The sequence below is a fragment of the Anoplopoma fimbria genome, chromosome 5 (assembly GCF_027596085.1).
Source record: "Anoplopoma fimbria isolate UVic2021 breed Golden Eagle Sablefish chromosome 5, Afim_UVic_2022, whole genome shotgun sequence".
In the NCBI taxonomy this organism is placed as follows: domain Eukaryota; kingdom Metazoa; phylum Chordata; class Actinopteri; order Perciformes; family Anoplopomatidae; genus Anoplopoma; species Anoplopoma fimbria.
Genome location: NC_072453.1, coordinates 2,629,788 through 2,747,180, shown reverse-complemented (window position 1 = coordinate 2,747,180; position 117,393 = coordinate 2,629,788). Strand labels below are relative to the sequence as shown.

Sequence of the window (117,393 nt, the reverse complement as noted above, 5' to 3'; positions counted from 1 at the left end):
TCCGTAAGTCTACAATTTTATAGCAGTGCCAGGAGGAATACTTTTTGATGGATCTGCACTCAGTCTTTTCTGCCTTTTCCAGTCACCTGCACACCTGCTCCTCCTCTTCACATCAAGCCTCACCTGTCCCTCGTCAACCACAGTGTGTTTATATGCTGGTCTCGCTTTCTTTCTCTTTCTTTTTTTGTGTCACTGTAGCTGTAGCATCCTGCCTCTATTCTTAATAGTTTTCATGATTCCTTCATTTGCTCCAATTTTTTGATTTGTTTGCCCTTGCTGACTGTTTGCATCTGAGTTTACGCCACAGCACATTTGAGGCTGTGGTAATGCAGTGTGTTCATGCTCATCAGAGTTATGATCTATCTGAGTTTCGGACTGGCCAACTTCCAACTTGAGATCATTGGAAATTAAGAAATGAAAATAAAATAAATAGAAAATGTTTAAAAGGTTGCACGGTGGTGTAGTGGTTAGCACTGTCGCCTCACAGCAACATCGGGTTGAGGCTGACAACCTTCTGTGTGGAGTTTGCATGTCAGCGTGGGTTCATGCTTCCTCACACAGTCCAAAGACATGCAGCTTAGGTTCATTGAAGACTCTAAATCGTAGGTGTGAATGTGAGCGTTGGTTGTCTGTCTCTATATGTCTGCCCTCCAACTGGAGATCCAGGGTGGAAACCCTGCCTTCGCCCGATGACAGCTGGGATCGGCTCCAGCAATAAACCCTTAAATACGGAAATGGATGTTTAAAAGGTTTGTTGCTGAGCAGATAAAAATACCCACATTGTCCTCATTAGCATGGAGTTATAGTGACAGTAAGAGGCCACTGGATGGTGCTGTTCTCCATCACTCCCGTTTTAATTACTTTTCCTCAAAGTTAACCATCCTGCACAGAGTTGTGTGTCGTGTACTTTTCTGTATGATTTTTGGGTGGAGGACCTACCCTCTGTCTGTTAAGCCAATAACATCATTTTACCCACCAAAACCATATACCTTAGTCACTGACAACAAAAACGCTAAATATCGTGTCTGCAAATTAATTAGAACCTATTTTGATTATTTGACTTCTTAATTTATCAAACCCTTCTCTGACTCTTGTTTGCCTTTGATTTATTGAGCCTGTTTTATGCTTTAGATTCTACCCACCTGATGAAGATATTTTCCAAAGAGTTGCCTGAAACATGTTACTTTTATTTAAAACGTGCAGTGCATCTTAAATATGGTTACATCTACTCGTTGCCCACTTCCTGTCACATGTCTTGTGCCACAGCAGCCTCACAGTTGATTCAGAGTTACTTTGATATTGTTGCTCTACCTGACAGAAGCTAACTGGCTAGCAATTGTCTCACTTCCTGCCAGAAAGGAACAGCGTGTAGCATTTAGGAATTGCTCTATTGGCAGAAATGGAATAAAATATTAATACATAATGTTTTCTTTAGTGTATTATATCCTTGTGTTTCCGTTACCTTAAAATGAGCCGAATATATCTACCTGTGGAGTGGGTCATCTTCACGGAATCTGCCCTGTTGTGTCACCATGTTTCTACGGTAGCCCAGAATGGACTACTTTTAGTTATCCTACAATCTTGGCAGACGAGAGAAGTTTCAGTTAGTTCCAAAGTGCAACCTCACCATGAGATGTCGCCAAATCCTACAAACGGATGATTATTTCGTAGTGTGTTGTTTAATTATTCAATATTGACCTCTAGGGCTCCGTTTATGTGCTTCCAGTGATATGAATAGAAAAATGACTGAAAGAGTAAATAAACCCAGCGAGGTATGATCTCTATTATTATCCTCAGTGGTGGATGGGTGTGCGTGGTCCTCAGTGTTGTTAGCAGCTTGTTGGTTCTGACGATGCGCCGCTCGCACAGCATGGCCGTTTTTAATAGCCTTCTCATCAAACGTCTCCGCATCCCGTTTGTTGTGCTCCGCGCCTTCACACTGCAAATACATTTCCCCCTGCAGAAACGCTTTCGCAGCTATTCTTGCAGTTTCGTGTGACTTTGATGGTTGACTTACAGATCGCACGCCGGATCACGTGGCCGTCCATTCGTCGTGTTACGATTGTGCAACAGACAGCAGGGACATGTGTCCGTCTCATCTCTACAGCTCCAGTTTGGCTCTCGCTATTTTCCCAGTTGTCCTCTGATATAATATTTAAAGTGGGGGCGGCAGCAGCGCTCAAAGACTGGTTATGACCAAAAAGGGTTGTGGGTTGTCGGTTTGATTCCCTGCTGGGATAGTCTGGACAGTAGAAGTGAGTGAGTGAATCACATCGCAGCCATCAAGACAAAGCCAATAGTCAGTCAGATTCCCACTGGCTACTGGTTGTACTGGGCAGCTCTCAGGTGTGGAGGTGTATGGTTGCAGAAGAAGACGCTTCCCATGAGTCACCAGTGCAGTGGACGGACCACCCTCTGTTCATGGTTACATAAAATGCTATATAGAGTATGTATCGTCACAGTGGACGCAGGACAATGACCGTTTGGAAGCTGGAAGATTAAGAGCTCTGTTAAACATAAGGAGTGACTCATGGTTTGCTTTCACACAATCTGGTACCTGCAGAGAGCAGGCTTTCTCTTATACACACATTTTTGCTCTTAATTCATGACCAAGACATTATTTATTCTGCTGGTACGTCAACTCAAAACGGCTAGTTTGAACGTGCACGTAATCACACGGCCTAAATGATTCATTTACACCCAGCTCTCTCTCTCTGTTACTGTGCAAACAAGCTGCAACCTCCTCAAGTCGTTGCAGAGTGGCCATATGCAGATCCTCTAATGGCCACTAGATGTTGGCTCCCTTAGATTGAATTGACATTAATGGGAAGAATTACAGGTTTTCTATTAAAATTTAAAGTTAGTGCCTTCCATGACAAACTCTAAATTAAAGGATGTTTTTTCTTTAAACCTGGAGAAACATTTTCAACTTTTAAATTGATACAGCAAACTTCTTGGTGAACTGTTTTTTCTTTCCAGATAATTATACAGTAGCAAACAATATGTGCTAATTGTGTTGTAATCTAAGCTTCTCTGTGTTCCGTTTACATAGCCAGGCATGCTGAGAAAGCCTTTTTAGTGCGTGTGAACCTGCCCCACCGGCTAGGTCATGGCCAACATGCTGCCATGCTCTCACATGGCCTTTACATCTGATAGCGTCCAGTCAGGATCCCCCTTTAGGTAAACACTGTTGCCGTTGTTTGCACCGTTAGCGGCTTGCTGCTCAGCCTTCGCCATGCTTGGTACTAGCTATGTTCTAATTTTGGTATTGAGAACTAAGCATGTTTCTGCCCTTCTGTTGAATTTAAGTCTAATATTTACTTCTCTTTTAGTATATTTGGCTCTCTGCTAAATATTACTCAGCTATTTCCGCTGAAAGATGCTGATGAGAACTGTCAGTTGATAATTCTTGGTTCATCACTATGCAAGACTCCTTTCCTATACAACAAGAGTTAAACAGAAATAACTGATGTGGACACCTACTCACTTGAAGACTGAAATTTGCCATATGTATATATGCTTATATTTTAATGCCACCCAGCTTCTGTCCCAGTTTTCTGTGTTTTCCTACAGTCCTGTGTATTGTGATTGTCGCCAGGCCTAAGTCCACAATACATTTCACACCTTACACTGATAAAAGCTGACTTTTTCCCTGGGCTTCATTCCTATTAACTGTAGCCACTGTGATTCAACCAATGAGATATTTATTAATGCTTTAGAGAGCAACTCTTAATCCCAAATGCTTTATGTAAAACATGCACCTGCCGACCACACTGGGAAAACACACTCCATTCAGCCACAAAGTCCCTCATTTTACAGCACGCCTGCCTGCTGAACGCCTGCTGAACGCCTGCTGCACCTGTGCACCATTACCCAGAAAGCAGAGGGAGCGGTCTGGATATTGGGACTACAGTGATTTAGCCTTAAATCATAACATGTCTGTGGAGAAAGTGGAAAGCTTCCAATTACAAGCTGTCACACAGATCTGCGCCTTTAAAAGAAAAATACACCCTAAAACTAGAATTCACATTGCATTTCCATTACACTGTATAACTCAGTTCTATCATTACATTACATTACAGTCATTTAGCAGACGCTTTTATCCAAAGCGACTTACAATCAGTAGTATATTACATATCATTCACCCATTCACACACTGATGACAGGCTACCATGCAAGGTGCCACCATCAGACTCTAACTAACATTCATTCACTTCCAGTCCACACCGATGGCAAGCCTTCAGGAGCAACTTGGGGTTAAGTGTCTTGCCCAAGGACACATCGACTGCCGAAGCCGGGTATCGAACCACCGACCCTCTGATTGGGAAAACTACCTTGCTCTCCACTACGCCACAGCCTCATTACAGATTGGGCAGTTGTGTTATTTACATACCAGATGCCAGGCAGTTCATTATGAAACATTATGGAGATTGTCAACTGACAATTATTTGGATTGAGATTAATCAGAAAAAATATTTAGTGTGATTAACATAAAAAAAAAAAAAAACTGTGGCATCAGAAATGTCACATCTTAAATTGAGGGGTGTTCTTAGTCCAATTTTAGAGAGATCTTTATTTTTTTTTGGTATTTACATAGATTGAGATTAATCAGAAAAAATATTTAGTGTGATTAACATTAAAAAAAAAAAAACTGTGGCATCAGAAATGTCACATCTTAAATTGAGGGGTGTTCTTAGTCCAATTTTAGAGAGATCTTTATTTTTTTTGGTATTGACATAGATTGAGATTAATCAGAAAAAATATTTAGTGTGATTAACATTAAAAAAAAAAAAAACTGTGGCATCAGAAATGTCACATCTTAAATTGAGGGGTGTTCTTAGTCCAATTTTAGAGAGATCTTTATTTTTTTTGGTATTGACAGATTGAGATTACAGGTAAAGTATATTCTTTTGGTTTTAGGTTGGATTTTCTCCACAGACGCACTGAGACAACCATGCCTTCATGCGCTCACAACATCACAATACTTGGGAGGGAGGAGTGAAGCTGTTTACATCGTGGACCAGACTCTCACACTGAGAACCATCCAGCTGCTCCACCGGGACACCAGCTGTTTCCCTTTACAACACAGTATCTGTCCGTCATGATTTTGACGCACAGGTGAACTTATTTCGCCTCGACCACAACTCCGAAAGGTGAAAAAGGTATTTCAAAAACTCTCCTCATCTGAACCGCTCGGAGAACGAACAGGTTTGTTTGGAGCCATGTCCAGGAAGAAGGCAGTGAAGGGCAAAGGGAGCTCCAAGAGCCCCAAAGCGTCACCGGGCAGCGGGAGGACGGGCAGAGGTCTGGCCGCCGCCGCAGCTCCGTCCTCCGGACTGGTTTATCCCAGCAGACCGTCCATCAGCAACAGCGGGGAGTTTTATGACATCGCCTTCAAGGTGAGCGGACAAATCAAGTTAATCAATTGGTAAATGATCACAGGTGCGAGGTTGCAAGCGGCCAATCAAACAACCGATGAGTTGGTCTGTCTTTTCAAGTTGAAATTCTCCTTATTTGGCATTGTCGTTTCCATGATTTAAAATATGTGTGTGTGGCTGAATTCAAGTAAACTTTTAGATTAGATTAAAGCAAGGTGTGTTCATGTTTAGTTGTCCTCTTTTGTAAACACTTTGTGAACGTTTTCAGGGACAAGTGAGACAGGTGCTTATGGAAACTTATGTCCAGAAGGAAAAGAAAAGAAAGAGCCCAGCTACCTGAAAAGTTTGATAGGATAAGAACAAAAAATTTGTATTAAGTGTCAAATGATTTTTGACTGAGAAAGTTTTGACTTAAAGTATCTTATCTTAGTTTTGGGCACTGAATTACAATTGTGGCTCAGTATTTAACATATTATACTCGCCAAGTGTAGGTTCAAACTGGACTCATTATTTCATATTTTGCATATATTGTGACTTTGATTTGTTTGTAATGTGATTTAACATGCATATTTTGTATTCTTTAATATGCATAGCCTTTCATGTCTGATGTTCTTGGCGGAAATGGGCTTCCATAAATGTGCCTGTGCAGTACTATGTGTATAATTACAACATTATTTCCCACTGGCACGGCCCCAAATTAATTTTGAAGTAGATTTGTGTTCGCCCATGTTCAATCTCAAAACTGTGAAGCACAATAAGGTATATCCACTGTGTCTCTACTCTGGTCCCTGCAAATACAAAAGTTTAGGAAGGACAGCTACATTGTCCAACAGGAACATTAAGTCCACCACAACTATAATCCAGTGTAATAATGTAATGCGATGGTGGAGAGTGCTTTCTGTTATGTATGAGATCAATTACTAGCAGCACAGGAGGTGGGCTTTTTGTTTAGTAGCAGTGGACATAATGACAAAACATCTCGCTGCTTCTCCACACTCCCAAAATGCACCAGCTGATTTCATTTTTTATTTTTTTTTACCATAGCAATACATTTTCAGGGCTTAACATGTACATATAAATGAAAAACATCATTGAAAAAAATAATCCTTTACACACTTTATGTCTCTGCAGGGATTTTATTACATCATAGTGTTGCTACCGGCTAAACAGGTCTTTTTATCATCCAAAGCTGCCAAATACTTGCTTGCATTTTCCCTTTTTCTTGAGACAATAAGATTGAAATTGAAACATATAATCGACAAATTAACTGATAATGAAAACAATAATAATTTGAAGCCCTATTGACTGTATAGCAGCGACACAAAGAATATAATCAAAAAACAAGGTGTCAGATGGACATGATGAAGACTAATGCTAATTAGCATTGAGCATATGCAAATCTAAATTTCCATCATGTGGGTGGCAGCTGTTATTAATTCTGCACCCCGATTAACAATTGTTCCTGTATGACAGGCCTGCCAAGATCACTGCTCCATGCTGAACCTTGACTTTATATAATGCACACGACAGCTCGGTGTCACAGATATCAACTCCGCTCATAGTCAAACACATTAAACCTCCATATCAGAGTGTAATACTGCTGATGCAATAGATGGATACTCCGACATATCAAATGGCACAAAAGAGAACAGAGTTTTGTGTTGTCTCATGGGAGAAAAAAGGGAAACAAACAAACTCTGGCTCCCACCTCTCCCCCTCTCTGTCCCATTGGTCTGTACAATCTGCTCTCTCCCTCTGGACTGAGTGAGACGCTCTGTTTCCTCTGTAGATGGGAGTTTGGGGAGTGTGTATATATGTGTGTGTATGTTGTGTTGTCTTACCTTAACACTCCTGTGTATTTGTAGATAAGTTCACACCTGAGCTGTGTCCTTCCCCTACCTCAAACGACTTCACAAACACACTCACACACACACAGGACTTTGACTTGTATCATCCAAGCCCATTCACCTCCTTTCTGTCTGTCTGTCTGTCTGTCTGTCGGTCGGTGTCTCAGGTGATGTTGGTGGGGGATTCAGGTGTCGGGAAGACCTGTCTGCTGGTTCGCTTCAAAGATGGAGCCTTTCTAGCCGGGAGCTTCATCTCCACTGTGGGCATCGACTTCAGGGTAAGCAAACACACACACACGGTCGGAGGAAAAGTGTATAAAGTACAATTTAAGGTGTAGGAATGTTTTCATCATCGCTGCTCCAGCCAACTTTAAGTTTTTTCGGCCCCCAAGTTGCAGCTCAAGATAACTGAGGTATTGAAACACCCAGTGCTTGATCAGTCTCTGATCAAACTAACTTTTCTTTAACTTAGTGGTTTGTCTACACTGTGATTGGGCTGAAAATGATTTCTGTTTCTTTACGTTGTTGTTTGCTAATATCACACTACTTCATAGTGGACATGTGGATCTATGTGTGTGATTCTTTTATATTTGTGGGGTGTCCCAATCAGTGCCAGTATAAAAGAGTCACACACACGATGTGTCAGAGTGTCATCCGAGTACGCTCACTTGCATGCAAACCCAGAGCAGCATCATTTTAGACGTCGGGCCCTCATGCCAGCCTCATTGAGTCCGTTTCTGACAGTTTGGTCAGAAACATGAACATGAGTAGCCCTCTGGAGGTCATTTTGTTGGGCTGTGGCAGTGTATTTCCTGTTCCTCCTTGCACAAAGGAGCAGATACAGGTCCGGCTGCTGGGTTGTTATCCTTCTACGGCCCTGTCCAGCTCCCTCGTATAATGGACCGTCTCCTGGCATCTCCCCAAACTTAAAGTGGCCCTATTGTGCTTTTCCACTTTTTCCCTCTCCTTTAGTGTGTTTTATATATTTTGTACATGTAAAAGGTCCGTAGAGTGTAAAACCTGAAGTCCACGCCTAAAAGGAGTTACCCTCCCCCTCAGAATCAATGCTCCTGAGCTGCCTGAAACGGCTCGTTTGAATTCTCTCCTTCACTTGTAGTGACGTAAAACTCGGAGCCGACTAGCTGACCAATCAGAGCAGACTTTGCTTTCTGGAGGGAGGAGCAAGCGCTACAACGGAGCATTTCAGAGAGAGATTGAGAAGAGGTGCTGCAGGACAGCCAGGATGAGAATAACAAGGCGGGTTATGAGCATTAACGCATGTAAACATGTTGTTACTGTAACTTGAGATAAAAATATGCACCCGAAAAATAGCATTATAGTGTTTAAGACTGTGCTGTGCAACCTGAATGGACTGCAGGTTCCATGTCATGCTACCAGTAGTGACAACGGCACTAGCAAAATGCAAAACTAGAGAAAACAATTCTTCCAGGAATGATGAGGAGAGAGAAATAGTCTGTGGCAACCACCTGCAAAGCCATTCCTTTTTTGGGAACGTCTTGCTGTTGCCTCACCTGTCCACCTGTTGTCACTTTCATTTGCACCAGAGGACGTGAAATTGTTTCACATCTGCTTCACTTCCTAACTGGACAGATCGATATTCCAGAGGTTTAATTGACTTGTTCCCTTAATTTATTTGAGCAGCGTAAAGCATATTTCGAGATAAACCCTGAAAATATGAAAACATTATTCATAAGCCATATCGCCCAGTGCTAACTGTTGGTAGTTAAGCTAATTAGCCAGACATTCAAACATTTGCAGCTTGTATTACAGTGGATACACTTTTTACACTGTTGTTTTGGAGATAATAAATTAAGAGAATTGACATGCCACATCATTTTGATGGCGAATATCACTCTTACTGAAGCTCCATATACTATAAAGCCTGACAGGCCTGCTGTGCCTGCTAGGCTATGATTGGACAAAAAAATGATATATCTTTTTAGGCATTTATGCAGAACAATCATGTTTCCCAACGTGGTCGTGACAGTCTGACAATTCCCATCAAAGGAAGTTAAAGAAAGCTGGGAGGAAAACTGCAAACTGGGGAGTCTAGATTTGTCTGAGTAGTGTTATAACACTGCTGTATCAGAAACAGTTTGAGATCAAACACTTCCTTTTTTTGCACTATTCTGGGTTTAAAGATTAAGTGAGGCCAACAAGGCAAATTGACAAGATGGGTGCTTCTATACTCTAATAAGACATGCCATGCAGCTGTAACAATAGAGCTTTATAAGTCTCTATGCTGGTTCTCTTCCTTTGTCTCTGCGAGGGACCCCAGATCTCCCCAATGGGAGATTATACATTTGAACTGAATTATGCTAAATTAAAAAGCTAATTTAAAGTGAGGTTATTTATTGACGCTCTAATCCTTCGTTTACTGCCAATGGCTAACCCACTACCTGCCCATTGTGCCCTGGGGGAAATCTAAACAACGGTTACAGTGGCAGTTAAAAAAACAGCTTTACTTAAGGAGTCACAGCAGTGGAACAGAAGCAGTGACCCTGTTCAGTCTTTTACTTTGGGGTTGCTTAAAGCAAGTTCACTATAACTGCAGAATCTGACAAAGCTGTTTTGAAAAACCTTTCCCGTAGGAGGTATTCTCAGGCCAGTTTCACAGACGCTTTCATCCCCAGCGACTTACAGTAGAACAAGTGAAAAAGTAAAAAGAGGTTAAACTCCAGGGTAATAACTCTGAAAACATACTTTTACCCAGGGTGTGTGTTAATAAGTAGGGAACTCCGCGGCATGGTACGTTAACAGGAGAACACTACGTGTAAAGCATGCTACATAATTTGGTATATTTTCCCAGTCATTTGGTTGTTACTTAATCTGAATTCTCACCTGGGAAACCAGTTCCACAGGCGACACCTCAGCAGAAGGTCGAGGTTAAAGTACAAAGCAAGGATGTCCAAAGCAAGGGAGCCACTTTCCTGCAGCAATAACATTATACAGCCACAACTGTGCTTTAGGCTAAAGATAACAGAACAACCTTTCCATACGCAATCAACATAAAAATAGGAAAAAAGATCCTCAATCTGCGTTCATGGAAGAACGATTTTGCAAACTTTGCAGGGAGAACTGGTCGTTATCACTTCCATAAACAAACAGCATCGGGATCAAAATACTTTATTGTTTGCCTGACAAAGCCTAGTGAAAGTCTCTGTGAATTGCTACTTCATTAAATGTGTTGGAAGCTATCGGTATAATGTGGGGCTGCTTTGTCTTGTTTGTGCTCTCGTTATCACTCCTACAGTACACCATGGGACCGTCCTCCCCGGTACAGTACTGAGAGGTGACAGTGTGAGCAGATTACTGTGATGAATAATTGATTTGGTCATTTTGCAGCCACACCATACATAACTGGAATCACACAATTTTCTTTGTCGTTTTCTCTATTTTACAGTGTACACTAACATCAGCACTCACATTCACACATTCGTACTTCCATGCTTGTAAGGACTCTTTTAGTTAGTTTGACATTTTGCGCAATGCACTTTGGGATATTTCACTTTCTTGTTGAGATTTATATGAGACGATTCCTGCCACTTTCATGTCTGTATGATAAACATGAAACTAGAGCCATTAGAGTGTAAATTTAGCTTAGCATAAAAAACAACTAGACTCGGTCTGACCCAAATAGGCAACAAAGAGAACATAATCTGCCTACCAGTACTTCTAAAAGTCTCTGACAGATATGTTGTTTGTTTAATCCGTACAAAAACTGAAGTGTAAAAATGAGATCTCTGATTGTTAACTGTCGAGAAAGTCATAATAATGGTATTAATCTAAAAATGAGTTGAGTTAATACAATGATATATATAGCAACCTTTCTTACAGCGCAACTGTCATTGCTAGTTTCAGATGGACGCAGTTGTCGTTTTCACGCCCAGCGCCCACATTGTGTAAGCAGCAAATGTACTTGCACCCATCTGTGTGCCCATGGGTGTGTTGGGGTGCTTTTTGTTTTGCTCTTGTCATATTTTACTCTCTGTGGCCTTGATTTTACTGCAATATAAAAGTCCTGCACCTCTATGGAAACAGCACAATCATGGATAGAGCTCAAAATGTCTTGTGCAGTGAAACACATTTACCATGCCATAATTCAAGAAAAAAAAAGTTGAAGTTGAAATTCTTTTATAATTTATTTTACAAAAATTGGAAAACAATGGAATCTATACATCAAACATATATTCAAGCTATATTCAATGCCCCCCCCCCCCCCCCCCGACCCCCCTCTCATTTTTATTATAAAACAACATTTGAATGCTGATCAGCTTCTTTTTTTTTTTTTTTTTTACCCAAAACTTTCAATAACTTACTAATGTTGTGAAGTCCAAAAGTCATGTTGTATTGAAAAAAAGATAGATGTAAGAATTTACAAAATTCACAACATGTTTTTATCTAACAAAGTATTCTGCTTCATACCATAAATGTTGGCGTTAACCTTTCAAAAACTACTATTTTTGCCCAACGATTTGGCGGTGCTTGCAGATGCACCTAACTTTTTAAAGGTAATGGAAGATAAAACTGTGATTGGTTTAATTCACGTCAGTGAACTTTAGAGGTTTTTCTGTTCCCAGTCTAAATACTGAGCTAAGCTAACCATCTCCTGGTTTTAGCTTCATATTTAGCCTGCAGATCTAAAAGGTTTAAAATTTAAGAAGGTTTTAAAAAAGACACAGTCACACTGTGCTTCCTCTATCTGGCTTCTCTTTTATATCCCGCTTTGTATATATCTCTTTAATGTCTAGAGTACTTTGTAACAGATCTGTTGGTTGAAAGAGTTTTATTTTTAGAAACTCTTGGTCTATTGAGACTGCATAACACTCTTGCACTCTTTTGAAATCGGCCTGCTTACTTAACATATGATAAGGACATAATGTACGTAGACATGAAAATGATCTGTATGGTTCTGCTTGGTTTCGTAAATGTTATTTAGCAGAATGGTATCAATCCAAAAAATGAGTGGAGCTAGTACTGCACTGCTAAAGGCTTCTGTAGTGGATGTTACATGACGGGATGCTATTTTTAAACAGCAGAAGCCACTTCTCTGTCTCTGTAGAGAGAAAAGTCAGTGGACGGGATCAACATGTTCGGTTAAATCACTTGCTGTCAAGAGTGTCCCATGTAGAACACAAGGTGCACACACACACACACACACACACACACACACACACACACACACACACACACACACACACACACACACACACACACACACACACACACACACTTTTGAATGACTTTTCTGAACAAACATGTTTTGTTTTTTTCTCTTTTGTTAAATACCTTAAGAGAGACGACGTGTGATGGAATTGTTGACGAGCTGCAACAAACTTCTTGGGTACTTGACCAGAGTGCAAATAACCCAAAAATTAATTTCTGTTATTCACTCCTTTCTGTGATATTTGAGGAGATGTAATACATTTGTGGTTGTGCATTGGTAGCTTGGGGCTCACACAGTGCAGCAGAGGACATCTTTGTGCTTAATTGAAATGGAGGGAAAAATATATTTTTATCTGAAGTGCAATGTTCTTAAAGATAATATGTCACAAAGTCAACATCAAGAAAAGGCTAATTTGTCGCTTAAAGCTGTTTGGCAGAGTTGTAGAGAACAGTACTTGCATACGTATAACTTTTGCATAACTTATAACTTCACAGTTAAGTATGGACAGTCCAGCTTGCTCTTGTCTGTGTTGTTAAATTACTTTGTCAGTAGTTTTTCTGTACATTTGTCTGACTGTTTGTGGGCAGTGTGAGAAGCTAAAGCTACAAAGTTCTGACTAAAAGTTCCGACAGTAGTGGAACCAAACGAGCTTGTTATCCGTTCACACGTCTACCAAATTAACCAGCTTTTCAGCTTTGCTGGAATTAAACTCCCCTCCAACCTGAATTCTCACAGCGAGCATATGGTGTCAAACTAAATTGCTGGATGTTTTGTGTCCGTAAGGCGCCGTTGTTAAAACATTTTATAGCAGCAGATAAACTTGGACAGAAACACAGAAAACTATCTGCAGTTTATTGTAGCTGCAAGAACAGCGGCATTAAAAACCTGGCTCTTTTGCAACATTCGGAATGGGCAGCGGTGTGACCTTTTTATACTGGAAAACAAGGAAAGCGAGTCACCGACATGTAGAAAAAATAGTTTTTGGGGAAAGAGTGCAACTTAACTTCAGCCTGCTTTTGTTCATCTATTTATATTTCTGCTGAACGAACGAAATGAGTCAGAAATCAAACTTCTAACTCTCAGACTCTCCTTTTTTCTGTCCATCCCTTGGATAATGATTGTTAGAATTGCTGCTGAGGTTTCTCTGTTTCCCCGTCATTAGAATAGCAGGGTGTATTTCTGCTTCTCGTCCCCACTGTCCATGATGCGTGTGCGTGTGTGTGCGTGTGCGTGTGTGTGTGTGCGTGTGTGTGCGTGTGCGTGTGTGTGTGTGCATTTAATGATGTGTGCTACCCCTCATTTCCATAGTATGGCTTTCCTCCCTTTCATCACCTGTTCACTCTGGCTGAAATGATGCAGCACAGCACCGGGCCACCTGATCATTAAGCAAACAGCTCACACTGACGCAGATGGTTTCTTTTGGTGTGGCCTTTCAGAGCATGACGGGAGGATCACACTGACCACCCTCACCGCCTTTTAAAGCTAATTGCCATGTAGCTCGGTTTGCACGCTATCTTTTCATGTGCGCGTCTGTGCGACAACTTGCGACCTACTCTGTCAGGAGTGACAGCTTTGGGTAAAGAGAATACATCTTCAATCAGAATACTTAAATTCTAAAATGTAACTAGCCAGATCATGAATCTAGATTGTGAAGTTTATCGTTTATTTGACATTTTTTGTTTGTTTGTTTTAAATTCCTGCAACAACATAGCCCATTAGCATTAGCGACAGGAGTTAAAGGTTTAGCTTGTAAATTTGCACGCGCTTCATAATAACCATGACTTGAGATTTGAACTGATTACTTTTTTATATGTTACTGTAACACACTGGGTTGGATATGTGGGGGCAATTGCTGTATTGCTTTACTGCACAAAACAGGAAAAAGTTGCTGTTCTTCCAGAGCAAATGGAGCTCAGGTTTTTTAAATTTAATGTTTGTGGCAGATGTTGGAAGAGAAATAACTTCCAACATACAGTTTGTCCTGTGTCCTCTACACCTACGACTTACATAAAAAAGAACTAACTTTGCAGCAAGAGCATTATGTTCCAGAGTTTGCAAACCTTTCACCTAAACTTCACACCAAAATAGAGCAAGGCAGAGAGCCTCTTACGTCCATTTTATATTTGGAGAAGAAATATGCTGAATTGCTTTATGGCACGAAACAAATTATTTACCCAGAGGAAATGGAGCTAAAGCTTTCAGAGTTTGTGGTGATGCCAGATGGCGGAAGGAGTGAGCAGATAATAAAGAAATCACTCTCAACATGTTTATCCTCTTCGGTAAAGGAAAAGAGGTAAAACTCGCAGTGACTGCTCTGAGAATGATCCGAAAACGTCACATTTCTCTTTCAGACTGTTTCCGAGACAATGTTGAGGCGTGTTAAAAAGGCAGCGATTAAATTTAGGTCTACAAGTTTAGTGTAGTAGTTTATAATGAGATTCATGACATTTTGAAAGGTAGTGAACTTAGTTGCCCGTTGTCATTCAAACTGTTCCCGTAGCTCCTTGAGTAGTCTGGCTGCTGGTCCCAGTGCATTCTTAGTGGGGAAATGTTGCAACAGTGTGTTTATTATATATGTGTTGATTTTAGAGCTGGCAATCCTACTGATGCAAGCCATGGTCTCAGTACCATGCCCCCCCCACACACACACACACATCAACAGTAATCATTGTACAAGCCTGTACCTGCATGCATGTTAATCTGTATTTCTACACATCTTGAATGCAAGTGTATGAAGTGTACTAGAACACAGTAGTATGATCGACAGAGCCTACTCAGTCAGCAGAGGACTGATGATGATGATTGCAGTCCCTCAGTGGCCCTTCAGGCCCCCAAACATCATCCATAGATCCTGGAGCGCCTTTTTTTTGTGGCTGTTCATCTCAATTCTCCCGGTAATGACTGTAGCTTTGCTCAGACTGCTGGCAAATCAGCTGATTTCTTTCAAATCATCTTTATGCTCGATTGCCCGCTCTGTAATCTACCGCTGACCACACTGGACAACATTGGTTGTCATGGTTACGACGTCATCCATCGATCCTGGAACGCCTTTTGTTTGTGGCTGTTCATCTCAATTCTCCCGGTAATGACTGTAGCTATGCTCAGACTGCTGGCAAATCAGCTGATTTCTTTCAAAACATCTTTATGCTCGACTGCCCGCTTGGTAATCTACCGCTGACTACACTGGACAACATTGGTTGTCATGGTTACGATGCACAGGTGCTCCCCAAAGGCAATTTTCTGTCCACAATATGAAAGTAGGTCTACATCATGCATGCGCATGTACAAACATTCACACTCAAACAGACACAGATCAATCTCTTATCCACACAATCACACACAGTTGGTTTATTTGTTAGTGTTGGATGAATCATTGACCTCTTCCTGCTTTACCAGGATCTACTCACACAGCAACAATTTCCATACGTAACGTTGTCAATTGTCCTGAGATTTATCGCTGCTAACGTTCCTTAACTGCAGACGGATACATTAAGTTCACCTTTCACTAATACCTTGAGCACATTCCGTTTACATTCTTACTTAATACTATTAAAAAAATATAATCATGACATTCAAAAGTGGCCTTGGCAGTTGGAGAACTGTTCAGTGTTGAAGCTGTTAAAGTTGTCATCCATCATTCTTTTCCTTCCATTGAACTTGAAGTTAAAATGCTCTAAATTGAAAACCAGTTTGAATGACAATCAAACTTCACTTAAAAACCACCAAACTAAGAATAAAACAAAATAAAAGTACAGAATGGATCGTCAGCATCATCGCTGTCAAAACGCCTCCCGCCGGTCTGCACCACATTGCCCGCTCTACTCTTGCGGTGTCGGCTGAAAATAAGCCGTATGCAGATGTTCTCCAGTATTCATGAATAAGCAAAATGATGAAACACACTGATGCTAATAAGCCGCCACGGGACCAAACAACACTAGGAACAGTTCAAAGTCAAAGCCACATTTTCTCTACTCTTACATAACCGATCACTCGTTCCCTTCAGTCCTAATCCTCTTTGCTGTGGGGTTTCATTTACATTTAGATTCTTGTTATGTAATATGATGGAGGTTTTGTTAGTTGTAAAGTGGCACAGTAGACCTGATGACCTGGTGACAGATAAACATTTGACAAAAGCACACACACAGGCGTGTTGATCTGCTTGGTTTTTACCTATTTTCCTTTTTCGTCACACGACTCCTCAAGTGCTTGTTCGGCTCCCAGGAGACGGTTGTTATGGAGCAGTAACCATGACGACGTTGTAAATCAATGAATGCGCTGCAACGGCCTCTACCAGATTCTGCTCGTTGGGCTGGCAGATGGCTTTCAGGCTTTTTGGAGCTTCAGGGCTGGACTGAGGGAAGGTTGGGTAGTCGTCCAGGGCAGGTTTGGTCTCGGCATCGCTTTGCTTCACACTCTCACAGTTCAGTGCGCCCAGAATTGGGGGCATTCCAGTTCAATCACAGTCCTCCGCTGAAGTCCAAAGAACAGCTCCACTGGAGCAAGTCAGGGTTAACGTGTTGATCTGTGCACCACAAAAAGGTTCACATGGAGAGCAGATTTCTTTCTCATGACACAAAATGCTGGGATATAATAAAGGTGTTTCAGTATTTCTTCACCAGAATTATATGGCATTATTAAAATGGCTTTGAAGCCATTATGGAATTTACATCAAACCTATTTTAACATTTATAAACATAGAAAATGTGTAAAAGAAAGATGCAAAGACTTTTAACAGTGCATAGTCAAAGCTTTACATTTTTGGGGAGGGTGTGGGAATTTGTATTCGCCATTGGCACAGCTATTAACACATCCAACAAACAGAAAGCAACTTAAGCTTTCATTTGGAGTTGTGTTTGCGTCCACCTGAAGGAAATATCTGTTTCTTTATCTGCTAAATGTTCTCCAGCTAGTTGCTCATTTTATCTGTCTGCTGTTTGGTGCTGAGCAGTTAGCACACAGTGATGTTCCAGGATAGGTCGAGCAAAAGGGGGATTTTATGGCCGATATAACAACGATACTTTGGAACACCTGTAGCTGATTAATTGGCCAATACTTACCAAAAGTCAGTCAGTTGGCACATGGGCCACGCCTCCGTAACATTTTGAGTAACCATAGTTACTGTTTAGTCTTTCACGCTAGCAGAGACAGGAAATACTCTATGCAGCCTTAAACTAGTCTGGTGAAGTATGGTGAACATGAAGCATTTGAAACAACTTGATTGAGGTTAGAGAAAGATCATGTTAATGGCTGAATTTTAAAAGCCCAACTCTATCTGATAAAATAAGATAATCCTTTTATTAGTCCCACAGCAGGGAAATTTGCAGGATTACAGCAATGGGGTAGATATTGAAAATGAACAAACAAGATACATAAGTAGAAAAATAAGATCGAAACAAGAATAATAAAAAAGTATGAAACAAGATATGATTGTATGCCGGCCAAACCTTCATACTTTTTCCCCTCCTCCTCTATTCAAACATCAGTTTATTGCATTAGCACTGAAGTTGGCACTTAGATGACTAAACATATGTGTCTTTATGAGAATCATCCTGCTTCCTCCTCAGAGTTAGAAAAAAAAAATGCACATCCGGTAGCTTCCCAATTCAATTACACACATTCATGCTTTTGTTAAAGCGCACCACAACTGTTGAGTTGTTGAAGCAGAGGGCCACACTGCTCATTCACTTTCCCCATACCCCTTTGTCTCTGCAAGTGCATGAATCCAAACTGGCAACCGGCAGTCTCTCATGCGCCTGTGAGTTTATATTTGTTCTGGGTTCGTACGGTCTTTGATCAAGTCGTTCTAATGTGTTTTTATAAATAAATCTGAATTTGACTTTGAGGAGTCGACTGCTGCCCCTCAGGTTACTGTCGTCACTGGTGAAGATGACATTTATAATTAGAAATTTGAAAGTAAGGAGGCGGTGATGGGAAATAAATCAAAAGAATTGCTTTCCAATTTAACAACAACAGCGTGTCGTGTGGGACTTGCTCTACTCAAAGATGACAGATGATGTTTCTGTTTTTTGAGCTTGTGTTTCCTTGTGTGTGTGAGTGAATTAATGGATGGACAGGAAAAAGGATTGTTAACAAACTCCTTTTTTCAGAAAACTGTGAGGAAAGAATTTGTCTCAGTCTGTAATTTGTCACAGTAATGAGTAATCACAACACAGCTGTATTCACTCCTGTTCTCTCCATCTGGGTTGATCTCGTCTGGATTTGCCTTTTCGGCTCACCGCTGCACAGCTTCACACTACAATACTTTTCAATTGGTTCCTACAAATTATTTACACAGACGTAACACTTACAGCTGTCACAGAATATTTGGGACGGCGGTTACCGAGGCTTCCAGGGGCATTAAGGAAGGCAAATTGTATCATATCCCAATTAAAACAACAACAACAAAAAAAGGAATCCCTAATCTGGTCACATTAGATGTGCAAACTTCAGGCTAACATAAGGACATAAAGAAGACAGAGTCACGTTCACAATCAAGTGTAGAAAAAGAAGCTAAATCAGCCCTTGCAAAATAAAGCTCCCGTAACGAATAGAGGAAAAGTTAAACATTTTGGACTGAAATTTGTGTTTTCATTTAATGAGGTTCCACCGCATTAAAAAAATGAGCGCTATTAACATTAACTGTGTTTTATGCTATGTTCTCAAACAAGTCAAAACAGGAGAAAATAATCACAGCTTTGTATATCCAAAACACTGTAATAAGGAGGGTTTAATCACAATAGCATGTTTTCTGGTAATTAAATACATAAATAATCTATGTGAAATAAATACATGGTAAAGCCCATTTTTGTATTCCACTGTCTGAATTTAATACTTAACAAATGAGAAATGAGTATTAAGAACTTATCAACAAAGTGGTTTTAAGTGAAAGTAGATAGATATAGATACAATTGTAATATTTCCAGCTATACACTGACTATGTTTACATGCATGCAGACAAAAAAACAGCGTAATCAGATCAAGTTTGATTTAACTACACAATGGTTTTCTCACACACAAGAGTTGAGTTACAAAGCTGCAAGACTCGCAATTCATTTAAACCAACATTTGGGTTCTAAGTTGACGTTTACATATTATGTTTTACCATTATTATGAACCCTGTCCTGAGCTGTAAGCACTATGTATTCTGGGTAAAAGCTGGTGACTGGAAGGTTGCCAGTTGGAGTCCAGGTTGTTATTCACATTGAACTGACAACTTAAAGGGTGAAACCTTCAAATGATATTGCCTCAAATGATATCACATCAGGATTTCAGAGTATTTTAAAGGGATAGTATTAGCCTGTTATTATCAATTTAGATTACGTAATAGTACATCATGATATCTCAATCAATGATTTCATCATTATACGATTCTATTAAAAGAAGAAGAAATATCATATTGAATTATGTCCCAGCCCTATTTAGTATGGTTACATACTATTCACTGTCAGGTTTAGTTTGAGGACAGTAGCCAAAATGTAAGATATTATTATATCTCTTCAGGGAACATTTAAGGGAAGATTAATGCAGGCAACATCAGTCCTGCACTCATTCCTCCTACGACAGGTAAAGCAGTCAAGTGAAGGTAACTAGTGTTTCTCTCGACATCGATTAACAGGCTACGTTAATATTAGCTATAAATGTTAGCATGTTGGCCTGAGTGTTTTTGTGTTTTGTGCAGTTAAATTTTGGTTAAAACAGATATAACAATTCCTTTTTGGGGAATATCCAGGGGAAGATTAACAGTTTACATAAATTCTGAATTAGGAGGAACCAGCCGACAATTTTACCTTTCTTGAGGCCACGAAAGTATGATTTTTAAGATTACCTTGACTAACCCCAAAAATAAAAGTACACATACCACACTAGCAGACCCAAAAAGCTAGAATCAGCACATAACAATCATGCATATGCGTAGACTTGCCAAAACAGATGTTTTAGTCATTACATTTAAGAAAATCAGGTATGCAGTTTCATCAATCAGCAAACTCCTGCTTAGAAAGCTTTATTGTGTCGCACTCAGAGTACCCGCTGATTAATTAGACACAAAATATGATGTACTTGGATTGAAAGTTACCACCATTGAGTGCTTGTACTGAGAAAGGGAGGAGGCAGTAGACAAATATAACAAATATGTATTATTTATATCTTGTACTTATTTAAATAAAGAGCGAGAGGAAGCAGTTATGTGTGTTGTCTTTCTCCCTACCGCCCTTTTCATGTCATAGATCAAACTCCTTCATATTTAATCCTATCATTAATGTGGTGGTAGGGTGAGGGGGTACCGAGGTGATCAATTATTGCTCCTGCGAGGCGTCTCTTGTGGGAATAATGTATTCAACACTCAGCCAACCCTAATTAATCATCCCTTATCTCTCTACAATGATATTCACAAATCTCGGCTGAAGACGGCAGCCGAGTTGTATTTCTTTTTTTATTTAACTCTCCCACAATGAAAGAGCACAATTGTGTAACTTCTCACACAGACACACAAACATGCAAAGTTCATTTGGGAAAAAAAAACATATATTGATGATTAGTTCACAGTGGGATGTGGGTTATATTTATTTATGTACATTTATGCAATTTCACTTTTTTATGTCATTTGTAGGAAATTAATTTCACATTTTAGTCATGCATGCAAAATACTAATATGAAATCAGCTAACAAACTGAATTATTATTTAGTAGTGTGTAGTTATTATTAAGTATATAACTTTAAAATAAGCTCCATCTTTATTATCTGCAACAATATAGCAACGGACACATAAATGTGAGTTTTACTTATAAAAAAAGTATTTGTACCCCGTGGTTTTGCTTTTACTTAAGTAACATTTTCCATGCAGGACTTTGAATTGTAAGAGAGTAATTGTACACCGTGGTATTACTTTTACTTTAATAAAATATCTAAATACTTCTTCCACTTCTAAAAGAGGTCAACTTAAAGTAACAATAAAGTATTACCTCCACGTCCACAGCTATGTTAATCTTAGCTTGTGTTTCTTTTATAAAAGTCTGTGTGCTGGCCTGCAAGTTGTTGGGTTCTTCCCAGTTGTTTTGTCGCAGTTTTACGTTTTATGTTCAGTGGTGCTGTATATGAATGTGGTGCATAAACTTGTTACTATTTACTTACAAGAACTAGTAACTGGTAAACTGAGATTACTGGCAGAGACTAAAGTTAACTGAAATGCGAGATGATGCTTCTTTTTGTCTCAGACCTTTTTTTTTGTATTGAACTACAAAAAGTACTTCATGTGGGTTCTAACTGCATTTGCTAGGTTATTATGGATGTGTAGGCTACCTTTCCTTTTTGTTAAAGTTATTATTAATATTCATGTCAAGAAAGATCTAACACACACAATGTGTTTGCTACAGCGTATGTCTCAGTTTTCATGAGCTGAGTAAACAGCATGTTTAACCAATGTTGTTATAGCATTCTGTGAATGTATAGCTTTATTACAATATACTTTTTAATTGAATTTTAAGCTGATGCTCACCAAGCTAATTTATTTCTTATTACCAGGAGCTCCATGTCAGGATATGACGCTCTTAAGGGTTATGATCCTAAAATAAAGCATCAGGTAGCAGGAAATAGCCTCTTACAGAATCTTTGAAGAGAAGTTGACATTGACTAAAAGGATGGGGACAGCATGTTGGAAGGATGACAAGACATTATTGCTTCTTACTCTATCACATTATAAGACCTTTTATAGTCTATGTAATGCTTGGGTGGGTTTTATCAAGGAGAAAAGAGGCAGTGTGACCTTAGATTTTAACATTGTAGCGTAGTCTAAAGAAAATACTACAGACCTCATATGGCAACAAAAGCAAGTCCTTTTTCCCAGATGTGGATGAGTAGAACTAAAGGGCTCAGGAGAAAGAGGAAAAGGTATTTGATCTGAACAATGAGGACTGGAGCTCAAAGCCCTGACAAACCCATCAACATGCAGCCGAAAATAGTTTTCTCTGTGTTGTAGCTATTTCAGGGCTAATCCAACACAGAACTCAAGTCAGCGCTCTGCAAATCACTGTTTCTGTTTTTTTTAGAAAGAGATAGCATCTTGCTTGCATTGTTGAAAATTTGAACTGTACCTCAGTGAGGATAAGTTGAGTACTGTCCAAATATACACAGCTGAACCACGACCAGCAGCATTTCTTGTCAACTTGTCACCACTGTGTTTTTTTTTTTTGGGGGGGGGGGGGGGTTATTAACAAGAGGAAGAGCTCACCTTGAATTTCATTTTGTTTCCTTCTGAGCACCAACTGCAGTATTATTTCAGTCGAAATATACTTAAAAGTCTGGGCCATATTTAGATATTTTCATAGGTGGAGAAACAAATACTTTATTATTTGGTTTGTCTGAATGTTCATCCCCACCTATTTTGATAATCACTTGGCATCTTGCTTGCATTGTTGAAAATTTGTATCATTCAAAATGTATTGCACTGGTATTTGAGTTTTGGAATATGAATGAGACAAAGCAAGCTATTTGACGACATTACCTCTTTTCATTACCTTTAAACAATTATCCAACTTACAAAATTAAATTATGATAAAGACAATTAATAATTGTAAATTGTAGTGCTAATTATGATTTCTTGACTTTTAGTAGAATATTTTTGTGTATACTACTGTACAAGTTGTGTAAACTACAGGAGTATATTTATTGAAATGTTGAGCCTGTCTGACTTGTCTGGCACTGCAACAAAGTTCATCAATTTGAATATCAATTGGAGTATTAAATAATGTAGGTTATTTTTTCTTTTTATAAGCTTACTGAACATACTGTGAAAACATCTGTGGTTAACTGTAGAATGTGCTGGACAATGGTCAGCTCCAGTAACTCCCTGGACTTTTGGCTAGTTGCCAGGCAACAAAACCTGACCAAGAAATTGTCTGGCACAGAACCTTCCATTGAAAAGCGATTTGCCTTCTTTCACATAAAAATTTCCGAACATTTCCTTGAATTATCCGTCCATCTATAATAACACAAATTGAATGGCCTCACATTCAATTCAACACTAATCCACATCCTGGATTAGTGATCAAGGACCAAACAGACAGTTTGAAAAAAACAAAACTCAAAGGGGCTTGTTTGAACTATTGTAAGAGGACCTCAGTAGGTTCCTTGGTGAACTCCTTTATAAAGACTTCAGAAACCCCTGTGGCTTTTCAAAGAACATTGAAGTGCTATTTAAAAAAAAACACATTTCAAGCTCAACTCAGTGTGCATGTGTGTGTTCACTGTGTAACGCTATTCTGGCAACTCCTTTATCACAGTGCAACACTGCCTATCACTGACCCTGGAGAGTGAGGGATGAACTGCAGAGCCGTTGGGTGGGGGGCAGCGGCACACACACATAGTCTACCCAAGAAAGCAATGAACTGCATGACTGCACATACATAATACAGACCCCGTTTCCATCCTCTGTCCTTTCATATCTTCACTTCCTTCAACCCATTTTTTCTCTGTATACACACCTGCAGTCTTTTAAGCTGTATCTCTCTTTCCCTCCCTCACCTGTTCTATCCTTTGCTTGTGCTATCTTCCCAAACTGCGATGACAAATGTCAGCACTGCTCTGTAATCACAATAGTCAAACTCAAGTCTCCAGGAAAATAAAGGCGATGAAGAGAGAAAGAAGTAAGGCAACAACTGCCAAGATGTACTACTTGGTAAAACTAATTTATTCTCCAGCTTTTGATTATCTGCCGCCAATACTTTCCCTCCTACACATACAAGCAAGCAGGACTGCAGCTAGACAACAGCAGCCTTTAGAAAGTCAAAAAGCAGAGATACACAGTGACTATTCATCAAGCTGTCAGCCCCTACCTACTTTACTTTGCAATATCAAAGCCTCAACAAATTGCTGTAATATCACACAGTGCTCCTAGAATACTAAAAGAGCTTGCACACTGTGTAAAATACAGAAAGAAAACACTTGGGCTTAAGAAGAAGTTTTAAAACCCAGTAAGACTTACTGGCAGAGAGGGACATGCCCTAATAGGATTCCCAGCCTATTGTTTGGATTATACTATCATGTCTAGGCAAGGATTGAATGGTTTTGAAGGACACTACATGCTGTACACTAAAATAGGGGTTCTTTTGAGTCTATTCTAATGCCCAGATTGAGAGCCAAGCATTTTAGGGTACCTTGAAGAAAAAAAAAATCCCAGATATTTTCTTTGGGGATGAGTTTAGCTCACTACGGTTCTAGTATACATTGTAACTTTAAAGATGCACAAATGTTCATCTTAACAGTAGGGACAAAAATAAAAATAAATTTCATTCACCCCCACATTGGACTCATTTGGACTCCCAAAGTAAATGCTAGTTTTACTCTGTGCAATTATCATTTTTCAGTGAAGAACAAAAACATAAAGAGGAAAGATTGCCTTTGAAATGACTTTGCGATTACCATAATTATTTTAATGGAGGTCCATAAATTACAACCGTGCTTGCTAATGAAATTAGCATGGATGGAATATCATGATATATGTCCCCCTTCAGATTTTTCCCTGCAGCAGGGAGTGATTTCCACTGGGAACCTGTGTTAAAGAAGAGGTTAGGGCAATGTTAACGCTCTCTCCAGAGATGGAAAGAGAAGAAAAGCGAGATGGACCAAGCTTTTAAGTGGACAAGTCAAGCTCACCTTGGTTGGCTGCCCCCGATTTTTAAATCTTTGCTGAGAGTTTTGACAATGAGACAAAGGAGAGAGGAGAAGGGAGCCCTCATGGGTCTGCAGCTGTCCAAACCTTAAACCAGACTTCTCAAAGACAGCAAGAGAGACATATCACATATTAGGAAGAGCTATGCTAGTCCACAGAGGGAATAGTCAGTTTAAGGAGGGGAATGACATGGATTGGAAGTGAAGGATGAAGAAAATGGTTAGGGAAGGTCTTGTTTCAGGAGTTCGATGTGTGAACAGGAACACAAGGCTAAAGATTTCACAGAAGTATCACAGAGGTCAGGCCGGAGCACAGCATGAGGGAACAAGAATCTAGGGAGGGCGGGAGAGGGAGGAAGAAAAGGGGCTGAGCAGTGGAGATGGAGTTTTGAAAAGGGGAGCTGGGGGTTATGAAAAGGCAGAAAGGCACAAACAGGAAAGAAATAGACGGAGAAAGAGAACAAGTGGAAAAGAGAAAGAGCCATAGAGGGTGACAAATCCAGGATTAGCTGGTCTTATTGCCAGATGCAGGATGTGAGCCATTCTCTGCCAAACCACTGTAACATGAGTGGAGAGGAGGAGGAGGGGTGGAGGAGACTAGGGCTTGGTCTGGGAAGGCTCAATGTGTATACACCTTGGTTAGGTCTGTTGCTGTAAATGGCAGTTGATTTGGAGCCAATTGGACGAGCCTTTTTGGCTGCCAATTTGGACAACAGACAGTTGATAAAAGCTCTGTTTAATCTACAGTAATTATACAAATGTACCACTCACTTGGCTGCCATAGCTTTCATTTCAAGTTATCCTTGGAGTTTAAAACCTTCACGTTTTTTTCTAAACACTATTCAGTGTGTTCAGGAAAGTCAGCCTTGGGACAAGTATAAGAGTCTGCAGTCACGTTAGCCACTTTAGTAAAGATATACTTACATTATATCCATTCAGTACCGTATTTTCCGCACTATAGGGCGCACCGGATTATAAGGCACACTGTCAATGAATGGTCTATTTTCGATCTTTTTTCATATATAAGGCGCACCGGACTATAAGGCGCATTAAGCGAAACAAAACAGTCAGTCAGTCAAACTTCCTCCACTTCCGTACCATTGATTCATTAATGTTGACTTCTCTCGCAGCTGCTCTATTCCCATGTTCTACTGTGTGAAGTCCGCGTCGTAAGCGTGTCTCTTGACAGGAGCCATGTTGGGTCCTTATACACACACACTGTAATATTATGGTGAAGCACAGTATGTATTACTCCGCGACGCTCCTGACTACGGTAGCCGTAATGCTGCTGCGGTGCGGCTTTGTAGTTTACTAAGTCTACTAAAACATGTTGACAGAGCGCCGTGTACCACACACAACCGCTTCGAGGTCAGTAAGCACAACCAGAATTAATCCATATATAAAGCGCTCCGGATTATAAGGCGCACTGTCGTTTTTTGAGAAAATTAAAGGCTTTTAAGTGCGCCTTATAGTGCGGAAAATACGGTACTCTTTTGTCGACTTTTGTCTTGCCTTAAACTCCATAAGAGCTAGATGGCATCACAAAGTGGAAGTGAACAGTGCTAGTTTTGAGCTAAATGCTAAAATCCATCCGGAGTTATTTCAGTCTGGACAGAAGTTGATGATTAGCATGAGCAGCAGTAAACAGGAATCTGAAAAACAAAGTGTGCCACCTATAGAACCACAACTAAATCAACTGGCAGCCCAAGAAAAAAACCCATAAAAATGCCATACAGTTATATTTGCCAGAAGATGATCTCTGAGAGTGCCCTTAAAAGACGTCTCAACAAAATAGCATTTTAGCTGTATACAGATATAAGTTGACCCTTGTCAGTTGTTGAACTGCTATACACAATCTTCCAGTTAATGATAAACCAGAAAACAAATATATATACATATGTGTCTCTCATGTGATACCGTTCCTTTGAAAGTGCTATCTTATTGAAGGCAGTATTGGCTTTCCATCAAGATTATGGAATTTGGAAGAATGTAATCAAAGATGTATTAGAGGTTAACGTTATTCTATGGGTTAGAAATGGTACATAGAAGGTATAGCTGAAATATGCAATCAATTGTTATTCCTTTCCAGTGTGGACATGTCGGCGTCATTAGTTATCTTTCTTGCACTAACCAGTTATCTTCCGTCTAACTGTTTACTAAAATATACTAAATTATATCAATTAGCCTATTTTGTGTTTTACTTTTGTCTATTGTATTGTTTAAATCATTCTATATTAATCAGTGCACTCTTAATGTTTTACCATTAGTGTTTGAATCGACAAAGAACTGGTTGCACATGAAGCTAAGGTAATATTATAATTGTATGAGCTTTGTTGGGATAATTAAGCAGTTAAGAGAACAAAGATCCAAATCAAAGTCAGCAGGGCATATTATGCTTATTACAGTGTGTTAGAAACCAGAGATTCATTGATTTCATTTTCTTCTTGAAATATGTCCTTCATTAGCAATATTTCGGTGCAGAACCAGTTTCTATGACAGAGAGGAAAAGTGGGTGGTCATGCTTCAGTGCTTTATTTGAACCCAAGGCCAGCGAGAGGAAATTACTTTCTTTTATTTCCTTTTATTTCTGAAGTACTTTTGATTTCAGTAACCGCTATAGAGCACATCCGTCATTGTCACATGAGTTCCTTCAGTAGTTTCTGTATTCATCTCTCGTTGAACCACTCAAGGTTTTCTCTTAATTTGATTTTACCTGTGCCCTCGTTTCCTTCCCCAAAACTGAAATAATGAACTCTCATTAAGGCAGCACTAATTAGACAGTGTACTGTTGAGACATGCTTGGGTGCTGTGTAGGTGTTTGTGTTTCGTAAATGCTTTTTGATAGAGTTTGCTGGCAGTTTCACTGTTTAGCTCCTGATAGTAAAGTAGAAGCCAGGGAGAAAATTAACAGCAACTGGAAGCCAGATGCTGACAGTTTTTGTTTGTGTCTGTAAAGTTTGTCAGATCTGCTGCTGCTGTTTTTACTACGCTAAATATTTATTTAACAGCTTAATATTAAAGTTCTAACCCCTGGCTTGGCTCTCTGGCCCAGTACTAATCATATTGTGAGTTAATACAGAGAACTTGCAACTAAGCAACATCGCTAAAAAGTTATTAGCGAGGGCAGGAAACATGAAAAGGCAGATAGCTTGTCAGGTTTAAACTTAAGAAAAGTTAGTTGAAAAGTAAACCATTCTTTTTTTCTTTGACAACAAAATGACAACATTATTTGGTTATTATTTTTTCATTTATTTTGATATTTATGACTGCATCAACTTCAAATTGTGACAAACTACTGTAATGTTGACCAATTAATTGATGAAAGGAGAAAATATTCAGCAGATTAATTGTTAATGACAATAATTGTTAGTTACAGTTTTCATTGGGTGCATGGTACTACTGTGGATGAACGCATCCAAATTGGATGCTGATAGAGGACTCGAAAGTATAGTTCAACATTTTGGGAATAACTCCTGTTCACTTAATTGCCGAGAGTTAAATGAGCTGGAGCCAGCAGCTGGTTAGCTTAGCTTAGCATGCAGCGTGGAAACAGCTAGCCTCCTGTACCCTTGTACAAAGGTTATACAGTTTACATACTAGCACCTCTGAAGTTCATTGATTGACATGTTATATCTAACTTTATTCAATCTGTACAAAAAACTTTGTGTAAAAAATGTTACACTGTAGTTTAACAGCGGATTGTGTGCAAGACTATTTCTTGTCATGGCACAGCCACTTTCTGGAGTCTCCTCTAGTTGCCTGGCAACGTCACTGTGACGGCAAGACTGCAGGTGCTGATGAGCTGCTATCCCTGTGAAGCCAGTGTGGACAAGGTGTCGCATAAATCTGCCACACTGCTCCTGACCTCAAGGTGTTTATCCGTTGTCGCTCCTCGTTTTTTTTTTCCGGGTTTTGTTGTTGTAACACTTTAGTGCTCTTGGTTGTAGCACATTGGATGTGTCAGAAAGATGGAAATACACAAAGCCACAGCATTAGTGCAGCATTTGTAATGGATGGATCAATACCAGCGAGTCAACTGTTATTACTCTGTGGGTTGTTGGTATTTTTGGTACACACCTCACAGAGAGTTATCAAAATGAATAAATGAAACTTCACAGCAGTTCTTTTTACTATCAGGACAAACAAATGAACTCAGTTGAGTTGGAAAGCCATGCTACAGTGACAGTAGTTTTCGCTGGTGTCATTGTTTTGATATGGTTTTACTAGACTTCCAATAGAGCATGTCAAAGGTTGAATACATGTTACACTGTAGCAGCAACTGTTACAATTTTTTGATAATAACATCTTAAGGTAAAACATGTATATGAATGACATCATCAGCAGAGTTTCAGGTAATTTTTTCCTTTTTTCTGTTTAATTTGGAGGACTTCTTATGGGTCCTGATTTCCCATATGTATTCAAAGTAAGTGCTGGTCAGGCTGGCAGCCTGATTGACAGATAGCTTAGAGCTGTCTGATGCTTAAGGGCTGCTGATGAATATTAATGGTCATTTGTCAATAGCTCGGCATTGTGTGTAGGCATTTGCGATTATTCCTTCTTTTTTTTTAAGATACTTTTTTTTAATTGCATGTTCACCTTTATTTGACAGAGGACAGTGTGGAAATATCGGCTCGTTGGTCTAGGGGTATGATTCTCGCTTAGGGTGCGAGAGGTCCCGGGTTCAAATCCCGGACGAGCCCTCTGTTTTGCAAATTTCCCCACTGCGGGACTGATAAAGGATTATCTTATCTTATCTCTTAAATGGGACATTGCTGTAATGTGGAAAACACTTTAACTGCTCATCTACCAAGGCACTCCTGTTTGTTTATTCAAGTGCTTTTTTCTTCTTTGTGTTTTAAAAATTGTTCAGTATGTGTGGCTGTCGTCTGATATGTGTGCATTGGTCTTCCTTACTGTTGTTTGCGTGTACATTTGTGTGCGTGGCAGTGTGTAGGTGTGGACTCTGCATAGCACACCAAAAAATTGTCAGTCTGTCAAAGCCCATTCCACAATCTTCCACTTAACTGCCTCCATGCTTATCAGCCAACACACACACCTAATATGAAATATGACATAAGACCTTTTTGTGTCAATATCCAGCATTGATTTCCTTAGCTCCTGATTGAAGCTTGTTAGTTTATTTTTAGGACGAAGTGCCAAAGGGAAATGGATGCACCTTTCATAAGACATTTAAACCAACGCTGCAAGATAGAGTGTCTGCATGGTTGCCTTAGGTGCTACAAGTTATCACAATTATTGTTGTGCTTCTCCAACTTAATTCTAACTCTCACTTGCAGAGCACTACTCGGTCAGACTCCTGCATATGTGGCTGAACTACTTCACCCCTATGTACCAGCCTGCACTCTCAGGTCAAACTCTGCTTTTGAGGCATCAGCACCAAAGCTATGGAATGTTCTGCCTGTACACCTACGGTTTGCTGATTCTGTGAATTCGTTTAAAAATCAGCTTAAGACATACCTGTTTCAAACAGGCGTTTGGGTAAAATTCATGCTCCAGGTCTGATTTTAATCAGCTTTTAATCAATGTTTTTATTTTGTATTTTACTGTCTATCGTGCCTTTCTTCATTCGATTCATGTTCTAAAAACTGACTTTGTAAATCGATGGCCCTTATGGTCACCTTGTGTTAATTATGTTTTTTCTTCTTGTCTGAAATTCTGCTCCCGTTAAGCACTTTGTGACTTATGTCTGTGAAAAGCGCTATATAAATAAATTTGATTGGATTTGATTTGAGGATAATTTATTGTCACTATGCAACACAGGTTTGCTGCTTACACTGTTTAGTGTATCCTACTACTTGGCAGTTTAATCTGTAACATCCATCCCTTATCTTGTATGTACTGTAAAATGAGTTAGTTACTAGCTTTCAAATGAGTGCAATGGAGTAAAATAGGGATAACAAAGTACAGTACAGTACAAGTACCTCAAAACTTGACTTAAGTACTCAACCTCATTTACTTAGCTACATGCCTCAGAAAGGAATATATTGAAGCGACTACTCAATGAGCTACAATCCTCAATGAATCCTTTTTATTCTAATGAGCTGGCTTGCTTTGACTCACATCAGTGTAATCTAAATTGGATGTGTTTCAAGGTGTGCAGACTGGACCGCAGTCATCCTTGAGCTCACACTTAACTCTCTGCGTTTTTGATAGCTTGTTATCATCTGAGTTATGTGGATGCTCTTCCAAAAATGACCCTGGGAGGCTGTAGTTTTCTGTTGTAACAGATGGCTGTTGATATTGTAGATGGGGAGTAAAAGAAAGACAAGCTCTCATAATCGCACACAGTAAGCTCTTTATTTTGAACCACTTTAATGTGTTTGAACTTTCTCGGACTTCCTTCTCTCCGCTGGTCTCCACTTTTATTACTTTGGTTATTGAGCAGCTCTGGCAGACCTCATCTTTAATATAAGAGGATATAACCAAGAGAGGGAGAGTAAAAACAAACAGAGTAAGTGAAGAGGTCGAATGTCCGATGAGAAAAAGATTGGGGATAGGAGAGAAAATGAGATGGAATAGGAGCCTCGGGTTGAAAAAAATCAAGTAATGCAGATTGCTGCTTATGAGTGGGAAAAGTAAGAGGGCGGGAATGTCTGCATGTAAATCCAGATTGAGTCTTCACAATGATTTTTCAACAAAAAAGTTTTAATTTTAACTTTGGTTTACGTTGAATGAATCTTCATTAAGGAATACAATCATTGTTTGGGTTATGCCTTTTAGGAAATGATTATACTTTTGTACCTGTGTGTTAGCTGTGTGTGCATGCAAAGATGGAATTCCAGTATTTCAGAAGACCTGGGTCTGGATATATCAAACAGTTCAGAATCAGTCCCAGTATTTGTGCTAAAAAAAACCCAAATACTATAATAACAAATAATAATACTCGTATTTTGAGTCGGACGTAAGAGTTATTTATGAATCCCCTTACACTTACTTTCATGGCTCAGGACTACTTCTTGGAAAGAGTGTGACATTATTGTTTTGAAACACTCAAAGCCATAAAGCAAAAATGAAGATGACAATTTGTAGTTCTTTCTTTGACAGCTGCGTTTCAATTATTGTAGTTGCAGAAAAAGGTACCACTTTAAATGTGTTTGCTTTATGTACATAGGCAGATAATTTAGGTGACATTGTTTTTAATAAATATCATCATGATATTTAATCGTTGTTTGCTTTCACTAAAACCTGGCAAGCAACTAATCTGGCCTAGAAAGAAAATGAGCTTGACTCAGCTGCATTCCATTATGCCTGTCTAGGTTTATGGATTTTTTTGTCAACACTTTGGGATTAATAACCTGAAGTGTTTATTCATGGACAAACTATAACCTACACTGTTCATTAATTGCCATTAGACAACTTCACAAATTGAGACGTGAGCTGTCCAATCCGTCTCAAAATGCATCTACAGCAGTATAGTTATAAAAAGGGTCAGAGCAGACTTTATCTGCTGAGGAGACTGAGGTCTTTTGGAGTGCAGGGAGCACTCCTGAGGACCTTTTTCGACTCTGTGATGGCATCAGCCATCTTTTATGCAGTGGTCTGCTGGAGCAGCAGCATCTCGACAGCTGACAGGAAGAGACTCAACAAGCTTGTCAGGAAGGCCAGCAGTGTGCTGGGGTGTCCACTGGATACGGTGGAGGTGGTGGGAGACAGGAGGATGATGGCTAAGCTATCATCCCTGATGAACAACACCTCCCACCCCATGCAGGACGCCCTGGCAGCTCTGTGCAGCTCCTTCACCACCGGCTGCTCCACCCCCGGTGTGTGAAGGAGAGGTACCGCAGGTCCTTCCTTCCTGCTGCTGTCAGGCTGCACAACCAACTCTGCTCCCAGCAGACCACATGACACTAAAAACCTGTGCAATATAAATACACTGTGCAATAATAGTTATTCTGTCTGTATATATAATATTTCAGTTATTGTGGATTCTTTACTGTTTTTATTGCTTATTTATAATACTTGTTTTTTGATTTTGTTTTCTTTACTATGTCTCTTGTTTGCACTATACCCTATGCTGCTGTAATCCTGTAAATTTCCCCGCTGCGGGACTAATAAAGGATTATCTTATTTTATCTTATCTTATCTTATAGGTGCGTGAATTAAACAGCGATCTATACAGATCACGTTATACTAAATGCAACACAAACAGACTCCTGTAACTTTCACCAGCAAAAAATAATAATAATCCCCTGGAAATATTACAAGGATCACAGTAATGAGCTGATACCCGCAGTAGGGTCACATGGCCGTGGTATAACTGTGATGCGGTTTTCATCCCATCTCTAGTCAACCCTAGTTGCAAAATAGTGCCGCATCTGTGCATTTTGACCTGATGATGGCACTAAAGGAAAAGTCAGGCAATCGGTCAACTATTTTCACTCTGCCATCAGTACTTGCAGCAATGGATCAATATTTAAACCATGATTTGTCCAAATGCATCTTGATAGATCTCTGCGTTATCTTAGGCGCATTAAAAGTTATGAAAGATAAACTTTTCACTGGCCAAATGATTGGTGATGACACACAATCAACAATACTGCAACGAAACCCCATCTCTTGGTAACTTCTATCAGGTTAGGACTTCTTTGTATAAGAATCATTACCTAGGCTAATAAAGTTAATATATTTTATAATTTAGAGCTATTTAGGAATGGATTCCTTCTCTGAGATACTTGACAAATATACCCACCTCATTTGTTTTGTGTGTATGGGTTTATGTCTACATGAGTACAGGTGTGTTGTTCACATGAGCGTCCTTGTATGTAAAACAAATGCCTGGCCTCTGTTTGTTTTTCCAGGTCAGCTACACAGTAGATGGAGATTGTAGATTCAGTGTAAATGCCACATTAAGCTGGAGATCAATATTATTTTTATGTGAAAGGGTTTATGTTGTTATGAGTCAAATCAAACTTAATTTACTGGTTGCCTTTTAATAATCAGGTTTTAAAAAATATTTAATAAAATATATATACAAAAATCGTATGATGAGGCTTGATCTCTTAGGTCTCTTATCTCCTCAAGTATGATGACAAAAATTGAACACATGGACAAAACCATTATTTCCTGTAATTCTTTCATTTCTAGATAAAACCCTCTTCTCATATCCACACCGGCTCATCACAGAGAGCTGACAGATTTCACATGAAACATTCTGCCGGATGGTGTTGTAGACTCACAGTTATATAAACACCCAGCCTACACACAGTGCTGCTAACATCTTTACTCCGGTGTAAAGTACAACACTAGTAACACTTTTGTGTCCCTGAAACACTCCATCATCGACCCCTGTTAGTCCCGCTTCCATCAGACATTAACACAGACATCTCAGTTGTGACTCTTACATAAAAAGAACCGAATAAACTGCATATTGCAACAAACCTCTAGTGCTTGTAATAGCCCTGAAATACAGTGGGTACGGAAAGTATTCAGACCCCTTTAAATTTTTCACTCTTTGTTTCATTGCAGCCATTTGCTAAAATCGAAAAAGTTCATTTTTTTTCGCATTAATGTACACTCAGCAACCCATCTTGACAGAAAAAAACAGAAATGTAGAATTTTTTGCAAATTTATTAAAAAAGAAAAACTGAAATATCACATGGTCATAAGTATTCAGACCCTTTGCTGTGACACTCATATTTAACTCACATGCTGTCCATTTCTTCTGATCCTCCTTGAGATGGTTCTACTCCTTCATTGGAGTCCAGCTGTGTTTAATTAAACTGATTGGACTTGATTAGGAAAGGCACACACCTGTCTATATAAGACCTTACAGCTCACAGTGCACAGGGACGTGCACAGGAATTTTGAGGGGCAGTTGCTCTGACCTGAAAAAAGGGCACCCATATGAAGGACTGAGAATAACAGGGTCTTTATTAATATATTAATACAAATAAGTAAAACACTGAAATAACTACTACTAACGACAATGCAGAAAAACATGACTTGAAGAAGAAGAACATAACATGAACACAAACATAATTAAACAACATCCTATCAAGTCACTGATAACTTTCTCCAAATTGACATATTAAAAATGCAAAGCTTCAAAGGAGAAGCCGCCTAGTAGGGGCCATTTCAATAAAAATCTTCAGAACCTCTTCTTTATCGATTGGTATGTCCTTCTCTATGGACAGCAGGAGGAGGTCAGACAGCCGCTCTTGACCACACTGATTTCGGAGCCTTGTTTTTACCAGCTTCAGCTTTGAGAAAGAACGTTCTACCGTTGCAGTGGAGACAGGTAGAGTGGCATATATTTTAATGAGTTTGAACAGTGTGGGGAATATGATGTGAGCATCGTGTTCCTTGAATATTTCAAGCATAGACTTGACTGTCCTCTTGGGACACTTGTACGATGCATGGAAGACTCTCAACTCTGTTTGAAGGTTGGTGTCTTCCCCTGAAGTCCATAAAATTCACATAGTGAATGTGCTGTATCAAAACCTTGGTCGATATCCTTCCACTGCTCTGGGTCAATGAGTCTCTGCAGTGACATCACAATGTCCCGAGTCTTCCCTTCCCCGTAAAATCTTCTCTCAAGTTCCTGTCTCAGTCTGTCCAGAAAGGTATAGTATGTCCTTCCCCTGTAATATTCCTCCAAGGTCTGGACTTCATCATCTTCTCTTGCTGATTGGGAAGTGTATTTCAGCTTTGCAGGGACTTTTCTTCGTCTACCTGGAATCTTTGTCGGAATGTTTATGTCATTTTCCTCTGCAATTGTTGTGGCAGTGTTGTATATTTGTGAGAATTGGCTGTCTCTCCTCAGTTCCACTACTCGCTTCAGGACACCATCTAACACAGAGTAAGCAGCAGCCAAGTCCAGGTCATCCTGCTGGAGTACTTTTGAGGCAACTGATGTCTCCATGAACACTGGCGTTGCTATTTCAAGACAGAGCAAAAATTCAAAATCTATGCTGCTCAACAACATTTTAGCCTCTCCTGCAGCCAGATCGGGGGGTCACACTCTCTCAGATCTCTCAAGTACTGTAGGGCAGCAGGGAGGACCTTCCTAATTGTCTTTAAAGCATCTTCCCTGCAGCTCCACCGGGTGTCTGAAAGCCTCTGTAGTTCAAGGACACGTTGGTCTGGATTCATGGCTTTTTGAGTATCCACAAATGCAGCATGGCGCTTTGTAGAGTTGGCAATGAATGTGTACAGCCTCTCAACGACTGTGAAGAAATCCACAAAGTGCTTGTTGGATTTTGCACTCTCAACTAAAACGAGATTTAAACAATGTGCATGGCAGTGCACATACAATGCTCTCTCATTTTGTTTCTGAATCCGGGACTGTAGCCCATTGTAGCGTCCACTCATATTGGCTGCTCCGTCATATCCCTGTCCACAGACATCTTGAATGTTTAAGTTGTTTTGCTCAAGTAGCTTCATCACTACATTCTCCAGTGCCTCTCCCGTTGTTGATGCCACATCACATAGTTGGACAAAGCGTTCCTTTATAGTCATGTTGTGGACATATCGCACAACAAAGGACACCTGCTCAATATGTGACACATCAGTGGTCTCGTCGAGCAAAATAGAAAATTGTGATGCTTCTGTCACTTCCTTCTGTATGATTCGTTTCACATAAACACTAAGTGCTTTTATGAGGTCATTTTGTGTCCTATTGGACAGGAGAGAGACCTGGCACCTTTGGTTTGATGTTTGTTTTTCCTTGACTACGTCAAGATGAAGCCCGAGTACGCTGTCATATTGGCCGAGCAAATCCACCAGGTTCAGAAAATTTCCTCTGTTTGAACTTGACAAGCCTTCTTCATTACCCCTAAAGGCCAAAGCTTGTTTTGCCAGAAATAATGTGATGTCCATTAAACGGAACATAATCGCTCTGTTTTTCTGCCTCTCTCTTTCTTTGGCTGCTTCCATCTGAGAATCAGCTACTGCAAAAGCCCTCTGCAGTGTATCTTTTTTAAAGGCATTCCACCTAATCATGCTTAGCATATGCAATTCACTGCTGCGGTGCTCCTTGATCTTCACTTTGGCCTGCCTCCACAAGTTTATCCCTACAGACTTCCATCCTGTCCTGCTCTGAAACCTTTCCTCATTCATAAAATTCCTGCAGCTAAAGCAATGCATGGTATCATTCAGTGGAGAATATTCCAGCCAGGGGTCATCATTATACCATTGGGCTTGAAAAGAGCGCCCATCTAAATTTTGAGGGAAATTTACCCTAGGACGGCAAGGTCCGACTGAATTGGAAAATGTGATGAAGGTCTGATCGTATTTTAGATTGCTGCTCTGTACATGAGCTGGATCTGTGGGATTAGCCAACCTCAGCAAAAAATCGAAATCTGTGGATTCTGCCCCACTCTTCATCTCAATATCCTCCCTTGCTGATGTTCTCCTCTCCCTCATCTCATCCTCTTGCTCATCTCTCCTTTCCCAGTCTGTCCTGATCTCATCTGGGATTGGCTCTGGCTCTGGCTCTCTGAACGCAGCTGATGCACTGGGCTCATCATCTGTCCAATGACATATTATTGTTATTACCATTACCATTATTATTGTTATTACCATTATTATTATTATTGTAATGCCCACTAGAAGCAGTGGTATTTATGTTCAGCTCAGGCAAGATCTTTGAAAGGATCTCTAAAATAGCCTGTTTTTTTTTAGATTACAATTATTTAGCATGCAGCTCTTTAACCCTGTACTTTCTAGCATGGTCCTCTCATATATGGTGATCAGCACTTAGGCCTACCTGCCCTATGTGCCTCCTCCTGGTCCACATTTTCCGAGTGTCTGGAGGCTTGTGGCTGCTCCTCATCTTAAATGTAATGTAATTATGAAAAATTGCCATTAGTAGGCTAAAATATGAGTCTGATTAATTTATCAATTAGCCTACACAGTATAATTTATTATCACTATGCAAAGTCTCTGCCCCACCTGCTGTTTGGATTTTTCGTAGCCAACCCTGTAGTGATGTGCTCCTCTTTGCTGCCTCCTTCAGTTGTCTCTCTCTCTCCTGAATCCTCCTCTTTTCACTGGGCATTTCGGCTTCACTTAACAATAACAAACAATACCCAAAATAGTGATAAGATTTAGGCATGAACCATTTTGAATGAAAGAATTCATGTGATGCATTACTTCCATCATTTATTCTTCTTGTTAAAACGAAATGTTAGAAACTAACTATCAGCAGACATGTAGCTTAGTTTGCGATGTGATAACGGGCTGCTTGTCTGCAAGCTAGCTAGCTGTCTGATTATTTAGGCTAAACGTTACGTGGCAAACTGAGCCTGGATTTATGAAGATTGTAATTCATTTCATAAAACGTGATGATGATTGTTTGTTTGTTATACATCTCAAATTCACCTTTTCCGACAACATCAAGGCAGTCGTCTGACTCGTCTCACAGGTGCTGCCGGTGTTCCGGTCGCGTGCAGCGCTGCAGCTACGTAAAGCAGCTTTCACACGCCGCGCGGCAACTCGCCGCCTTCATTCATTTCAATGAGGGAAGGGCGGCAGAGGGGAGGCGGCAAAAGCGGCTGTTGCCGCGCGGCAGAGTTTGCCCTCCCCCTACTGACTTTCACTCTCAGTGCCCGAACGGAATTGAATGAGGCTACGCTTACTTTATGAAATGTTTCGAGTGGCGATTTTTTTTATCTAGGCCTACATGGAATTCTGCATCCATTAAATTATTACATTTTTCCTCGGAAGGGCAACCTGAGTCGAGGAGGGCATATGGGCAGTTGCCCAAGCAACCTGAGCAACCCCCCTGTGCACGTCCCTGGCACTGCTCATCACCTGCCCAATGCAATCCCAACAGTGAAACATGGTGGTGGCAGCATCATGCTATGGGGGTGTTTTTCAGCTGCAGGGACAGGACGACTGGTTGCAATTGAAGGAAAGATGAATGCGGCCAAGTACAGAGATATCCTGGAAGAAAACCTCCTCCAGAGTGCTCAGGACCTCAGACTGGGCCGAAGGTTCACCTTCCAACAAGACAATGACCCGAAGCACACAGCTAAAATAACAAAGGAGTGGCTTCGGAACAAGTCTGTGACCATTCTTGACTGGCCCAGCCAGAGCCCTGACCTAAACCCAATTGAGCATCTCTGGAGAGACCTGAAAATGGCTGTCCACCAACGTTCACCATCCAACCTGACAGAACTGGAGAGGATCTGCAAGGAAGAATGGCAGAGGATCCCCAAATCCAGGTGTGAGAAACTTGTTGCATCATTCCCAAGAAGACTCATGGCTGTACTAGCTCAAAAGGGTGCTTCTACTCAAGTCTGAATACTTTCCGTATCCACTGTATGTGCTCCTAGCAGCTGAATAGCAAATGGATTTGGAATGGCTGCACCTGTAAATCTCATCCAGTGTTGCATTGTTTTTTTCAACTATTATTTCTATTTTTATGAATAAAATGAAAATATTGAGAGAAGATCCCCCATAAGTTTTAAAATAAACAGTTATTTTGCACAATGTGTGTGTGAAGAGAGTGCAAAATTGGCTGCCTGCAGTTTGGTCTGACCCATGGTCATGGCCTTGTAGGTGTTTGGTGGAAGGGAATTCAAGCATCTAAATGTGAGTTCTGCCCAAAACTAGCCCTGTAATAAAAAAAAAAAAGATTTATTAAGTCCAGGCAAGTCATGAGTTTAAAGGTTTATTAAATGCGAAAAACTCTTCATAGCAGTTTACAATCATATAAACTCTGAAAAAAGTTATGTCGACAAGTATTTTTTGTTTCTTTCAACAATATAAATATGCCCTTCACATTACAAAGTGATCAAATTGGAATTGTGCTTGCACGTATTTGGCCAACACAGTGACTCAGTTAGTTTTGGCCAACAAGTTCTCCAAATTAAACGACAAAATGCATTTGTCTATGCCCTCTAGAGCGACACAAAGAGGTGTTTTCTGATCTGTTCTATTGACAGGATGCCAGACTTTGGCAGTACCTTCCAAAATTAATTTAAAAAATAAAATATCTTTTTTTTTGTCCAGTCATGATTCTTACGGCTGTTTGAGGGCTTTGTTACTTCAATGCAAATATCTAATTTTGGGGAACGTGCGGAAACAATTACTACTGTCATTCTCCCTGGGAAGACAGTCTCCTGTTTTAGCAAAAGTCAACTTTTTTGTTGGAGAACCAGGTATGCTGTTGCACTCTGCTGCATCGGCTGAGTGACTGTGGTTTTCAAGCAGGGCTGTTGTCCGTCTGAAAGAAACCTAGACATTGAGTATAGAATATTCATTGTAACTCTTTTTGTTTTGGTGCTGGGTTAGGGTACAAAAGCCATTTCTAGGATGCATTTATGGGGTGAATGTAATACCAAACATTTCAGTGAGCTGCTCAGGAATAAATTAGTGTCTCAGATTCCTACTGTAACTAATGTTATAATCTATAACCCTCTCTCAACAGCCATCATAAAAGACTTCTCCTGAGCTTCTATGGAATTAAACTTTCTGCGCTGCAAAACCTCATTGTTTGTTTCCAGAGGCTGCCCTTGGGCAGTTACTCTTTCCAGGCATATACTGCAGTAAACATGCAGAAAAAGCGGCTAAGAAGATGTTAAGTGTTTCCCATTTGTAAGGTAAACTAACTATAACTCACAATACCCCATGCAATATGGATGAAATGCATTGAGAATGAGGGAAAGTTTGTCATCTGCTATTGGGCCAATTGCTCAAGGCTTGCAAACCAACAAACACAGCCTCTGGATCTACAGCTTAACTGCAAGGCCGAGAACCTGATGTAAACCAAAAGGAAATTTTGGTGCAGGTGATACATCATTAAGCAGAGTGACCAAATAAATTAGGCTTTATTTGCTCTTGTGATTACCTTATTTTCACACGCACACTGTGCTGAGACACTTGCCTGCAGGTTCTCTCCAGCCTGTGATTTGTTACTCAGGTTTAATATATCCACTTCAACCTAGCCGGCATTTATTCAATTCGGTTTGATGAAATGCAATTTAGCGTTTTAAGTGTGGGTATGTTGACATGCTTTTTTATCATCGACTGCCTCCTACTGTACCCTCCTGCTACTTTATTCAGCGCTTTCTTTCAAAAGGTCACTTGCTTTCTTTTATGCTGAGGTGATCTTTTTGTCTGACCTGCTAACTTCCCCGCTGTGGTCAGTTGTGTTTGAGAGGAAATTATGCCTCAATTGGAAAAAAAAAAAAAAAAAAAAATTGTTTTCAACTGCGAGTGAAAAGCAATCATAACTTCATTTTCTCTGTCGTGTGTTGCGGACTCCTTTCCTGTTTCTCTTGGAACCCAAAAGGTTTTCATCCAGGGGTTTTAATGCAGTTATCTGACCAACCTTCACTTTTGGTGAGAGTGAACTATAAACTGCTATTCCTGTCACATTCATCTTTCTTGTTGTAACAGGTTCTTCACTGAGATGAAAAAAGACTTCCATCCATCCATCCATTACCAGTTAAATGTCCCACAGTAATGCATTTTTGGTGAGCTTGTTAACACTCAACTGTAAGAGAAAATGCTAAACCATTTTAACATAGTTCCTGATCACAAGATGTGTATACTGTATCCTCAGTTGGGTGTATTTATAGTTGTACATTTTAAAGCTACCAATAGAGGAAAGTGCTGTGGTGGCGGTTCTTATCATAGATTCATACGTTTCAGCAGACACACACATTGTTTAATCCATTCCTTACACTTGTGCTCTTGTGTTCTTGACTAACTGACAAGAAAAAAAAGCAACCTCCAAACTGTTAGGAGGCGAGTATCACTCTAACTAGAACCTGATTCTGCTTACACAGTAAGAGAGCTCCCCAAGATCTTTATCCTTCGCCCAACACCGAAACCTCTGAGCATGCGACTGAAATACAAATCCCTGGTCTAATCCTCCAAGGAAAACCCAAGTGTATGCCCCTTAAGCATTTGCATGCAGACATTCTGCCATCCTGTTCTGCTTTATCCTAAGAGGCAGATATCAGATGACTGTCAGTATCAAGCAAATGTGTAATGCGTCCAGGGACCATCATCCTCATCAAGGCACAGACGCAGCAATAGCATCCCAGCAAGCAATCGATGGACAGCGATTTGCGTCGGATTTCACAACAGGATAACAAGACACGTTTAAAATGCAGAAACGAACATGATTCGTGCCTGCACCAGTTTAAACCTGTCTCTCTGTGAGACACAGGGCTGTTGATATTCCCACCGGGTCCTGACCAAGGATGTGTGCTCATCAATCTTGTTTGCCAATTGTATCACATCCCATATAATGATAGATGGCAAATTTAGATCTTCTCTCTATATACTAAAATAGATAAAAAATAATGCAGGCTGCTTCAACTGGGGACCGTCAACTTGGTGTCATTTTGAAAAGATCCCATTGACCAATTATTTTCCCCGTGAAAAGATATCACAGAGGTTTTGGAAAGCTATTGTGTGTGTGTGTGTGTGTGTGTGTGTGTGTGTGTGTGTGTGTGTGTGTGTGTGTGTGTGTGTGTGTGTGTGTGTGTGTGTGTGTGTGTGTGTGTGTGTGTGTGTGTGTGTGTAACTGCTTGACAGCTACGGTGTTGGTAAATGATGCAAATCCCTGAAACAAAAGGTCGTCCTCAAAACAAAAGGTGTGGTGTGTGTGTGTGTGTGTGTGTGTGTGTGTGTGTGTGTGTGTGTGTGTGTGTGTGTGTGTGTGTGTGTGTGTGTGTGTGTGTGTGTGTGTGTGTGTTAATTTGCATATAACCCTAGATAGTACAGTTTGCTGACAACATCACGGTGATAAAAAAGTCCAAGCCCTTAAACGGCAACTGTTGTCACATAAAGCAAACAATAATACAGCTATATGCTTTCCAAACTCTATTTCCTTTAGAAAAGAGTCAGCCATTGAAAGCATAATTATTTTATCTGGATTTGATGTCTCTGTAATGTTCTGAATAGCTGTGTCTTTAACACTCTTCTGTTCCCTTGCCTTCTACAGTTTTGTAATTACGTTTTTTTCTTTTGTCTTTCAGAATAAAGTAATGAGCATTGATGCTGTGAAGGTCAAACTGCAGGTAAGAGCAATACATCTCTTTAAATCTCTCTGTCTTTATTTAAATGCTTAAGAACTGACTTTAATCGAGTAAAAGTTATGATATGTTTTTTTTAAATAAATCACCAGCAACTGTTTCCCGTGGCACACATACCTCTCATACATCTTCACTGCCTGCTGTGGGAGGGCAAAGACGCCCAAACGATGACTTAATGAGGCCTGAGTTAATCTCTGTCAGTCAATTAGCTCGCTGCTCTGCCTGACTGAAGACACTGGAGGGAATAATAGACTTTCCATCAGATTATCAGGCCTGGAAATTATCAGCAAGAGACAGAGAGGGAAGCCAGTGAATCCTCGTTGTGCAAAAACAGCATTAGATACTGTCTGATGAGTTTTTCACGTCAATTACACAACACTCACGCTCTCTCTCCCTCCATCTTTCTCATCTTTAACGGATCTGTGTTCATCCATCATATCATATCTGTCAAATGTGATATTTCAGGTGATTTCCCAGGGATGAGTTTAATGAAAGTTGCAGGCATATTCACACTTTTTAACTTCTTAGAACTTGTGAATCAGAAAACAAATTTAAATAGTACTGCAGGTGCCTGCACAGATTTCTTTACACGTGTACCCACAGGTACCTGTTTTTTCTATCTTGTGATATGGTTATCCAATGATCTTGGCCACTCGGGGGCAGCACAAAAAGCTATATATACTGACAAATTGTCACCATTTTATTAACATGATAAAACGCTTCACCTTTACTCATCGGACAATTCCCTTAGCCTTCATTTAAAGACGTGTTTCCCTCAGAAATTCCCTCTCCTTTCAGCTCTGCTTTTGGTCACCACCAACTTATAAGGCATATATTTGTTTCTATAATTGTTAAATGCTCCACTATGTTCACCAGATAATAACTACAAGGGTAGGTACTAATGTTGGATTTATCAGAGCATTCTCAGCTGCTTGCTCCTTCTGGACAAAATGAGGGCATGAAGGAGTCGAAATATTAAAATTAAGGTCTGTGAAACCAAAACAATGAGCTGAAAGATTTAAAAATGTCCATAAAGCAGAGGGGAACTTCAGAGCTGTAAGATGTGATAAATTAATCTGCATCAGCACTGCAGCATCTGCATTTCTTAAACATTTTTTACTTTGTTTTGCATTCTCTGAGGATGATTTAATTACCTGTGAAGTTGTATTAACTGTATTTCTCTATCTTAATTGTTTCTCTGATTAGAACAAATGACCTGAACTTAAATGTAAAACGTGACAAAGAGCCTTAAAGAAAAGGGGAGGAGAAATAATCCATCAGGAAAACAATGACAGAGAGAGTGGACCGAAGCTCCAAAAGCGTGGAGCATAAAGGAATATAATGGGGGGCCAGATAAAAATGTAAATGCCCTTTAAACATCCAGTATTCATTGTCAGTGTGATTCTTTTTGTAATGACTTTTCCTCTGTGACATAATGCAATACAAAGCACAGGTGCTAGTCACAGTATTGTAAGTACGATAAGGAAAAATGTACGGTCAGAGTGTTGTTCTGGGCTAATGTGATTCTGTTTGGCTGCTTACACCCTCCAAGCTAAATGCAGAGTCAATTAAAATCTAGCTCCATACACACCACTTTAGCCAGCCTGTTCTCACTCCAAACGTATCAAATACAGCAGCTTGGTCAGTGGCCTTCCCCATCAAACTATGACGCTCTATGTCGATCTATTTATAGAACGCTGCAGGTTTTAGTCCTAAAACCCGGAAATAAATCAGCATTGTTGCAAATCCGGTTCCCTCATCACAAAGTTGATGGGGTTTTTTTAATGGGTTTTTGGTTAGATGTCTGAATGTTAACAGATTGATGATGAATGATAAAGATGTCTTCTTGTTCTTCTTTTTTAGATTTGGGACACTGCTGGACAGGAGCGTTTCCGGAGTGTCACACATGCTTACTACCGCGATGCTAACGGTAGGATTCCTCCGTGTTGTTACTATGAGCCTGTCTGAGTGTGCCTGTCAACCTCCCCTCCACCTTCTATCTCCTCCTGACACAGCCGAGCTGCTCCGACTTAAGTCTCACATCCCTTGTTTACTTCAAAACGTGTGATCGACAGTCTCCCCGTCTTTCCTGTTGGGAAAGCAAAATAAACACCCAAGTTGCAACTGATTTAATGAAATGGGAATGAACATAAATGGAATTGCATGTGTCAAGTTATGTGTAACTGTGTGTGTGTGTGTGTGTGTGTGTGTGTGTGTGTGTGTGTGTGTGTGTGTGTGTGTGTGTGTGTGTGTGTGTGTGTGTGTGTGTGTGTGTGTGTGTGTGTGTGTGTGTGTGTGTGAACGTGTGTGTGTGCAGGCATTCGCTAGAGGCTCTGTGATGTGCAGGTTCCCTTAAGCGAGAAAGGCTAACCACTGGGTGGGAAAATGAGCCTGCCTCTCAGACAACGGGGCCGGGGGATGGTACAGCTATGCGCTACTCCCTTATGTCCTTCTGAGTGTGTGTGTGTGTGTGTGTGTGTGTGTGTGTGTGGCAGTAATATCACAAAACAACCCCGCTGAGTACAGATAGCTGTGTGCCTCAGGGCCAACCTCAATGAGCAGGTGTTGTGAAACACACAAACACACACACACACTCACTAACACTCTGCTGTACAGGTATTATCATGAAAATCATTCGGCTGCATACAAAATAGCATCAAAATGGGTCTTTGTATCTTTATGTGTGAGTGTGTGTGTCTGTATGTGTGTACAGGTTTGTCTTTAAATGGGAATGAACATAAATGGAATTGCATGTGTTTTCACGTTATCTGTAACTACGTGTGTGTGTGTGTGTGTGTGTGTGTGTGTGTGTGTGTGTGTGTGTGTGTGTGTGTGTGTGTGTGTGTGTGTGTGTGTGTGTGTGTGTGTGTGTGTGTGTGTGTGTGTGTGTGTGTGTGTGTAGCTGGCCAGTTGCCCGGTTATATTCCGTTTTGGTCAGTGCAACAGTTTACCCTGGCTGATCTTTAACAAGGCACCCAGGGAGCCCAGAACCAGCTCCTCCGATTTGTCCGTCTGTTACTGACTTTTAAATAAAGCTCATTCGGTCTGACGGGCAGGACCAGGGGAGAAGAAGCAGCTCGAACGCAGCTGTCACGAAGTAATGGACAGGTTTTGTCCGTGACTACGACTTTGAAATGTATAGATCCGACAGTTAGAGGGCTCTGGTGCGTTTCTTAGCATCGACATGTGGAAGTGAGCGAGTCCGATGTCTGAAAAAAGAATAAACAATTGCTGTGCCCTGACATTAGATCTATAGTCCGAAGCATGATACATCCATTTTGGACACAAACACTGCCAAAAAAATCATAATTTAAATAAAGGAGGATAAAGTCTGTAGGTATTATTAGTAATTCATGAAATAATCCATATGAGATCTGTGTGAGGCATGGTGCAGTTTTTCCCTCACTAATTATCTAGAAAGAAAAATAAATCTTGGTATTTATTATTCTTTTACATCTCCACATGAAACACTATCCGAGCCCGTACGCTCCGTTCTCTCAGTGACAGATATTTCTTGGGAGCCCCTCCCTGTAGCCCACCGAACAGCTCCACCGCCATCTGCTATTAGTTGAGAAAAAGATTTGAGCACATAAGGTGCTAAGCCAAAAAGTGTCCACAAGTCTCAATGACAATGTCATAGTGAGCAGCCTGCCAGCAACAGGAACATTTACAGACTGCCGCTGATGTCACTGCTCAAGCTCAAACAGCATATTCTACAACAAATGAGTCACAACTCATTGTCATTTCTTATGAATACATGTCTGCTTAGTTGGCCGTTTCTCTCTGTTGGAGCGGATGTCTACCCAGCATCCCCCTGTATTTCATAAGTCATACCTGGCATGAACCATCTGATGCAGAGAGCGAGTATGAAAAAACACTGCTGCGCCGAAAGTCTGGCAGCAAAGATAGAGTCAGAATACAATTTTGTGATGGAGGCAGTTTCTTGGCAATTCCAGATTCTTAAAATCTTAATCTTGTCATTCCTATTAGTAATATTGCAATTTAACACAACCTGTTAATTGCTCAGAGGTGGGAATGCACGGACATCTCTTAAACAAAGTCATGAGGGGGCAAGCTGGAGAAGTCAATCATACTGAGTGTAAGATAAAAGTTGAAATCCAAAGCAAATTCCAAACTGCCTATCAAAGCTGTTGGTTATAAATGTTCATCAAAGTTTACAGACCAAGTTTGTGATTCAACTTTGACATAAATTGTGCACACATGTAGTTTAACTGTTCAGTGAGGGATGACCCATGTCATGATGATGCTTTGAGCGTAGTGGATCGGTCAAAATCACAAAGGACTTTTGTCCAGGAGACCGTCTGTGTCATGTTCACAACTAAAAGTAAATGTTGACATTTAAGTTGTTTTAAGTTGATTGTGTCGTTAGTCACCTGACTCACATGAGTTGTAGTCAAGTAGACGTCAAACACGCTCTTTTCCTTTAACCTAACTCAGTGGTTTTGTTGCCTTAACTTAACTTCCTGTGAAGTTTATTTGAAAAAACACTATGCATTTAATGAGGTATTTGATGAGTTGAGAGTGAGAGTGTGATGATTTTGGAGCGTACAAATTTTTCAGTGAATGCGTCCTGGCATGATCTGATGACAAAAGTTGCATTGATAAAGTTTAACCATGACTTGAGTCATTAGAAATCGATAGCTGATATTTCAGTCTCAACTAAAGTAGTGGATGCACACACTGACGGACTGATGGATTGACATCGCCATATCAAGCCACACAGCAAGTTTGGATAAAAACATTGCAGCATTTAACAATATCACGAATTGATACTTTGCCCCAAACCTAAGCTATTGATTATTTTATTCCGCTTTGGCCCCGATCTCTGCTGTCGTTAAACCCTTAATGAGGGAGCAAGAACATCTAGCAGTGAATTCCCCAATGGAGCTGGCAGTTTGCCATTCCAACAGCATGGAGCCAATCCACAGGATGTTGAAGAAGCTGGATAGCAGACTCAGCGGAGGAGACAAGTAACGAAGGGGAACAGCAAAGGAAGGGCCAGAGATGTAAAATAAGAGAGAGGATATTGAGAGATTGAGTGGGAGAAGGCAAAAATATGAAGGAAATATTAGGTAAGATAAATTGAATGTATTAAATCAAGAAAGGGAACAAGGTCAAACATGCAAATAACCTGTTTTTAGCTCTCCAGGCTGGCCGAGGGTGGAAGCCAAAAACAAGAAAAGCAACTGTTCTGAATCCACCAACGTAGAGAAAGAGAGCAAGAGGAATTAAAGGGTGAGAGAAATCATTATAAAACCTTCAATAGAAGCTCGCCCGGTCATGAATTAGCATTCTGCCTCAATAGAAGGCAGCACCCTGTAACAGAGTACTGAGGAATTAAAGAATAATTGAATTCAAGGTTGTCATGAGTGCTCTCAAGTAATTGAAGAGAGTGAGCAGCTTTAATCCAGCCCCTCCATGCACTTATCCTAAATGACAAATGATGTGTTACTTAATGTGTTCCTTAAAGTAGTTTTGGAGACAATTGAAAAGCTTGTCACCACCATTCCATCTATGATATCAGTCACTTTCTGACATAGACATCACATGTTCAAATGATGGACATATCAGCTTGAAGTGAAACTCCAATTTCCTTTTACCATTTCCTTATCTCAGGAAAAAAACAAAAAAACTGATGAATGTTAAGAAATAAATTGACATAGTGAATGGCTGCCTTACACATAAACGCTTCAAATGGTGGTTAATGATTAAAAGGGTTGCCCGTGCTGTGTTGCTCAGAATGAGGAGCTTTGTCTGCTTTTTTCCCTATTAATGGCCTTTATCGAAGTCGACGTCTGACTCCCTCTCCTAGATAGCTTCAGTTCCACCGGTGTCTATAACTCAGTGAATATCCTCACAGAGGGTTTCTTTTATCGTCTTTCTGAAAAAATTGGGACCTATTTCTTCGTTTTTTTGGTTTAAATTCCAAGCCAATTCAGGAGTGCTCATCATTTTAACGAAGTGAAACATCAATTGAAGTGTTTCTTCTCTTGAGAGACAGGTGCAGGGGAAAGTGAAGTCATCCTACTTGATTAACGTCTGCGTCATTAAATTGGTGATAATTCATGTGCTAATATTCTAGACCGAGACAAAACAACAATCAATAATGATTCTACAACTAAAGCTCCCATGTTGTTAGCAAGTGTGCAGTGGCTGAGACTCATGGGTATCGTATAAGGCTGTTACGGTTTGTGGATTCATACTGAACCGTGGTGGTATGGGGGTCACGATCCGTTGCATGCTGAATGGATGGTTTGGAGATTGAAACCATATTAATTAATATAGGTCAAATGTAGCTAACTGATTTCATTTCAATTATACGTCCTTATGACATTCCACAAAGCACTATGGGAACTGTGGTCCCATAAGACACATACTCTATTTCAAAGCAATTACCATGGGCTGGTAAAACTAGGCTGTGGAGCTGACTCCAGGTACTTCACACATAATAAGCAGCGCTCCACAAAATATAGTTATTCAACTCTTGCTTCACCTGTTCTCGATTTCCAAAAAGCCACAAACATGGCTGAAATGAGCCATAACAGAAAAGACGAGAGAACTTAGAAAAGTAGTGACAAACGGTGATTGTGGGACAAACGGCCATTGTGGGACTCAATCGCATATTAAATCAGCGTCATTACCTCATTTTGTCGCCGCTCTGCTCTGCCTCATCCCATACTGCCTGCATCATCTTTTATTCCCTCTATTCCGTCTTCTTGGGTCAGTACTTTCATCACTAATGAGCGACTGGAGGCCTCAATCTGCGGCAGCTTGTCGTGGGCGAAGCCTGCCCCATCTGAGGCAGGAGGATGGACAGCGGGAGAGGAAATTTGAACGGAGAATGTATGAAAGAATGAGGGAAATGATAGAAGAGATGGGGGGGGAGAAGAAAGGGAGATGGATGGAGAAGAGGGATTGGAAACAAAACATTGAGGGTATTGCTCCTCTATAGAGAGAGCCGTGAGCTGTGCGATCCATCATCGAGCTCTCTGTGTGTCTTTTTCATGCGCACCCAGACACATGCACCTTTATAGCTTCCTGCATATTAAAACGGATGTGCAAGGTCAGAGTCACAGACATTTTTGAGGTTTTATTCACTGGCATCTATGTGAAGTGAGTTGAGAGGAAGCTGGAAACAGGGTGTGTGTGCACGCTAATATATCTCCCTGCTTTTACTCTCCATTGAGCTAATTGTCTGTACAGTATAATATCTCTTCAAATATTGATCCAGCCATCATATTCCACAAACTTTACCTTTTCATTTTTCTTTAATGTTTATTCGATAAGACTGGCTTCAAATAATAATGTATTCAGCTGTCACTACACCTCCTGAATTTAGTAATTGCTTGTCCGTAGAATGGTGCTTAGCTAGGAGAAGATGTAGCAATGGCAATTGTACTTGAGCTGTCACAGGAATAATGAAGGTGATGGGAGGAGGGGACGCTGGTAGCAATTCAAATGCTAATTCTCGTTTTGTCATAAAATGACATCAATGCAGGGACAGCAACTTGCCTGAGGGAATAAAGTGAAACTCATCAGTCAGATATCACACACACACATACACAAACACAGGCTTTTCATTAGGAGATGTACTGTGGAGCAATCATAGGTGTGTTTTTAATTTTCAAGGCAGTAATGGAGCAGACGAGGGACTTTTGGTACTTAGCTGCCGTTTTGATGGAAATATTCTGGCAGCAGTTTTAATGTGCATGTGAGTCAATCTGTAAAAGTCACCTCTAAACCCAGACTCTGTTTTTGTCACAATAGGGAAGAAGCACTCATATGCTTTACTCAAAGTTACTGTGACAAACTGTTGTAACTTAAAGTAGAAATACTATAAATTAGACATACAAGTAAAAGTACTGCATTTAATGTCTTACTGAAGTACAAGTACAATCGTATTGTCAGCTAAATGTACTTAAAGGATTAGTTAGCCATAGACATTTTGGCAAATATACTTATTTGCTTTCTTTATGAAAGCTACTACTGCATGCTGAATATGAAGGTAGAGCTAGCAGGTCATGAGCATTGAATAGCACAAATAATGGAAGCGGGGTGAAACAGCTACCCTGGCTCCGTAAAAGTTTTTTTAAAATGCCTTCGTAAAAAAAGCAAGTTAAGTTAATTACTTTGTGAGCTTCAGAGCTGCTGATAGTTGGATTATTTACCGTTAGTCAGAGCCTAGCTATCTCTTTCCCACTGCTTTCAGTCTTTTTGCTAAGCTAAGCTAACCATCACTTGGCTTTAGCTTCATATGTAGTGGACAGACATGAAAGCGCTATCAATCCTCTCATCAAAACATCCATATTTCCCCAAAAATGTAGCTGTTATAATGAGTTTTTTCCCCCTGGAAATGTTGAGAAATACAAGTATGAGGCAAAAAAATTGAAATTACCTCATAACTAGCTACATTTTGTCTCTTGTTTAGCTGTGACATTGTTTTTGCCCCGCAATACTCTTTGTTTTTGAAAGATGCCAGGGCTTTGCTTAAGGATGCATACCATAAAACAGCATGCCATTGCTCCCTCTCTCTGGCTGTTTCTCCATTCTCTCTCTTGTTGTCATCCCATTTTATAAAGGTAGAAACTGCTTGATTCTGAGCTATGGGTTGTAGTTAAGTAGTTATGGACGATATGATTTTAGGGTCACTATTTAGTAAAACCAAAAGTCACCAGTCATAAGAAAACCCACAGCGTGTTTCAGGCCTATGTGTATTTTATATTTGAATGTTTATGCCTGCGTGCCGTGTTATTTATTTGACTCACATACGAGGGAAGCAGAGCAGCTTAGGTTAGCCGGTGATTATTTACACAGATTCTCATCTGATGGATGGCAGTGCTCTTTATGGATCGCTTCACTCCCATCAAACTGCAGCCCTTCCTGCTCTGGGTTTCCTGCAGGTACTTTGATAGTCAAGGGGGTAGTGGCTCACAAAGTCAAATCCTGTAGTCGTTAATGTGTGTAATATTGGTGTGCTGGCTGGTTACATGTTGGTCATGCAAGGGGATGAGAGTTTTATTGTTCCGTTTCCAAGAACATGGAGCAGAAAGCACAAAAATAACATATTCTACTTTTTGTTAATTGCAACAATGTTACTGTCATTTTGATACCATTTGTTGCATCTGATGTAATAATTAATAGAATTGAATAATAATGCAAGTATAAACTTTAAAAGAGCATGACCTTTTAATTTGAATATGAAAAAGAAATTAAAATATTCGAGGTAAACTAAACACGCATTAAACAAAACAACCAATCATTTAATTTGTCCCAAACAAAATTATTGGATGCCTGATTGGGCAACCTACCTACCTGCCTGCCTGCGCCTACTCTACCTGTTTCACTCATGGAAGTTATCCACAAGATGCTGAATTGACAGCTGTGAGTACTAGCAATAGTCATGTTCTGTGTTTTACGTTCACTATGATATGTTAATGATGTAATGATCATTTTGGGGGAATTGCTTTGGAGGGAGGTTGGAAGTGACGGGCTCTCCGTGTTTCCCAATTGGCGTCTTTCTCGCTTGATGTAGTGACTTTTGGAGCTGGTGCTGCTAGCTTCTGTCACTGAAGTCAGAGTTTGCAACACTGGGCTGGGTTTGGGTTTCAGCTTGATAGTTTATTATCATCTTGCATTCTCTCGCTGGTTTCTCCAGTGTTATCAACCCAAGCTTTAATTTTAAGAATAACCTGGCCTGAAGCAGTTAGGTTCCTCTACCTTTGCTTATCAAATAACAGCCATAATTAGCACAATAACCGCAAATAGTTGCTTGTCAGGAAAACACATCTTATTTTAGAGTGCTGCTTTGGTAAGCAGATGATGTCGTTTAACATTTGATTTCATTTTTACTTTATTCAAATTTTGCAAAAACATTTTATCGTCCCATAATTTTCACCCTTCTTCTTTAAATAGCCATTATTCCTAAACTCTAGAGGAATGCACTTCATATTCTCCTTCTGCCTCTTCATTAGCATATTTGTCTTGTCATGATGGTCTCGTCTCTTCGTTTCTCGGTGAGGGTTATAGGTCGATCCATCAATATGTCTATCTCCCTTTGCATGGTTAATGTTACTCACCTTTATGTCTCCGCCTGTCTGCATCCTCTGCTGTCTCTCACAATCACCACCTTCTATATTTTTTTGTCTCCTCCTCTGCCCTTGAGCTTGACTTCTTCCGTCTTTCAAACTACTACTTTCTGTCTGTCCTCTACATACTGTTTCACAACCACAATGCAGTTGCCTATAATGACGAAACTCTCTGCGTCTCTACTGCTGTGAGAAAGCTTTGTGATGTAATTGGATTAGGGGAGGGTGAAAGACAGCAACTCCTTGTGGTTTACTCTGATGTTCTGGTGGCTGATAAACACAAGAGCCACGCGAGAGGAAAGGAACTCATGGGGCAGGTAATCTCTCTCTCTCACACTGACTCTTTTTCTTTACACCTCCCTCTTTTCTCTCCCTACTCAATGTGTTTTCTCAGTTTGAAACAGCCGGGCCACGCTCACGGTGATAACAACTCATTAAACACCCTTCACGGACTTGCCTGGCTGGAATAAACAAACAAATGGAGAGCTTAATCCAAAATAGATTGGCAAAAATGTGGCCATGGTTGAGGGATGAAGGGGACCAAATGGGAAGAGGAGGTATACGTAGGGGTTAGGAAACATAGTTGGAATGAGGATGATGAGTGATGTAAGTAAAGGAGAACATGGTGCTGTGGATGTAATTAGCTTAGGCTAATGATTCACAGTGAAAGTTGATCCAGCTGAGAAAATGAATTAAAATTGCCCTCGTAGGTGTAATGAGTTTTTCTGTCTGACAGAGCTTTATGATGCTCACCCGCCAGCTTGTGCTTAAAAACACCTGAAGTGTTATTATCCTGCATGGCAGCGTGGTGCAGTTGGAGGTAATTAGAATTCCCATGGATGGTTATGTTGTCAGGTGTGATACTAATGCTGTGCTTCAATGGTAGTGCTTTGCACTTTGCTCAGCTAGCAGTAGAAAACATCATCTGAGCTTTTTTGTTTTGTTTTACAAAGGTCAAACAAAAGGCCATGTCGTACTTTTGGTTGATTTAACAAATTTACATAATTTATTGCAAATTCACTAATAAAGAGTTGTTCAGTTCTGAGCAAGAAATGGTTTTGGCGGATAAAATAAGATAATCAGAAGAGGGCATTTGTTTCCCAACGATCCACAAGCTCTAAATCGGCATCAAAATACCCATAGTGATTGACAAAGATAGGATACATGTCACTTACAATGTTAATTAATCTTGGGGCTGCACCAGGATCTGAATCTGCACCAAAACACAAGTCCACATATCTTGATTACAAAACATATTTGTATATTCCTTCCGAAACCTTTATAAATGAGCAATACAGCAAAGATTCATTAACATATTTCTGATCTGCTACCTCAGTTGTTAAGGTTTGTTTTTTGGTTTAAACTACCTCAACTGCAAAAGACTTACCACAAGGTCCATGCTTTAGTTGTCGTGGGATTGTAAAAGCTCTAACTTCCAGTCCTTTGAGCACTTTAAGGACTTCAAGATTGAAAGTTCATATTTGACCTTTGAAACAACAGTTGATAAAACAATCTCACCACCAGACCCATTGGGTATCTTTAGCTACTTCCAGTTAGGGAAAGGTCATGGTAATGGTTCAAAGAAACCAATTCTGACAGTTGTAAGGAGACAGAATGCATTAAGATTCATTACCAGACCTCAGTAGCTCTTCGTCTCTGTTTAAGGCTAGCAGCTTCAGGCTACATTTGCCAGTTTTAACATAGCACAACAGAAACAGAAATATGGCTGAGTTGCATTGTGAGTAATGTAGGCAGCAGAGTTTGACAACTGAGAATAATTCATTGGATAAAAAAGACAATGTCTCATTTACTGCTGATTCAATCGATTTTGATCCATATTTTTTTCAAGAAAAATGTCCATTTTGAGTCTGACTAAGTTTTATGATGCAATCCAAAATATTTCTTTGAACAAATGACCGAAACTGTGGTTTGTCTGTTGAGGACAGTTGCCAATGATCTAGCATTGCATCGCATTCCATCTTCTGTTTTTTTGTTCTTTTTTCGAAGATGTCCTGCTAACACACAAATTTAGATTTCTTAGTTCACAGTATCTTTGCTTTTATTGGGGTACTGACCTTGCTTTCTTGCTTTGTAGAGCATGATCGCATATGGGAATGGGCTTGACATCACAATCCCAACTCTGCAGTATTTACCATGAGTAACTAACATTACTATTTGTAAGCAAAGTCTCATAAAACTGTGTTAAAGAAAACTGGCCTTAAAGACGCTTCTTTCATTTTTGTATTATTGTTTTGTTTTACAGCTGTCTTTACTGTGTAGGCAACATTGATGTTGTAGGCGAGAAATGAAATTAGCCATTGATGCAAATTTTTGTTTATCATTCCTAATAGATAACTCTGTCGCTGAATCAAAAGCTTTTCATGTAACTACAAGGAGAGGAAAGAAATGGCTTCACAGGTTTGCTGCTTGCAACAAACTGGCAGAGATGAAAGACAGAATTACAGATAATTTTATTTCACAAAAGGCTGTTTGGTTGGGATGAAAAACAAATGATGCTGTGAAAGATAATTGGAATAACAATATAAGGAGACTCCTAAGTCTGTAAGTAGTATTCATATTACAACAGCATCATCAGATCAGAAGGTGTTGTATCCACACAGAGTGCGCCATGATTCATCACAACCTTGAGCAATGCTCACTTCATGTTGCACATGTTTTCCATTTTGTTCTTTTGTCCCCATGTTCTTCTCACTCTTTGTCAAGCTTTATCTAATTCAGACAGCAGTGTGGCACTGACACTGGTCATGGTCAGTGTTTACTAAGTAAGTCACTGGCTGCACTTAGCCACTGTACACCACCACATTACTGAACAGTCACTGTGGCTATACGAGAATATATACAGTGTAGATTGATAAATGCTGCCATGTTCCACATGTGCATTCTATCAACGGTTGCTAACGCGGCTGTGGCACATGAGGTAGAGCGCTTGACCTGCAACCACAAGGTCGGTGGTTCGAACCCCTCCACAGGCAACATGCCGAGGTGTCCTTGAGTGAGACACCTAACCCCAAAATTGCTCCCCGGGCGCTTCATTGCAGCCCACTGCTCCTCCGGGATGGGTTAAATGCAGAGAACTGAATTTCCCCATTGTGGGACTAATAAAGGCTTAATTATTATTATTATTATTATTATTGTTTCTTTAGTGATAAAAATTACTCTCACAGTCAGATAACAGATTGTGGTTGGAGCAGTTAACAGTCATGTACAGGAACTTTGCTAATGTTTTAACTTCTGTCTTTCCTCAGCTCTCCTCCTTCTCTATGATGTCACCAACAAAGCATCCTTCGACAACATCCGGGTAAGAAACAACCACATTTGAACTTGTCTGTTCACCACCTATCCCCTCTTTCTTCACTTCTTTTATACAACTGTTATTTTTTGTCAATTCGCCAAAAAGGGGTTCATGAAAAAATGTGCAGTTATTTCATGTTGATTCATCTATACCACACCTCTGGGTCGAGAGTGAGTACCTGCCCCAAGTCAAGGAGTAAAACCATTGATGTCTTTGCCATATGTGAGGGTAAAATGGAGCAGATGGGTTTGTGTGGCATTAGCAGCAATTAACCCATTTGACCAGACCGTTGAGATCAAGACGATCAATCTACTTTCCGACCCTTGTCTATGGTCATGAGCTGGAAGACGTTCCTGGGGAGAGGGACGTCTTGATGGGGGATGCACTGAGCCAGCTCTTTCAGTCCTGATAACTGTTTTGGGTATTCGTTGATACAGAGTACCAGTCCTGTTTAAATTCCTAAGCTGTATGCCTCACTGTGTGGAAGAGACTGAGATCATTCTTTCATGCGTAAGATAGTGTTATCCAATACCAGTTTGGCCCATTGTCACTGGTACACGATTCTGATATTTGAGTCAGACTCACAATGGACAGTCTTTGAAAGAAAGATTGATCAAAATCGATGAAGCAGATTCCATGAATTCTTCTTGGTTGTCAAACTCTGCTGCCCACATTACCCAACGCAACTTAAGAACGTAGGGGCTATTTTGTATATTTACAAGATTCAGGAGTTGCATAACACCCTATTTTCACACTATGTACCAGCAATACATTGTCTGGTTGCCCTACTTGAGAAGTGCAATGATTCATGGTTGCTTGCAGTCACTGGAGGAACAAATTCAATGATACCTGGTGCTACATACTTATTCATTGCCCCTCTAATATGTAGATGATGGTGCAGGTGAATGGGGCTGCCTGTTTGAGAGATGTGTAGAATGGTGCTGTCTGACACAAATTGTGTGTTAGTATAATAATAATAATAATGAAGAACAAGATAATCAATTGAATGCTGTATAATGTTGAATGATTTCCCCATCATATAAACAAAGCAGAAACATAAATTATTTTGCACAAATCAGGAGAGTGCTCACTGAAACTCCTTCTTCGACTGAACGTGCAGTTGAATACAAAAGTTCTCAAAGTGATGTGTAAAGGCCCCTCTGTGCTCATACTCACAGCAGGGATCAGATAATGAACGATGACCACAGTTGCAATAAGTGATTAGATTGGAGCTTACTTTTTTTTCTCTTTGTAGTCACAGCATGCCTCTGCTCCGACTGTGATTTTCTGGCCATCTCCTGCCCCATTTGGTGCCTCTACCATCATCCCTTGTCGGAGCATTACTCTCCTTTGATTAACGCCGAGTGAAGTCTTACTAGACTGTGTGTCTCAGGCATCAAGGAGAGGAATAGCTCTATTTCCGTCTGTCAGGTTCAATGCTTTTACATCTGGAGACTGTGTGTGTGTGTGTGTGTATGTGTGTGTGTGTGTGGCACCTCTCATCTTCATTACACGGAACATTTAAACTGTTTTACCCTCATCAAGTTGGTATCTAGGGTTATTTTTTGGTCATTGGCTTATTAAATTACTTTCAGGATCAAGACAAGGCACAAGACAAAGAGAAATTACAATAAATCCATAACATATACAGTTACCACCAACCTTTTAAAATATTCTCTACCGAGTCCAATCTTGTTTCTTAAACCATCAATGGGTGAAAAAGTTGAATCTTAATTTTTCAGTACATGGCAGCAAAGTCTGTACAAATTTTCCAGAACTCAGGTTTGTCTTAGCAAATCTTTTCAATCTGGTAATATTTATGGGTCAGCCCTAATTTTTAGCCTCCTACCTGAGAAACTAATAGGTGAGTGTTAAAACGCTGCCCTTATTTCCCACGAGTGCATGGTTATGTTCAAAATGGGTGATCAAATTTGGAAAGATTCATAAATCGTTATTTAAGTAGTTTTTTTCCTGCATTTATACACCACCTAAACTCCTGGACTAAGTCAAGAAACAGCCTCCTGCGCTAGTCTAGATAAGTTGGGTCCACCTAAAAGAGCCAACTCTTTGACACAGCACCTTCGCAAACGTCCAATCACTACAGACGAATCTTGTCCGATCAGCTAAGAGTGCAACCGAACAAACTCATAGGGTGGTCCAGAAATGTATGACTTTTTTATTACTTCTTTTTGACAGTTGCTGTAAATTCTAAAATTATCATTGATATAGGCTGCTTAGATGTTATCACCTGATTGCGTATGATGATAAGCTTATTTTCTTAAAAGACAAAAATATAACTCCCCCTAATTGAATAATGGGGATGCATTTCTCCACATGCTCCATTGCTGAGGTGCCTATCTGTATTGCTACTAATGTTAAAATATAAATAGAGTAATAGTCTTATAATAATACAAATGTGTCTAATTGTTTAGGGGAGTCAGTCACTGTTCTAGGTGGAAAACCAAATTTTCCTATAACCTCCTCTTTAAATGTACATCATTTCATAAATGGGTCCTTGTCCTGGATGTAGATACTGTATGGTTTTCCAGTGTTATGAGCTGGCTTCTTATCTTTATGGAATGACTCTAAAAGAGGTCGACATGTTTTGACTCACAGCCACATATGGCACAATCAGGTCATGGGTCTCTCCGTGCAAGTATTCCTGAAAACCACAGGACCATCTCCTATCACACTGCCAGGTATTGTTGGAGCAATCAGAGAATGCAGGAACAGAAGGAGTGTTAAAACTGGAACTGGGTATTGAACCAAATGAGGTGATGTGTAGGTGGAGCATGTACCTGTGGCACGCACACGGTTCGCGTATCGATTTTTTACTTAATTTGAATTTATGAAGCAATAGCACTCTCTGTATTCTCTGTATTGTGTATTACTGTGTGTATTACTTCACGTCTTAAATATCAGAATTTGGGCTCAGATAATAATTATCCCTTTATCCGACATGATTTCTCCCCTCCAATGATTTGTCTTTGTTATATGCAGTATTTATTCTCCCCCCCGCTTCTCTCTCACTGTAGATATTTCTCCATGTGTGAGGATGTTAGCTTATTATTAGTGTTTGTTAAACACATGACAGCATTAGCATAAAACAGTGCTCTAATGCTCCAGAGCAGATGCAAACACGGTGGGAGGCTAGTGGACAATCTGTATATATATATATATATATATATATATATATATATATATATATATATATATACAGTATCAGCTTTAATCCATTCAGAGTGGAGAGAGAGCACACTTGTTCAGCACTGAAAATATGCATATTTCCTTTCTTGTCAAAGGTGCAATTCATCTAACTCTGAACAAGAAAGAAAATAAGAGTTTAATCCAAAATTGCAAGCTTTTCAAACCAAATTTTTCAACATTAACTTTGTTGATAATCTTTGCAATAGTGTGATCTGTGAAAAAAAAATATATATTGCAGTTATGGTCAGGACTTGTGTTGGTAGAAAAAACAAACCCAATGAAAAGTTAAAAATATGAAAATCAAAGCCACTTTTTTAATGGATGCACAAGAGTTAAGTAAAAATCTGAATGCAGTGCCCAGGGATTATTAAATATTGTTTACTCAAGTAAAAGATCAAAATACTTCCTTCCCTGCTGCTTATGTCACATTTATGAATTCGTCCTCTAGCTGTCACATCTAAAAACACAGAAAGCAAACATTAAAGCTACCAAAGTGGTAGAATAAAGCCAAACAAACATTTAATAATGTAAAAAAGGGTTGCACATTACACAGCTTTAACCCAGATGGGTGTAGAGGCAACATGTAGCACACACAGTTCTCGCCATATACATGTGGATTCAAGGCTACTGCAGCACACTATATCTGCACACACTGGCGTTTCCCACAGTGTAAATCCATTAGCAGCAGAGCCTCAGGGGTGAAGGCTGGAGAGCATTTGGATGATAAAGAGATGGAGACACTCTGCCCGATGCTTTCCATCACTCATCCTCTCTTCTTCTGCCTCCCATGTGTTTCTTTTGCTCTTTCACCTCTCTCTTCACTGCCCATACCGTCTGTAACCATGACCACAGCCGCTGTTGCTTTCTATCTGCCCCTTTTCTCTGCCTCCATGTTTCTTCATCAATGGTATCTGCTGCCTTTCTGTCTAACTAGTCCAGTTTTTTTTCTTTCCTTAACATTCTTTTTTTAAGACCGTTACATTCGCACTGATTCTGATAAATGTGGATCGTCATTGTAAAAGTATGGAGGGAACAAAAACTGTATATAATCATATTGCAGTTGGATTTTCAATCCCTGTTCAGGCATGTACCTTCTTACGTAAATGTGCAGCTAATTTAACATGTAGGTCTTATGTATGAATAAGCCCTGAGTCATTTCTACGTGGTCATAATGATCATTTTATTAGGTTGGAACTGAATCCTGTGAGATCAACGCAACGGCTGCTCCGGTACAGACAGAAATTAATAACACTTCTTGTTCTGCCTTTTTAAGAGCACTTCAAAAATAATCTATTCTCAAATTGCTCCAATGCTTCATGAACCATTTGCATCATTGCTAACAGTCAAGAGAATGAATTACGTCTGTTCATTACGATACATAAAGGGCTTAAGGCGATGAGGTCTCCATCTCTGCTTCTTTTCATGTGACTGTTATGTTGTCCTGTCACAACAAATAAACGGAAGGAAATGGTATAGAGCAGCACACTGGAAACATTTCAAGGCTACAAGCACATTCTAGGTGAACGTACAATGCACAAACACACTCCTCATAAGCCTTTATCATTACTGTAGTAAAACATATTACCCTGTATGATTCCTCAATCTGTAACAACTTTCAAGTTCCTCATTGGTCAAGGACATGCTGAAAATAATTTAGTATTTTTCTGGTAGTCATGACAACTGGTTATAATGATTGCAGATGTAATTATTTTTATGTGGTTTTTTTTTTACCACCAGTACAGCAATCACTTCCACCATCAACATTTTTGATTGGACCTTGATTGTCTCCCATTGTGGCACACGTAATGGTCGGATTCAAATTAAAGCTCGGGTAGTTGTTGTTTTTTGGGAAAAGATTTCATAATAAAGCCTCCAGCATATTGTTATTCAAGTGGTACCCTAGCGGAGGCAGTTTTCTTGCAAAGGCAAAAAACACCAGCATTTAAAAGTACATCACCTAGTACATACAGCCCTCATCCTGCAGCTCTACCCTGTCTGTCCTTAGCCGCTCCCACTAGATGAGCATGGGCACATGCATGTACCTAACTCAGTAACCTTAACTAGTACTAGTGTAAGTATTCATTTCAAACATCATCCCGATAGTGTTTGTGATCTCAATGCCTATTATTGTGTCAGTTCTGAGAGTTACTGTCTGGACTGTAAAGCCCTTTGAGATGAGATAATGTCATTCGAGGCTCTAATTAGTTACAAAATTAGCAGAGACGGAGAGAAAACGTTGTGGTAACCGTAGCTGTCATAGCTGTGCCGTAGAGGTGAGCTCACGCATATGGCAAAGAGAGAAAAGGAAGAGAAATAATGTTGCTAACCGTAGCCGTGAGCTAAAAAAAAAGCTCTGCAGATATTGTCAGACTCTCGTTTAGATAAGTCTGTCTTCCTTTTTTAGGTTGCTTTGCAGTGTAGGAATAGCAACATATCTTGCAGGGATATTTCAACTTTGAATCACGCTTTTGCCATCTGAACGGATGTACACGCCTATTTGTAGAGCAACCAATGGGAACACCCTTCGGAAATGACCTGTGATTGGAAAAAGCGTAGATCACGGGCTACATTTTCTAAAGCTTAAAACCAGAGACAAGAGGAGGTGTAGCAGTACAGCTTTCTCTCGGACCATTTGAATTACAATATGCTGAAAGGTTACTATGGAATATTTGCTCTATGACCCCAAAAACTGCCTACCCCAGCTTTAAGTTATAATAAAATAAAGAAAGCACATCATCAGGGGGCAATTCATGTAATTTGACGTGATGATAATCCCAACAACTTCATCCGGATCATTTTTTTCTGGATAATCTTTCCCATGTTGCAATTTTCATTCTGTATGTTTTGTTGCATGCATGTAAATATAGTTGTAATTTATCAGGGGCCTGATGCCTTTAAACCCTTGTATCCATAACAACCTCATATCAGGGCTTTACAGCTGCTACTTTGGCTCCATGTTTGCTAAAGACAACTCACTCACATGCCAAACACACACACGTGAATATATGCTGCGGCGCACACACACAGAGACAGATTTTATTGGTATTGACCAGCACGCTTGGGAGCAGAGGCCACAGAGAAAAATCATTAAATCATTGAATTACTGAGAGTCTCACAGAAGGGACGCTTTGTTGTTCAAAAGACGTCCACAACAAGTAAAGTAAAAATCAATTTGATGTAGGGGTCAGCTGGCACATGGCCAGCTGAATGTTTGGAGGAGGAAAGAAATGGAACAGAATGTAGCCACCGAAATTACAGCGTCCTTGTGCAAATGTGATCAGTGTAGATTTTGTGTAATCTATTGCATTAACCACATGTTCCTGCAATTTAGTTTGTGAAAACATACTGCAAAAACCCCTCTATATGTTTTACATCCAATGTTCTCCGGAAAAATACTTAGATCAATCAAAAATAAGGCAGTAACTATCTGATTTCTCTTTTGTAATGATGCTAATTCAAGGAGGAGAAAGAAGTGTCAACATTTGGAGCCTTGGTTAACTAGAAGTGTCACCTAAAGACGAACAACAAACACAGCTTCATAGCTTGTTTTTCGTTACATGTTAGCTGCAGTCGCCATTTCCGGTCAAATAAACTCACACTGAAAAGAAACCCCAGTGGTAAGATTTGCACAGATAAAGCAAAGTTACTCCTCACCTTCATCCCAATCTCGTGATATCTCGGAAAGCCTTGAGCAAATTTCGTCCAGTTTGACCCAAACGTCCACTTGGCCTCAAAGATGAACTGATTCGAAGCTCACTGTGACCTCTCAAAACACTTTTTTTTGTCCATATCTCAAGAAAGTGACATTTTGGACAGACATGGGTTTAAACTACAAAATGAGTGGTTGGCAGAGGCATGCAACCGTATGGTTGTAATTCTAGTTTGTACAGTAAGCTGTGCTTATCAATCAACAATCAGTATCGACAGCAGTAACAAACACCGTTACTAAAAACACTTCAGACTTGCATATCAACATGTTGGTATTTCCATTAAGATAGACTTTTTCCCTTCAAAGAATGCATGTATTGTTACAAATCAAGACACATTGATCTCCTGAATGTTCCAACACATTCTCACTCCCAACTTTTCAAACAATCATTATCCAGACAGCTTCTCCAGTAACCACATAGACGATGAATCTCAGTGCCAGTTTGCCTAATTGAGCTGCTGGGACACCAAAAAGATTTGGGGTGAACAACCAAAAAACCCTCTGCTGATTGGCAGGAGAGAGTGGTGATGCTTTGCTCATCAAGGTCTTTTCCAAGCAGAAAATAAACAATTTAATGAAACAATCTCCAACTCTCTTTCTGTTTATCTAACTAAATCAATTAATGTTTGTCCTTCCAACTCCCCCCTCTCTCTGCATTTCTGTCTGTCTCTTTTTTCTACTCACACAAACTCATGAGCCATACTTTTTTTCTCTTTTTCCATCTAGCATGTGACATCCCACCAGCCTTCACACTTTCTTCTTCTTCCTTTGTTTATTTGTCATGCTTTCTCCCTTCTGTCAAGGCTTTAAATCCAAGCTATCTGTTCTCTCTCTTCTCCAATCACTGAGTAAGAGCTTTAGCAACAGCATTTCTTTTTCACTTTTAGCCAGTTTACTTGATCGTTTCCACTGTCGCCACCGCTTATCAGACAGGAGTGAGAAAACAGCTTGAAAGGGCCAACGAGTGTCTCATGAATATGTAGAAGACAAGAAGCAGGAGATTTAGATGTGTCCTGTGGTTGTTGGATGCTAATTGTTATTTAGCCTTTCAGGGGATTTGTCAGAAACTTTTAATGGCTCCATCTGTAGTTGAGTTATTGCAGTATGTTAAGGACCTGGAAAGAATCCACACACACTCATGCTCTTGCATGTGATATTGCCCTAAACCAAGGATGTCAAAATCATTAAATTTGGGCCACATACAGCCTAATTTGATCTAAAGTGGGCCGGACCAGTTAAACCATTGCATAATGACCTATAAAAACAAAACCTACACATTTCTCTCCCTTTCTTTTAGTGGAAACAAGTATTCATTCTGAAAATGTTTCCAATTAATCCACAATCCATTATAAAAACAGATGATGAACGGCCTGAGATGTCTCGCCGATCTCTTGGCTACGATTAAAAACAGACTGCTGTTTCCTCAAACCTGCCAACAATTCATTCATCATCTCTGTCCTCAGTTTTCCTTGCAAGTTCTTGCAATTTTTTGGCCATAATGAGTCTGATAATAGCGCCCAATGTTGCTGAACATGCATTTTCATCAGGATGTAATATTACATTCGTAATATAGGTGACAATCCCATTATTTTAGTCCCCTAAAGTATTGTGAAGAAAAATGCTATCTATTTATAAAGAAGCATATTCAGACACCTCTAGGTTGGCAGCCACCACGATACGGATATTTCTGGTTGCTGTTACCAGAGTAAAATCTTGCGGGCTGTTTGCTAACTTTGTACAGTATTGTTTTTGAGGCTCCCACAAACTTGATAACTTCATAGAACAAAAAGATGTACTTGCTTAAGGAAAATGCTAATATTTTAGTTCTCGCCTGAGGGTTTTATACTGAAGATGTTTGAGCTTCTCTGGAGTGTTTAGTTAACCCGAGTCTGGTTTAATTTAATTAAGCTAAATTAAGCTTGCTTTAACTGCAACCCTTAACACACGTGCAAATTCAAAAACAGACAAATTCCACTTGGACACAGGTTCAGGGTTTTATGTATAATCACTTACATTGTTGTAATGTTTAAAGGGAGGCTCCTGGCTCAATACTCCTGATTAACATCAATATTTTCGGGTACATTTCCATCTATCTGATAAAGGTTGTATGAAGTCGGTGTGGGGGTCAAAGGGAGATAAGCGAGTCCCATAAACAGTGCCAAGGTCGTGCCAGGAGGGGTTGGGATGTGAGAGTGACATTTCCTGTCGGGGTGTCATGTCGGTTAGGCTGACATAACCTGACATTGAATGAAGGAAAACAGAACGTGAGTGAAAGGGGCGGCTGTGGCGTAGTGGAGAGGAAGGTAGTTCTCCAATCAGAGGGTCGGTGGTTCGATACCCGGCTTCGGCAGTCGATGTGTCCTTGGGCAAGACACTTAACCCCAAGTTGCTCCTGAAGGCTTGCCATCGGTGTGGACTGGATGTTGCGTGAATGTTAGTTAGAGTCTGATGGTGGCACCTTGCATGGTAGCCTGTCATCAGTGTGTGAATGGGTGAATGATATGTAATATATACTACTGATTGCTAAATGACTGTACTGTAATGTAATGTAATGTAATGAAAGGCCAAATGTGCTTTGTCATGGTCCAATCAACAAGAATTGATTGGCTGAAAGTGAGGGAAGGGGGGCGAGATTAAAGGTATATAAGAGATCATCAGTATCTCAATTTCTGCAATAAAATATCCCTGCTGGTTGCTAAACTCCAAGAACTGCATCTCTTCAATGGTTTTCTGCCACAACATTTGCACACTTTACCCCAAATCAAGCAAACACTACTCCACAGTAGTAACACGTGTTTGTGTGTGTGTCCCAAACACATACACACTACACACACCGAGACTGAGAGTGCAGCAGGCTAATAAGTGTCAGTCGGTTCTGCCTCGCTCTGAAGAAGGGAAAGGTCTGTTCATCTCTGCCTTTTCATCTTCTTCTCCTTGAGAATGTTGCTCCAATTTTACCATACAAGCTTTGAGTTATTAATCACTTGGTTTGACGGAAAGCTTACTGTATATCCAAGGTTTATTCAAACCAAGTGTGTTCGGAGCGTTTGATCCTTCAGCTCTGTGTATTTGGTAGGAAGCCTTAAAAAGATTTTGCTGTGGTTTGTTGTATGTGTTTACCAAACCCACTATGTCTGTCCTGATACCTACGCTCACTATTCACTAGTATTGGCGCTGGTAGGATATAATTGGTGCATTTTATAGGATCGCTGTGTTTAGTTAGTTTGGACTTCGGGGAAGTTCATCCTCAACATTTCTTAAAGCAGAACAACTAGAGTCTCCTAGATACATTTACAACACTGGTGCCATTGGTTAGAGGCGTTTCATCATTGTTCCACACAAATTATGTTTTTTCTTTTTGTAAGTTAAGTATCTTGAATGGTGTATAGCATATATGTTAAACAAAAACTTCCAGGAACAGGGATGGCCTGTGATTTCCATTTTGGTGTAATGGCCGTGTTTGGCAATGCATGATCATGTGATGCACACTGGCCCAAAAGTATAATTGACATACACAATCATCACTAAAGAAAGGACTAATAAAACCATGAAAATTTTTTCCATTACATTACAGTCATTTAGCAGACGCTTTTATCCAAAGCGACTTACAGGAAGTGTATTCAACATAGGTATTCAAGAGAACTACTAGTCACCAGAAGTCATAAGTGCATCTCCTTTCTTAAACAAGCATCTAAAAGCATAAACCAGAGCAAAAGTAAAACATCCTGAATGACTATTTGTTTTTTCAGAATTTGATCCCTCCAATAAAATCTGACTAATTTGGGAGAGTTGTATGGGTATAGTTATTCATGTGTCAGATGAGCCAGCAGGAAGTCAGTCATCTCAGCTAGAGGAAGTCTCTAACGAGCATGCTCTCAACTGAATCAGCCAGAAGTGGACTCCAGTGCTCTGCAGGATCCCGCTGAAAGCCCCCTATTCTTTCTTTGCGATATGCATACAGTGAAGATCCTATATTGGAATTAATGGAGCGATCAAAACACTGTTTGTTTTGTATGTATGGCCACACACTGGCGCCGTCAACATACACCACCGTCCTACTTTCCCAGTTTTGACATGCCACCACATCAGAAAAGCAGCCCTCTTGTCAGTGTCACTTGTTAGATTGGCACATCCAGGCTACTGTAACTTGAAAAAGGGCATCAAATAATGCAATGCTGCTGGATGCAGTCAGTACGTGTTGCTCTCTGCGTTCATCAATGGAATCAGGGATAAATAGTTCTATTCCAACATCTTTGCAAGAACAGACAAAATAAGTTTAGAATCAGTTATTGAATGATGCCTTACAGCAATGCACCTTGGGAGTCACATTGGGCTGTCCTCCTTAAATGTTAATATCATTGGAACAATTGACAAATGCTGCAGATTTTCCGTGGAGACAATAGTCACATTTTACTTTGCAGGGCAGCTGGTTTCTCACAATATCACAAGATCACACGAAAAATCCGTATTGTTAGGCTTCAAGCAATGTGCTTGTGTCCAGTAAGTCAGATCACGGACCATTCAGCGTCCTCTCAGGAGCTACTGCCAACTACGGGCTTGGCTTAGGTGTGTGAGAGACAGAGAGGCGCTCTAAACAACAATGGTGGCTCCTGAAGAGGTTAACGTAGATGCTTCATCAGTTTTATCAGACCTTGAGAGTATTTCTTCATCTAAATACGAGCAAAGAAAGACACTGAACGCTCATTTTTCGCTCTTCTACCAACTGGCCTGGGCAAGAGTTTGGTTGACAGATGGCTCATACAGTCACCCGCCAAGTATTTCTAGAAAGTTCCCGCCCTTTTCCAAACAGTTTCCAATGACGGCCTCTCAGATGGTTCTGTGTAACGAACCATGTGGCAGTCAGATTAGGTCTCGTTAGGAGTCACCATAGAAGGAGAACTGAATAGTAAAACTGGAGACGGTCTGATACAAAGCAGATACAAAGACGCAAAGTCGGTTACGTTTTCCTTCCCGCATTTGAAGCAAAGACAACAAACTGTAGGTGTGATTCTGTGTTTTGCCAGAGTGATTCTGTAATGATTCTCATTGTAATTGTCTTAACGCATTAAGTTTAGAGCTGCCGTCCCTTCTTGACAGAAAGAGTAAATTTCCCAGTAGCTGATGCAGGTAAAAGTGAACACAAAGAGGTCTTAACACAGTTGAAAGTAATGTTCAGACTTGAGGTAGTTTGCTAGTTTTGACTTGAAGCAATAGATGTTTTGTGGAATGATTCCTCTTTGAGATACAGCAGCATTTTTTTTTTTGCATTTGCAGGGTTTGCTACAGAGTGTGTGTATGTGTGTGGGGTCTCTGCATGTGTTTATGAGTATGAAAGATGATCTGTGCCGTAGTCCCACCACTCGCCTGCCTGCAGCGTTGCTTGCAGCCTACACTGCAGATCTTTCTCCGTTCGGCTCGACACCCAGCAGCTCATCTCAGAGGACCAAACCCAGATTCACAAAACTGACTCCATCCAAACTTCTCTGTCTGCATCTTTTTTTACCATTCATTTATTTTAAAACACCTTTGAAAACTTTGAAAAAAAATAGTAAGTGGACCTTGAGTTGAGATATTTTTTACACTCATACTATCCTAAGGCCAAAAATTAAGTTTCTTGCTCAAAATACTAAAAAACAACCATGATGATGTAATAGTAATGTAATGCTTTCTTGGCCTGGGCTTGAGAATTTGAAGTGAAATCCTACATTTCAAATTTGAAAAACAAGTAAATATTACTTTATGAAAAATGTATTTATTTCTTTATTTGTTTAATTATATTATATATATATATTATACATAAATTATATATAATATATGTATATATTATAGACCACACAAAGTTGGATTTTACGTTTGCATGAGTACCAAGGAAAATACTTTTTAAAGGTGCAATATACGAGATTGGGAGCATTTCTATTGCCTCGCAGCGACTGAGCCGGCAGCTGGAAGCTAACAGCGCTAACAATGCAAACTACTGCAAACGTGTTTACTGAGCTAAAAGTGTTCACCCGAGGGGGAACATGAGGGTGGTGGGTAAGCTTCAGCTACAATGGCGTTGGGACAGTTTCTTGCAACACTTAGTTCTGCCTGAACCCATTCTTATATGTTGCGAGTTGATAATGTGGATACATGGTGAGTCTGCAAACCGGGGCAGAGGAAACAGGAGGTAAACAAGTGTTGGCCCATGGCTGCTACTTTCTGGATATAGGCCAACGTTTTGTCCTTTTACATTTTCTTTTGGATCCTCTCACTGGTTTTAATTGGAAATGTTTCCCTGCTGTTGTTGCTGTAAAAACACACCATGGGTCTAAAGGGCATTACTTGGCATTTGTAAAACAACTTTGTAGTTGTAACCAGTATTTTCACAGTGATAACATGGTCCAATTTTTTTTTTGGTTGCAATATTCCCAGCGATTTCCCTCTAAGCAGCTGGTTCTTTGTGATTCGACGGTCTGTGTAAACTTAAAGCTATTTGCCGACGTGTTTATTTGACTGTGAAGATAAGCAAAAAGATCCTCAGCACCTTGCACCTGTGTGTAGTCGGCATACTATTCCAGTCACATTGAAGCCACAAGCACGTTAGATTTTGCTGCTGCACATTGTTAGTGTGTGTGTGTGTGTGTGTGTGCATCTGTCAGGCAAAAATGTATTGTAGGTAAGGGCCTGCCAAGCCTGAACTGGAGCATAGCAGAAGAAATTCATCTGGAGGTTGAGTGTCAGAGACATCAGACCGTGGGAATTGCTGATAAAAACAAGCAATAGAAGCATGCATCCTTGACAAACTTTATAAAAAACAGTTATCCTATTTCTACACTCCTGTTATTCCAATCATTTTAGGGCTGTGATCATCTTTTAACAGGTTAAATCATCAATAAGATATCGCAAATAACGTCAAACACCATTCATATCTTACCAGAGGCCGAAGTAATGTATCAAAATGATTTGCTTTGTTTGACCATCAGTTAAAAAGTTTTATTGAAAATATTGTATTCAACTAACAATAATGAAAAACTGTGAAACCAGAAGTCAACATGGTCTTACTTTTACGTTAAGCACATAATTTAAGTTATGTAACAACAACACTTTTAAAGCCAAAACATGATCTTTTACTAAACATCATTACGTAGTTTCCTTGCCTGTTTGTCTTTGTGTCAATTCTTAATGGTAATCACTTGTTTAAAACTGTAATTTGGGAGAAAATATGTTTCCTTCAAAGCCTAATTGAGACTGCAGTTTAGCTGTATGAGAAGTGAACATCATTTTTAGGAGACAGGGTTGCCTGAAGCAATACTTGCCTGAACTCACACAATTAACAAACTCATATTTCCGCAGATATCTAACAGGAATGTATGGTGGAGAGGTTAAACATAACGCAGTGCTGATGTAATAATAGTCATTTGTGTCAGAGGTCGGCTACAAAAGTGTCTTTAACTCTGGCAATCTTGTACACTTTAGAAAAACGTAGACCATGATTAGTCATACAGTCCATGGACCGTAATCTGTACAACTGGTGTTGGAGGTTGAAGAGGTCTCCTCTCTCAGTCTCCTCAGCCAGGGAAGCGTGGCGTGGACCTCTCCCTGTCACAGCCGGTATCCACACGCAGTCCTGCTGGAACACAGGAAATGCTGTTACTATTGACTGGCACCGTAACGCCCCTCCTCTCCCCTCAGCACATGATAGAGGAAATCAATCAAAAGTAAATCAGGGTGTAAGGCACTCGGGAATCTACAATTAGATCTCCTGTGAACTTTGAAGACAGTGTTGTGCATCATCTTCATTTACAGTACAACATATTTCTTTAAAACACGTATTTGTATCTGCACCAGTATGAGGAGTACTACTCAGTTTGCAACTGTAGCTGTATAGTGTCATACATGGCCCTAACTTTCCAAAGTGTAAGGAAGAACAGCTGATGATGTCATAAAGGGTATCTTAGCTGGAAGACAACACATTTTTGGAAAGCTTTGAAAGGTGTGAGTGTTTACAAGGCAGGGAGAGTCCCAATCATTTTGCATTATGGGAAGTGTAGTTTCTCTGCTGCATCAATAGCATTCTTAGTTCACGTTTTTGTCCTCAAAGTTTATTTTCTTTATCTTTAGATCTTTATTTATTCTTTAACATTTCTTGTTCCTTCTCTTCTGCTCTAATCCTATGGCTAAGCCTAAATGCTTAAAACAATTGAAAATGAATGCTTCATTAATATTGAACAAAAGAAAAGCAAGCCTACACAAAAGTACGTTCTAGTACGTTAACTATTTCAGTTGATTCCATCAGGTTATCACCATCCCTGCAGCATATGTCTTATACTTGGGCAATTATCATTTCTACTGTACAGTGACTTTTCTTTTTTACAACAGGTTCAGTTATTCTCCACGTTTGTAAATATTGCTTCCAAGGAGGATGGCCGTGCTCAACACCGTTGAATCTTAACTTTTGATATCAACCAATAATCAAAGTCTGCATGTTCAGTTCTGTCCATGTGTCTATATAGCATTCTTCTCTGGCAGAAAAGCACTGGCAGTGCACTGGGGAGCACTTATAAATGTTCAGGGATTTCAAACTAGAAGCGTTCGGAGTGGCCGCACGAAAAAACAGGGCGCTCTAAAAAAAAAAAAAAAAAAAAAGGCCCTGGCAGCGGCGCCCTCTCCTCATTGGGAACTATTGAAAAAAGCTGGCGTTCTGAAAAAAAAAAGGCCACATGGATGCATTTGTATTTTGGTGAAGAAAAGTGCCACTGGAGGGCCACACCAAGATAATGATTTTGTAGCTAAATCTGTACATTGAAGACCATTAAGACCCTGTATGCGTCTCTTACAAGTTTACTTTCTTCTAATATAGAGGTGTAATGCTACATAATCATTCTTTATTCTCAGGTTATTTGGAGATTTTCACCAGTGCTTACCAGTGATTCTAGCATTCAGTCTGCTGAGGTCTTCAGTCTGGTGTGAATGTCTTGCCTTTGGCTTCATAACACTGTTGTAATTGATTTCCTCATTAGCTGTGACAGGCCCACGGCGTTTGTATGAGTGACCCATCAGTTGTGCTATTTGTCTCGCCATGGAAGTTTTTTCTGGAACTGGTGGTGATATTTTGCACGGCCGAGCGGTCACCCCCGCCTCCCCTTCGTCCCCCCCGCTGAAGACGTCGTCAGACTCGTCCAGAAGGGTGAGCGGGCGGAGGTGCACGGCGCGGAGCTCCTCGAGTGTCACCGCAGGCAGAGGGGTCGCCAGGGATCTGAGGAAGGCCGAGGAGTCGGAGTGGCGGCGTCGGGGTGGTTTGGGTCTGGGAGGGGGTTTGTTTTCACGAGGCGGGTCTGGATTAGTAACATCGACTGATGGAGAGTTAGTAGCAGGACTAGATTCGGGTTCAGGGACTATGACCGGGAGGGGAATCTGCAGAGACAGCCTGTTAGTGCGAGCCCGGGGGGACGTGGAGCTCTTCTTTGGACGCAGCTTCCAACCTAGAGGGTCGTGGCCGGTGATGACAGATGTCTGGACAGGAGGAGGAGAGGAGCAGGAAGAAGTGGAGGACGACGAGGAAGAGGAGGATGAGCCGAAGACCCCAATTGGGGGGCAGGAGTAGCGTTTGGATGAATGATGGGATGCAGGCTGGGGTCGGAGGAGGGATACTCCACGCAGAGGAGGCTGCGGTTCCTTCTTGTTCTTCTTCACAGTTATCACGTACGAGTTCCCACACCTGCAATAGTCGTCTGACCACCGCCGCTGATGAGAACGTGGCGTCACATTAGAGGTGTGGACTGTTGAGGAAGAGCGCTCTCTTGGCTCATGGATTCGTGTTGTGACATTTCCCGGTCCTTGTCTGAGACGTACGAGATTAGCTTCAGAGACTTTTTCACTCAGCTGGCCACGCTTAGTGTAGCTGCCGTTGGCGCAGGCTGGGCTATCACTGCCATTAATAGCAACAGAACGGTTATTCATCTTCTTTGAAGTGTTTGTCAGGGCTGGTGAGCATTAATAAACCTGTGAAGAGAAACATGTAGAGCGTGAGAGGAAGGAGGGAGGGTCAGGACGTTCCAATTTTGAAAAGAGGAACAGGAAACGCCCATTTCAGCTTCTCAAAATAAGTTTCACAACCAAGAGATACTAGCTGCTGTGTCAACAACATGTGCATTTTTAAAGGGATGTTTCTAGAATTAACTGAAAGCCACCTTTTTTTAAGTTGAAAAGGTATTTATTACATTTGTATCGTTATTCAACTATTGTTACGTTTTAACTATAATGTCATGCTATTGTAACTGTAACGCATAACTCAGTTATGTTCTTTATACAGCCATATAATAGCTTAAAGTTTGCCAACTTTAACAACAGAAAAAAATGAGGTAAGCATGCTAGACTAAGTCAAGCTTCAGTAAAAAATGTAATGCTTGTTATAAATTCAGCATCTTATGTGTGGAATTGTGTTATTTCCTCTCAACAGTTACATAGTTTTGCTTAAAATTATAAATAAAGTTGGTTAGATTAAGCTACTACTGTATTGCACACACCAATAAACGTCCTAACCAAATAACATAAACTCTGAATATGGTCTGTAACTTAAAACGTAAACCTAGAAATAGTTTAAAATTTGTGAAAACCTTTGTAATGATAGTAAAAATATAAAACATTGTTTACCTGCAGAGCTGTGTTGATCTTCCTTCTCATCCAAACTGAACTAAATTCTTTCCCTTATCTCTTTCTTAATATTACTCTCTCTCTGTATTTCCCCACCCAGCGACCTCACATCTGACCACAGCTTCCTGAAACGAACGCCCAGAAAAGAGTCCACACCCACACACATGCACACACACTAGTCAAGGTTGATTGATTAATAGCTGTTTTCACAACTACATGAAGTAAGAGCAGTATGGGAAAGTAGATATTGGTTCATGTGGGGATTGAACCAGTTAGTGCTTCTAATTTTGGAGATCCCCCACTGTAGCGCGACCATGAGGTTGACATTTGTGTTTTTTACGTGAACTGTTGTTGAGACATTTGTTCACACTTTGTTTTACATCGAGATACTTGCGAAACCATCTTTCCCATCAGCCTAAGCTGTATGTTTGTGCTATTTAGCAAAGTTAGCAGGCTAGCACGATAAGCTCAGATGATTAACTAGGTAAACATGACACCTGCTAAACATCAGCATGTTGGAAAAGCCCAACAAGACTTCGAAAAGTGAGCTTCCTGGACATTCTCAACCTCCCCAAAATGCATTGCGGCTCTTCAGATTGTTATCACATCGAGTGGAAGATGTTGATTGTGATTTGATGATCATTTTTCATTAAACGGGAGCCAGGACCAGTGATGTGGTGATCGATAGAGTTTACGTCAGTGTGAACAGTCCGCTGGTAAAAAAGCATACTTAACCTTAATTTAGTATGTAGTGCATACTGATTGAGTGCAGTGTGCAGAAGGCCATTTCAAACAGCCTTTACGTGAGTGCTCCCAAAACACAAGTGACCTACAGTCGGTGCTGCATGTCAGGAGAATCATTTTGAAAGATAAGGGGCCATAGCTGCTTAAAGGTGAGAAAATTGGTTTTGGTTAATTTTATAGTTTGTAATTTCTACATTATAAAATAAGTAATATTAATACCAGCTTGGTCACTGAAAAGTCATTATTTTCCTTTCTGAATTCACATCCCACCCTCATGACGTGAGTTCTTGAGAACTTCTTCCTGGTGAAACTTTTCTGAACAAGGGGCTTCTCTGTTTCGAAGAAACCCACAAAGTTAAGAGAGCTGTAGCAACTATGCAAATAAGATTGTGACGTTTCCTGTTCACTTCTGGATACCGCTGCAAACTCCATCTGTAATTGGTTCCATAGAACTTTTTTCTCTTGACATTAGGTTGCAATCATGTCACATTTTCTAAGTTGTTTGGATGGCTGACGTCTAAAAAGTAAGCACCCTGCCAACTGATCATGACTCAGCAGAAGGCCCTTTAGAAGCCCATGGCCATTACATTCAGTCTCCCTCGTCGCTCTTCCTCTGTACACAAAGTCAAAGTGTCAATCAGAATCTTCACCAAGGCTGTTAATCTGACTGCGTGTCAAGAGCTGTCACATGTAGACCGACACATTACACGTGTCCTCCTCCTCCCGTGCTCCCACACACCGTATGACTTCTAACACTCCCCGTCGACAGCGAGCCTTTTGAAGTTTGATCACTTTCGGCGTAGAAGCTGCGGTCCTTAATCCGCCCACAGGCCGCCGAGATCTTCCGAGGCCCCGTGTGAGTAATTGGCAGGTTCGCATGTTGTCGAGAGTCAGGGCTTCGAGGTGAGGTTCTCCGGTACATTAATCTCTGTGTAATGAAGTGATGTAAACCCCCGGGGAGGGAGCACAGAGTACTGTAAACCTGCAGACGAGAGGAGGGATTACGGCTGATCCCAGTATTATTCGCTTGATGATATACTCCGAGAGAGATGGAGGGAGGCAGGAGGAAATGAGTGCGTACTGTACAGTATGTGTGTGAGTGTGAGAGAGGCCTGACCTTTCACTCGCTGTTTCACTCGATAGCAATGAAATATATTTACCTCTACCCCCCCGCCAGTCAGAAGCGATCAATATGTGCTTATTGATGCTTGACGTGTTAACAGCAGCCGTCTGCCCAGCTGGCCCTCACTCAATTATAAGTTTAGGGTTACATTTCTTCTGTAGACCACATCACTGTTAAAACCCATGCTGGGATCTTTACAATTCAGTTCACTGTATTAGAAATTGCTTTAAAAGATTTACTGTCTTTCCACAATCTTAGACAAAAAGTTGCACATTTGAAATGTAATAATAATTGCATACGTTTTGGTGAAAGATGTCTTTTTTTCTAGCTTCCTATATACAATTATAATACTGATGAAATATCCATTGTCCTCTGTCATAACAGCATAACCTTCCTGTTCTCCTCCCTCAAACATAAGAGGTGTTCTGACACAATCTTTCTGTTGCATAAGGTCTCCATTTCATTACACCTTCCTCCTTCTTCTCCTCACTCTTATCCGGGCTTAGTAGCGGAATCTATGTCCGTTTCGATATCCCTTGAACGAAAAAAGAAACAAGTCAGGCTGGAAAGTTAATACAAATCTTGTGATCCTTCGAGGCTCATTATTTAGTATCTTCACTATCTGAAAATTCATTTTACTGGCCCAAAAAAACTTTTCAGGATTTTCCACGTATGACGGTTGAGAGCGAGATTGGATTTAGATTTAATCACAGACAAAAGTACACACACAATATCTGCTCAGAGAATGTTAAGGGACTGTAATTACCGTAACTGAAATTATTTCCATAATCATCTGGGTTTATTAGAAATATGAATAATGAAAAACTTCTCGGCTTTAATGCAAATTATTGCAGCCTGCGTTATCAATCCTATTCTGATATTGACTCGTGGTCATCATGACGAGACACAGGCACAATGATAAGATACATGTTTCCTATTCTTGGAGTGATTGGATCTAAATTATACATAAAGACAAAGTCCTGTTTCTGGTGGAAACCAGAAGGTTCTTTTTCACATGTTCCCTGCCCTTCCACTTTTTGAAACCCTTAACTGCATTAAGCAAATGTTAATTTGAATGAAATTTCTCGCCTGATTATAGTGAAAAGTTTTTGAGTTCTATGGCAGAGGCTTTCACACTTTAAGTTGTATACTGTAATTTGATACTGCACAATGTACGAATGTTATCATGGCCGTAACTATTTTCACTCAGTCTCCTAAAAATTCCCTTAACACAAAATTGCAATGTCAAAGCGATTTGAGGGAAACATATTTTCTCCCATGTTCCTTTTGTTTTTAACGTATAACAAATACGTTTTTAATCATTGGCCGCTGAAGTCCGCAGATCCAGGAGCCAGATGAAAATTCTAAATATAAAAATATATAGAATATAATGCAGTAACTCTCTCAGGCATTCTTTATTGCTTTGGAAAAAAAAATGTCTCCTGTACATCAACTTTTCTCATATCATTTTATCCCTCAACACACATGTAGACATGATTTACTCTCTGTTTTCTTTTGTGCCTTTTGCTTGGGGGAAGTGATCTCTTTAATGGTTCATGTGGCACCTATTCACCTAAATGATTCTTTCATTCATTTTAACCCCATGACTTTAAATGCTCATTTGTTTCGGCAAGATTGTGTTTCTGCTCATGTTCCAAACTTTCCGCATGTTCAAAACATATCCCACATATCAGTGTCCTCTGAGAAGTCTTATTACTTTGAGGGAAAAAAGTAATATCACGAGAATAAAGTTGTGATTTAATGAGATCAGAATAACAAAAAATAACTGGAGGCTACATCTGCCTAAACAATACAGTATCATCCTGTATGGAAAAATGTAATTCACTTCCCTTACTGAATCAATATGAGAATTGATTCAGAATTGTTAGAATAAGGACGGTGTCTTCCTCACTAAGACAAATACAGTTGTTTTTTTTAATCAAAATAATGTATAATTATAAATCATGGCCTCCCAGAAATGTCACATCTACTTCTGTTGATCCCACATACACACAGAGCCCCTCATGATTGTATTAACTTGAATCAGTGCATTGGAATATTTGATGAAATTAGATGAAATATCAGCTGACAGTTTAGACTGACTTGTCCAATACTAATTAGATTTGGAAGGACTGCAACCATTTCTCTCTCTCTCTCTTTTTTAGCTACATTCATCATCTTGCGTAAGTCATTTTATTAGCTGCTCTCACTGTATTTTGAAATTTAAGTTGCATAACAGTTGTGTTAAAGTGGAATTGAAACGCTCTTTGTCCCAGCTTCTGTATTCATGGGCGCTACCCAAAGTGAACCAAACACTGAGATCTCTGAGGAAAGTGCATGTGAGTAGAGTATTAGAGCATCAAAGACCGCAGAGACATTAAGTGCTTTTTAACCAAGGCAGGTAATAGAGAGCCAAGACACTTCTGCCCTGTTACTGGAAGAAGATGAATTGGTAGAGATGCAGGAGGAGAGAAGAACAATGAAGAGGGGATCTGAAGGGAATAAGGGAGGACAAGATGGACTGCGGCCAATGAAAAATAAATCTTTTTCTTTTTCCCTCTCTCCTTCTCTGTGGTTCCATCCATTTCCTCTCTCACTATCTATCTCTAATTCCACCCTACTATCATGCCTATCACCTCTTTTCTCCCTTCCCGCTTTGGTTCTCTTCACCACTCTGTGCTCTCTTTCCGTCTCCAGGCATGGCTGACAGAGATCCATGAGTATGCTCAGCAGGACGTGGTCGTCATGCTGCTGGGCAACAAGGTGAGACCTTGTTGCCAACACTGGGAAAATGGATGGACAGATGGACTCATAGAGGGAGGGAGGGTTAATGGAGGGAGCTATGGCGAGAGCCGAAGTGGATTTATGGATGCATCTGGAAGGAGGGAAAGAGATGTACTTTATATGTATCACAAAATGTGTATTTGGAGTTGTTACTGCTCATTTCAACAGATAGTCCATAATGTTGGAGAAGGTACAGTAAGATCAAATTATCAAAGCTTAACTCATGAATATTTCACAAGTTATGTTAACAATATATGAAATGGCTATATGTAATGTGAACAGATCCCAACCAAAGAGATTTATCACCAAGCTCTACGCTTCCACTCTGCTCTATGGAGCTTAGAATCTTTAGCTTTTAGTTTTTGACTGTGCTGGTTTCATTCCCTCTAACGTCAACCTTGGGTCTGACCTTAGCAGGCAGCTTTCTTCAGTGCATAAGCTCTGATGAATTCAGTATACGCAACCAGCAGTGCCAAATGGCACAATGTTATTGTAACTAGTTCTGTGGAGTGCTTAACTTATAAGCTAGCTAATGCACTTTCGTCATAGCAGTTTTGTAAGGTGATAAAGTTTCAGATATAGTTTTTTCAGTAGTGATGGTGTTGAAATTCAAAACCAAAAATTGCAAATAACACAAAGTGATGATATACATGTATATTAGTCAAACATGGACAACAAACTGCTGTGAATTCCATCGTAAACTGCTCTCCAAACACTGTGTGTCAGAACTCTGAATGTGACTGACTGATTTTTAGCTTGACAGTATGTGTCCAATGTTTTCAAGGTTGACTCCACGCATGACAGGATGGTGAAGCGAGAGGACGGAGAGAAACTGGCAAAGGTAAGAGTCCTAGTACACACACACACACACACAAACACACACATTCACATTCAATTTGACACATGTAACAAGGATAAAAGACACGCTGTGCTCTGCCCACGTGGACTCAAAAACTCCCGCCATGTAGCTGCTGCGTCTTGATGAGTGTGTGTAATTACGTATTCATGGAGAAACATAATGTTGTTATTGTTTGGAATAAATGACGGGGGCTTGCTAACTTAATTTTCCACACCGTTTCGCTCAGATAAGCTCTGAGAGGAGTGTTAGAGTAAATATGAAGAGACGTGGGAAAAGCGTGGCAGATGCACTGCAGCTGTCAAGGTGGAGACACACACACAGCGGGAATATTGACATGCATACACACACACACACACACACACACACACACACACGCACACACGGACAGAATTACATTACTATACCTGGGAGCGTATGTTATCGACTACATACTGTGTTCATTTTCTTTCTTTTACATCAAACAGAGGAGAAGATGAGTTTCTAAAAGCCAGAAATCTCAGCACCCATCAAAAGGAATGTTGAATTATTGGTATTGATCAGCAACCTCTCGTGTTACTTTAAAACTTAAAATGTATCTTAAACATAATTTTTCTTTCAGCATCAGACACACAAGAGTGCCAAGTCCACATCACAAACTCTCTCTCTCCACACACACACACACACACACACACACACACACACACACACACACACACACACACACACACACACACACACACACACACCTAATAACAGATATTCCTGTGTTTCTCTGTCCAGGAGTTTGGAGTGCCCTTCATGGAGACGAGTGCTAAATCTGGACTGAATGTGGAGCTGGCCTTCACTGCAGTGGCCAAGTGAGTCACACACAAACACAAAACACCACAGCATGAAGGAACACACAATGGCAGAGCACACAAAACTCACAAAAGCTCCAAGTTATGAAAACTGGAAAGTACTTGCCCCTGTGGTTTAATAGCTCCGGTGTTGCAAGACCTTGATCGTGAACAGTAGGAAACGCGCCTATAAATGTTAAAGCATTAAAACACACACCTCCTCAGTTCAATACACTCAGGGGCTATATCTTTACATGATCTGGTCTGACCAGTACCTCATGGTGGCTAATGTAAAACCAGTTTAAGCAAACATGAGTCAGTATGACAATTCTTTACTTTTAGCACGTCACAGATAAACATTCCAATGCTTTTATCACAAAAGTAAAAACACAAAGTTATCACACTGTAGCTAACCAAACAGACATCTGTTTCCTGCCTTTACTGTCACCGTTGCTATTATCTCACGGTAGTAAGCTAAAGCTGCAGTGGACATTTCAGCTGACAAAATCCATCTGTTACACGTGAGAATCCTGCTTTTGTTTAATTCGGTGTGAAATCCAAAATCCATCTTTATAAAAAATGTATTTTCGAGTGGAAACCATTGATATCATTTTGCACTTGTGCCGTACTAAATGGAAAACGTGACGTTTTGAGAATGGGGAAACTTGAGGCGTATAAACAGTAACTGAGGATGTGGGGCTTAGCGAGGATCAATTGTCACCTGTGGCTGCTGTTCAAGAAAAGTTATATTGTCTTAGTTTAAAAATGAGAAGGGAAACTCATAAGAAGTCTTTATATGTGGTGAATAAAGAATTTGGCATTTTTGTTGACCTGCTGTCCTTTTTTTCCTGAATACTGATATTAAACAGATATTAGAATTAATTGCTGTTCTAGACATGAAAAAGTACCTTTTAATAATAATGATGAACTTCCAATAATCCAAAGCGGCAGTATGAACAGCATGTATGGCATGTCAGCCCGTTCTCACTGCCCACTCGTTATTGGCAGCTTGGTCAGCGACTCTACGTGTCAAACTATGACGCTTTATGTGGCCGTAGTTATGGTGGGAGTAAAGGAGGAACTCAGGTGACGTGACATAAAGAACGATAGTAAAGACAGGACTTTCACTCAGGAGACCCTGTTCGAGTCCTGTGTGGAACCAAAAGGCAACCTTGGCTTATTTTAAATTACGTAAAACAACTAACGTAAAGCTCAAACCTAACGTAGCCTACTGCATAACAAACTTACTTATCTTAACCCAAACACGATCATTTTCTAAAGCTAACCTAGTAGTTTTGTTCCCTTAACTTTACCAAGTTATTTCCTCTGAATACAGAAGTTTATTTTCAAAAGTTAGTGTTTGCATGTGACGAGCGGAAATATACTAAACAAGACACCAAACCCCTTGTGCATTAAACCTGTTACCTGTTAGAGCTTCTGTCAGTGAGAACATCAGCCTAATATAATGCCTTATATGGTAAAAGAAAGGACAATACCCTCTGTTTTTAACTATATATCTAGTGGAACATATCGAAATGCAGCATCAATGCTAAAGCAGATGAACTCCACCACAGAGTATAGAAGAATGACTCTGTAGAGTGTGCAGATGAGGCCATATTGGTTGTCTGATCAGCTGAACTTCTGCTGCAGTGTTGCTCTAACTCAGAGATGTCTAAACAGGCGACACATTTTTGTGTGAAGCTATTTGAGGTGTTTAATATTCAAACTCTGCAATGCTAATGGGGGACAGGTGCAGATGGAGGCCTTTGCCAATACCGACCACATATGAACAAGACCAGTCTGGTAATGATCGAGGACAGGACGAAATTTGAATTCCTTGCCTACAGCCATGGTATCTTAAACGTTCAAATAGAGAGGGACAGAAATGATAAATCCAGCTGTTTTAATGAGATTACTTTCCAAACCAAAAGTTTATATTACCAGCAAGACATCCAATAGTTTCTTCCATTCTTCCCATCTCATATTTCTCAATAATGAGGATGCTATTTTAACTCTGTGTCTCACTTAAATGTGTAGTGTCGGACAGTTTGTGTGGGAGTTGTTTTACATTTATAGCCTCGTTATGGCAACATGCTGGCATTGTGGGGTGTTGCCAAGAATAGCATGACAGTCTGGCATGCCACACCATGCAGAGACAGAAAATGAGACCGGCTCTGTTCTGGTTGCTTTCCTCTAGCTCACGTAAACACCTTTTCAGTTTTTACATCCTTCTCTTTTTGTCCTGCTCTCTTTTCAAATTTCTCCATCCCCTCTCGTCTCTCACTCCTCTACCCCATCGTGCTTTAGTCCATTTCACTTTGTGAGTGATTCATTTGCATAAAACACACACAAGTGCTTAAAGTAAAAGCCTCTAAAAACGGGTAAAATAAATGAGTCACCTGGAAACTGTGGTAATAGTGCTTGTCAACAACAAATGGTCCGTTGTCACACTATTAAATATTATTATATGACTACTGTGATGTTAGCATCATGCATCTATTTATGTGCTTCATTGGGTCAATGTAAAGATATTTATTTCTTCCTCACTTGTTAAACGTTGCTTGGATTTTTTTTTTTTCACAGTGATGATAATCCAAGTTTCTCAATTCATGTTTTTTACAGAGGTCATTAAGTCACCATTCTGTTAGCTCTAATGAGCTAATTAAGACAGTTTTCCCAGATGTAGATTTGAAGGAAAAGTTCCACAAGTTCTGGTGATTGCTTCATATCTAATAGACTGATATGAGAGTCATAAAGAGCTTATCACCTTACTTTGGACAATAACTGTATTTCCAAAGATGTCCACTAATTGTGGAAAAAATATCTAAAATGTATTTTTGGATGACTCTCTTTACTGTACGTATGTGGACGCAATATCTCAGTAACACTTAAGATCAAAGGTCAAGGTCACTGTGACCTCCAGTCTGTCCCATTATCATGAACGTGATATCTTAGGGAACGCCTTGAGAGAATTTCATTCAATCTGGCACTAGAATCCACAAGGATGAGTCGATTAAACTTTGGTGGTCAAAGGTCATCGTGACCTTACAAAACATGTTTTTGGCCATAACTCAAGAATTCTTCTGCTAATTATGTGAAATACAAATGTTTAATAGGATAAAATGATGACTAAAGGAAATTTTGTACAGACACTATTGTAAACTGCTTCTGGACTGGTTGATGGTAGCATACAACCGGGAGGCGGTTATTCTAGTACCGTCTGTCAGGAAACACGAACCCAAATGGTTGAACCAGAAAATAAAGATGATTAAACAAAAAAACAACAACAACAGAAAAGCAATTAACAATTATTGATTTTTAAGCTGATGTCAAAGACAGTAACATAATACAGACATATATCCTTCTGCTAAAAGCATCCAACTCTAAAGTCAGATGGTCGTGTCAGGCCATGCTGGAAAACAAAAAGCCGCATTATGTCAGTATAAGTATCAAGTTTCAAAGAGCTTCAAGTTTAATTCCAAATTAATGGAAAACTGTTGAATTTTACATTAAATAAGCTAAAACCTAATAATATACTTTGAATAATATTCTGCTGTAACGTGCCCTCTATTTAGTATCTATATCTAAAGATGCAACGGTGCATCTCTTTCGAAGTATTTGACTGCCACAAAACCTTCTCCCAATGGTAAAAATGTCTGCGATATTTTTATAACGCAGAAAACCACGTGCAATTTGAAAACAGCTCTGCTCTGTCGCAACCTATCTGTAGCAGAGTTAACACAGCCTTATGTTCACACTGTCTCCCTCTCAGAGAACTGAAGCACAGGACCATGAAGGAGCCCGATGAGCCAAAGTTTCAGCTGCAGCAGTACGTGGACAAAGAAATGAGGACTGCCGGATGCTGCCACTCGTAGACCATATTCTTATGCCTATTTGCGTGTGTGTGTGTGAGAGAGAGAGAAAAGATACATTCTATTAGAGTAGTAATTAATCTGGTGTGTCCGGGAATTATCATGCAATTCTCAGTGTTTGTAACATTTCTATCAGTGGTGATACAGCCAGTATGCTCTCTCTCCCAACCCACCTATCCTCTGCAACTGTGAATGTAATATAACTCCTATACATGCTTGCACATACACATGCATGTACACACACAGACACACACATAAGGCTATGTTTTTGAGTCAATCCATTTTTCCATGAGTGTGATGTACATATTTTAAATGTAATTTTAATTTTGTGCCCTGAAGCTTTGTAGTTTGTAAATGCCTGTCTTGTTGAAACAGAAGAATAGAGACACAAATATGTTGAATATGAAATCAATCTTAAAGTAAATAGAAATGAATAGATCTCTTGAACATATTTGTACAGATACACTATTGCACCTAATGTAAGCTGCCAAATGGCACTGTGTGCTGTTTATGTACAGGATATCACATGATAACTGTTTTTAATACTTGTGATCATAACTATCATTATACTCACCTGTAGAATTAATTTTTAGCTCTTTACCTTTTATATGCAGATTGTTCTACCCGAATTTTAAACTTTTATGTGGAGCATTTTAACATTAAGAACCTCCCTCAGTAATTTTAGACGATATATATAATATACAAAAAACAATATTATCAGCAAAGAGACAGACTTCACTCTGAGGTTTACAGATTCACTCGTTTCAATTTGCCCTTTTTGAAAGTTATCAGCCCATTAAATTGCCATTACAAAATCACATCACAAAATGTAAAAGAGTGAATCTCGTAGAAGTCTTAAGAATTTGTGGAACCAAGGGGAAGGTTGACTGAACCTATTTCTCACTTTGTTTTACCTCCTGGGGTTTTGTATTAGCTTACCTGTTGTTGCGTAGATATGTACCAGTTGTTATTGGCTCTTTGCTGAACTATGGCATTCCAGAGGCATTTCTATCATGTTTTTTTTTTATCAAATATGGTTTCATTCTGCCTTCTGCTGTGTAACAGATGGATTTTGCTGACATTTTTCCTGAAATTTTAGTTTTTCATGAAATACTATTAATACAATTAAATTAGCTTTCAGTAAATGGTTACACTGAATCTTTATATCCAGATTTTCAGTAGTCATTGATTTAGTGTTAACCTGTAATCTGTATGCTGTATCTTCACTGAAATGATTTGTATTGTATTAATCTCCAGTGTTCACAAATAAAGAATCAATCAACAGTGATTGAGTTGTTCTTGCCAGCGCACACATGGATCTACACCGCCACCGTGTGGTAGAGTTGTGCTATTACAACATGGAAAGTGGCTTACTGGATTTGTGCAACACAGTGATCTTTGATGTATTGCATCTCCTTCCAGTGTCTTGGGAAATTCAGCCTGTTTCTGTTGCTTTTACAGCTATACAAACTCTCAATAAATGACCAGTTTTGCTCCCCTCACCTTTTCTTTTTTGTCCAAGTTCTGATACCCCCTTATGGTTTCAGGTCCGGAGTAGTCTTAACCTGGAACTCTTTGAAGGCTCCGGGTTGGCCATACCAGAACACCGACAGCACTGACTCCGGATCAGCAGAGACCAAAAGAGTGACTTCTGTCGGTCAGCAAGTCTTACCATCAGCACTGGGACCAGAATCTTATGCCTCGAATACTGGTGGGTATATTAAACATAAAGGACGATTAAATGTGTATTCTCTTTTCTTTATTTACAGTTTTACGTAGTTTGGGCCTACATCCAGCTTTCTGTTGACCTTTTAAATCTTAGGTAGCTTTTATGTGACTGACTCTTCAACACTGCATTAAACATTACTTCATGGATTAGCAGTACACTGGATGAGAAAACTTTAATTACCACACATGTTTTGTTATTTAAAACCAATGCAAGTGACTAGAACACCTGAAGACAGCATGTCACCCAAAAGACAATATCAGCAAAAATGACAAACAAAAAAACTGTTTTCCCCGCAATCATTAAACTTCTTATCTTGATGTTTTACACTGCAGATGGATTAACAAAATTTGACATTGTCCATGCACAAAAAACAAAACACTTTATTTATGTCACTTTTTACTACCCCTTCTCTTAATGGTAGCTGTTGCGTCATTGATTAATACAATTGTACACGTCAAATGTTTATAAACTAACAAAATCATCCATGTGGAGATTTCCATTTGTATATTCCATATGTATTAGGTCTGTGAATGTCTTAGAAGTAATTTAAATGGACAAGCAAAATAAGAGTTGAGATTAAGATTAATCACACCTAAAGAGAAAGAAAAAAATGTGTACAAACCCTTGAAATCGTACCTGTACCTGTCTACACCAGTGAAAGCCAGGCTTCACAGAAATTCAGGGTTGGTGTTTTCTTTTTGTTATGCTGTTACATGATGCAGAGTGTGAACCATGACGCATTGAAGGCTTTTTTCTGCTTATTTAAAGGCCCAGTTTGTAGGATTTAGTTTGCATATTGCATCAACTGAGTACATACAATATTGTAATCGATTTCTGCCAGAAGATCCCCTTTGATTCTATACACTAGTCTTAGTAGCAGCTTTTTTGTATATATCTTCATTGATTTGATAGTTTTCACCTGTGGAATAAAACAAAGTATACATCTCAACGGCTGCTGCAAAGGAATGAAGTGTCAGATGAAATGGATGTGCCCTGTAATAAACTGTTCAGTCTTCACCTTTTTAAGAACATGTCTGCCTGCAGAAATGTTTATGATACCTGAAACTTCATTGTACAAGGAGGTGGGAGGGAGAATGGAGACTGTGAGGCCAGGCCGAACTAACCTAAGGGCATGATGTGTAACAGTGTGGGTGGGGAACATTTGGAGAAAAAAAAAAAGGGAATGTTTTTTTTTAACTCATGTAGAACACTGTACAAGTGCAGGAACATTTTAACCTGAGAGCCTCTCTTTATCAGTCAATACCTAATCCGCCATGACGTTCTATAACAGGCAAGAAGAAAGTGAAGGGGAATGGGAGGAGGAGGAAGAGGAGGAGGAGGAGGACCACACCATGTCAACACAGTATGGCACAAACAAATGTCATACAGGTAAGCAAGGGAACATCATGACCCGCTGCAGGAAGAGAAACTAGAAATACAGCTTTAAAAAAAAATGATAATACCAGATTAAGAACATTGCAGATGTTTGTTGTTGTTTTTTTGCAAAATTAAGCAGCGGCCTCATGCCAAGCAGCAGAAAATTGGAAAAATGGTGAAGCTTTAATCAGTGGGGACTAGTAGATCCAAAATGAGAATTTCAGTACACAATGTTTTCAGCCACTCTAGCAGCACGAAGATATCCCAACATGTACTGAACGGATTGGTACAATATTTTGCTTATAACATTATCATGCAGGTCAAAATGTGAAGTTGTCTAAAACTGGATTAATCACAAACGTCTTGCAAAAAAGAAGCTTTTACATTATTTTTTTCAATAATATGACACTAGATAACAATGTAAATACATGGTACATTTTAATCCCAATAAATATGACCTCATAATATCTAATACAACCCCCTCATAAAGAGAGGCATGCAAACCGTTGAGACTGTCTCCAATATACAGTACCAGTCAAAAGTTTGGACACAGCTTCTCATTCAACTACTTTGAAGAATGTAAAATATAAAACATATTCTGATTCGTTGAGCATTTGTTTGTTTACCACATAATTCCATATGTGTTCCTTCATAGTTTGGATGTCTTCAATATTAATCTACCATGTACAAAAAATAAATTAAAAAAAATAAAGAAAAACCATTTAATGAGAAGGTGTGTCCAAACTTTTGACTGGTACTGTATGTAAACTTCAAGTGTCTCTTGTTTAGATGCAGCAAAAAATAATAATTGTTTGTGGGTAAAGTAAAGACCCCCTCCACTCAGAAACATGTTCTGCTCTTTGTTACATCACCTGGAGCTCTACTATGTACAGAGTTTGAAGGTTGTTTTTTCATTTGTCTGCTGAAGTTAAAACGTTTCTCTGTGCTAAAGTCTCAGTTCAGGTTGTGTACATGTTGATGAAGTGTGAGGTGGAACCTTGAAAACTCCAGTCAACACTGAGAATGGACTTTTGTGCCCAATAGTGAAACTTTTTAGTCAATAGATTGTGGATTTTCAATGATGTGATTTCAAGAAATATTAGCTGAACTTTTTCTTGTGAATAAACCAGATCCGACACAAATAACATTTCAAATTTAAGTATTTTTATAAGTCATAAACATGTCCGGAAGGGTTTTTTCAGACATGTATACATAATAGATATTTTTTGTTGTCGAGTTGTGAATACTGCACAAGTGTTGCATGTTACGCACAACATGTTATGTTATGAACAATTTAGTTCTGATTTCTGAGAAATCTGCAAGTTCAGATGAATAACGACATAACATCACATCTTTTAGATGTGTACAAATATATCCCTTGTACATTAAGATAGATTCGGATTTTAAGATCTGTTAATATACTTTAAGATGCCCCAAGAACTTCCTTCCACCAACTTCTAAGAGTCTTTTCTTGAGCTCAGTTTTCTACACTGTAGACCCAATCATTTATATAAGATTGATTTTCTTCAGGATTTCAGTTTAGACCCATTTGCCCACAATTTAATGGTGAAGACAAAGACATAATTAATCCTAATAGTGTTCTGTCCACTTTTGCTCAATCTAGTGTTCTCTCTTTCTGTTATTGTGTCCCTCTGTGCTAGTGGAAAATACGTTTCCATGCATACGTGATGGACACCGTGTGCTCAGACGGGCCTGTGACTCAGACTCTGACTAATAGTCGTTCCAATTTCCTTAAAACGTCCCAGTCTGGAACAGTATGACAATGAAGCCCAGAAACATCTCCCCTCCCTCTCTCGCTCCTGTTCACTACATCCAGTGGCACTCATTAGAAGATGGGGCTGACCTGAAATAGCGTTGTCACATATTGTGTCATGGAACAGTGACTTTAATTAGAGGTGAGTGGAAGCCGTGCTGTCCCGATATTTTCTATGGCAACGGTGCTACGACTAAACAAGGCTTGAATTATTTCAAGTGTGACCCATTAATCATTAATTTCATCACCCACATTTCCCAAGCTGTTATAAACCTCACAGTTACCTCCAGTGTTTCGGTTCACAGCCATAATACATGCGATATACACTTATTCCATTTAACAGAAATAGCATTTCTAAATTAATCGCAATCTCATGGGATCCCACATAAATATCCACTACATTTATCTGATAGCTGTAGTTACTATGTATGTTTTCATTTTAGTTACTATTTTATTTATCTTTGATGAAGATGTTTGCACATAAAACATATAAGAGTTCATCAAATGTAATGGTATGTTATAAGTAAAACCACGCAACAATATATAGGCTTACAAGTACAGCCTAATGATTAGCCAGACATTTTTCAAGCGATAAACTTTCACATTTCCAGCTCCTCAAATGTGAGGATTTTCTATGTTTACTTAGTAGTTTTACATTTTATACTGAAAATAATTTGACTTAGTAGTTTATACATTGTGATATTGATTGAGTGTGATATAAGTACTTTAACTTATGTAGAGGATCAGAATACTTCCACCACTGTGATCAGGCCAACGTGGCCCTCTGCAGTCAAGCTGGGTCAAGCTGCAATGCCTTTTATGCTCAACAGGGGTCAGACTTGTATCACATATTTGACATGTAGCCACAGGCAGCACTTGTTGCTCACTGCTGTTGTTGTTCACTAAAGACTGAACTCTTGTGAGAAATGAGGAGGGGGAAAAGATTTCCTGAATAAGGACAGGGTGTGGATTCACCTTTGTGTTTTACATTTTTAAGATCAATTATTTTTGAAACCACTGTGCATCCTACAGTATTGGTAAGTTACATCCTGTCATGTTTGCTGTCTCTGGTGACATGTCATGTTAAAAATGCTACACATGTCATTTTATACTCTCTTAAATTGTTTATATTACTGACATAACATTACTGTTCTACTAAACAGTGTTGGTCCACTCCCACTCTCTTTGCTGTATTTGAGTTTTTTCCCCGTCTTCTGTCACCTTTTAATGTCCTACAGCCCCACCACTATGTGCCATCTCTAGACATACAAAACGTTTTACATCAATTTGCTCTGAATTAGCTCAAAGGTAATTTCCATTCTTGCAAATTGGTTGTATAATTTGCACCATTACCATACAATACCATTTGTGAGAGATCTTCCATTACCTACTCATGTGGTCACATAATGTATACAATCGAGCAGGTGATGTTACATCACGTTTCAGTAATGATGAGGGGTCACCTGTAGACGTGACTTCCTTTTAAGGGGTCGTAGCCCATTGTAGATCATTGTTAAAGACTAATCCTGTCACAATATCTAGTTTTAAGAGCTTTATTACCTTGGTTCATATTCTGCTCACAGGGTGCATTTTCATAAATTATCCTGTGATTAAGAGATCCATAGGGGTCAAAGGACATCTTTCCCCCTGGATCCCTGCCATGGCAGATTTCACACTGACTGAGTCTCAATTGTGTTCCTCCTGAGGATATTGGTTTATTGTGCATTTTTATTGTCTAAAGGTTAACTTGCCAATTAGTTATTCATATATAGAGCCTAAACATTAATGCTCCACTTTTTTTTATTTCCTTCCACAGAAACAGAGAGGCTAGCAGGATATAGAGAATGAGTCCAGGAGTGACCATGCTGCCCGAATATGTGTAAATGTGTGCAATGGTGTGAATAAGTAAATAATAGACGGTCATAGTCATGGCACTCGCTGACAGAGGCCCTCATATGACTGAGCGAGGGCCATCTGTTGCATGTGTCATTAACCCTAACTGAGGGCACCATAACCCTGATGGCTCTCCTGTAGTCTCATCCATCATGAGTTGCCAAGCAGTCCACTCTATTGCACTAAAGAGACCGGGAACCCCAAACAAAGCCATGTGGTGCTGTGTTTGTGTGTTTGTGTGTGTGTGTGTGTGTGTGTGTGTGTGTGTGTGTGTGTGTGTGTGTGTGTGTGTGTGTGTGTTTGTAGAAATGCTGGTTTCTTTAGCTTCAGGTTGCTTAGAAAGCAATATTGCTTTCTGTAAAATCCTCAAAGGTGCGAGATCTGAGATTGGGAGCATTTTGATTTGCCTCTCAACGGCTCTCAACATGGAGACAGTTAACTTAGCTAATGGCGCCAACAGCGCTAACTACGGCAAAAGTGTTGACAGAGTGTTTACTTTAGGGGGACGCTTTGCTTCCGCGATGATGCTGTCGGTCAGGACGGAATTATCTGCTTTGCGGCGTATGAGAGCAATTCAGAGCAGGGCTGTGAGCTAGCCAATGGGGCACGCTCACATAAGCTAACATGCACTAAAAGCTCGCACAGCCGCCCCGGCTAAGTCAACATAGCAGGAGAAGCTCAGATAACAAAACACAAAGACACATAGATGGAGACTTCATTCTATGTTCAGGTAGACATTACTCCACTATATCTTTACATAGACAATAGTTGTTTGCTGCTATATTATTATTCAGAATCTTAAATACAACTCCTTTAAGTGTTCTGTACTTACTGTGTTCACTCACATAGCAACCTAGCTGAGCTGTTTTGAATGATCCCGGCTCACTGTGAGTAAGGTAGCCTGGAGCAGTACCACTAAATGTAACACCACCAGACAGAGATCTGGGCTATTTATAGGATGAGACAGTGAGTGATGGGGAGGATGGTGGTCTCTTTGTTCTTGTTGGGTTTGTTGCCGTCGTTGTCTGTGTCCTCCTGAGTCACTGAACCTTAATGCAATGTCAGACAGTGAAGTCAGCGGCATTATTACCATCTGATGTTACAATAATAAAAGGCACTGCATTCCGTGAGGATTAAACAAGCGAAGGCAACTGGTTTGGGATGAATTAGACTGGACTTGACTACTCAATAGACTGTATTGAATTTGATTGGCGCAGACTGGAATTCACTGACTGGACTGGACTGGATTGGACTTCACCAGACTGATTTTAAATAGATTGAAGCACACTGGGTCAGTAGATTGGGTTAGATTGGACTGGACCTGATTGGAATGGATTTGAATAGACTCGATTGGCCTGCTATGGACTGAAAACTATATTTTACTGGACTGTTGTTGGGTTGGCTTAGATTAGAGGACTAAAGAGGGCTAGAATGGATTAGGCCGGACTGGATTGAACTAAATTGGAATGTAAACGACTGGATTTGTCTGGGTATGGTTGGATTAGATTGTACTGGACTGGTCTGTATTGGATTTCTTAAATGGTTGTATGGGCTTGATTTGATTGGATTAGAATGGACTAAACGAGAACTGAGTGGACTGGATCGTAGACAAACAGACTGTACAACGCAGAATAAAAAAGGCAAAAAGACAAAAGAGGTTGATGTACAATTTAATCTGTGAAATTTAATGGATAAAATATAAAAAAGTCCTTCCACTGTCATTTTTACAGTATATGACATTTTTTGCCCATTCTGTTGTCACAGTGCATCGATTATGACCCTTCCTCTGGTTCTTTGTAATATTGTTGATGTGGGAAATGTGTAACAATATTTGTACACGGAACCTAATGGCCTCATTTAAATAGATTGATTACCAATACTGGAAATAAACACTTCCTTAATCTTTACTGGTGTGTGACTGGGCTGACAGTAATGTATTTGTTGCAGTTGTCGTTTCCACATGTGACTAGAGCAAACTGAGTTTACGGTATTGTGTTTTGGAGACGACTGGCCTTCCAGCTATGCAGTCACATTAAGATAAGCCTCCCTTCCACTCAGCCGGAGAACGTCAACAAACAGTGAGGAGAACCTCCTGCTGCAACGCACACATTACACACACATGCTCTGCTCGGTTTGTTTACTTTGATGTGGAGTAGTCGGGACGGGCCACGTGTATCTACTGTACTGTGTTCATTCACATTTACGAAATGAATGCACAAAGTGAAATAATGAGGAGGTACTTTATGTGGTCGTCTTATTATTCAAAAAATGTATTTATTCAGAGACTGTTTCGTTATTTGTTAATTTATCACAAGGATTGATGGAGGGCGGGGCATGCATGGAGAGCAAGGTGAGAGATAAGCATGCAGGCAAGAGGAAAACATGTCAAACAAAATTTCCTCCCTCCCAACCTCAGCCTCTATCCATGTGTCACTGATTACACAAAAACACACAAATGATGTAAGAGAAAGTACCTTACATAAGTAGCATTGCATACACACACACTGCTAAAGCTAGCTGGCTTGGAAACCCCTTGGTTAGCTGGCTTGCTAGCTCGCCCCTATCCGGTCATTACGAGTAAGGACAGTTTATTCAAGAGACATACCATCAATGGTCAATTCATTGCAGTCTGCAAACCATATATTCTCTGCTTAAGATGGATGTTTTAGAAGAGGGGGTTACAAGGCTGCAAATTTGCCCCAGTTGTAAACTTTGGTATTGCAGATATATCATTAGGAGTAGTGGTAACAGGACAAACAAACTCAAATGTGATTGTATAACGAATTTCACCCCATCGGCCCGATATAAAGTCTTGCATTTACAATGGGCTGCCCATGGCGGAAAAGACAGAAAGCTAGCTTTTTGGAATATACATAAGACGACCACATTTTCTGTCAATAAATCAGCACCATCCTTGAGTCCATTTTCCAGTTTTTACAATATAAATAATAACTAGATAAAAATATTTGCAAGAAAATAGTTACTTTGCCTCTGTTAGTGACTTCTCCCCGCAAAGGGCAGGATGGACTTAGACAAAGCCATGCTATAAACAGTTAAGCTTAAATTTTATCCAATTAACTTATATTGTGACTGAAACCAAATATTCCCGCTGTGGTCCTACCGACTAAGCCCGTTTGTCTTCTTTAGTGTGATGTGTTGGAAGTGCTTTCTGTCATCGTGTCAAGTCTGTAAGGGCACTGGGCATTGCACTGAATGCGCAATAAGGATTCCATAAATATGACCAATGTGATGATCCCGACCATGTAATCCATCTCAGAGTATCCAACTAAATATATACCATATGTGATATAGTCAAGTTAGCAAAAGGCTACAAAGCTTTAGGCCACCCAGCACTTTGGACCATATGAATACAAGTTAGTTAAATCTGCAAGTGCAGGTAACTCTCTACATTTAGGCTTAGCCTTTCTTTTGGCTTGACTGCAGTAAGCGGGGCCAGCCCAATAAATGCAAAAGCCTGTCCCTGATTCACTGTGTGAGTGATGAAGTCGAACTATTGGTTGGTCGAGTGTTGCAGTTTCCCCATTGAGGATTTATGGACGCAGGTTACCTCATCTTCAGACATATAAGTGTGAACCTGTTTGTGTGTGTGTGGTTGCAAAGGTGATGACGAGAGAAGGTGGAATGATGTAGTTGTAATCCCATATTGACAAGCTGCTGCCCTGCATTTCAAATCTGCTACAAAAATGTGCTAGCTTCTCTGTACCTGTCTGCCATGGAAATAGGGATTCAGCAAGCCTGTGTCCAGCAGATGCTTGGGCTGTTTGTGTTCATTTGTATCATGTCCAGTCTCTGCTGCTCCTTTAAAACAGTGGTTCTCAACCACTTCTAGTCGTGATCCAACAGAATAATCAGGTTGTTGTTCCAATCGTTTTACGACCCCCAGAAATTACTTGGCAACCCCTTTGCTGCTCTAAAAGGAGGGTAGAATGACTGTGGCAGCAGGTTTTAGAATGATTGTGCCATTGTGGGGCCTCAATCCTGTTCAAGACTCTTTAAGTACAGAGATGATAGGGCATAATTTCATGGACGGTATTTTTAGCTCCGGATTGATGAGGACTGTATACATTGTATGCATTTGTTAGTCGATTTGGTCCCATTATGACTGTCGTGATGCAGAGTAGCTTAAGAGGGAGAAGGTGGAGGAGTGATTGCTGCAGGGGGCTTGTGTATATACTAGGCTAAATGTAACTAAAAAAAGACAATGTAATACATTTTTTGTGTTGCTTTGTGGTCCATTTTCATCCATTTCAATTCCTTCACAGTCTTTGTCAATATGACCCAGATCTGCTATTTTTTATCCTTTGCTGTGTTATTTTCAGATAGAATCATGTTCCTCATATATATTCTCTGACTTCTCCCAAATGTAAGGAAAGCTTGGACACTATACAATCAACAGGAGAACTGTTTATAAAGGTCTTTGATATGTCTCAAATGGGATATTTATGTCTGACACCTCTAAACTTTTGGAGTTTTTGGTGCAAAACTATGAAAATTGCTTTCATAGTTAAATTTATTCTTGACACACATTTCTTTTAGCTTATTTATTATAAAATACTTGACCATGTGATTACTTATTTATTTTACATGTTTTGATCTTGTTTTCTACTTGTGTAGATGTGTCTTATTTGTTTGTTCGCACTATCCACTCTGCTGCTGTAATCCTGAAATTACAGCAGCTGAGTTTATGACCAAATTTTTTCAAAACTAATGACATTCCCATCAGCCTCATCTTCACTTTATGTTAAGTGCTTATGTTAGCATGCTAACATTACAAAACAGTAAACATGGTAATCACCAAGATCTGCATGTTAGCATTGTCATATCTTAGCATTGTGCTATTTAGCAGCTAAAAGTATAGCCCAACAGAGTGGTAAAATAACATACAAACAAGATGGCAGTTAAATTGTCCAAACAAAAGTCTTCATTGGCACAACATGCTCTTATAAGTACCTCTGTAGTTTTGCACATTTACTCAATTATTCCAGTCCAAATTGTGGATTTGAAGTAATTCCCAACAACAATTAGCAAAACTACAGAGCCCTCTCTGCCTGCTCTCCAAAAGCCAAGTAAAAAAACATCAACAGCCCCTACAGTCTCACGACTAAGCAGCTAAAGTTAGACCAGGAGAAAAACTCAGGGGATCCATCCAGTATGGAGCAATGTCTTACAGTCATGCACAGGCAAGTTAGGTGAATTCATCACTCACAATGCAGCTCAACTTAGATGCGGACATAGCCTCAGGTCTGTGCTGAGATATGAGTCACGGGTCATCAGCCTGGGTTTAGCAAAGGTCCCCTGGGGCATTTAATTTCACTAATAACATCTGGATGAATTCCCAGAGGTGCATTTGGGAAGTTGTCTCACATCAATATGACCAACACAAGCTCAAATGCATCACAAATCCAGTCTTATGTTGTTGATAGTTAGTTGGAAAGTTAGGGTTTGCTGACTGATTCCTGACTAGAATATACAATATTTGTTATTACTCTTTGGAATGATGTTCTGGATGTATAATGTTCTCATTATTTTTAGACGTGTCACACAAGTTCTCAGAGAAGGAGTTTGGCCAAACAACATTTCCAAGGAAACAGTCCTGGTCTGAAGGAAGTAGTTGAGGAGAGCGTAGGCCTTGGCCTATCCTTAGAGAGTAGACCACATTTCAAAGGAATCAAGATCAATGGCAAGTTTGTATACACGCAGTAATGATAAAGGTCACATCCAGTCCAATTGGGGGTTTTGACTTTTATGAATTTGTTGTGAATTTTGGGGGAAATACTCTACCATGGATTTGTTATGACTTTACGACATACTGGACAATGTTTTTTTATTTAATATACTATAAGATGTTTTTTTATGATTTTTTAAACAAGCTATCGTCTGACTTTTTCAGAAATGTTTTGATATACTTTACTATGACTTTATTTTGTTGACCTATTAGACATGGCTTTTATGAATTATTTTTACATGCTATATTATAGCCTTGACCTTGACATTTTAGACATACTGAACAATTCATTTTTTATGACTTATTTTTGACGTATCCTATCCTACCCTATGCCTTTTTGTTATTTTTTTGACAAACACAACTGTGACCTTTAAATACTTTTTTGCGAACTATGGCTTTTTGTTTTTGACATACTTTACTGTCTTTTTCATGATGTTTCAAAACAGTATACTTTGACTTTTCACATCTTTTGTCTGTACACAATGTATGCTGAACAAAAGAGAGGATTGTATGTTCTTCAAACCTTGTGGATGAAAGACAAAAGGGAGAGTCTGCTGGTAAAGTCTCGCCTTAGGGTTCCATTCTGAAATGTGGGGAGTCATCTGAGGTGAGAGAAGGTCTGGCAGAAGCCTTGGATCACTTCACACAGACAGTATGGCTGCAGATATCTAGTAATGATACAGTGTTATTTGTCTTCTCCAAATCTCCAGCCTGGATCCAGTTGGAGGTATAATTATACACTGTTGTCATAGGAACATTTGGCTGATGATTATAGAGACTGTGTGTGTAGGTGTGTGTGAGCATGTGTATGTCTTTGAGTGTGTGTCTTACTGAAGAAAGATTTTTCCTGAGAATGAGCATTTTCTTCTCTTTTTAACTTTAAAGCAAGTACTCTCTGTTTGTCTGTCTGTATGTGTATATACTGTATATATCTGCATGATTTGTGTGTGTGTGTGTGTGTGTGTGTGTGTGTGTGTGTGTGTGTGTGTGTGTGTGTGTGTGTGTGTGTGTGTGTGTGTGTTGTGATGCCCCTCCCACTGTTTTGGAGGCTGTCCAGGCTAACGAAAGCAGGCATTTGGCTGACTGACTAGGGAGGGTCGTCAGCTTGATTAAGCTCACCTGGGTCTTCCAGACTATAAAACCTGGTCCACATGCTCATAGACTCTCTCATCTTCCCCACAGCTTGACTTTCACGCTGCATTACCTTCTATTGGGTTTGTACCTCCACAGCACAAATGCCACACATACATGAACTGCTTCCATCTCTGACTTTGCTGATCTGCACTCTCCTTTGTTTGTTTAGTGTTAACAGTAGTATGTGTGTTGGTTTTAAGTATAACCTTGTATGGGTGTAGGACCTTTGTACAAGCAGGGAGTGAGATGTGTCCCTCTGCGTCATTGCAGATGGGAATAGATTTCACGAACGGCCCAACCAAATGTTTGGACAAAAAACTAAATGGGGAATTGACTGAAAGAATTGTAATGTTTTTTTATATGTGTTGGCTGCAATGTTTATTTTCTTCCCCTGATCACCAGTGCCTACGCAAAACCCAAAAGACTTACCTGTTCATTTTTCCGTCTTTGTTTTTTTGAAAAAAAGATGTTGCATGATTGTGAAATACAGTTTTGAGGAGAACAAAAATGAGACCAGGCTGAACTTAGGTTAACAATAGCTTGGACCTTGGTTTATCATCCTTTTTTGCATAATTGAAACTAAGGACTTTTATGCTCTCAATATGAACCCCCTTGTTGGAAAGGCCCACTTTATACCTGCTTTGGAACAGTAGATGGAAGGGAAGTGCAAATACTATGACTGCAGTTGTGTAAAAAAATTACAGAACTGTTCAAACTGCAAGACTGAATTTCGGACATACCAGATATCTGTCCAATTGTCAGACAACCATTAAGCAATGATACCAACCCCCTCAAACTACAAGAGATCTGGCAGAAATTCTGGTATATTCTAAAACTTAGCGTCAACGATCGATTCAGGGATAAAATCTGGCATATAGAGATTTTGTGACGTGGTTAAAAATCCCACCCAAAACCCAACTATCCCTTTACCACATGTGATAAAAGCACACATTCATTATGTATCCTAAAAGGACATTTCAAGGTAGTATAATTAAAAAAGGAGATTGACACGACTCTCACGTACACACACATTCACGCACAGTTTGGATGTCACTGTGTTCCACAGTAACCTGAGTCAGTGAGGGATTACCCTGTGAGAACACAGTAAACCTGTTCACCAAGAACACAACACTACAGTGATTCATGTATCCATCCCTGCGCTGAATATACAGCACATATTTCCTGAGGAGTTTCCAGCAGTCAGCCATTGCATCATGGCAGAGTATCGTTTGGAGAGATCACCGAGTACAGAACACTCAAAGAAGAAAGCGATCGTTTCCCTCCACCTGTTCCTGGCTGCTCTCAGTCTGCATCTGCTGCACTTTTGAATATAAAGAATATCCACCTGACGGGAGACTGGGTTTACATTTTTTAAATGTGGAACAAACTGATCTTCTTTAAACCACTGACCAATCATAATAAATACAAAAAAAGAATCTCACTTAAATACTTAATGTTGTGTCTGGTGTTTAGGGACTGCAATGTTAAAATGTTATCGACTAAAAAGCTGAAATTAAACAGCTTTGTTTTGCATTTTTTAACATTAAAACATACTTGCACAGTACTAAATACATGCTATTTTAAAATGCAAATACATAAAATCGCGATAATTCAAGCTCCCTATTATGCAAGGTCACATATGGTACCATCAAAGTAGAAGGGAGCCAACGATACCCTACAAAATGATATGATGTATATCCTGTGAAAGCAGAATTTTAACTTGTGTGATAAATCCATATGTTATGTTCACAGATCTCGTTGACACTACATAAGGATCTTGTTCCCCAAAAGTTATAGCTGCTCTTATGGATGTTATTCATAAATGCAATGGATCCAATGAGGACGTGCTTTTGTCATATGATCATATGACTTAGGTTTACTTAGGCAACAAAACGACTTGGTTAGGTCGAGTCAACAAAAGTACTTGGGTTAAAATCAGTATGTTTGATAATTAGGTCATAAACCTAAATAATTAGGTTCTTTAAATAACTGGTTTAAGTACATAACAAGTGCTAAAGTAACGTAACAAAAACAAGTAAAATAAGTCAACGTTATGGAGGTTATTAATCCCCCGTTTGTTTTCCCCAAAATATTATTTTCAAGAGAATTTAAGTTTTTCCATGAATAATTAATTATTTTTTTATTCCAGACGATCTCCAAACGTTGAATTGCATGCTAGAAGTTTGGTAAGAGCTTATCATAATACCCTTTTTAAAACTGACAATATAAAATCTTAGTAAAGGACATTGGTCTCTTTTGCACTGGATATTGAATCTTCTGCACAACAAATTACTTCCCCCTTTCTTTGTTTGTCTGTCTGCAGACGAGCTCAGAAAATCATTTTGGTCAACAGTTAGGTCTTCGTGTGCAAAGCATCCAGACAGTTAAATTAAATCCCTTGAAATTGTGTTTTTATTTCAGACTATACATTCTGTCACTGTTGTGCAATCACTGGTTGGATACCCTTCTAAATAAACAGAACCTAATTCGCAAAGGGGTCTCTGACAAAACAGCATGACTTCAAACCAAACATCCCCACCAGAGTCATCGCCATTGCAACAGCTTCCATGGTAACGGTGTGCACATCGCTAAAGCAGCAGGGTGCGACCTCATTAAAGATGAAAACTAAATGTGAGCATGAGCTACTTACAATTCATGTGGTGACTAAATGTGTGCATCTGTACTGACCGCTTTCTTTTTCTACCTCACTCTTTCCACTGCTCACTGTAACTCACTGATAGATTTGGGAAGAATTGTAAGTAATGATGGGGAAGAATTGAGGGTGACTGATTCTTAAATTATAACCCTCTCTCTCTGTGCCCATTAATCCCCCTTTCTCCCTGATCTATTTCTTTCTCCAGCTGGCATGTCCTAGATCGTGGTGTCTTTTGTCCACTCACGTACAAATCATGATTAATACTTTTACCATCATGTACGTGCATACAAATGAGGCTACTTTTGTCTAATCATGTGCTATGAGTTGTCTCTGTTAGATCCACACATAATGAGTGAAGCTATACGTTGACTGCATGGGTAATGGAGAGATGTGACTTCTCCTGTTGGTTTAATGTTCTTTAGTTCCCCACGTTATGGCTCAGTCCGTTCAGATTGACACCCTGGGGAGCGTAGACATGTGGAAACAGTACCAAGTACTGCCTGGATCCTGGATCATATAGTCTGTACGTGCTGTTCTCTCTGTGATGGCGAGACAGACAACATCACATTGTCCTGCAGCCTAGAATGATTGGGATTAGTGCATCTATGCCTGTTTTGGCTTCTTAAAGGACTCCCTTCCTCCACTAGGTAATGTTGTATTGTTTCTGCTATAAATTGTTTTCAAATCTAAACACTGAAAACAGACCAAATTTTAGAGGCAAATGCAAAAAAAAAAGAAGCTGATTTATATTTGCTCTGGGGGGTTCGATCCCTGGCCCTTCATGTGGAAAATAATCCAACAGGATCAAAACATCTTATTTCGAACTCTAACTTCACTCTTAAAACCCCAGAAAGATACCATCATTAGGTGATCTGAATGAACTAAAAGGTAATTTAAACGCAAAAGTTGAGAAGAGGCATAAAGTTATGCCCCCCAGCTGTATAGCAAGTTAGCTAACATTAGCCACCAGAAGCTACTGATACTACAAGAGAAGTATGGCTCTAGCATCAACACCCCTAAGTGACTTTGTCCTTTATGTACTACTACTTAAGTGATGCATCAAGCAACCATAATGTTGTCTATTCATATTTTGCCTGTTAAGGTTTAAGGTCTTTGAAACTGAGCGCAATTTTTTTGAAGGCCACAGTTTTGCCAAATATTACAGTAAAGAAATTTACCCACCATAATGTTGTCTTGTGTTTTTGAACATTACATTACATTACAGTCATTTAGCAGACGCTTTTATCCAAAGCGACTTACAGGAAGTGTATTCAACATAGGTATTCAAGAGAACTACTAGTCACCAGAAGTCATAAGTGCATCTCCTTTCTTAAACAAGCATCTTAAAGCATAAACCAGAGCAAAAGTATAGTGCAGAGGCAAAACCTACTGCATGCCTAACTCCTCACACTTTCAATGATGGAGGACAATCATAAAGAAAAGCGACCACCATCACCACAAAAGAACTCCTGTGACAAAGCATAATTATTGAATGAAGACACGTGAGTGAAAGATAGGAAAGGCCAATGAACCAATAGCCAGTTCGACAGACACATCTATGAGTTTCTGCAGGATTTACTGCAAACAATTCTGGATCTTGAAATGCCAAAATGACGACGTCAAACTGAGTGAGCACGTGTCAGAAAACAAGCTATCATAGTCTCGCTGAGGCCAAGAGTTAGAAATACACATGCACACAGATCATCACAGATATTATTATTGCATTGCACCCACACAAAAGAATACCTAACATATAATATGATATTCTCAAAATTACACCCAGACAGTGAAGGTGATGAATGTGCTGTGTGTGAGCTGTAACTACACTCAATGTTCCCACAATTATGTAGGGTAATAGGGAAATGTGCAGAGCATGATTTTGAAACGATTTTATACATCCGGTGCCCAAATACAGCACTGAAAACAGGTGAAGCAGATAGTACAATGTCTGTACAATAGTTTGTTTGGGCGCTATAGAATTCCACTGTTGAGTCAGTGACTTTGACATTCAAGAACATGCATGCCGAGTTGGACATTTCAACAAATGTTAGGAAATGTTTCTCTGTCATCAATTTCCCCAAATGTGTTTTGATATCTGAGGGGTTATTTATTTGAGTTCTTGTGAGAATTTCGCCCCGACATGCTCCGCGGCATAGACGTAGAATACGTATTCTATGCCCCTTTACAGCCAACGTCATCAAATAGTTGCGTGCGCAGGCCGGCAACAGAAGTGGTGTTGTTTCCCAGTCGTTCTGACTCACACACGAGGTAGCAACTGGCTAGCAAGAGTTTAAAAGTGGATAAAAAACAGTTTCCAGCATTCAAAATGTCTGGTTGTTGCGTATATGGTTGTCAGAATCGATATTCCACCGGCGGACTAAAGTTTTATAGGATTCCGACAGGATCACAACCATTTAAGAGCAACCGGCGGCGTCTGTGGCTGCAGGCGATTAAACGTGTTGACTGGAATGAGGACATAATAAAAAAATGCTCGGGTCTGTAGCGCCCACTTTATATCAGGTAAGGTTATCTATCTACTCTTTGATTTTACAGAAAAGCTTGGTTTACATTAGTGATTGTATTTACAATGTAGAATAATAATCAAATGCAGCTAAAGTTTGATAAGCTGGCGTTAGATTTGCTGTTTGCATGTCCCTTGCTGTAAACTCGTGGTCATTGTAAGTGAGGGAAACTACAATGCCCTACTAGTGTAAATAAAGTTTTGAAACTAGATTAAAAGGTGTTTTATTTGCAGGTGAGGCGTCATTGGACTCTAGTAGCCCCGATTTTGTGCCTTCTGTGTTTGTGTACACAAAACAAAGCCAGAACCCCGATGCAAAGATGGACAGGTACGATTTGAGTTGCCCTCCTCTTAGTCGTTTTTTAGTTTATTTTCCTCTTGCATAAGCTTTGGTGCATACAGCTGCTGTTTGGAGATATGGATCAGTCTAACTATAATTTTTATACTGTAGGTACCATAGGAAAAGGAGGAGAGAGAGACCTAACAGACCTAACACTGCAGCAAATCCTCCGGTTCCATCTGAAACTCCAGAACAAGAATCTATGTCATGGTATTTGACGTTCTGTACATGACCACAGACAACGTATTCATAAGCATCCAGTGACTTATAGGCTCGTAATTTCTCTCTGGTGTACACGCTCGGTTTCTCTATTAAGTACGTATATATATCTGGCCACTGTATATTCGGCCACTTGTTGACGTCTTCAACCCACTCAGTAATAGTACACGGATCTGGAAGTCGGACACCATTTGTCAAAGTCAACTTGTTAAAGTAAAATTCGCGATCTTTTGTTGATAATTCCCTTGCATAGCTTGACAAGCTGTTGATCTCTGCCATACTTCTGTTGCCAGACTGCGCGCGCATGCGTTCTACGTCATCATTGTATACAAACAGTAAAAGGGTCTATATATATATATCTATGCTCCCGGTGCTCACAAGCCCCCGCCGCGCCTCTCCCTCCTCATCCCCCACATCAGTGCAGACTACGTCTTCACTGACCTGCAGCATCAGACTAACAGGTAATGACAGTGTTTGTGCAATCCCCCGACGTTGTTTTTTTTATAAATTAACAACAACATTAGTGCCGCTGAAAACATTACGTCTGAAAACATAACTGGTCCGACGTTTCCTAAAAAATAAACAAACAACTAACTTGATTTCAAAGCATTGCCCAGCTGTTTACTGACGTTTGTCATGTTAAATGACAATATTTGTCTGAAAGTGCATATTTTGTGTTGTATAAATGCCGTTTAGACAATTTCGAAAGTATGTTGAATTTATGTTTATAAATGTCACGAAAATTCACAGCTAGAAAATAGCAGGTAAACTATGCTAGCTCTCGGTGTCATGCTATCCTTGTCCCACAATTGTTTAACGTGATATTTATGTATCTCTTCGTTTTGCCTGTTTTACAACGATCAAACTTGTATGAGTAATTGCAGAGGGTGAAAAAGAGTAAAATAAGGGAAATGTAAGCTAGCTGTCTAATCCTGCCAAGAGGAAACACAGGTTGAGAAGAGCATAATTAGTGTAATGCTGCTTATGCTTTAACCTTCAGAAAACAGTACAATTATTATCCACAACATTCATTTATCTCTTTTACAAAATTTGCAGCATAATGCCAAAAAAAGACAGAGTCAAAAAGCAGAAGGACAGGGAACTGCAGCAAGCAGCTCAGAGTAGCCGCTCCCTTTTGACTTGGATCAGGCCATCAACGAGCCAATTAAATGAGGGAGAATCAGTTACCCTACCTGGTCCAGGGGAGCCCATCACAGATGAGGAAGGACAGACTCAGTTATGTTCAGGGGCAGCAACAGAAACAGTGATGCCTGAGGAGATGAGTGAAGGAGAGGGTGAAGTGACAGCAGCCCCCTCTACATCACAGCTAGGGCATGTGGAGGAAAGAGCTGAAAATGAGGATGCAATTTCCAAAATAGCCACCATGCCATACCCTACTGATCCGTCCCATGTTGACGCATTTAATATCAGGTGCAATGAGAGCTACAAAGCTATGTGCTGCAGTGTAGGGCCCTGTCAACCAGAATTTTTTTTCAAGACATTGAAATAAATCACAGTGAAGTGATACAAATCTTCCAAGACATGGCACCAAGGAGGATGCTCCTGTGAAGATCCTTTTATTTATCCAGAGCAGAGTTTTGATAAGTTTTAAGTTAGAATATTGTTCGATTATTTAACATACTATTTGCTTATACAATATGGCCTTGTTTTGTCTGTTTATGCCTGTTATTCATTTATTTATTCAATTTGATCATTTGATCTAGTTTGTTAACACAAATAAATATATAAGTTGAAAACCTCCTGTGTTTTTTTATTTATTATTATTATTTTTAATTTCATAAATAATTTTGGCGATGGGTGCCCTTTTTTTTTTTTTTTGAGCACCTGCCCCCAAAATGTCTGTGCACGTGCCTGGTACAAGTCCTCTAATTTTGACAAAATTAGCTTCTGCTGTAATCGTAAGGTCAGAGCCATGGTGGTAGCAAACACGTGAGAACGATGGAAAAACAATCATCTGTTTGTGTAGTAGTGCCGGACCCGTGCAGCCACACACAGACTACATCTTGGTAGATTGATGCATGCAATGAGGAATCAGTTCACAAGAGCGAGATCCTCCCTGTAACTCCGTTAGCTACATTTTGCTAAAGTTAGCACAACAAACTGATTTGCACGCGAGTCACTAACACTATGGAGAGCCTGGAAATTGGCGCCGTGGATCCACCATTGAGGGCATTTGAATGGAAACACATAGAACACGCCCAGATGTGCTAATCAACCGAACGGGAAAAATGCAACCTGTATTTTTACGTTTTCAGTTTCTTCGGTTTTATTGCCTATTGTCCCTGTTGCCTATTGAGAAAGTGTTAGTTCAGTATTTGTGTTTGGAAATGTTCCTTGTTTTTATAATAGTAACAGTTTACCAAAGTTCCCAGTGGGCAGAAGGCTACCCTCATCCCTAGCAAAAAGATTTTGTCCACCTTTGACACACCTGTCTGGTCAAAATAAACTAAAAGAAACCTATTACACATTTATTTTTTTCTTGCTGTACCGAACTTGGACCAAATAGTGACTCATAATCTCGGGTATGATTTTTGTGTACAGTTACACACCAGCAACTAGCAGCATTAAGTCATGGTTTGCCTAAAATTGCTTCAGGGAGAGCAGAGTACCAGACAGGGGTAAGACATAGAGACCCAAAAGGCCCTGTCCGAGCCAGAGGCTGTCGTAAAAACAAAAATAGATTCCTTCCTGTCTGTGCCAATGTTTGTCTTCCCTCCTCGCTCATCCAAGCTGTAAATATTTTCATCGGAAAAGTACATTAAGACTACCATCCAGAAATGAAAATGTAATCATAAGGAACATGGTAAACATTGGAGACTTTTCAAAATTTTGTCCACAAATTTGTTTAAATCTGTTTGTGAGCACCTAACCTAATCCATCCCAAATGATTGTTACACAGATTTGCTTTGGGCTGGAGGTTTTGAGGGAGCGTGCCATTGGCATGCTGACTGCTGGACTGTCCAACAGAGCTGTTGCCTGTGAAGGGAATGTTCATCTCACTGCCATCTCAAATGTTGTTTCTGAGAATTGCGGCAACCTCACATCTGCCAACCATGTGTAACCATGCCAGCATAGGAGCTCTTTATTGTCTGAGATCAGTCACCAGCACGGCTGACTCAACAGTTGATTTGCACAACCAAAGAATTGAATCAAGGCTCATCTGTGCTTGTCCTCCTCAGCAGGTTCTTGAATAGACTCCAGTCTGATGGTTTTACCGACTTGAGTGGGCAAAAAGCTCATCATCATTGGCGTCTGGCGCCCTGGAGAAAAGTCCTCTTCGCGGCTAAATGATGTGTGACCAAAAAAATCATATCTGCTAAATCCAAAGTTCAGACAGTGAAGGTGATGAATGTGCTGTGTGTGAGCTGTAACTACACTCAATGTTCCCACAATTATGTAGGGTAATAGGGAAATGTGCAGAGCATGATTTTGAAACGATTTTATACATCCGGTGCCCAAATACAGCACTGAAAACAGGTGAAGCAGATAGTACAATGTCTGTACAATAGTTTGTTTGGGCGCTATAGAATTCCACTGTTGAGTCAGTGACTTTGACATTCAAGAACATGCATGCCGAGTTGGACATTTCAACAAATGTTAGGAAATGTGTCAAGTCCTCTACAGCTCTTCCCCTCAGCTCCCCCTTCCCTCTCCACACCCCATCTTACCCTATTTTGCTCCCCTCTCCCCTAACGAGGTCCTTGACCTTGTTACATCTAACCGCCCCACCACGTGCTCCCTTGACCCGATCCCCTCCCATCTTCTTCAGTCTATTGCCACTGAACTCCTTCCTTTCCTCACCCACCTCATCAACACATCTTTGCTAAAGTCAGAGTCACAACCCCTTCTGAAAAAACCATCACTTGACCCCTCTGATGTCAAGAACTTCAGACCGTGGATTCTCTTCTACCATTTCTATCCAAAACACTTGAACGCGCTGTCTCTAAACAACTGTCTTCCTACCTCCACCAGAACAACCTCTTGGACCCCCCACCAGTCCGGGTTCAAGGTGGGTCATAACATAGAGACGGCCCTCCTTGCGGTGACAGAGTCCACGCTGCTAGAGCGAACTCTTCTCCTCTGTCCTGATTCTCCTGGACCTGTCAGCGGTTTTGACACAGTGAACCACCAGATCCTCCTCTCCACCCTCGAGGGGATGGGCGTCTCAGGCTCTGCACTCTCCCTGCAAAAGATTTTGTCCACCTTTGACACACCTGTCTTGCATCCTACCTGACAGGCCGATCCTACCAGGTGACATGGAGGGGGCCGTGTCAGAACCACGCACGCTGACTACGGGGGTTCCACAAGGTTCAGTTCTGGGCCCCCTTCTCTTCTCGCTCTACACAACATCTCTGGGTTCTGTTATTCGTCCCATGACTTCTCCTACCATTGTTATGCCGATGACACCCAGCTGGTCTTGTCATTTCCTCCCGGTGACACCCAGTGGAGGCACGCATTGCTGCGTGCTTGGCTGACATCTCGAAGTGGATGGCGACACACCACCTGAAGCTGAACCTGGACAAAACCGAGCTACTCTTCCTCCTGGGAAGGGTTGCCCCACCGAGACCTGTCCATCACCATTGATGATGCCGTGGTGACGCCAACTCGGACTGTGAGGAATCTGGGTGTGACCCTCGACCACCAACTGTGAAAATGTTCTCAGCAAACATTGCATCGGTCACACGCTCCTGCAGATTCCTCCTCTACAACATCAGGAGGATTCGCCCCTTCCTCACTGAGGAGACGGCGCAGGTGCTCATCCAGGCTCTGGTCATCTCCCGCCTGGACTACTGCAACTCACTACTTGCTGGAGCCCGTGCGTCGGCCATCAGACCTCTGGAGCTTGTCCAGAAAGCTGCAGCACGTCTGGTGTTCAATCGCCCCAAGTTCTCTCACACAACTTCCCTTCTCCGTTCCCTACACTGGCTCCCTGTAAGAGCTCGCATCCAGTTTAAGACTCTGGTGCTAGCCTACAGGGCAGTGAAAGGAACAGCTCCTTCCTATCTCCAGGCCTTGGTCAAGCCCTACACCCCTGCCCACCACTTCGCTCTGCTGCCTCGGGCGACTGGTTGAATCAGAGGTCCCTGTGCCGATCCACCCGGTCACAGCTTTTTTCTGTCCTGACCCTCAGTGGTGGAATGAACTCCCCACTGACGTCAGGACAGCAAAAAGCTGCCCATCTTTAGGCGCAGGCTGAAAACTCACCTCTTAAGTACTACCGGAGCCTTCCTCGTAGCACTTATGGCACTCGTATTAGTTGCTGCACTTACTGTATTCGTATCAGTTCGCTGCACTTATTGAATTTGTATTTGTTTACTGCACTTATCCTATTCGTAGCATATTTTGAAGCATTTTACTATATTCGGATTAGTCTGTTGCAATTACAGCACTGAAATCTGCCTCTGCACTATACTTTTGCTCTGGCTTATACTTTGAGATGCTTGTTTAAGAAAGGAGATGCACTTATGACTTCTGGTGACTAGTAGTTCTCTTGAATACCTAAGAAATACACTTCCTGTAAGTTGGACATTTCAACAAATGTTAATGTAATGTAAAAGATAGATCTGCACATTTTAGAATTGCTTTTTATTGTGACCAGCCCAAGACACACCTGCGTAATAATGCTGTTTAATCGGCATCTTGATACTCCACACCTGTGAGAAGAATGGACTATATTGGCAAAGTGCTCACTAACAAGGATTTTAACTTTAATTTTTCTTTTATTTCAATTTGTGAAGAATAAGAAAACAAAAGCGTTGTGTTAAGATTTTTGTTCAGTGTATTTATATCTTGATTAAGTCCCTGTTTTGTCAGCTTATTTTAAATCATCTCTGATATTTAATTATTTCTCCTGACCCATGGCTTTATATAGGTTTGTGGGCCATTTTTATCAAGTGAAGGATTTACAGTGTACAGAAGATACGCATTGAGAGCAAGGACGTAACCCGCTGTTACCTTGAATGAGGTCAGCTCATTTCCCATTGAAATAAATACCTTGCTCCAGTTTTTTTTTTCACCGTGTTACACTATCAAGACTTGATCATCGGAAGAAGTGAGTCATGTTGATTCATTCATTCATAAAGAATTCTGTCACTATGGGTCAAGGTTACCGTTTCTACTGTTTCTGTCAAAGATGGGGTTCCTGAAAACTCTGAGGAATGTAGTGGGAGAAAGAGGCCGAGTGGACTGGTTATAGTGGGAGAGAGAGGCTGAGCGGACTGGTTATAGTGGGAGAGAGAGGCTGAGTGGACTGGTTATAGTGGGAAGGAGAGGCTGAGCAGACTGGTTATAGTGGGACAGAGAGGCTGAGCGGACTGGTTATAGAGGGACAGAGAGGAAGAGTGGACTGGTTATAGAGGGACAGAGAGGCTGAGTGGACTGGTTATAGTGGGACAGAGAGGCTAAGCTTACTGGTTATACCAAAAATAAATTAGCACAAACCAAGAGCCTCTCTTAACTAAGCAGCGCACAAAATGATTCACTCTTATTACAACAATTACAAAATGCTGCCCCAGACTGCTAAAACGCGCTCTGTCTGGCTCAGTGGTTGCCATTTTGAGAGCTGAGTTGAAGCAATCCCAAAATCATGCTCTAAATTTTGAATTTAGCACCTTTAATTTAAAATAGCCTTTGTGGTTCAAAATATGCTACTTTTTCCTCATTTGTCTCTAGGAATAATGTTTGGAATATCAAACAGGGAAATTGGATATTTTAAAATGATAAATTACAAAAAATGTCATTCTAAATACAAAAATCTAGTGAAGACTGGCTAATCAACATACCTTTAACTAATACCTGTGAACTGTTTATTTTACTTACATTTATCACATAACCGGCTGTTCCTATGCATGTCCCCCCTCACAGTAAATTAGTGTAAGCCTTTTGAGAATTGTGCTCATTTCAAAAGAACCCTGGAAATGTTAACAGCAGTGAATAGTTATTTTGTGGTCAGAATACTTTTGTTTGTGTGGCATATGAACTTGAGGCACAATTCATTTGTAAATCAATGCTCCTTATAATCCTAATATGTCTTTATTTTTCGTCATGGGAAAAACTTAATGTCAAGTAAAATGAAAAGTGTGTGTATTTCTCACCTGACTAGAGTAGGTAATGTGTTTGTCTGTTTATTTTTCCAGTAAAATTATATAAATGTTAATGCATGGCTTGAGGGGTATTTAAGCTGTTTTTTGTATTGCATTGCTACTGGACCACTTACCTGGAGATAACATGAGGTGATTTGACTGATGACTAAGGGAGCCATCTATGCCAGGAAGCCCACAGACCCATCAAGGTCTATCAAAAAGTTATTGTTTTTTCCCCCTAAGAGTTCTAAGAATATTTCTGAGCGTCTTGGCCGTCCTGGGAAAATTGTATCATTGTTGTAAAGGAAATGAGGGTTTGAGTTCATAGGGTCTGGTTATTGCAAAACTTTGCATCTGCAATGAAAAAAGTAAAAAATAAGATGCTAAAGGCACGAGTACCACTGCTGGCAACCAGTGACTTTTGTTAAATAACACAAAAACACGTGTCTCTGCAATTATCCATTCTGTTTTTAATTTACAACAGGAATATACTTGTTTTTTTGCAAAGCGTGTTAATTTAAATAATGTAATATAATGTCATTATCCAGTGAGGTGAACCATAAAAAGGAAATCCATCATTTAACATTGCATTTTTGTATCTCGACCCTGAATTGGAATTAGTAATTCACTAATTTATTTAGTAATTGAATAATTTAAGGGTCAAACTGAAATCAGAATTCTGCTCACTTTGTGTGTAATTAAATAGAATCAATAATGATACTTGGCATGAACTGCAAACGATCTCTTAGCTCAGAGCCTGTGTGTGGGCAGCAGTTCACTGACAGATGAGGGCCAGTCTTTCTTCGTGACATGCTTTAACCGCTGTGACTCATATAAAGCCCTTTGAAGTACCCTGTTGTGGGAAAGTGCTATACAATTGTGCTATACAATACGATTAGCTGCTCCCAATCAGTGCTTCCAGGTATCCAGGCTTCTTTTGTCTATAAGAACTGGTTATTCAACCAAGCTATCAACAATACGGCGAAAACCTCATTATAATGACATGTCAAAGTAAATTGTTAAATTACTACTGTAGCTAACCCTACTTGAAATAAATGTGCTTTTCTCTTGAATTTTTGACTGATTTTAGCACCTCTTTAGAATTTAGCACCTCTTTAGGAAAAGCATAGAGGTTGGTATTTTAACTATCCTATACATTCAATGTTGATAATAGAGACATACACACACACAGCCACTATGTCAGTTGTGTTTGATTTAGTTCAGATATTATATATATAATTATTTTTCTGATCTCAACTAAAATATGTTTTTAGTTTTGTTTTTGCTAATTTCTAGTGAAGTCAATTGTTAAAATGTACTGTATTTGCTGTAAATAACAACTTAATTAAAAAAAACTATAAATTATAGTTATGGAATATTCAGTAACAAATGTATATTGGACAACATACCCTAATCGATATTATTAATTTATAAACTGATGCCATGACAAAAAGTCTTGGTGGTGTACTACAAAGTCAAATCAGTGGGTTAGGGAGGCAGTGAGTTAAACTTAGTATTACGCCTGTGTCTATAATGCATTACAGACATAGTTATGATACGTTATAGAATTGTCTATAGCACTGTTTTATTATAGTATTATGATACACAGTATCATATGCATTGTAATTGCTGGTCACTCACTGACTTTTATTTTCAAGGATCATAGTTTATTATAATTCACAGTTATAATGCATTATAATGTGATGAGTTGAAAATGAATTTTCATTACAAAAACAAACAATGACCACTTAGACTAACTTATAATCACATTGTAATGCACTAAAACTGTGATTATAATGTATTACAAAAAATAAAAGTAAGTGCCTGACCATTATGAGTGCTTCTAACTTTATTTAAACAATGGTATAACTTAAAAGCAGGTTATAACGCATTATAAGTATGTGATGAGTAATTATTGTCAGTATGTTTGAAATGCATTATAAACATAAATGTCACAGAAATAGTTACATTAAAAGTAATTTTTATATTACTTTTAATGTAACTATTATATAAAATTTACATTTATTTATATTATATATATATATAACTCTATATAACTCTTCTAACTCACATACTATATATAACTTAATGCTGTTTAAATTTCTTAAGATGCAAATTAAAAAAGGCACTAGAGGAATGTACTTTTGTTTGTGTTTTATTTTGTTTGCCATGTGTTTGTTGTGTTACGAATGGACTACAACTGCACTGTGTTGTGCATCCCTGTGTTATATAGTGACAATAAATGATCCTTGAATCTCTGATGACAGTGTCACTGAATAATAAAAAAACATCTGCAATGCTGAAACAAACTTATTTCAGGAAAACCTATAAGAACAGGTCAGTCATTTCAAAATAAATGTAAACATGTAAAGAACAGCGGTTGCCGTGGAGATCTGGACACAAGTCAGGAAGCTGTTTGGAGTTTTGAGTGCTTTGATGACTCTATGACATCATAGAATGTTATGACATCATAAAGACTTCAGCAGGTCATGTCAATATATACGAGGGAACTTTGAGTCTCCATTCAGTCCCAACCAACCTTTCGATTGAGACACACCTTTGTGACAGAGAAGGAATCTTCAACTGAAACAAACCATTTTGAGAGAAAATACATTTTTTAATTGAGATAAACCACCGATAGAGACAGAACTGTTCATCAGTGACGGACTGCATCGACACAAGTCAGAACTGATCATCAGTGACAGACTGAATCTACACAAGACCCTTGTCTACATAAGAATCTACCAGCTAAGAAAATGGAGCGAGGTAGGAACAACAGGAGGCCCCGGGGCCCCTGGAACACGCAAGACCAAGCCAGACAGCTGAAGTACACCATAGTTGCATGCCAAAATCTTCCTCAAGAGCATGCCCAAAACTGCCCAGAGACTAATCCAATGCAGGAGCTCCTCAGAGAACTGGAGGAGACCAGGCAGCAGGTGGCCCGTCAGAAGAGCCTGAAAGAAGGTTTCATCAACAAAGAGAAGGCCACGCGTGATGAACTGGAGAGGTTGAAGAGGGCTAGTGACCCAGACACGATGATCACCATGAGGATTGCCACTGAGGTTCGAAGCACCATCAAAACAAAAAAGAAGAAGGTGCTTCAAAATGACTACGAGGACCTTAAAGTGTCTCAAATAATCAGCCAGCAGAAGTTCTCAGCAGAGCTCCAGATTGAAAGAGATCAAAATGCAGCTTTCCAGCAAGAACTTCAGCAGCTGAAAGTTAAACATCAGACCGACCTGAGCAATCAAGATGAGCTCAAGGTTGAAAACAGAAAGTTGTCAGAGGACCTGGTGCAGCTGATGGCTGAGAAGGAAGCTCTGGTTCACCAGATGAAGGAGGAGATCCAGACCCAACAGAAAAACGCCTCTGATAAAGAGCAGACGTTTTTCAAAGACTTGGAGGACCTGAAAAATAAACAGGTCTCAAACAACCAAGAGCTGGTCACTAAGCTCCAGGCTGAGGAAGAAACCAGTCAGGGCCTCCGAACAGAACTCACCCAGCTAAAAGAACAGCACCAGGACAAGATCAGGGAGCAGGAGAAGGAGAAGGAGGCTCTTGAAAAGGAGGTGACGGAGCTGAAGGCTAAGCTCCAAAGTGCTGAAACCCTCAGCGGCTGCCAGGAGGAGAAGGTGAAGCAGCTTATCACCGAACTAGAGAGACAGATGGTCACAACAGACTCTCTCCAGGAACAAGTGGAGACAAATAAGCTCCTAGAGGAGAAAAACAGCACCCTGCTAGAAGAAGTGAGGGAGCTCAAAGTGGCTCACACAATCAGTCAAGAAACGTTCTCAGCAGAAATCCAGGCTGAGAAAGATAAAAGTGAAGCTCTCCAACAAGAACTTGAAGAGCTGAAACTTTCAAATATGATCAACCTGAGGTTTGAAACTGAGCTCCAGGCTGAAAGAGAGAAGAGCGACGGCCTTCAGAAACAGCTTGAGAAAGAGACACAGTCCAAGGCTGAAAAGGCCAAAGAGGACCTGGAGGCCATTAAGCAGCTGATGGCTGAGAAGAAAAGTCTGGATGAGGAGATCAGAACCCTGAAGGACAACGCTTCTGAGAAAGAGAAGACGTATTTCAAAGACTTGGAGGACCTGAAAGAAAAACAGGCCTCAACCAACCAGGAGCTGGTCGCTAAGCCCCAGGCCGAGGAGGAGGTCAGTCAGGACCTCCGAACTGAACATGACAAGTTCAAAGAGGAGATCCAAGACAAGACCAGGGAGCAGGAGAACGACATCCTCCCCGATCCACCAAATGTTGAGCAGCTGACAGACTCAGAGGGGAAGAATAAAAAGAAACTCTCAGTCTGGAAGAAATTCAAACGTTGCATGTGTTTAAGTAAGAAAAAAAATCCTGTAATAATGTAATGTAATAAATGTAATGTAATGTAATATAATGTAATGTAATATAATGTAATGTAATATAATGTAATGTAATGTAAAGTAATGTAATATAATGTAATCTATATTTGATATAATATACTATAAATTAATATTTGAAATAAGAAAATGAATAAAAATAAATAAATAAAAAGTCAATAACCAAAATAAATCAAATGTTTGCCTATTTTGTTGTATTTCTTTAGTACAGTTGAGTTGGTGATAAAGCATTCCACTTGTGTTTGGTCTATACTGGACTTGTTTTTAAAGAATCTGCTATTTTATGTATTAATTCATTCTTATCAGCTAACAAGTTCCTCTACTTTTAAACAACAAAATGTTAAAAGGTAATTAAAGATTGTTTATCACTGGTTTCAAAAATTAACTAAACATTACTCTTATACTCTGCCAGCTCATTGGTTTGGTTAAGTAAAGTTTCTTAGCTAAAGTTTGCAAAATATTTAGGTCATGGTACAAGAAAAAAGACAGGATCGATAAGCACACACAGCTGTGCACATAACTTATGCTACACGCCTAACCTGTTCTGTCTCAAATTTAGTGTTGGATCCACATTAAAAGTGAACTTCCACACAAAAGACAAAAATGGCCTTAAAAACAAAATAACTTCTAGAACCATGTAAACATCTCCTAGTACTTTTATGAATCCCTAAACAACTTGGACACATGCGCATGTGGACCTCACATCCCGTCCACTTCCACGTTCAACCACAAATGGTCGATGCAAAGCACCTCATCAATGTTTATGCATAAAAAAAATTCTAATGAGAAATGGTTCTTAACAGTGATATACAAAAAACTTCAAGAGGGACCCAGAAAAGGATTCTATCGGACAAGACTTAATTATCACACATCATCTGTCTGTTGTTCATCTGTTATAATAAAAAACTTTCTTTACTTCATTCCCTTGTTTCTCCTGATTGAAATAGCGTCACTCTATAGTCAATAGCCAACAATGACCGATACAGATTATCAGCTGAGGGAATAGTTATGCAAAACAGTAATGTTACATTAATAATGCCACCGAATGAAGTCGTGCAATAACAGCAGCACAAACTGCATCAGGTTTTGTTTTTAAGGAACCTATGGAAGCATTTGATGACAGCAAGAGCCTGGTTGAGTGTCCTTTAGAAATTCTCCACTTAATTAAATCATTAAGCATAAGACGGACCATTCACCTGGCAGATGTGGGCGTTCTCATCAACACTGTGATTCATCTCGTGTTATGCAACAGGAATTCAACAGTGATGGCAAAAGCATCATTCTGTTTCTCTTCAAGGTCTGATGTACAGTGATGTTTGTCTTCACCCTGTGATTCAGAGCTCTTTGAAGTAATCTAGACTTGATGGAATATGTCTCATGTTGGGTTATGTAACAGCATTTTTCACTCCTTTTGTCTTCTCTTGATTTTTCTTCCTCTTGTTTCTGTTAATTGTTTACTGCATTCATCTGAGACTCAAATTGTTTTACTTTTTTCCAGTGTTCTCTGCTTGAACATAACTTACAGTAAGTTTCATGTCTAGGAAGAATATAGGAAACAGTGACAATAAGAAGGTCAAACAGAGAGAGTCAACTATAAATGTGTGAGTGGAAACGTCAGCAAGTTTGCGAAGGAAACAGAGGACTGATAGCGAGGGAAATGGTATTTTTAGTTTGTGTATCAAAGACCGTGCTGACTCCCCCAGCAAATACCAACCAGGCCAACTGATCGAACGCTGTCGCTCTGTGCCCGCTGTGACTCATTCTCTTTCCTCAGACTGGCAGCCAAAATGAAAGGCTTCTTTGCGAGCAGCTTCCGTCACCGCTACAGAGGCCTCTGGTTGACGGACCCATAAAATTACTATTATCAAATTAGAGAAGTACGTTAATCTCCTCCAATGGGCGGACTGAAGAGGGTCTCCCGCCGAGAGATGACGCATGTTTTCTTGGTGGCGAGGGAAAGATGAGGAAGTTGAAGCCTCTTCGTCACATTCAGTTTTAATGGGAGAATATATTCGATCGTGTCACCTTTAACATATTCAATGGGGATCTATCGATGTTAAAGACTTCCTGAGGCTGGTCTCATTTTCTTAACAAGGACTGCAGCAAGAATAACTGCCATTTAAAATCTATTTATAGTTCATTTAATGACGAATCATAATTTATTGACTTTCTGTACATGTTTGATGGAAATGCCCATTTCAGCGTCGGCATATGACTGACGCTTGCAGGCTTTTGTTTTTTCATCATGTTAATGATCTTACATTCTTA

General features: G+C 39.9%; 2 protein-coding genes, 1 long non-coding RNA gene and 1 other non-coding gene across 6 annotated transcripts; 3 read left to right on the top strand and 1 right to left on the bottom strand.

The window, feature by feature from the left end:
- The first annotated feature begins 4,926 nt into the window (after positions 1–4,926).
- On the top strand, positions 4,927–85,538 carry LOC129091357 (ras-related protein Rab-26). 2 transcript variants are annotated; one of them, XM_054598942.1, is made up of 9 exons: positions 4,927–5,399; positions 7,393–7,503; positions 43,034–43,075; positions 44,954–45,020; positions 56,463–56,515; positions 78,622–78,687; positions 79,493–79,549; positions 80,327–80,403; positions 84,155–85,538. In XM_054598942.1, exons 1-9 carry the CDS (start codon positions 5,223–5,225, stop codon positions 84,255–84,257), a joined length of 753 nt encoding a protein of 250 aa, XP_054454917.1. In that variant the 5' UTR covers positions 4,927–5,222; the 3' UTR covers positions 84,258–85,538. The 2 variants fall into 2 exon arrangements, with proteins under 2 accessions (XP_054454917.1, XP_054454918.1); XM_054598943.1 differs by lacking the exon at positions 78,622–78,687.
- trnap-agg (transfer RNA proline (anticodon AGG)) lies at positions 29,705–29,776 on the top strand. Its single transcript has one exon. It is a non-coding gene; the product is annotated as a tRNA-Pro (tRNA).
- On the bottom strand, positions 70,210–74,108 carry LOC129091356 (uncharacterized). Of its 2 annotated transcripts, none has more exons than XM_054598940.1 (3): positions 74,058–74,108; positions 72,329–73,406; positions 70,210–71,034 (listed from the first exon to the last, which is right to left on the bottom strand). In XM_054598940.1, exons 2-3 carry the CDS (start codon positions 73,362–73,364, stop codon positions 70,973–70,975), a joined length of 1,098 nt encoding a protein of 365 aa, XP_054454915.1. In that variant the 5' UTR covers positions 73,365–73,406; positions 74,058–74,108; the 3' UTR covers positions 70,210–70,972. The 2 variants fall into 2 exon arrangements, with proteins under 2 accessions (XP_054454915.1, XP_054454916.1); XM_054598941.1 differs by having other exon boundaries at positions 70,211–71,031.
- A 12,372-nt stretch (positions 85,539–97,910) lies between the features above and the next one.
- Positions 97,911–100,364, top strand: LOC129090906 (uncharacterized). The gene is made up of 3 exons (XR_008531208.1): positions 97,911–97,987; positions 100,057–100,093; positions 100,329–100,364. It is a non-coding gene; the product is annotated as an uncharacterized LOC129090906 (long non-coding RNA).
- The last annotated feature ends 17,029 nt before the right edge of the window (positions 100,365–117,393 follow it).

Bases quoted from the DNA above. Each gene is read 5' to 3' on its own strand.
- LOC129091357 (XM_054598942.1), top strand. From the start codon at position 5,223: ATGTCCAGGAAGAAGGCAGTGAAGGGCAAAGGGAGCTCCAAGAGCCCC. The intron at 78,688-79,492 runs GTGAGACCTTGT...AATGTTTTCAAG, and splicing joins TCATGCTGCTGGGCAACAAG to GTTGACTCCACGCATGACAG. The intron at 79,550-80,326 runs GTAAGAGTCCTA...TTCTCTGTCCAG, and splicing joins ACGGAGAGAAACTGGCAAAG to GAGTTTGGAGTGCCCTTCAT.
- LOC129091356 (XM_054598940.1), bottom strand. From the start codon at position 73,364: ATGAATAACCGTTCTGTTGCTATTAATGGCAGTGATAGCCCAGCCTGC. The intron at 71,035-72,328 runs GTAAGCACTGGT...CCTGTGTTCCAG, and splicing joins ACTGAATGCTAGAATCACTG to CAGGACTGCGTGTGGATACC.